This window comes from Pinus tabuliformis, chromosome 8 (genome assembly GCF_031772625.1).
Source record: "Pinus tabuliformis cultivar Carrire ecotype Pingquan chromosome 8, CPIR1, whole genome shotgun sequence".
Taxonomy (NCBI): Eukaryota; Viridiplantae; Streptophyta; class Pinopsida; order Pinales; family Pinaceae; genus Pinus; species Pinus tabuliformis.
Window position 1 is genome coordinate 345,762,282 of NC_142294.1, and position 144,179 is coordinate 345,906,460.

General features: G+C 38.4%; 1 protein-coding gene across 1 annotated transcript; it reads left to right on the top strand.

Moving 5' to 3' along the window:
* The first annotated feature begins 119,105 nt into the window (after positions 1–119,105).
* On the top strand, positions 119,106–122,738 carry LOC149235557 (uncharacterized). Its single transcript, XM_089372144.1, has 2 exons — positions 119,106–119,325; positions 119,359–122,738. Exon 2 carries the CDS (start codon positions 120,385–120,387, stop codon positions 122,335–122,337), a length of 1,953 nt encoding a protein of 650 aa, XP_089228270.1. The 5' UTR covers positions 119,106–119,325; positions 119,359–120,384; the 3' UTR covers positions 122,338–122,738.
* Positions 122,739–144,179: the final 21,441 nt, after the last annotated feature.

The window sequence follows — 144,179 nt, forward strand, 5'->3', positions numbered from 1 at the left end:
AGACAAGAATGGAGTAAGGAGAACAAGCCTACCATACCCCTGGAATGAGGTAAGATACCACCTTATAAAATACATATCATGTGAAGGTAGGTATAGTGTGCTTTATGGTTATCACTTTAGGCTCCTTAAAGAATTGAGTTTTGGAGCAGAAACACCTCCTCACCATAGGCTCAGCATACCATACTTCCTTCTACAATCACTAATAGATACAAGAATAAAGGTGTAGGAAGGAAACTACCAACAGTTAGCCCACCATGGGTTAATTAGAATCATCATAGAATATGCCCTCCAAAATCGCAGAATTCCTATCCAATGGGAAATTTTCAAAGACATACACACAGATGAGGATATCAAAGCCCTCACATATGATATTAGCCCTACTGTCAATGAAAGGATGAAGAAGAAACTGGAACATATGCAGAAGAAGCAGAGAGGGATGAAGAGAAGATAGATGAGGATGAAGAGGAAGAGAAATAGAAAGAAGGTGATGAAGAAATAGAGGAAAATGTCGAGGACACTAATAAACAAGATGAGGATCTAGAGGGAGAAGAAGAGGGGAAAGACAAAGGTGAAAAGGGCAATGGAAAAGAAGAGGTACAAGACAAGGAGGATTCACCTAGGGTGTCTCCAGAACCCACTGTGAAAGAGACAGCAGTTTCCCTCACTTCCCTTAGCACCCCTATCAAACAAAAATGCAAAAGATAGGGGCAAACCCCCTTATAGTTCAGAACAAGAAAAAGTACAAGGATAAGGCAGGGAAAACCCCAAACTCCAACCAAGGTTCCCATTGTTATTGAGGACTCACCTAAATAGTAGGAGAAGATGGATCCTCTTATAAAAACTCAAGAAAAAGGATCCTCAGCACAAACCTCCCCTAAGTCTCCTATCACCTATGTGAGAAGGCCTATAACCAGATCTACCTCATCCAAAGGAAAAGACATCCTACAGGATACACAGCAGGACCTATAGGAAGTAGAGGTAGTCCTACAGGAAACTCTGCTAAACCTATAGGAAACTCAAAAATTGGATGAGGAAGGAAGTAAGAAGCCAGAAACAAAGAGAGAGGACCTAGAGCTAAGGGAACCTAGTCCTCAACCTAACCTTGACTCCTACTACAGATTTATTGAGGGGGGAAAGGTCATTCCACAAAAAATTGCCATTCCATTTTTCTTTGAGCTTGAGAAATAAAGAGCAAGAACGCATAGATGGATGTAGATTGCCAAGTCCAAGGGAGTGGAGGACATTGGTCACATGGAGGAAAAGCTCAAAGTGATGGGCAGAGAACTAAGTAGCCTGAGGGACAGAGAGGCCATAATGAAGGCTCAGTTGGAGACATAAAATGCATGGTTGAAAGGAAAGCTACAAGAAAGAGAGAATCAATTGGCATCCATGGCCAATCTATCTTTGGAAGCAATCCAGTGTAGGATTCTAGCTAAGTCCTATGAATTATACCTTAAGGAACAGTGGCTACAATTCCAAATCAAGACCCTAGCATAGAGAGGCACTATGTCATTCCAAGATTATAGACAGTTCATTGATCTCTGTGATCAAAGTACATTAGAGGATAGGGCTAAGATGTCTAGCTTCTACTTGCATAACATGGCTTTGACAGATATGAATGTATGGGACCCTAATGCAAAGCTGGGTGATTTACATTTGATGTCTTTCGCATCATGGATGAACCATGAGGAAGCAAGGGCTGTAGAAATGAAGAAGATATTGGCAAGGGAACAAACTGAGCCTCTCATGATAAGAGTTGAGCAGTCCAATCTAATGGTTGTCATTAGCACACAAAATTTAATTGCAAATGATCCTCAACTTGAACCCAGGTATTGCTGCCCAAGAGCAAGCAATTACACATTTTGAGGATATGTTCAGACTATTAGGGGATGACAGCATACAAGCTTTCCAAAGGAGATGGAATACTTTGCCATGTAGTTTGAAAATCAGAGAGTGCCATTCTCCTCAAAGGATGAGAGAAGCACTGAACAGGACACCCATGTACAAACAAACCATCCAAAGGCTCAAAGTCAATTGGATTGGCTTGAGACTTAGTCCACCACTGCTATTGGGGATGTTAGAAGGAAGGAAGGAAGAGGAAGGAAGAAAGCAGTGGGAGGGGGTAGAAAGGAAGACAGGATTCTATGTACAGGAAGAGGAAACCACAGGAGAAGCATGGGATGTCAAGGAGGCCACTGGAGCTATGAAAGACATGGGTATTGATTGAGTTGCTGAGAGGATGAGAAACACTTTCAGTAGGGGGGTGATGATGAGCCTCATCATTGGGTAACTATATGGACCTTAAGTCACCTCCTAGCTTAGTCAAATCAACTCTTCTCACAATTTATTACATGTTTTGATTATATTTTGTTTAATGAGATGAGTTAAAGTGAGATATTATGCCTAGTGGACTAATATGCATTGAATGCAGGTTTGAAAGAGAAAATCGAGGAATTTTGGAAAGATTAAGGTTTCAAACTCGAATGGGACAAGGGAGAGAGATTGTAGGAGATAAATACTCCTCATTTACGCCTCCCTCCAATCGAATATTTCTCCATTAATAACACCAACTTGGAGTACAAGCATCCAAGTCATGAAGATCAAAAGGCAGCCAAGAAAGTGGTAGTCAAAGACTTAGTTCATCTCGAGCTTGGGAGTCAAGCCTCCCTAGATTTAAGGAAGTCGTTGGGGACTTCAGTGGTATAAATAAAGAGGCCTAGAGCCTCATTAGGATTCGAATTTTTGTTGTAAAAACACTAGTTATTTTTTAGCTCTAGACTTGTGGAAGACATTGCTATGTAATTTTTTGTTTTGATAATGAGAATGAGCTTTTTCATGATACATTACTAAGCTAACTTAGAGGATTGAAGCTCTTGGGTTAGGGCCCAACCCTAGCAGCAAAGGCTCCTCTTCTTGTATCTGTATGCTTAGATTAGTTTCATAGATTCATGATTAAATTGTCCTTAGAAATATTTCATTGCAGGGTGTGTAGAAATGATTAGTTTGTTTATTAGTTTGCTTCCATTTGGGCTTTACTTCAGCAGCAAGTTAGAAAGGAAAAAGAATCACAAAGCTGTCAGTAGGTGTCTTGGCCTCACTTCTTCCTTCAGGGATCATGACTTGAGGAAAGGACCCTTATGCAACCCCAAAAAGACGGATTTCTATTTTCTCATAGAATTTAGAGTTTACTGTACTTGAACCAACATTTGATCAGTTTGCAAGTGTAGGATTTAATTACCATCTCTTCCCAGTCTTACAGTAGATCTCATCAATGATTCCATTTTATTCTGCAATTTTCCTCATGCATGAAGTAGACAGCTAGCTCATTAAACTCTGTTTTTTCTAGCTCATGAGAATTCTTCTTGTTTACATGATTTTTCGGAAATATCAATGTTTGATGTAGAGTAGGTGTTTCAGAAATAAAGAGAGATCCCATAGCAATAAACCACCTTCCAACTTCATCCATCCATAATCATTCCTTGCTTTCACCAAGACCTTCACCAATTTCATCATTTTACATAGAAACTCCTCCAAGCATGTTGAGAAAATCCAGCCATCTCCTAACCTTGGTTTTGAGTTCTGACTGACCCTAGGAATTTTCTCACTCCATTCCACCTATCAACCTCCTCACCTAAGCCTTCCATCACCTTTAGCACCCATCGTTTTGATTTCGGCTGTATCCTGTAGAAATACAAGGAATCCTGTAAGTTTTTAGTACATCCTGTAGGTTTTCCTGTGGTGGCCTGTTTTGAGGCCAAATTGAGGGAAAACCTATAGGAATCCACACAAGGGTACTTGAGGGTCTCCAAAACCTCCCAACCATCCACCAGCATCCCTAAGTCACCTGCTACATCACCAAAAGAGATTAGGGTTTACACTTGATTTTTTATAAAAATAACAATAAGAAAAGAAACATATTTATTTCGGTCCTTTACATGCACAGTAGTGGTGTTTGATTTTTTGAACTTCCATGCTTATGATAGTAGCATTTCATACATGTTAGCTTGGAATTCTTGTAAAACATAGTTTCTCAGCAGTTATTTAGAGAATGGTGTGTTTTTAGCATAGGATTTCAGTCTTTTCCCTCATTGCAGTAGACAAGCTTTCTCTTAGAGTAGATTCCTCTTTCTCTCTTCAGTAATCAAGCTTCTTCTGAATCCATAGAAGTCTAGCTTGAAAACCCTAGTGGTCTCTCACCAACTAAACAATGACAAAAGGTAGAACCATTACTTTTACTTGTGTATACAGCACTGTCACCTCCAAGTTTGTATGAACCCCGGGTTGATAAAGTAAAGCTGGTAGCTCCAGGAGTTACAACATTCTTGCTGCAATACTGGTGTTCATCACAAGCCATCCATGACATTTGAAGAAGGTGGAGAGAGATTTTGGCAAGAATGGAAAAGAGGATTCCATAATTGATGTGGGTCAGGATGATACACATGATGAAGTGCAACTGAAAGAAGCATCATTGAAAGGTTTGGAAAGAGATGGTTAGATTTCTTAACCAATTAAGGCCTTGCATTTCTTTTGATACTTGATGCAAATTTCACCTTATTGATGCATTTCCTTGTTATTTGGATACGTTTCTTTTCTCCTGAAATTATGTTGCATATTGCATGAAGCAAGATGTTGGAAAAGTAGAGTTATGTTGACTCACTTAGATGCAGCAAAGATGGAAATTTACAACTACAAATTTGGATGCATGTTACATTCTTGAACTTGCATGTTTACGCTAGGAAGGTGTTCGAAAGTGGAGTATGTTGACTCACTTTATTGCAATAAATTTGGTCATTTCAACCCTTTAAGTACTTGTACATACCAATGGGATTCTTGTACTTGTGAGAGAGTTGAAAATTGTTATACATGCATGAGAGTTTGTGTGTGTGAACAATGGAATTTTTAATAGTTTCATTGTGCTTGAACATGCATGAGTGATTGACTTGTGTTGGTTGAGTGCTTTGTTAACATGTATGTTGTCAACTTGAGAATTTTGATCATTTGCATAAGCATGAGTGTCGGCTTGTGTGGTTGATTGATTGTTACATGTATGTTATATCGACTTGGAAGAATTGATTTTGTCTCCAAAGATGAAAGGGAGATGTGACAAATTGTTTCATGAGAATGTGAAATTCTTGTTGTAAATCGTCAAGCTGTTGTACATGTCTTTGCTTGACTTGAAAGTCAGTTGTTTGAAGACACATGTTTTTTCAACTTGTGTTTATTCAATGGTCTATACACCAAGATGTAAAAGTGCATGGCAATGTTCACATGATGTGACATTTGTTGCTTTGAAGAAGCAAAAGGAAGAGGTTGTCAAGTTATATTCGTGCATGAGTGTTTTTCAAGGTTAATGGTGTTTCTTGTGACAAGATGTCACAGGATTTTTGAAGGTCCACGCTTGAGAAAGAGGCTTATGATTATCCTTAATTCTCAAATCATGACATGAGCAGCATGTTAATACTGGAGGATGATGGAATCAAGAAGCGAAAGTGGACAAAAATGCCAAAACAAAAATTGCAGCCATTATAGACCATTTGTTGTGTTAACGCCAAGAAACGAAAGAGATGGTGAATGCATTCTTCCAAATGTGGAATTTGTAAACGTGGAGCTAAAAGAATGGTCATTTATTTTCTTGTTATTATTGATATTGGAACTCATTTTTGTAGTTCGTTTAGATGGGCTTAACTTAGAAAAGTGGTTTCCAAGGAGAAGCTTGCATCGAATGCATGTGTTGCAAAGGAGGAACATGATTATCAAAGGGAAAGCCATCAGTCAACTTTATGAGCACCAATGGATAGCTTTGGTATAGTACGGTGTTTAATCAGCAAGCATCTAACAAGTGTTGGATTGGGTCAGTAGCAAAAGGAGAACATTGGTTGAAGTGCCAAGCCATTTGCAAGGAAAGGCATGTCAGTGAACCCAAGTGGTTGTCAGGGAGATTTTTCCAAGTAGAATCAATTGATAGAACTTGGGAAGGAGAAGAGTATTCATCTCTTATTAGATAACTAGCTTTTGTGGGTCCAAAAGCTTGTTAGTGGGTGGGAGTGGTTGAAATCCGGATTAGGGGAAAAAAATTTCTCAAAAATAGAAGTTATTGGAATCACTCAAAACTTGAACGACCGCATTTGTCTCAGCGATACAATCCCAATGCAACTCATTTAACTCAAAATAGAGTTTGTATGAGAAAGATATCATGTTCTGATCGTTTTTTCAAACCGGCAAATTTTGGGTTCAGGTTGATTGGGCTGCTAACTAGGCATTCGTATAGCCCAGTCAGCAAAAAGAATATTCCAAGGAATATTCCTTGGAATATTCTTAGAATATTCCCATAGGTGGCTTAATTGGGTCGTGAAAAGTGTTCGTATCGTATTGGTCTAGAGAATTTTAGGTGGACCAATGAGAGGCTGACACGTGGCAAGCCCAGAGGTGGCCACGTGTCCTCTCAAAGGTCATGTAAAATTATTTGCAAGTCAGTGGAATCGAACCCACGACCTCACCCACACAAGCCCAACGCATTACCACTATAACACCACCATGTTTCTTAACATACAATGGGAGCCATTTGTATTTAATGTGATTGCGCCAAGCAGTTGGAGGAGGTAACTGCTAGCATTAACCTCCACATGTCACCAAGTTTGGAAACCGATGACCAGCGCTAATTGCTAACCGCGCGATTAAAGAGCTAAGTGGGATTAATGATAATTAAAACATGTTTATCCACTAATTAAATTGCAGATTAATTTGGCGGCAGTTTGGCAGGCCTGCTAAATCCGGAATTGCACCAATTTTGGCGGGGTTAACTGAGTTTCTCTAGTTTTGCTGGAGTTTTCCTAGGGAAAATTGAAGAGGCCATAAATTTGGCATATTTCGACCAATTTTGGCTCATAAATAGTAATTTCTAGATGATTTGGATGCTCTGAACATAATGGAATGGGTTTCAGAGGCAGAAAGGCACTTTTGTACGTGATTTTTCTACTTTGAAGTTTAAGGAAGCCGAGGGCCGCCATGAGAGGAGGTCAAACCTAGATCAACTGAAGTCAAATTCCAGAGCTTGGAGAGTCATTTTTGGGGTTTTTGGGTCTTCTGAATCCAATGGAGTGGGTTTCAAATCCATTGGAGCATTACAAGTGCATGTAATTATATAATTAACCATTAATCCAAATAGGGCCTAGCCATTGAAGCAGGTCCAAGGAGATGTAGCCCAGGAGGGGTGAACTCCTTTATCAACTTTGTGGTATTGAAATTTACTTGTTTTATATGTGTTTTAAACAACTAATTAATCTCATAAATTTCTCATAAAAGACACTCAATACTTGACACCTAATCCTTCACATTTTGGTTAATTTGAGACGATCCTAAACACATTTTAAATTACTAATGAGGGAGCTTGCATAGAATTAACAAGTTTGCCCAACATTTCAGATCAAGGACAAACCACATACCACTTATGCCCTTGAGGGGTGTGTTGTAGAAGAAGAAAATAAGGACAAGAGGGTCAACAGAAAAAAAGAGGTTGATGGGAGAGAGAATGCATGCATTCAAATGTGATTTGGAATTTGGATGTAAGTTGAGTGTGTGTGTAAGCGACATGCTTTGATGCAGGAAATTGCATGAGAAACATGCACAATATGTTGGGATAGGAATATGGTAGTTGTGAGAGAAATCATCAAAGAGAACGCAAGGGAGCATCGTGGACCAAGAGAGGGAGCACGCGAGGGAGCATGCAGTGAAGAGAAGACCATAATATAGTGGGTGAAGACAATGTAGTTTGAATATCGTTTGGTTTTAAATGGGTGGAGCCATTGTTTGCTTTGAATCCCTACATAACAGAGTGGTAAGTCTATGATTTTGGATACCTGCAAGATTAGCAGGAAAAATTATTGTGTGCTTTGGATCCCTGTCAAAAGGGGTGGAGACTATTTGAGTTATGACTTCATCTAGCATTTAATAGGTGGAACATCGTGTGGTTTGGATTCCTATAAGCAGGTGGAGACACCGTGAAATATGGATTCCTTTGTGAATTGGTTGATTGGAATTGGTGTGAATAGCCTTTAGCAATTACTCCTCATACTTTGATTCTGTCTTAGGGGTGGTCAACAATAAGAAATATTGTAGTGCAGTTGGCCTATGGTTGGATGGAGAGTGAAATTCCCTCCCTCATCTGCCAATCATTAACCTATACAGATAAGTGTATTTTCTTTTACTTTTGTTGCATTATGAATTTTGAATGATGTTGTTATGGGTTGTAACAATGAATGTATCAACGTTGCTAGTCATGGAGGAATGTGTTATTCCCGATTGTCTATAATAAGATGGATTATGTGAATTGTGAATGTTCTCATGGTTGAGAGGGATTTGCAAATCCCTGACTGTTGATACTTTCCTGAGTGCAAGGTTAATTACATAGTATGTATGATTACTTGTTAAGTTCAGTCATGTATGATATGGATGTCATGATGAATTTGTGGAATTAATAGAGTCTGTTTGGGATCCATTATGTGGTTTAAAATGTTTCTATTGTGTTGAGTTTTAGTGTAATGTTAGCCATAGCTTTACTTGTTTAAGTTCTTGTAAAAGCATGTTATAGATTTATTATATTATATAATGTCCATTGATGTTTCCTGAATGTTTGTGTGGAAATGAGTGTTTCATTTATATAGAGGTTGGTATTATGAGCAACACTAAGTTTCAAGGAAAGTATGGGCTAAGTCCCTGAAATTATTAGAGTTTCTAAGTTTTTGTATTTCAAAGATACAAACTTGTATCCAGGCTCGAAGGAACATTTAGTGCTAGTTTGTATTTGCGTTGGATACATAACAGGATTAGAGGACATATCCCAGATTCTAAACATCTGGGTCATTTACCCATTTCCATATGTGCGGAGGTGTCAGATTTGGATTAATTTAGATATATCATGGAAAATGTAGGATATGCCATATCTGAGGTGGGACCCATTTTGTGAGTCCGAAGTGAGGAGTCGGATATGCGTGAAAGCCTGATTTTGTATAAAATCTAGGTGGGGTCCTTTGGTAGTGGCTTGGTGCAGGGCTTGATGTATCTGAGAATTCAATACATCTAGGGGTGAGGGCTAAGATGTAATATTGGGAATCCTAAAGGTGGGACAAACCTGGATGTGTTGTGGCGTGATGGTGATTTGAATATATCTGGGAATTTGGGAGGATTGTAAATGTGCACATTCCATGCACACCTAGATATCCCTATGGGCATATGCAAAGGGAATTGTGGAATTACACTATGAATTCAGGGCTATTGGGACATGCGAGTTATAATGACATGGCATGCACTACAAATATGTTGTAGAGATCATGTGGAAGCCATGTAGGCATCATGAAGTTTTTGGAAAGACAGTTAATGTGGCATGTTATCAACGTGACATGTGGCAAGAAGAAATTTCCCTTTGGATGGCTAAGTGGTAGGATTTTAAGTGACATGTGGCACCATAGAAGGATGCCACATGGAAGAGTAATGTCACTCTGATGTCATTATGACATCAGCAAGTCACAAAAGGGACAAATGACTGCAAATGTCAAATTTGGCATCCAGAGATGAGGATTCCTTCATTGGTTGATGTGACTAAGTTTGTCACGTTATGGATGTTTTGGAGCAGAATTTTCTTATAGGTTTGGCATGATGGAACGACTAACGAAATTCAAGAAAAATATCTATTTTGTTAACTAACATGGCATCAATTGATGGATAACAGCCCCTTCACCCTCTTTAACCATTAGATATGCAAAGGGAACCCATAATAACCCACTAGTCATCATATATTATAGGGTAAATGTGGAATAGATCAAAGTAGGGGGATTTTCAAAGGGTTTAGTCGCATATGAAAAATAACATACTCCCACCCCCCCCAGTCAACTATTGAAAGGATGGGGTGGGGGGGGGGGGGGGGGTGGGTTTGAATATAGGTCACTAATCTAATCCAAATATTTGTTTCATGGCCTTGAGATGCAAGGCATTTAATGATTTCCCACATGGGTTCCATTTGGAACTATCTAATTGTTCTATCTTCAAGAGAAAACTTTAAATCCATGTAGTAAAGTTTTTGTCACCAGAAATATCTTGACGAGCTAGATGTTGTGGTGTTATCCAAATTTAATTCCACTAACTTTGGTAAAGAAGGAAACTTTGTAACCCTATTTCCATAATAAGACCATGGAGTTTGGGTTAATTAAAAGTAACACCTCCCATTCATAGTGGGAAGTTCAAGGGGTGGGAGGGATCGTTACAGAGTGGTATTGGAGCATTCAATTTCAACACATGGACCAGGTGGGCTAAATACAGATGAAATGAGGAGAAAAAGTTCTACATTAAATATTTGGAGACAAGATTTGGAGTTTTGATAAAAAGTATCAAAGTGCATGGGTTCAACACTCAAATTGAATGAGCCTAAGAAGATAATTTTAAGGCCTTTGATACAATTTGGAATACCACACTCTGGTTATTTAAAGAATGAATTATTTTTTGTGAGAAAATGTGTGCTGACTATATAATTTGACTAGTGATTGTGTGTTGTATTCATGTGTTGATACCAATATTATCGAAGGATAGGAATGAAAAATTATGATATGTTATTTGTTTTCTAATTGGCATACTAATTGCAATTGTCATGGTTGCTTGTCTTGGTAAGACTAAGGGGTACAATCAGAGATCATGCCCCTTCATGTAATGGATTTTGGGCTATATTTAAAGCTAGAGCTCTCATTCATTGTAATCATCATACAATCATTAATAAAATATATATTTGTTTCTGTAATTAAATGAGCTTATTCCATCCATCTAGTATCAGAGTAGACGTTCCTTGGCTCATTACTCTCTAATTCACGTGTTCTCCAACTGCCCGCCCATAGATTCACTATGTCTTTTCTCCGTTGCATTCAACCATGTTTCCCTTCTTCATTTTCCGTTGCATTCATTGAATTTTGCTCCATCTGATGTCTTCTCTAACCACTGTTCCACTGCAATACGTTGTGTCATCCCACCGTTGTCCGAAATTTCTCCATATCTCCATTGACTATTGTCCTAGCCATTATCCATTGTCGTGATCTATATCTTGTTGTCATCCCTATTGCCATTTGCACCCCATCCCTTATCCATTAATTTGTTGTCCCTCGAGCCGTGTTGTTTCCCAAATAGTTGTTTCAGTGTCGACCCGCATCGCTATGACCAGTTCACACCATTCCGACCATTTCCCTGCCTTTCGTTGTTGTCTTGATGTCATCCTATCAGTTGCCGCCAGCTTCACATACCCCTGATTTACATAAGTTATAATTATTAATTAACTATTAATCATTATAGATTAATTATAATTCTTATATAGTGTTTAATTAATAATTAATTATATTTATTAATTTTATAATTAATAATATAATAAGTTGATTGATTACTAATTATAATTATTAATTAAAAAAAAATAAGATCAAGTTAAGGAATATAGGGTTAAGCTAGATAAGTATACTCCACCACATACCCGATTGATGTCTTCATCAATGTCGAAGGTTGATTTTAATAAAAAGTTGATGGATCTCGAGACTAAGGTCATTGAACATGCCGAAAAATCAAGGAGCTCCAAAATACAACGAAGATAATAGAAAACCAGCTCGAGAAAAATCATAACAAGTTTAAAAGGATCACGTGATCCTTTCAGATAAGGTGGATCGAAATCATAATGCAAAATCAATAACTCATAATCAAGCTGTTATCACAAAACCAGTACTAGGGGCTGCAACCAAGCAAGGTCTCATGTAACTGTTTCAGACCATACTTTAGATTAGGAATTAGCCTTCCTAATCAGAGAGGGCTCTCTCACGACTCTTGACAAAATCCTTCAAACACTAGAGGGCTAACTCTTCACACATTTATAAAAATATAGCTGGCTGGACATACATCAAATTGGTCTTCATTGGGCTATGGAGTCTCTCACAGTTAATAAACCAAATCACAGTCATCTCATAGAAGCCAAGGCTCTTTGCATCATCAGAGGTTCAAACATAATTTACCTAAATCAAAGCCTGCTGAACATACAGGAAGTCAGAGCATTAAAAAATGAATTCTGAGTGATGTTCAAACATGCTTCACCAAAACCCACAGCTTGTCAAGCACACAGGAAGTCAGAGCATATAATATGAATTCTGAGGGATTGTGCCATAACAAGGCTGTAAAAAGAACATTAAAAAACTAAACCACCATCACATTTGAACAAAAAGATGCATTGAGAATCTTGGGAAGAAAAAACCCTGTTTGCCATTATTGTAACAGTCTTTACATAAGCTCTAAAAAACTCTGTTTTTGTATTAACAGTCCAACCCTTTCTACATCTAACCTTGGCCCATATATAGGCAAGCAAACTAAAACACCTCGAGCTTCCTCCTCCAGCATGAGGGGAGCCTCGAAGGTGGCTATTAACTATTCCTATATGCTACTAACTAATGCATTAATTACAAACATGCTGAACTATAATTACACACAATCCTAATCAAACTAAAATACTAATTTCATTCTCCTCGCAGGCTTGATGCTTTCTTGGATGCTGGACAGCTGTATGATTTCCATTATGGCTAAGATATGTTAAGGGAGCATTCACCGAGCAAGCTGGTCTCGGATGCTAGCTGTAAGACAGCCTATTAATTGATAAAATTAATCATCCTATATCTACGGTCCCCTGTCTTCCATTCCTCTTCATCATTTAAAAACAAGTCTGCTGTTCTTTAATTCTTCCCAAACACCGCATATCACCACACCTTTCAAATGAGCTGGAAACTTTATGAGCTGAAAAGGTGTCTGCAGTTGTTTGTTGGCCCTTAACATAATATGTTTTCCATCGCCCTGAAATATAGGGAGCTGTTCCTGTTTGTCGGCCTTTTGTCTCCCAACATTCTCCTAAAATATAGCAGCCTGCTCCCAAATCCTTTAATGACCCCAAGTATGGAGTGATGCCAGGTTTCTGATGTGCTGTAGGTGGTCTTTGATAGACATCTGTTCCTTTTCCTCAAACCCCCGCTCACTGTGTCACACTAGCTGCTCTGCACTTTTAAAATCATCACCTACAGCAGTTTCGTAGCGCGCTACGAAACTGCTGTGTGATTTAAATAAACCACAGTCTTCCTTTAAACTTCTCACAGACTTGAATAGCTGATATTTGCTAAGCTTCACGGTTGCCATTTGATGGCTTCCTTTAGATATGCTTGTTAATGTGTTGCTTTCAGCAGATGAGTCATCACATGAGCCACTAGAAATGTCTTGAAAAGATGTTTCTGAAGCTTTCTTACAAGATATAGTATCTGTAGGTTGGGAGGTTTTATTTTGAGAAACTTCTCCAGTTTCCAGATCTCGAAGGGAGACAATGATTGCTTCCATGACCATCCTTTCTTCATCATTTATTGAAATTGAAACTCAGAAAAATCTATCCAAAGGACAGTTAGAAACTTGGTTGCCTGTGAGAAATGCTGCTACAATATCAATACAATTTTTGTCCAGGATGCTGTCACTGCTTTTATCACAGTTATTGGATGTACCTTCAGCATCTCTGCTTTCTTTCTTCTTCTGTCCATTTAAATTCTCTGTGTGGATGATGCCTGCAGTTTTTCTGATTTGTCTGGAAATTCAAAAGGTACCTCAGTTCTACTCATATGCCACCTAGAACGAAAATGATCAATGGCATCTTCGGTGGTGTCATTTGGTGTGGATCCTGGACAGACATAATATATAGAGCTAGCAAATCTGCCCCAACAACTCTAATGTTGAAACCCGAAAGACATTGCACCTACGATTCCATGATTTTACTTTGAAGAATGAATGGTATTCACACCAGTTCTCGGCATGTCAAGAAGAAAAGAAAAACCTAGCAGTAAAACAAAATCCTCCTAAAATGGGAAAAGGTTACAGTAAACCATGAATCACTGCTTTCAGTTAATATTTTGCATGACTTTCAACAGGAGATGGTCTAAAACACAAAAGTATGTCCTCGGACCTGCTCTACCCAATGAATTATTTTTGGGTACATCTTTACCAACAAAATCTGATTGTAAACTCTGACTTCGCTCTTAACCTCTACATTGTTCTCTGTTGTTTGAAAACCAGATCATATTTGACCATCTAAATCATATGTATACAATCCGCACATTGTTCTGTCCAACACCTGTACCCCATCCAAAGCCAAATAAATCTGGAAAATGAAATAGCATTACTATTGCTCGCGCCTAGTTGCTTTCGCTTGCATGGCAAAAGTATTCCAGAGCCTATTCCAGCTTCACGCTCCTTTTAAATGTTGAAAACACTTTCTTTCTAATTCCAACTGATGCGGACAACAGTGATTCAAGCCTGTGAACGCTCTAGAGTCTCGGCTAAGCCCTAGTTTCTTGGTCTCTTCTGTGACTATTTTAATTGCCCACTGCTCGACTCTAAACAAAACACCCGAGTACTCTGCACTTGATTGCGGCAATTCCATGACAATTTGGTTTCTTTATCTGCATCTATACATTACAGTACTCTTTCATTGTAAGAATATTTGAAGCCGCATCTGTATGAGTTACATTTGGCATTAGATACTCTGCACGTGCCCCTCGGATCTGCGCAACACGTTTACAAAATACTCGGGCTCCTTAACACCATTCACCATTCTCGGTCATGAGGATCGGATTTATCATGATACCGATTATGTGGACGTATATAAATCAGCCAAAAGACCAAACCTAACTCCTTCAGCGCCATCTGTATTATCACTCATGTCGGTGCCAAACCAACGACCTGAAATTTCGGTCCTTATTTAAAAGTGCATTATGTTCACCGCAACCTTTGCTTGTACAACCTTCCCTTCAGAAAAACTCTCTTCACTTTCTCTAGACTATCGCACCTTGGACATGGAAGAACCTTGCCCTTATAATCAGGCTTCTTCTTGGGTATCATCGAAGACACCTTACGATCACTGGTACCAGAGCTGCTGCTCTTAATTCTCGCACCTGCACATGATCCCTCATCAGCTTCCATTCTCCCTACATTTGGTTTTTTCGCCTGACAATTATCACCAACATTACTATATTCGAACGACGCTTCTTCATCTCCTACAGCACGGCTGAGTTTGTCATTCGTTGAATATTTGCCTGCGCTGTCTTCTGTAGAAATCGGTGTTGAAATTGTTGCTCCAAAGATTTTGAACGAGAGTTCCAAACACTTGGGTTGTACAGCAATCACTTTTTCATCCTCTCCACAAGTTTTCGCCAAAATAGAAGACATGTTAAACTCCTGCTAGGTAATGAGGACGCTGCTGCCACACAAGAAAACAATATTGAAGAACAAGGAATACAAAACAGTATTAACACTGGAATTGTCCAAATACTGGCATTGGGTAGAGCAATGAAGAAAGAGTGTATAAAAAGGTGGCCAAAGTTGCCAAAATGGAGCACAGCTGACTAGCCAGAGAGGCCAGCACGTGCTTCTATTCCTTTCCACTCAACACCTTTTGCCTTTATTGGTAACCCTTAATTAATCACAAACACCTGAATGGCTTCAAAGACTTAAGGTGTTCTTGTTTATCATGGTCAAATGAAGCATGTTTCCAAATGTTCTCAATTCAGCAGATACCTGGTGCAATGTCAGTTCAAGCGTATCTAATCCTTTGTTGAAGGTCCACAAAAGAGAATTATCCCATGCAATAGTTGCTGCTAGAACAGAATTTCCATCAAATCTTTAATATGAGACTCCCCTCTTATATCATTATCATCCAACAGAAAAGAATAATCTATCGAAGACTGCACAAGCTCTTATTTGATTTACCAAGAAAATTGGCCACTAAACCATAGACACTGTTTTGCAACAATGCCACATATGCAGCTCTGTGTAGTGCTTCTAGAAGCTTCCCTTAAATATTTGTCATTTCCCAATTTCGCAGCGCAGATCAGTGTTTTGCGCTACGAAATCACTAAAACAGGTGGCGCTGCGAAACTGCTAAACAGAATTCAGGCGCTGCGAAAACACCCTGACTTTAAGCCAAGCTAAAAAATTTTAAACTACAGCATTTTCAGTGATAACAGTGGCTCCACTAGGGATAGTGTGCCCTTGTGGTGCGCTAAGAACACGCAGCTCCAGTGCCTTACCCATTTGTAACAAACAAAAATTTGCTTGACAAGCATGACTGTAGGAGAAAGAAACTACTGCTACTGAAAAATAAATGCTCAGCCAACCTTGAGCTTATTTGCAATCTACCTACCTACCCTATCAGCTGCAAACTCCACTTGTAGCTCAAGCAACATGATATTTCCAATGTAGCCAATCATTCATCTTATCTGACATTTGAGTCCTTTGACGGTCCTGGAGTTCAGATCCAATATGATAGTGTAATGACCGCTTCCACTGAAATCTTCTCTGACTGTATCGGATTTCAGAGCCAATGTGATAGTGTAAGGACCGCTGCCACTGAAATTGTCTCTGATCTTCTTTGAACAACTGAAATACTGGAGAGTAAAACTCTTCCATATAATCAGCTATAGGATCCCAGAACACATGATCAGCTTGTCTTTTCTCGAAACTTTCCAGCTGTACAAACTGATCTTCAACCACCGTGTTCAGTTCCTCAATCGTGAAAGAGAAAGGAACCAGCGTAGTCTCCTTGTGTTCTGTCATAGAAAGCTGCTGAAAATAATGATCATGATAACACTCTTCATTTTCAGGCCCCTGATTCCCAACCACACAAGACTCCTCTGATGTACTATCCACTTTTCTATTTGACAAGCTATTCAGTTGCTTTTCTGAATCATTCCAACGGTCTCTGTCTCCCAGCACTTTCCGAAAGTGTAGAAGTATGTTCCCAACTCTTTAATAACTTTGAACGCTGCTACCAAATACCATACCATGTCTTCAGATGAGCTGTATTCTGCCTTGATGTACAAGTGTCTCTCCTCTAATCATTCCTGGTCAAACTGTTCATTTTTCATTGAAAACATCACCTACAGCAGTTTCGTAGCGCGCTACGAAACTGCTGTGTGATTTAAAAACACAGTCCTCCTCACTGGTTTTCTGCTAACACTGTGCTACATTTATTAATGATCTCTTCATTCCAACAAATGAACAACAATTTGCAAATAATCCTGTTTAGCTACCAGGCTTCCATGTCAATAGCTTTTCCTAAAAACAAAACTCAAACAGCATGCCCGGATTCCTCTGCTCTTCTGGAAATATTTTGGCTGGAACATAGTTTACTAGTTTAGCATTTAGTCCCAGCTCTCTTTCCTCAGTCTTCCAATTCGATCAGTGAATTAAGTAGACCCGAGGATCCATTTGTTTCTTCTGGAAGCAACCTCGATCTGCTCTGGAATATATCATGAACAAATGAACTTCCTTTCTAAGAAGTCACATCAGGTGGAGTATTTGTTGTTTGGAAAAGATCATAAGATTGGGTACTAGTTTCAAATGAATCGCTAAATGGAGATTCACTTGTTTATTGTCTTGATCTCTATGGTTTACAAGAGATACAAGGTCAATATTTAGAGGCTCCACCTGATAGTTAACCCTTTGAATAGTATTGTCTTCATCCCAATAACAAGAATTAGATCTCTGTATTCTCCATCTTTATATTGTGAATCATCATTTGCTTGCCCATCCATCATCCTTCAGGTATAAGAAATCCAGCTTGCAGACACTCTGTTTAAACAACCACATGACAATCAACCATATAAACACCCAAGCTGGCTATGACACTTGAAGCGCTGCAAATCCTCCATAAACTGCTTACAACTCCTTTCCAATGCTCTATAATAGTGTTTCTCACTAAAAAGCCTGATGCAATCCTCAGATTATTTTCTGTAATACTTCGCCCTGTATCTTACAGCATTTCTTCACCATCTAAATGGTTACTTTGCTTTCAATTATTCTATTTTGATCTCTGAAGTCAGAGGGAGCTTATGAAGCCTTTTGAGCTTGAAGAGCGACGGGCACTTGGCTGCCCCGACCAGCTAAGCAAAACTAGAATAGTTAGTTCTCTGACAACATTCAATTACATAACAATTAGGAGCTAAATCAATAACTGGAGTATAAGAGAAGAGATTTGATAGCCCATAAGCATTATCAGGTGCAGAAAATAGCAGTAGCGGTGTAATGCCAGCCAACTTGTTAACGCAAAACTGCTTTGTAGAACAAGTGAAGTGGCAACTGGGCCATCAGTAAATGCAGGTAACCCGTTAAGTCACAACAACTTCATACAACAGGAGTGGCACTGGGTAGCCTCCGACTGCAACATCAAGGGAACATTTGCATTCTCAATCTTGGGTACTTGTGCGAATAGGATTACTTCCACGCAGAAATGATCCTAGCTTTGGGGACATCTGCAAGTTTAGCCAATTACATACTCTGTCATGGATAAAAATTAGTAACTCAACAGATCTCAGAAATGCCGCCTTTTTAATATCTTCTGTCTCAGGATCACAGCACACTAATTCAAATGGATCTGAAAAAGACGGGACAATGCAATGCATGGAATTTGAAATTAATTCATCTAAATCCTTCTTTGACAGCGCATACTCCCTACAGAGAACACCTGTCACAAGATTTCCGGGAGTTTCGGTTCCTTTAACAGCAATAATCATACACGGCAAATGGCGCAACACCACAACAAAATTTTCGGCTTCTCTTTTCGTTTGATAAACACGTCTTTTTCGCAGTGTGTCAGGAGGTCGATTCACCAATTTCAAATACACCTCAGCACAACCCCGCCGCCAACTGTCATCTTGTAATTCAGGTCTCCTGTTACGGTTTCAAGTGGTCAACACGCCTTGCTGATATAGCTACGCATATGGAAATATAATTGAACTAACATTCCATAAGAACATTCTGGTGTTTACATTAATCAGACAATAGGCATGCGTTCTCCAAAGACGCCACACCTCTTAAACTCACTTCATTGCATTCATCATATGCAAAATTGCGCTCTGCAATCTTCAATTACCTTTTAATGTGACCTCTGCACACTGCAAACAGAGCTTAGACCACAGTTACATTCATCGCACTCCTTTAGCCAATAAACCCATATCCATATGCACTCCATTATTCTCGCATTAAAACAAATGGATAAGACTCTGAAAAACAATCTTGTCTGGTTCAAGATTAAAATCTCCCATTGAAATGTCTCCACAGCTTGCTTCACCATATGGGCTGCGGCGTACTTCTTGAACATGATACCGAAAGTCTTTGCAGTGACCAAAGAGCATTAACTTTGACCAAATTTACCATAATTAAACATATTAATACGTTCCATTACCTTTTCTTTTTTTAACTATTCGCCCATTAGTCAATGCAAAGGACTAGTTCAGAGAATCACTTGGCCGTGGTTAATCGTTCATACCTGACAATAAACAATGATTAAACCTTCAAAGCATGACCCCAGATCATCATAGGCAATATTCTCACTGTTGTTACCTTGTTCTACTCAGTCATAATAACCTTCTCATCAAATGTGCAGCCTTCCAAGAGGCCACGAATTTTATGGTTCTGAATATTAAAATAATGCCAAACTGGATTTAACTCGGGCTCCAACTTCAATAACAGTAAGATGGTGTTCTCAAGCTAGGATACATCAGATGCAACAAGTCGAGGCTCGCACTGCATTCAAGGGTGCAAAGTCCTTCCCTTAAATATCTGTCATTTCCCAATTTCGCAGCGCAGCCACTGTAATGTCAGTGTTTTCGCTACGAAATCACTAAAATATATGGCGCTGCGAAACTGTTAACAAGTTTATGCGCTGCAAAAACACCCTGCCTTTTAGATATGCTAAAATTTTTTGACAACTGCATTTTCAGTGATAACAGTGGCTCCACTAGGGATAGTGTGCCCTTGTGGTGCGCTAAGAACACGCAGCTCCAGTGCCTTACCCATTTGTGACAAACAAAAATTTGCTTGACAAGCCTGACTGTAGGAGAAAGAAACTACTGCTACTGAAAAATAAATGCTCAACCAACCTTGAGCTTATTTGCAACTTACCTACCTACCTACCCTAACAATTCAAACTTTCCTCAGCTCAATCAATATGAAACTTCCAATGCAGCCAATCATTTGATTTATCTGACATTTGACTTCTTTGCCTGTCCCGGAGTTCAGCGCCAATGTGATAGTGAGATGACTGCTGCCACTGAAATCTTCTCTGATCTTCTTTGAACAACTGAAATGCTGGAGAGTAAAACTCTTCCATGTAATCAGCTATAGGATCCCAGAACACATGATCAACTTGTCTTTTCTCGAAACTTTCCAGCTGTACAAACTGATCCTCAACCACCGTGTTCAGTTCCTCAATCGTGAAAGAGAAAGGAACCAGCGTAGTCTCCTTGTGTTCTGTCATAGAAAGCTGCTGAAAATAATGATCATGATAACACTCTTCATTTTCAGGCCCCTGATTCTCAACCACACAAGACTCCTCTGATGTACTATCCACTTTTCTATTTGACAAGCTATCCAGTTGCTTTTCTGAATCATTCCAACAAACAATGGAATTTTCCTCACTATTATGATTATTATTTGGGGTAAGCTGCTGCAAGGAATTACAAAATTGAGCAAGCTTTTCCTCTGCCTGAGGGTCATAGAAAATTTCCTCCAATATTTCTTCTTGCTGAGTGCAATTAATTCCGTCTTCATTATGATCTGAAGCCTGACAAATTTGCTGCATCTCTACATCAATATCAAAGGATAAAACATGGTTTTCACAGTTAAACTCTTGTTGCTCTTCATGCGGCGCTTCATGGAGTGTTATACCTTCTTCTTGGTGCTGAAAAACATTGTCATGAAGAGCCTCTAAAATTTCTTCATCTGTAAATTCATCATCACCATAATAATCCTCCAAGCACTGAATAAGATTCAAAGAATGCCTACAGCAATCTTTGAGCAGCAACAAAGAAGGATAACATTCTTTAAACATTTCACAGAACGCATCATGGAAATCAGCAAGAGAAGATAATGAATCATTTTCCAAACCTTTATACCAAGACCATGCCTCTCCTTCTAAAGTAGCCATAAACATCCTCATGAGACAATCTTCAGGGAAATGAACCTTAAGACTGTGTACATGTAAGTGAAACTTAACCAAATGGAGAGCAGCATCATCCTTCTTTTCATCTTTGAATATTGGAAGATCATCCACCCAATCAACCTTTGGCATAGGATTTGGAAAACCAGGGATATGAGACCGATTCATAGGAGCATACCTGGCATTCTTTCTTGCAGTGGAATCCATCTTGAAACTTCATCAAGCTACTGATCTTCTAGCAGTGGAGTCACCTTCTAATTTGTTCTTTGCTGTGTGGAGTCGCCAAGGTAGTTTTGCAGCCTTGAAAATCATTTGAACTCCTGCTACCTTCAGAAATCCAATCTTAAGCTCCCGGCAGACGCACCAAAAGCATATCTAAATAGCCTTCACAGGCTTGAATCACTGTTGTCCGCATCAGTTGGAATTAGAAAGAAAGTGTTTTCAACATTTAAAAGGAGCGTGAAGCTGGAATAGGCTCTGGAATACTTTTGCCATGCAAGCGAAAGCAACTAGGCGCGAGCAATAGTAATGCTATTTCATTTTCCAGATTTATTTGGCTTTGGATGGGATACAGGTGTTGGACAGAACAATGTGCGGATTGTATACATATGATTTAGATGGTCAAATATGATCTGGTTTTCAAACAACAGAGAACAGTGTAGAGGTTAAGAGCGAAGTCAGAGTTTACAATCAGAATTTGTTGGTAAAGATGTACCTAAAAATAATTCATTGGGTAGAGCAGGTCCGAGGACATACTTTTGTGTTTTAGACCATCTCCTGTTGAAAGTCATGCAAAATATTAACTGAAAGCAGTGATTCATGGTTTACTGTAACCTTTTCCCATTTTAGGAGGATTTTGTTTTACTGCTAGGTTTTTCTTTTCTTCTTGACATGCCGAGAACTGGTGTGAATACCATTCATTCTTCAAAGTAAAATCATGGAATCGTAGGTGCAATGTCTTTCGGGTTTCAACATTAGAGTTGTTGGGGCAGATCTGCTAGCTCCATATATTATGTCTGTCCAGGATCCACACCAAATGACACCACCGAAGATGCCATTGATCATTTTCGTTCTAGGTGGAATATGAGTAGAACTGAGGTACCTTTTGAATTTCCAGACAAATCAGAAAAACTGCAGGCATCATCCACACAGAGAATTTAAATGGACAGAAGAAGAAAGAAAGCAGAGATGCTGAAGGTACATCCAATAACTGTGATAAAAGCAGTGACAGCATCCTGGACAAAAAAAAAAATTGTATTGATATTGTAGCAGCATTTCTCACAGGCAACCAAGTTTCTAACTGTCCTTTGGATAGATTTTTCTGAGTTTCAATTTCAATAAATGATGAAGAAAGGATGGTCATGGAAGCAATCATTGTCTCCCTTCGAGATCTGGAAACTGAAAAAGTTTCTCAAAATAAAACCTCCCAACCTACAGATACTATATCTTGTAAGAAAGCTTCAGGAACATCTTTTCAAGACATTTCTAGTGGCTCATGTGATGACTCATCTGCTGAAAGCAACACATTAACAAGCATATCTAAAGGAAGCCATCAAATGGAAACCGTGAAGCCTAGCAAATATCAGTTATTCAAGTCTGTGAGAAGTTTAAAGGAAGACTGTGGTTTATTTAAATCACACAGCAGTTTCGTAGCGCGCTACGAAACTGCTGTAGGTGATGATTTTAAAAGCGCAGAGCAGCTAGTGTGACACGGTGAGCGGGGGTTTGAGGAAAAGGAACAGATGTCTATCAAAGACCACCTACAGCACATCAGAAACCTGGCATCACTCCATACTTGGGGTCATTAAAGGATTTGGGAGCAGGCTACTATATTTTAGGAGAATGTTGGGAGACAAAAGGCCGACAAACAGGAACAGCTCCCTATATTTCAGGGCGATGGAAAACATATTATGTTAAGGGCCAACAAACAACTGCAGACACCTTTTCAGCTCATAAAGTTTCCAGCTCATTTGAAAGGTGTGGTGATATGCGGTGTTTGGGAAGAATTAAAGAACAGCAGACTTGTTTTTAAATGATGAAGAGGAATGGAAGACAGGGGACCGTAGATATAGGATGATTAATTTTATCAATTAATAGGCTGTCTTACAGCTAGCATCCGAGACCAGCTTGCTCGGTGAATGCTCCCTTAACATATCTTAGCCATAATGGAAATCATACAGCTGTCCAGCATCCAAGAAAGCATCAAGCCTGCGAGGAGAATGAAATTAGTATTTTAGTTTGATTAGGATTGTGTGTAATTATAGTTCAGCATGTTTGTAATTAATGCATTAGTTAGTAGCATATAGGAATAGTTAATAGCCACCTTCGAGGCTCCCCTCATGCTGGAGGAGGAAGCTCGAGGTGTTTTAGTTTGCTTGCCTATATATGGGCCAAGGTTAGATGTAGAAAGGGTTGGACTGTTAATACAAAAACAGAGTTTTTTAGAGCTTATGTAAAGACTGTTACAGTAATGGCAAACAGGGTTTTTTCTTCCCAAGATTCTCAATGCATCTTTTTGTTCAAATGTGATGGTGGTTTAGTTTCTTAATGTTCTTTTTACAGCCTTGTTATGGCACAATCCCTCAGAATTCATATTATATGCTCTGACTTCCTGTGTGCTTGACAAGCTGTGGGTTTTGGTGAAGCATGTTTGAACATCACTCAGAATTCATTTTTTAATGCTCTGACTTCCTGTATGTTCAGCAGGCTTTGATTTAGGTAAATTATGTTTGAACCTCTGATGATGCAAAGAGCCTTGGCTTCTATGAGATGACTTTCAGTTACTATATCCTGTAAGAAAGCTTCACTTGACAAAGCCAAAGCACAAACCGAGACTTGTTATAAACTCATCTGCTGAAAGCAACCCATCAATAAGCATATCTAAAGGAAGCCATCAATAGAGATGGAGTTAAGGTTGTAGAGGAAGGAAAAAAGGAAGCATGAACTTTTTGAAATAAGTTGATGAGCAGATTTCATGGTGATCCCAGAGGTTTCTATTGTGTGGCCACAGTTGATTTTAGATGACCAAAAGGCCCATTCAAGGAAGGTTTGAGCTCCCAATGTCACATTCATTGGTAGTCTAAGCATTCAATGTTGAAATTTTCCAACAGTCTCTTTCCATCTATATTTGACATTAGAGAATGGAATTTTTGAGAAAAGACACAGCCCTCTATAATAGATTGATGCTTCAAGAGATTAACGCGCACCTTTTAAGAATGTTCTAACAGTTCTTATGGGGAATTGAACTCATATGCGAAGGCTTTGTTCTATACCAACAGAAGGATCAAGAAACTACTGCTACTGCTATCATTATCCTCCAGACAAAAAATCTATTAAAATTCCACAAATTATAGAGAGTATTATGTTCTCAGCTGGCATGCTTGAAGCATATGGGCCTTCTGTCAGCGTTCTGTTTGTCTGAAGATTATGCTTTAGTCATTGATCCACTTCAACTGGCCTTTGATATTGAGTTACATTTAGCATGCCTAAAAACATATAGGGCGAAACATCAGGTGTTATAAAAATGCTTCAGGGGTCCTTTAATAGACTACTCAACAATGTCATCAAGCTCAGCTATGCTCAAAACAATATCTTCAACACCTCTTTGAATGTTCAAGAAATGCTTTTCAATGGTGACTTCAAATCTGCTATTAATCTGTGATCTGTACTTCTACAAGAGGAAATCTGGTTTACAAATTTAAGGCTCTACTTCACCAAAGGAGGACTTGCTTCTAATATAAGGATAGTTCCAAAATTCTGAACAAATCCGAAGCTGATCTCCCCACAGATTTAATTTGTTGTCCAAACAATGATTCACGTGTTCTTCATCCTCTTTAGCAGGTTCCTTCAAATCCAAGTTTTGGTTAAATATGAGGCCAGATTGGAGGACGGAACTGCTGTATAAAAAACAGTGAAAGGATGTCAAGAAACAAATCATTAAAATGGGCATTCAAGGCCCCGGCTGAGTTACTAAAAGAATGTTTTTGTCTTATGTCATGTTTTCAAGAAGAGGGGACTTGGTGCAAAAAGTGGAGAACAGTACACGGCACCACTTGAGAAAGGCGATGTAAGGAATGCAGTTGAAGCCGCTTCGATGTTTGCTGGTTTTAAGATTGTCCCGAAATTAACTTTGACATGCGAAATCTGGGTAAAACAGAGACTGTTAAGTGATAACTGCGTATTTTGACTAAGGATTAGCCTCCCTAGCCTGAGAGGGCTCTCTCAAGAAAAAGTTATTGATTTTGAATGTTGATAAGAGGGCTAACTCTTGTACAATAGATTTAATGAACTTGCTGGCTGGACAAATATACAAATACATCCATTGGGCTTATGGAGTCGAACATGCTACAACAAACAATGATATTTCCTCTACATAGAAGTCAGGGCATGTGACATTTAAATGTTCAAAATATAACTCTTATAAAACCACAGTTCATAGAAGAGTACAGGAAGTCAGAGCAACATATGTGAATTCTGAGTGATTACTCCTCTAAGCAACTGAAAAAAGACATGAAGGACAAAGTAAAACAATACATCTTGAACATGGAAATGATGTATGAATCCTGAGAAGAAAGGCATATATCTTATATTACTGCAAACTGTTCTTTACACAAGCGAAAATAGCACTCTGTTTACATAAAATATCCAACCCTTTCTACATTCTAATCTAAGCCTTTTATAGGCAAACAAACTTATCCACCTCGAGCTTCCTCCTCCAGCATGAGGGGAGCCTCGAAGGTGGCTATTCATTATCCCTATCTATTGCATAACTAATCTATTAATTACATAATGGCTAAACCGAAATCACAAATGGTTTTCATTTAATCAAAATCCTAAATCTTTGCTCCTTGTCGCATGATGCTTTTCTGGCTTTTGACACATGTCCTTCTTTAGTTTAGTTGAGGTGGTTGAGCTTACAGGTGCGATGAATGCTGACTTGGGATGCTTGAAAGCGCTGATGGCTCATTTAATTGACCACAGGATGTGCTCCTATTTTAACGGTCTCTGTCTCCCAGCACTTTCCGAAAGTGTAGAAGTATGTTCCCAACTCTTTAATAACTTTGAACGCTGCTACCAAATACCATACCATGTCTTCAGATGAGCTGTATTCTGCCTTGATGTACAAGTGTCTCTCCTCTAATCATTCCTGGTCAAACTGTTCATTTTGCATTGAAAACATCACCTACAGCAGTTTCGTAGCGCGCTACGAAACTGCTGTGTGATTTAAAAACACAGTCCTCCTCACTGGTTTTCTGCTAACACTGTGCTACATTTATTAATGATCTCTTCATTCCAACAAATGAACAACAATTTGCAAATAATCCTGTTTAGCTACCAGGCTTCCATGTCAATAGCTTTTCCTAAAAACAAAACTCAAACAGCATGCCCGGATTCCTCTGCTCTTCTGGAAATATTTTGGCTGGAACATAGTTTACTAGTTTAGCATTTAGTCCCAGCTCTCTTTCCTCAGTCTTCCAATTCGATCAGTGAATTAAGTAGACCCGAGGATCCATTTGTTTCTTCTGGAAGCAACCTCGATCTGCTCTGGAATATATCATGAACAAATGAACTTCCTTTCTAAGAAGTCACATCAGGTGGAGTATTTGCTGTTTGGAAAAGATCATAAGATTGGGTACTAGTTTCAAATGAATCGCTAAATGGAGATTCACTTGTTTATTGTCTTGATCTCTATGGTTTGCAAGAGATACAAGGTCAATATTTAGAGGCTCCACCTGATAGTTAACCCTTTGAATAGTATTGTCTTCATCCCAATAACAAGAATTAGATCTCTGTATTCTCCATCTTTATATTGTGAATCATCATCTGCTTGCCCATCCATCATCCTTCAGGTATAAGAAATCCAGCTTGCAGACACTCTGTTTAAACAACCACATGACAATCAACCATATAAACACCCAAGCTGGCTGTGACACTTGAAGCGCTGCAAATCCTCCATAAACTGCTTACAACTCCTTTCCAATGCTCTGTAATAGTGTTTCTCACTAAAAAGCCTGATGCAATCATCAGATTATTTTCTGTAATACTTCGCCCTGTATCTTACAGCATTTCTTCACCATCTAAATGGTTACTTTGCTTTCAATTATTCTATTTTGATCTCTGAAGTCAGAGGGAGCTTATGAAGCCTTTTGAGCTTGAAGAGCGACGGGCACTTGGCTGCCCCGACCAGCTAAGCAAAACTAGAATAGTTAGTTCTCTGACAACATTCAATTACATAACAATTAGGAGCTAAATCAATAACTGGAGTATAAGAGAAGAGATTTGATAGCCCATAAGCATTATCAGGTGCAGAGAATAGCAGTAGCGGTGTAATGCCAGCCAACTTGTTAACGCAAAACTGCTTTGTAGAACAAGTGAAGTGGCAACTGGGCCATCAGTAAATGGAGGTAACCCGTTAAGTCACAACAACTTCATACAACAGGAGTGGCACTGGGTAGCCTCCGACTGCAACATCAAGGGAACATTTGCATTCTCAATCTTGGGTACTTGTGCGAATAGGATTACTTCTACGCAGAAATGATCCTAGCTTTGGGGACATCTGCAAGTTTAGCCAATTACATACTCTGTCATGGATAAAAATTAGTAACTCAACAGATCTCAGAAATGCCGCCTTTTTAATATCTTCTGTCTCAGGATCACAGCACACTAATTCAAATGGATCTGAAAAAGACGGGACAATGCAATGCATGGAATTTGAAATTAATTCATCTAAATCCTTCTTTGACAGCGCATACTCCCTACAGAGAACATCTGTCACAAGATTTCCGGGAGTTTCGGTTCCTTTAACAGCAATAATCATACACGGCAAATGGCGCAACACCACAACAAAATTTTCGGCTTCTCTTTTCGTTTGATAAACACGTCCTTTTCGCAGTGTGTCAGGAGGTCGATTCACCAATTTCAAATACACCTCAGCACAACCCCGCCGCCAACTGTCATCTTGTAATTCAGGTCTCCTGTTACGGTTTCAAGTGGTCAACACGCCTTGCTGATATAGCTACGCATATGGAAATATAATTGAACTAACATTCCATAAGAACATTCTGGTGTATACATTAATCAGACAATAGGCATGCGTTCTCCAAAGACGCCACACCTCTTAAACTCACTTCATTGCATTCATCATATGCAAAATTGCGCTCTGCAATCTTCAATTACCTTTTAATGTGACCTCTGCACACTGCAAACAGAGCTTAGACCACAGTTACATTCATCGCACTCCTTTAGCCAATAAACCCATATCCATATGCACTCCATTATTCTCTCATTAAAACAAATGGATAAGACTCTGAAAAACAATCTTGTCTGGTTCAAGATTAAAATCTCCCATTGAAATGTCTCCACAGCTTGCTTCACCATATGGGCTGCGGCGTACTTCTTGAACATGATACCGAAAGTCTTTGCAGTGACCAAAGAGCATTAACTTTGACCAAATTTACCATAATTAAACATATTAATACGTTCCATTACCTTTTTTTTTTTTTAACTATTCGCCCATTAGTCAATGCAAAGGACTAGTTCAGAGAATCACTTGGCCGTGGTTAATCGTTCATACCTGACAATAAACAATGATTAAACCTTCAAAGCATGACCCCAGATCATCATAGGCAATATTCTCACCGCAGTTACCTTGTTCTACTCAGTCATAATAACCTTCTCATCAAATGTGCAGCCTTCCAAGAGGCCACGAATTTTATGGTTCTGAATATTAAAATAATGCCAAACTGGATTTAACTCGGGCTCCAACTTCAATAACAGTAAGATGGTGTTCTCAAGCTAGGATACATCAGATGCAACAAGCCGAGGCTCGCACTGCATTCAAGGGTGCAAAGTCCTTCCCTTAAATATCTGTCATTTCCCAATTTCGCAGCGCAGCCACTGTAATGTCAGTGTTTTCGCTACGAAATCACTAAAATATATGGCGCTGCGAAACTGTTAACAAGTTTATGCGCTGCGAAAACACCCTGCCTTTTAGATATGCTAAAAATTTTTGACAACTGCATTTTCAGTGATAACAGTGGCTCCACTAGGGATAGTGTGCCCTTGTGGTGCGCTAAGAACACGCAGCTCCAGTGCCTTACCCATTTGTGACAAACAAAAATTTGCTTGACAAGCCTGACTGTAGGAGAAAGAAACTACTGCTACTGAAAAATAAATGCTCAACCAACCTTGAGCTTATTTGCAACTTACCTACCTACCTACCCTAACAATTCAAACTTTCCTCAGCTCAATCAATATGAAACTTCCAATGCAGCCAATCATTTGATTTATCTGACATTTGACTTCTTTGCCTGCCCCGGAGTTCAGCGCCAATGTGATAGTGAGATGACTGCTGCCACTGAAATCTTCTCTGATCTTCTTTGAACAACTGAAATGCTGGAGAGTAAAACTCTTCCATGTAATCAGCTATAGGATCCCAGAACACATGATCAGCTTGTCTTTTCTCGAAACTTTCCAGCTGTACAAACTGATCCTCAACCACCGTGTTCAGTTCCTCAATCGTGAAAGAGAAAGGAACCAGCGTAGTCTCCTTGTGTTCTGTCATAGAAAGCTGCTGAAAATAATGATCATGATAACACTCTTCATTTTCAGGCCCCTGATTCTCAACCACACAAGACTCCTCTGATGTACTATCCACTTTTCTATTTGACAAGCTATCCAGTTGCTTTTCTGAATCATTCCAACAAACAATGGAATTTTCCTCACTATTATGATTATTATTTGGGGTAAGCTGCTGCAAGGAATTACAAAATTGAGCAAGCTTTTCCTCTGCCTGAGGGTCATAGAAAATTTCCTCCAATATTTCTTCTTGCTGAGTGCAATTAATTCCGTCTTCATTATGATCTGAAGCCTGACAAATTTGCTGCATCTCTACATCAATATCAAAGGATAAAACATGGTTTTCACAGGTAAACTCTTGTTGCTCTTCATGCGGCGCTTCATGGAGTGTTATACCTTCTTCTTGGTGCTGAAAAACATTGTCATGAAGAGCCTCTAAAATTTCTTCATCTGTAAATTCATCATCACCATAATAATCCTCCAAGCACTGAATAAGATTCAAAGAATGCCTACAGCAATCTTTGAGCAGCAACAAAGAAGGATAACATTCTTTAAACATTTCACAGAACGCATCATGGAAATCAGCAAGAGAAGATAATGAATCATTTTCCAAACCTTTATACCAAGACCATGCCTCTCCTTCTAAAGTAGCCATAAACATCCTCATGAGACAATCTTCAGGGAAATGAACCTTAAGACTGCGTACATGTAAGTGAAACTTAACCAAATGGAGAGCAGCATCATCCTTCTTTTCATCTTTGAATATTGGAAGATCATCCACCCAATCAACCTTTGGCATAGGATTTGGAAAACCAGGGATATGAGACCGATTCATAGGAGCATACCTGGCATTCTTTCTTGCAGTGGAATCCATCTTGAAACTTCATCAAGCTACTGATCTTCTAGCAGTGGAGTCACCTTCTAATTTGTTCTTTGCTGTGTGGAGTCGCCAAGGTAGTTTTGCAGCCTTGAAAATCATTTGAACTCCTGCTACCTTCAGAAATCCAATCTTAAGCTCCCGGCAGACGCACCAAAATGTTATCACAAAACCAGTACTAGGGACTGCAACCAAGCAAGGTCTCATGTAACTGTTTCAAACCAAGCTTTTGACTAAGGATTAGCCTCCCTAGCCTGAGAGGGCTCTCTCAAGAAAAAGTTATTGATTTTGAATGTTGATAAGAGGGCTAACTCTTGTACAATAGATTTAATGAACTTGCTGGCTGGACAAATATACAAATACATCCATTGGGCTTATGGAGTCGAACATGCTACAACAAACAATGATATTTCCTCTACATAGAAGTCAGGGCATGTGACATTTAAATGTTCAAAATATAACTCTTATAAAACCACAGTTCATAGAAGAGTACAGGAAGTCAGAGCAACATATGTGAATTCTGAGTGATTACTCCTCTAAGCAACTGAAAAAAGACATGAAGGACAAAGTAAAACAATACATCTTGAACATGGAAATGCTGTATGAATCCTGAGAAGAAAGGCATATATCTTATATTACTGCAAACTGTTCTTTACACAAGCCAAAATAGCACTCTGTTTACATAAAATATCCAACCCTTTCTACATTCTAATCTAAGCCTTTTATAGGCAAACAAACTTATCCACCTCGAGCTTCCTCCTCCAGCATGAGGGGAGCCTCGAAGGTGGCTATTCATTATCCCTATCTATTGCATAACTAATCTATTAATTACATAATGGCTAAACTGAAATCACAAATGGTTTTCATTTAATCAAAATCCTAAATCTTTGCTCCTTGTCGCATGATGCTTTTCTGGCTTTTGACACATGTCCTTCTTTAGTTTAGTTGAGGTGGTTGAGCTTACAGGTGCGATGAATGCTGACTTGGGATGCTTGAAAGCGCTGATGGCTCATTTAATTGACCACAGGATGTGCTCCTATTTTAACGGTCTCTGTCTCCCAGCACTTTCCGAAAGTGTAGAAGTATGTTCCCAACTCTTTAATAACTTTGAACGCTGCTACCAAATACCATACCATGTCTTCAGATGAGCTGTATTCTGCCTTGATGTACAAGTGTCTCTCCTCTAATCATTCCTGGTCAAACTGTTCATTTTGCATTGAAAACATCACCTACAGCAGTTTCGTAGCGCGCTACGAAACTGCTGTGTGATTTAAAAACACAGTCCTCCTCACTGGTTTTCTGCTAACACTGTGCTACATTTATTAATGATCTCTTCATTCCAACAAATGAACAACAATTTGCAAATAATCCTGTTTAGCTACCAGGCTTCCATGTCAATAGCTTTTCCTAAAAACAAAACTCAAACAGCATGCCCGGATTCCTCTGCTCTTCTGGAAATATTTTGGCTGGAACATAGTTTACTAGTTTAGCATTTAGTCCCAGCTCTCTTTCCTCAGTCTTCCAATTCGATCAGTGAATTAAGTAGACCCGAGGATCCATTTGTTTCTTCTGGAAGCAACCTCGATCTGCTCTGGAATATATCATGAACAAATGAACTTCCTTTCTAAGAAGTCACATCAGGTGGAGTATTTGTTGTTTGGAAAAGATCATAAGATTGGGTACTAGTTTCAAATGAATCGCTAAATGGAGATTCACTTGTTTATTGTCTTGATCTCTATGGTTTACAAGAGATACAAGGTCAATATTTAGAGGCTCCACCTGATAGTTAACCCTTTGAATAGTATTGTCTTCATCCCAATAACAAGAATTAGATCTCTGTATTCTCCATCTTTATATTGTGAATCATCATTTGCTTGCCCATCCATCATCCTTCAGGTATAAGAAATCCAGCTTGCAGACACTCTGTTTAAACAACCACATGACAATCAACCATATAAACACCCAAGCTGGCTGTGACACTTGAAGCGCTGCAAATCCTCCATAAACTGCTTACAACTCCTTTCCAATGCTCTATAATAGTGTTTCTCACTAAAAAGCCTGATGCAATCATCAGATTATTTTCTGTAATACTTCGCCCTGTATCTTACAGCATTTCTTCACCATCTAAATGGTTACTTTGCTTTCAATTATTCTATTTTGATCTCTGAAGTCAGAGGGAGCTTATGAAGCCTTTTGAGCTTGAAGAGCGACGGGCACTTGGCTGCCCCGACCAGCTAAGCAAAACTAGAATAGTTAGTTCTCTGACAACATTCAATTACATAACAATTAGGAGCTAAATCAATAACTGGAGTATAAGAGAAGAGATTTGATAGCCCATAAGCATTATCAGGTGCAGAAAATAGCAGTAGCGGTGTAATGCCAGCCAACTTGTTAACGCAAAACTGCTTTGTAGAACAAGTGAAGTGGCAACTGGGCCATCAGTAAATGCAGGTAACCCGTTAAGTCACAACAACTTCATACAACAGGAGTGGCACTGGGTAGCCTCCGACTGCAACATCAAGGGAACATTTGCATTCTCAATCTTGGGTACTTGTGCGAATAGGATTACTTCCACGCAGAAATGATCCTAGCTTTGGGGACATGTGCAAGTTTAGCCAATTACATACTCTGTCATGGATAAAAATTAGTAACTCAACAGATCTCAGAAATGCCGCCTTTTTAATATCTTCTGTCTCAGGATCACAGCACACTAATTCAAATGGATCTGAAAAAGACGGGACAATGCAATGCATGGAATTTGAAATTAATTCATCTAAATCCTTCTTTGACAGCGCATACTCCCTACAGAGAACATCTGTCACAAGATTTCCGGGAGTTTCGGTTCCTTTAACAGCAATAATCATACACGGCAAATGGCGCAACACCACAACAAAATTTTCGGCTTCTCTTTTCGTTTGATAAACACGTCCTTTTCGCAGTGTGTCAGGAGGTCGATTCACCAATTTCAAATACACCTCAGCACAACCCCGCCGCCAACTGTCACCTTGTAATTCAGGTCTCCTGTTACGGTTTCAAGTGGTCAACACGCCTTGCTGATATAGCTACGCATATGGAAATATAATTGAACTAACATTCCATAAGAACATTCTGGTGTATACATTAATCAAACAATAGGCATGCGTTCTCCAAAGACGCCACACCTCTTAAACTCACTTCATTGCATTCATCATATGCAAAATTGCGCTCTGCAATCTTCAACTACCTTTTAATGTGACCTCTGCACACTGCAAACAGAACTTAGACCACAGTTACATTCATCGCACTCCTTTAGCCAATAAACCCATATCCATATGCACTCCATTATTCTCGCATTAAAACAAATGGATAAGACTCTGAAAAACAATCTTGTCTGGTTCAAGATTAAAATCTCCCATTGAAATGTCTCCACAGCTTGCTTCACCATATGGGCTGCAGCGTACTTCTTGAACATGATACCGAAAGTCTTTGCAGTGACCAAAGAGCATTAACTTTGACCAAATTTACCATAATTAAACATATTAATACGTTCCATTACCTTTTTTTTTTTTAACTATTCGCCCATTAGTCAATGCAAAGGACTAGTTCAGAGAATCACTTGGCCGTGGTTAATCGTTCATACCTGACAATAAACAATGATTAAACCTTCAAAGCATGACCCCAGATCATCATAGGCAATATTCTCACCGCAGTTACCTTGTTCTACTCAGTCATAATAACCTTCTCATCAAATGTGCAGCCTTCCAAGAGGCCACGAATTTTATGGTTCTGAATATTAAAATAATGCCAAACTGGATTTAACTCGGGCTCCAACTTCAATAACAGTAAGATGGTGTTCTCAAGCTAGGATACATCAGATGCAACAAGCCGAGGCTCGCACTGCATTCAAGGGTGCAAAGTCCTTCCCTTAAATATCTGTCATTTCCCAATTTCGCAGCGCAGCCACTGTAATGTCAGTGTTTTCGCTACGAAATCACTAAAATATATGGCGCTGCGAAACTGTTAACAAGTTTATGCGCTGCGAAAACACCCTGCCTTTTAGATATGCTAAAAATTTTTGACAACTGCATTTTCAGTGGTGCGTCTGCCGGGAGCTTAAGATTGGATTAGCAAACAGAACGCTGACAGAAGGCCCATATGCTTCAAGCATGCCAGCTGAGAACATAATACTCTCTATAATTTGTGGAATTTTAATAGATTTTTTGTCTGGAGGATTCAACACAAAAACTCTTGCAAGTCTCCCACATTAGTATGTACATCTTTCACAATCACCCATGAGCCAGAATTCAGAGATAACTCCCTTAATGTACTTGATGCCAATCCCACAATAGCTGCATCATCATAGGGTGCCTCCTTGGACATACTGTCATTGCTCTCATCAACATTCCTGGAGGGAAGCAAAACTCTATACAATAAACATGCTAGGATTTGGACCTTCGCTGAAAACTCGAACCAATTCCCAATTTCGTAGCACGCTACGAAACCACGCCAACAGGTAGCGCTGCGAAACTGCTAAAAATAATTCTGGCGCTGCGAAAACACCCACTCTTTAAGCCAGGCTAAAAATTTTTGACTACACTATTTTCAGTGATAACAGTGGCTCCACTTGGGATAGTGTGCCCTTGTGGTGCGCTAAGAACATGCAGCTCCAGTGCCTCGTCCATTTGTGACAGACAAAAATTTGCTTGACCAACATGACTGTAGGAGAAAGAAACTACTGCTACTGAAAAATAAATGCTCAGCCAACTTTGAGCTTATTTTGCATTTACCTCTACCTACCTACCCTATCAGCTGCAAACTCCACTTGTAGCTCAAGCAACATGATATTTCCAATGTAGCCAATCATTCATCTTATCTGACATTTGAGTCCTTTGGCTGTGCTTGAAACAAAAATAAATCAGATACTGAAGTAACTGAGGCGGCATGAGGTGTAACTGTTCTTCAACATGAAAATATAACTGGAAGCCGCCTGAACAGTAAATCTTATCCATGTATTCAGCTATAGGGTCAAAAAACACATGGTTAGTTTGCTGATTCTCAAAACTTTCTGTATCTTTAGACAACTTATCTTCAGCCACACCAAATTTATTTGATATACTATCCAACTGCCTATCTGAATGATGCTCACAAACAATGTAATTTTCCTCACTACTATGATCATTATTTGAAGTAAGCTGCTGTAAGGAATTACAAAATTGAGCAAGCTTTTCCTCTGCCTGAGGGTCATAGAAAATTTCCTCCAATATCTCTTCTTGCTGGGTGCAATCAATTTCACCTTCATCATGATCTGAAGCCAGACCAATCTGCTGCATCTCTACATCAATATCAAAGGATGAAACATGGGTTTCACAACTAAACCCCTGCTGCTCCTCATGCTGTGCTTCATGGAGTATTATACCTTCTCCTTGATGCTGAAAAACATTGCTATGAAGAGCCTCTAAAATTTCTTCATCTGTAAATTCATCATCATCATAACAATCCTCCAAGTACTGAATAAGATTCAAAGAATGCCTACAGCAATCTTTGAGCAGCAACAAAGAAGGATAACATTCTTTATACATTTCACAGAACGCATCATGGAAATCAGCAAGAGAAGATAATGAATCATTTTCCAAACCTTTATACCAAGACCATGCCTCTCCTTCTAAAGTAGCCATAAACATCCTCATGAGACAATCTTCAGGGAAATGAACCTTAAGACTACGTACATGTAAGTGAAACTTAACCAAATGGAGAGCAGCATCATCCTTCTTTTCATCTTTGAATATTGGAAGATCATCCACCCAATCAACCTTTGGCATAGGATTTGGAAAACCAGGGATGTGAGACCGATTCATAGGAGCATACCTGGCATTCTTTCTTGCAGTGGAATCCATCTTGAAACTTCATCAAGCTACTGATCTTCTAGCAGTGGAGTCACCTTCTAATTTGTTCTTTGCTGTGTGGAGTCGCCAAGGTAGTTTTGCAGCCTTGAAAATCATTTGAACTCCTGCTACCTTCAGAAATCCAATCTTAAGCTCCCGGCAGACGCACCAAGACCTTGAATGTCTCCTTTCACTCCATCAGCTATTAAAATCTACTTTATAATCTCCCTTTCCAGCTGTCGTTGTGATTCTGGTGAGTTTGCTAATGTATATGACAATCCCCCTTCTCAAAGCTAATAGCTGAAGCATATAACGGGCACGGCAACCACGTTTATAGCAGACAACACCTAAACGATACAGTCCATATTGACTGAGGAAACTTATCTATTTCGAACTCTTTACCATTTGCTTCCTTGTAACTACGACAGCGATTTCTCTTCTCTGCCACCGACATTTGATTATGGAGATGATTTGAAAAATTAATGCCAAACAGAGATCATTTGGAGTGTTCAGATCAAGAAGCCCTGTATTGATAGTGTCTCTCGTATTAATTGCACCACCCTTCTTTTGTTTTGCACACACATCTGTTAATGACAGCAGTTAACATAATTCCCGCTTTTGTGCCACATTTCTATCGCGGTGTCACCGATAATGGCGACCTTGTGGCGACCAAAACTTTATGAAAGCTACTTGACACTTTATCAATAAGCATATCTAAAGGAAGCCATCAATAGAGATGGAGTTAAGGTTGTAGAGGAAGGAAAAAAGGAAGCATGAACTTTTTGAAATAAGTTGATGAGCAGATTTCATGGTGATCCCAGAGGTTTCTATTGTGTGGCCACAGTTGATTTTAGATGACCAAAAGGCCCATTCAAGGAAGGTTTGAGCTCCCAATGTCACATTCATTGGTAGTCTAAGCATTCAATGTTGAAATTTTCCAACAGTCTCTTTCCATCTATATTTGACATTAGAGAATGGAATTTTTGAGAAAAGACACAGCCCTCTATAATAGATTGATGCTTCAAGAGATTAACGCGCACCTTTTAAGAATGTTCTAACAGTTCTTATGGGGAATTGAACTCATATGCGAAGGCTTTGTTCTATACCAACAGAAGGATCAAGACATTATAATTCACCTTCTGTGGATGGTCCAGTACGCAGTAAATTGCCTTACATGGATGATGTGGGAGATTCCAAGAGTCTTTTAACAGAGGAGACAAGTTTTTCCTCAGGAGAAATATTGGTTGCAAGCAAACCTTTTCAAAACAATCAAGTGCTTAAGTCATGAACACTGATGATTATTTAGAAAACCAGAGAGGAAGAGTGTATTTTTTAAATCACACAGCAGTTTCGTAGCGCGCTACGAAACTGCTGTAGGTGATGATTTTAAAGTGCAGAGCAGCTAGTGTGATATTGGGAGCGGGAGTTGAGGAAGAGAAGCACCTGTCTATTAATATCACTTACAGCACATCTGAAACATGGCAGCATTCCATGTCTGGGGTTATTAAAAGATTTGGGAACAGGCTGCTATACTTTGGGAGAATGTGGGAAACAAAGACCGTGAAAACAGAGCATTCTTCTTGATCAATTAATAAGCATACACGTAACTAGAATCCAAAGCTAGTTCGTTCTATGTACTCTCCTTCAAAGATACTTCAACCTAAACAGCTAAAGGACATGTGTCAAGAGCCAGAAAAGCATCATGCGACAAGGAGCAAAGATTTAGGATTTTGATTAAATGAAAACCATTTGTGATTTCAGTTTAGACATGTTGTAATTAATAAATTAGTTAGGCACTAGATAGGGATAATGAATAGCCACCTTCGAGGCTCCCCTCATGCTGGAGGAGGAAGCTCGAGGTGGATAAGTTTGTTTGCCTATAAAAGGCTTAGATTAGAATGTAGAAAGGGTTGGATACTTAATAGAAAAAGTGTGTTGTTTTGGGCCACTGTAAGATCTTTTTTGACAGTAATAGTTAAACAGAGTTATTCTCTTCTCAAGATTCTCGAAGGATTGTCATGGTCAAATGAAGTGATGATGTGTTATACCTTATGTTATTTTATGGTTTTGTTGTATGCAATCACTCAGAATTCATACTTATATGCTCTGACTTCCTGTGTATACAGCAAGCTATGTGTGGTGGAATATGTTTGACTTGTAATGCTAAGAGCCTTGATTTCTATGAGGTCACTGTGTTTTTCTTGTTTACTTGATATTATAGACTCCATAGCCCAATGAGATATCTTTTGGTGTGTTTCCAACCAGTTATGCTTTCATTAAATCTATTGTACAAGAGTTAGCCCTCTTATCAACATTCAAAATCAATAACCTTTTCTTGAGAGAGCCCTCTCAGGCTAGGGAGGCTAATCCTTAGTCAAAAGCTTGGTCTGAAATAGTTACACAGAGTCTACCTGATCAGCAGCCCTTCAGTGCTTGATTTTGTGATAACACAAGCAATGATGATGTTGATCTATATTTGTGACAAGTTGAAGATTACAACTAATCAAATACCCCAGAATAACGAAGCTACTCAACATCCAAATTCTTCAGATACATCAAACTCATCAGACTCACATCAAACCCGTGAGCCTTCAAAGGCATATTCCATGCCCAATAAACAAAATAGTAACACAAATTTTCAAAATATGCAGCTCTGGAATCAATACTCAAATATGAAGTTCTTGAATCAATACCTCTTCTTCACTCCACTAGTTACTACATATCAACAAAGAGCAAAACTTGAGCTCTCCAAATTTGACAATAGCGAGAAATCCAGTGTTGCACAGTTCAATAAATCATAAGAATACTTCGAGATTTATGGTATTGACAATGATAATGAAAATATCAGGAATTCATCCATGCAAATGGAAGATGAAGCATATAATTGGTATATGTGGTGGATGAAAACTACACTTGCTATCAATTGGAAGAAATTCAAAAGTGCATTCTTTAAAAGGTTACAAGGTGTCAAGGAAGAATATTTCTTCTCAACACTCACCCGGCTGCAACAAAGATGAGATGTGGAAGAATACACTAGATAATGGGAAACTCTAGCTACACGAGTACTTGGATTATTAGATCCTCATCTTATTCAATCATACATCACAAGATTTAAACCACATCTCTAGGCTGAGCTTAAGCTTCATGACATCACTTCTATAGAAGAAGCAAGACATAAAGAAAAAGTTGTATAAATGAAGCTTGAAGCGATGCAATGGCCAAAAGTTGAAAGATTATATTCGAGATGAATATTTCCCCAAACTGCTAACATGGATAACACAAAATATGTTCCACCACAACTACATGAAGGAGGAAAAACTAATTTGGAAATGAAAAGAATGAAAGAAGGCAAGTGCAAACGTTGTAGCGAAAAATGGGATCCTAATCATAAATTTGATAAGGGAAAAGAGACCAAGAACTTATATACATGTGAAGTAAGCAATGATTCATACAATGAAGAATTAGAAGTAGACGAATTCAAAGACTCTCCGCAATTTTCTCCGGAATTGGATAACGAGAATATTTCGCAAGTGTCATTATCAGCCATGATAGGTATATCTCAGCCCCAGACATTAAAGTTAAAAGGAAATATCAAAAAGAGTAATGTAATGGTTCTAATAGATACCGGCAACATCCATAACTTTTTGGACTCAAATATGGTGAAAAGGCTCAACATTTTATCATATCCCATGCCCAACATGAAAGTGATGGTAAGTGAAGGAAAGAAAATTGAAAAAGTAGGGAAATGCCATAAAGTCAAATTAAAGATTCAGGACTACAATCTAGAATCTCCATTCTACATTGTACCTTTAGGAGGAGTGGATGTGGTCCTAGGTATCCAATGTCTACTAACCCTAGGAACTTACTCTGCCAACTATCAAAATCATTTTATAAAGTTTAGATGGGAGGGGCATAAATACAAGTTATTTGGGTTCCAACCCCCTCAAATTGTATTGGCATCCCATATCATGAAGTTGATCTGAAAGGGAGCACTAACATATATAGTACAGTGTCATTAGATGGAGATGTTGGCTTCAAGATTGGTTAGTGAAGAAACACCCGAAGTTCAAGAACTACCACCTGAAGTTCAAAAACTGATTCAACAACACAAAAGGATGTTCCAAGATCTTCCTATGATGATGCCTTCTGAAAGAGAAACCAAGAACATAATCAAAGTCAAGCTAGATTCATATCCTATCAACATCAAGTTGTATAGATATCCACACCACCAAAAAACATAAATTGAAAGATTAGTCCAAGAGATTTTAAAGTGTGGAGTCATTACAAAAAGTAGAAGCCCATACATTTCTCCAGTGGTTTTAGTCCAAAAGAAGGATGGGTCCTTTATACTGTGTGTATATTAGCAAGGACTGAACAAGGTAATGATTAAGAATAATTTTATGATTCCCTTTATAGATGAAATTCTAGATGAACTTCGTGGAGCCCAATAACTCTCAAAATTGGACTTGAGATTGGGATACTACCATGTCAGAATAAGGCTAGAGGACATAGCGAAGACTTCTTTTCGAACACATGAAGGCCATTATGAATTTAAGGTAATTCCATTCGGATTAACTAATGCTCCAACAACCTTCCAAGACACCATGAATGAAGTATTTCTTTTGTATCTAAGGAAGTTTGTGTTAGTGTTATTTGATGATATTATAATCTATAGTAAAACATGGAAAGAGCAAGTTCACACTATATTAGAAGAACATCAGTTCTATGTAAATATTTCCAAGTGAACCATCGGCAAAGAAGAAGTAGAGTACCTCAAACACATAATATTCAAGGAAGGAGTAAAAGTAGATCCTAATAAGATCAAGGCTATAAAATAATGGCCCAAACCAGTTAATATCTCCAAGTTAAGAGGATTATTAGGGTTGATTGGGTACTATTGAAGGTTTATTAAAAACCATGCCCATGTAACTGCACCCCTAAAGAACCTTCTAAAAAAGAACTCATTTTGATGGGATGATGAAGCAGAAAATTTTTTTGAAGACTTGAAGGAAATTGTGTCTAATGCACATGTATTGGCAACTCCAAACTTTTCAAAGCATTTTGTAATTGAATGTGACGCTTCAAGTTTTGGCATAGGAGAAGTATTAATGCAGGATAGTCACCCAATCACATTTGGAAGAAGGAAGCTCAACAAGAAAGAAGGTCTCAAGTCTACATATAACAAGGAAATGCTTTCCATTATGCATACATTAGCCAAGTGGAGACAATATCTTTTGGGAAGTAAATTCTTAATACAAGCATACCATAATAGTCTTCAACACCTCCTCCAGTAGAAAAAACTCTCTACAAAAAAACAAAAGTGGATTGAAAAAATTGTTGCTTTCAACATGGATATATTACATAAGAAAGGGAAAGACAGCGTAGTAGCAGATGCTTTGTCTAGAAAAGACAAAGAATCATCAATACTTGCAATTTCAATAGTTGTCCCAGAATGGCTTAATGAGATTCAAAGTGAATATGAGAAAGATATAGAAACAAGTGCTATAATCAATAACCCTCCTCATAATTCAAAATTTTAATGGAAAAACTATATTTTGTGGTAAAAGGGAAGAATTTACCTAAGTCCCAATTCCAAATTTAAGGCCAAAATTCTCAAAGAGTCCCATGATTCATTACAATTCAGGAGTGTATGTTTTGTTAAAATATACTATAATGCATGCCAATCATTTTTCTGGAGGGGAATGAATAATGATATTCAAAAATATGTAGCAAAATGTCATCAATGCTAGCGAAATAAAAGTGAGAACATTATGACCTCAGCTCTGCTCCACCCCTTAAATATTCCAAACAAAAAATGGGAATAAATATCAAAGGATTTTATTGAAGTATTACCCATGTAAGATGGAAAATATAAAATTCTTATAGTAGTAGATAGACTCACAAAATATGCACGCTTCATAGGAATGTAGAAATCAGATACAATGAAAGAGATCGCTGAGATATTTTGGTGACGGGAGTTCATTGTTGGTGACAGAGATGCCAAATTTAAAGGGAATTTTTCGAAGGAGCTCTTCAAACATATTGGAACATACTTCAACATGAGTTTTGCATATCATCCTCAAACAGACAGTCAAACAAAAACTTCCAATAATTTCTTAGAAGCTTACCTTCATTATTATACAGCAGACAAACAAAATAAGTGGGCTTAGTGGTTACATCTCACTGAATGGTGGTAAAATTAAACGTATCACACATCCGCAAAGATGAGCCCATTTCAAGATTTGTACGGATATGAACCTCCTAAATGGAATGATTTGGCCATCACCGAGACAAAAGTTCCAACAGTTAAGGGTCAGTTACAAGAAACCAAAAAATAATTTCAAGCATTAAACGAAAATATAAGTATTGCAAGAAATTGCATGAAGCAGCAGGCCGACTGACACTGAATAAAGAGATAATTTGAAGTCGGAGAATGGGTATTTGTTAAAATTCAACTTTACAAGAAATTATCCCTAAAGAAAAAAGGACAAAACAAACTGGCACCAAATTTCTATGGACTGTATCATATTAACAAAAATATCAGCCAAGTAACATACAACTTAAGCCTTCTAGATAATAGTAGAGCTCATGACGTTTTCCATGTATCTTGTCTTAAAAAAGCATTGGTAAAAAACCAATCAGCACAGACAACACTTCTGATATTAGATAAAAAAGGAAAGCTTGTCTTAGAACCAGAAGGAATTATTACCACAAGGGAAAGGAAATTGCGTTCTCGAGTAATTAAAGAGTACCTTATCAAGTGGAAGAACCTACTAGAAGAAGAAGCTTCTTGGGAGACAGAAGTGTTTCTTCAACAACACCCATCATTATGTATGCTTTGAGGAAAACATGTTGATATGCACTTTTGATTCTTAAAATATATGGTTGACATGAATTCTAGATGTGTGAACAACAACAAATCAAGATACATCATGCCAATATGTATGGTGTTAGCATGACAAGGTAACAAGTTAATTTGTTTATGCTGATAAAAGTAACAATTGGGTGAGTGTGACAACACATAAGAAGACTCAATTGTAACAAGAATTAGAAGGATGGGTAACAATATGATACAACATAGCATGGAAAAAGTCCACAAAGAGCAGGGTAAAAGTTCCCATAATGGGACAAAACCCTTCAATATCTTTAAATTCGAGTTAAAGAGTTGCAATTCAAAGAATGAAAGGTTCAGTAGAAAGCAAAAAGAAAAAGCAGAGATGAACACAATACTGCTAAAAAACCTATCATACATGCAAGAGTTGCAACAAGCATTAAATTTTGGAGATATAGAGGAATCTCATGATGACAAGGGAATATATTAACATCAAAAGGATGGAGAGAAAAGAAAGGAAATTTCATGTTGGCACTATGGGGAGGCACATCTAAAGAGATAATGCCCTAACAGAAAATGAAAGAGGAAGAATAGTTAATGTGAATTCCGGGAACATGAACCAACAATCTGTAATACAAAAAGAGACGAGGGAGCATCCCCTCAAGCTTTGTAAGATACTAAAAGGTTCGTTCTTGGTTATTTAGTTGGGTACTGGAACTTTGAGGTTGTTATTTGGAAAGGTCTTTTTTTAGCACGTTGTGCACATGTTGGTGATGGACACACTGTGTTAGAGTCGGTCTAGTAGCCCTCCATCAGCGATCAAAGCTCTTTGCATTTGCATAAGTAGGTGTCTCATCAGTGTCATCTCATTGCATTCCATTAGGCATGCCATAACCCTGATGGAGGAGCTGGTGTCTTTATTCCCCTCTTGGCACTGTTGGATCAAGTTGTTTCAATCAATAAACTCTTTCAAGGTTACTTGTCTTGTCTTGAGGTCAAAAGTCCTAGGTCTAGGGTTTAGGTCCAATTTGTCTTTGAGGTCATGTCTTTAAAAGTCAATAAATGCCCAGCAGGCTAGAGGGATGACTATCAAAGTATTTCTTCAAAAGATTTCATCTTGTACAACTAATTTTTACCTTGGATTTAAAAACCCTATTTTTAAAGACAAGGTCATTTTCTCATTTTTGTAAAAAGTTGTAAAAATTCAAAATTCTTCGAAAGTCAGCATGCAGCCCTGGTCCCCTTTGCCAAGACTCCTCAGAAGCTATCCCTGCAAAAATTTTCAAGAAAAAGCATCAGTTCAACCAACTTCAGGACAAAAGGAAACCATAAAGTCAGCAGCATTTAAATTTTGAAAAAGTGTCATGTTATAAACATTAGAAAGAGGGTTTGAGGGGAAATTAATTTAAATCAAGCTTATAAATCCCCTCTCTCCCTCCATTTGGTCATCATTTGCCTCAAAGCAAGAGTGAAAGGCGATTTGAAGAGAAACTGGGCGAAATTGCAGACAGAGCCCGCGCGCGACCCGTTTAGACCTGCACGCGACGTATTGGGCAGGCGCGACGCGTCAAGGGAGTCATCGCAGTTGGAAAAAAGCACTGGCGCGACGCGTTGGGCGTGCGCGACCCGTCCAGACCCGCGCGCTACATGTTGGGGATTCATCCACAAAAAATTGCCTGTAAACTGCAAAACGTCCCCAAATTTCTTCAAGGTTGCAACATTTCAACAATTAAAACAGCAGATTTTTTAGCAGAAGTAGCAGTACATTTCAGCCACTTTGCTCTTGAAACCATGTTAGAAACTGAAACCGACTATGAGCAAAGTGATGACCGTGAGTCAACACTAGAGGTTGAGGTACAAAGGAGGCCTCACAGGGGTGGTAAGAGTGGTCACCATGTGAGAGAGGAGCCCACCTCTTTGACCTATTTGCAGGCTTGTCCACTTGCAATCACATGTTTTCGCCACCTGTCATGTTATGAGTTTTGCGAGAGGATCTCTCAAATTCAGCATCACAGGGAATTGGTCCGCTTGTTTGTTTTGCATTTGCATGACGGCCATGTGAACTTTGCAGGGGTGGATTTTACATTGACACCTGAGATGGTTGCTCAAGCAACAGAGATACCTAATGTTGGAGAAGAGTGGAACAAGCGCAAACTATTGGACAAATTTTAGTATGAGCCCTACATTAAACCTACATATATGAGGCACATGACTGGTGTATTTCCTTTCAGATTTTTGAGGGATGAGTATGCTCCCTTGATGAGGCTCATCATGCGCTATTTCACCTGTGAGGGTAGATTTTCATGTTTGTATTCGTACCATATTCGCTTGTTGATGCATTTCACACGGGTACGGATGATGAACATACCATTTTTCATGTGCCAGAATATTGAGAAGATGGTGCCCTTGATGCAGAGAAAGAGCCCAGCACAGCAACACAGGAGCATCTATCATTATGGTTTGATCCATCTTGTGGTCATACATCAGTTGGCTCAGCAGGGTATCCCATGGGAGGATTTTATCTCTCGTGATTTTTTCACAGTGCCACCACCACCTCCTGAGGTTGTTCATGAGGAGGGAGGACCATCACAGCAGCATGATATCCCTGAGACCAAACATGTCAGCTCTCCTCCATTGGTCACATATCAGAGAGGCCACAGGGCCTTATTTGCATCAGCTCGGCGAGTATTTTCTCCACATCAGGTGGAAGGGGTCTCGCCTTCTTCATCAACTCAGCGAGTGTTATCTCCACATCAAGTGGAAGGGGCCTCGCTTCCGACAGCAGCACAGGTATCAGAGAGGGGCAAGCAGCCCATGATTGAGGAGGGACCGTCAGGTGATCCAGATATCGACATCATTGATCTTGACATCCATTCTCCTAGCACAGAGCTTCACGAGATCATTCAGCAAAAGGAAACTGAGAACCGCTTGTTGCAGCAAAAGTTAGAGATGGCACAATGGAAAACTACATATTTGGAGCAGCGCAACAAGCAATTGGAAGATGAGCACACTCTTGATGAGTTGCGGAGGATTCATGAGGACCGCAACTTGGCTCGCAAGAGACCCGGTGATTTGGTACCCGTTGAGCGAGAGGCTATGCTTCTCCGGGTCAATGCTCATTTGGAGAGGTTGCTGGCCAAGGCCAACCAAGATAAGGACCTGCTCCGGAACATGAAGAACCACTATTGGGCCCGAATGCACGTATGCAAGGCAAGAATGAAGGTGCTCCAAAGATGGTTGGCCAAAGCACTAAAACGAAGGAAAAGGCCTGATCCCTTTCACATCTTGGCTGAGGCTTCCTTGAAGGAGCATGATGCTAAATTACTTAACTCCAGCACAAATTTCAAAAAAATTTGAGCATTTTTGGTCACTTGTGAATTTTTGGGCAAAAAACAGGTTTTCTCCACCAACACGTCGCGCGCGCGCGACCCTTTCAATGGGCAACTCCTTTTCAAGAAAACTCAGCATTTTTGGATTTGTCATGCAAAGATACACTTGCTCAGCAATTGCCAAGAAATTTCACCAAGTTTTGGGCCTCCAGAAAGTCAAAAAACAAGCAAAAAATGACTTTCTGCCACCTTTTTGACACACAGGAAGCAGTATTGGGAGATTGCAATTTTGGAGGGGAAAATGGCCACCAAATTCAGAAATTCCACTTGGGTTGGAAAGTAGACATCTAGACCTTTCCAACAAGCCCACTTTTTCCTCATTTGGACACCTGGAAGTGCCTCAAAAGCAGCTCCAAAGGCGCGCGATGCGTTCAGGATCAGGGCGCGACGTGTTGGGCAGTTTTCACAGAAATTCACCTACAGCTCAGCAAAACGCAGTTTTGACTGGATTTGACTTTTTGGAGTAGATTTTTATCTTCCTTGTTGTAAATGATGTAATTTTATGATATTTTGACACTTATTTATCTCTTCTAGAAGATTCATTCATGAGATAGGCAAAAATTTAATGAATGAATTGGTTTCCTAGCTTATAGAGGCAAGTTGTTTTGACTGCCTAGTTTTCAGTGCTCAGTTTATAATTGGTTGAAACAGCTCCTAGGATAGTGAGCTCGAACCCTAGAGGCAAGGAAAGATGTTAGATTGCCTATATTATGTACTTTCTTGGTCATTTTCATGGTTGGACTCTTGAGGGAGAAAGCTCTATTGTATTACTCATTGTATCTCTGCAATTTTGGCAAAGGAAGAAAGACCAGGGTTTTGCAGTCCTTTTTGGGATTCTTGTGGTTACATGTATTGATGGTGTGTTTCTCTTTGTACTTGTAAGTTTTTTATGTGAATCATCTTCTTACTTTTCCTTCTACAAATTAGGCAAATGAAGTGTTAAAGTAGAATTCATGATTTTCATGCTCTGCTTTTAAGTTTGCTTAATATTTATGTTTTCATCCGTCTAAAGAGAACTCTTGAAGGTTTCTTACTCTCTTTAGCTCCTCACCGGTCATTCCTATCCATTCACTTAATTCAAAGGCATCAATACAGTCTCCTACCTTGCCCCAAAGAACCCCCTGCAAAAACTGTGTCCAATCCCCGCACCCAAAATTGCCTTTTCCCGATTTTCCACCAAAATCCTAAAAATCTCAAATCAAACCTTTTATCAGTTTACTAGCCTAAAATCAGTGTTCTTTATTGGTTATCTCGCCCGTTGAAGATCTCTACCGAGATAGACTGGAGAGAGCCCTCTCCTGCCCCGTAGGGCTAGCTACGAGGCTAAGTGGTTTGATGTTGCCTTGGAGTTTACCTTTCTCAGCCTGAGGTGAAATTTCAGGCGCTAACACACTGAACATCAGAAATCAAGGGATTGAGTTGTTGTGGACCAATGGATGATTTGTAAAGTGAATTTTTTGCATGACTTTGTTATTATTATTAGCTACAATTTTTTTTGTTGCTTTTGTTTGTTGCCTTGAGCATGGCCATTCTTATTTATATTTTTTCATGTGTTTCCTATCATAGTTTTTCTCTATTTTTATTCTTTCTTCTTTCCTTTTATGGCGCAGCCTTGGTGGTTTTTTGGGTGTGGGAAAGGAAAGAAAGGGGAGCTCTTGAGAAGAGCTCAATAAAACCAAACTAGAAGTGCAAGACCCTGATTAAACATTGTACATAAGATAAATGGTAGTGGAAGGAAAAATAAGATGATGTAACAACCAAGTGGATTATCTAGGCCCACATGAATAGAACATATAGTGACATGGAAGCTATAAAAATAGCATAAGAAGGGAATTTCCTTAACTAAAACCACGCATGGATGATGATGTGTATGTGTGTGTTTGTGTTCTATCTTATATGAATATAAGAAAGATGGGAAAGTGAACTAAAGGTATGAGGATACTAATTGATCTGAAAAGCTACTGGTTGGGAACTGTCACAGTAATAAGTAATTAATGTATAAAATATCATCACTTTTTGAATGGTATGAAAATGGAATTTATACTTACCATGTTTGGGTAACACGGTGAGGTTACTTAATGGATTCCATGTTCAGTGGAACACCATTGGGAAAGTGGGAAGGAATGACCCATTGCTGATAATTATCATTATTAATATGTTATGTTTATGCTACTAATATTATTGTGAGTGTGAATGAAAATGGTAAAGGTTGGAAATTGACAACATTTTCTTAACATGGATGAGTACATGTTGGAATGAAAATGATGATACCTTTATGAAGTCTCCATTGAAATATACGAATGGCTGAGTTGATGAATTTATGACTAATGTGTGAGGATGAGATCATTTCAGGAGTCGTTGAGTATTGTAACAACAAGAGTGTTATCAACCAGTTGGACCCTTCAAAAGGCTTCAGTTGAAAGTGTTGATAATGATAGCCAAGTAAATATGGCAGCAGTAAGCTAATGTAAAAGGGTAAAGGAAAAGATTTGTTTAAGAATTCCTTTAGCTAAATTTGGAAACAAATGTTTCAATTTAATGCATGCTTTGCACGGATACTAGGAAGAGGTATCGTGAAAGAAGGGAGCCTTCGGTATGAAATATTGCAATAAATTTTGCAATAGTTGCATAGTTAAATGGAAAGTTAAAGTGATAATAATATTATAGTTATGTGTTTCTCATTTATGACTCATTAGTCTGTTAGAATGAATTTTTAATTGCATTATGAAATGCTTGAAATAAATATGATGCACATATATAGTGCAATGATAGTATCATTCAATGTATTTGAATTTAGTTGGAGCAATAGGATTGTTATGGGTGTAAAAATTTTAAATTCAATACACGCTACTATAAATTTATGTAGTTGTGTGTGTGTGTGTGTGTGTGTGTGTGTGTGTGTGTGCATGCCCGCGCGCATGCGTGTGTGTGTGTGTGTCTATATGAATGTTGATAAGTTTTGGGTGATTGACAGATCAGGATGCATAAAAAGTGCTTAAATGGTGTGAGATCAAAACCACCATGGCAGATCAAAAACACCTGCAAAGGATCCCAATGACATGACTACAAATCTCATGCTTATGAGATCAAGCTTCTGGGTGAAGCAAGGATTAGGCAATTGAAATTTCTGGTTTGAATTTTTTAGTGTATCTCATGGGAAGTTAAATTTCATGACACATGTGGCATGATGGAGCTGAGAGATTAGGAAGAATATTTACATGAAGGCATTGTGGCATGTGGCACTTTGTTTATCTCATGGAAGAAATCCATAACTGGTACCTTGACTATGAGACTCCATGAGTAGTGTCATGGAGCACGATAGATGAGTACTTGGCCATAAGACTCCATGCAAAAGTCATTAGAGCATTCCATATGGTTATTAGTTTATAAGACTCTAATGACTAACCCATGTAGGAAAGCCTTGGGACTGGTAGACTGCCCGGCATGAGGGGTTACTTGTGCTTGGATAGGTGAGTAGCTTATGGGGGCTCGTTCAAGAAAGCCTTGGGACAGTTAAAATTCACGACATGAGGGGTTATGTAGGCCTATATAGGCAAGTAAATAGTGGGTGGGCCATATAGGAAAGCCTTGGGATAGGTAGATTTCTTGAGATGAGGGTTTACCTAGGCTTGGAAAGGTGAGTAACTAATGGAAGAAGAAATATGCCCATACTCATTGGAAGCCTATTGTAAGTTGTATGAAAAGACTACGTGGAGCAATATATTAACAGGTGGATACATGCTCTAGATTACTACTGTGCTTAAGAGGTGGAGTTGTGCTCTGGATTCCTGTGAGCTCGACTTGAAGACAAAGTTGGTTGGATACTACATGGAGACATGCTATGGTTTCTTGAAGTGCCTGACAGGGGGAGGCATGCTTTGGATTCCCATAGTGCTTAACAGTGGATTGCGTGGAGCTCATTCAGTAAAGAAGGAGCTAAATATTGCATGGAGCTATGGGGTGTACATGCCACCCAGTGATTACAAAGTCGAGGAAGAAAAGAGTAACCAAAGATAAGTATTAATTATAGTTTGAAGAAATTATATGTTTGAGTTGCTATTTGAAATTGATTTAAAACTTTTATGGTTAACCTCATAAATAAATTTACTGATGAAAGTGTGTTTTGAACTAATTTAAAATTTTTACAAGGAATCTCAGAAGACTCATGTTCTCTTGATGTAGGAGAATAATTGAATTGTCTAGCACGAGTATATGAGGTTGAATACAAGGAAAACAACATCAACTCAATAATATAAGCATGCACTACAAACCATGAGGTATGCCATGACACATGTGTTTTGTTAGTCAAGCAAGCTAGGGGTATGCCTTAGCTGAGAAAATTCTTCCTATTTAAGGAAGCCTTTCCAAGGGATGGATTTCCCGAGGGACTAAGGAAACAAAAAAGGGGATGCTTGAAATTGGAAGGTGAGTGACTACATAGAGGAGGAAATATATTTCCTAAGGGATTGATGAAGCAGAGAAAGAGATGTCAAAACTTGAAAAGTGCACTGATTTTCACATAATAATGTTTATGCTCATTGGGATCAGAGATGCATTGGGTGTGTCTCAGGAAACAACGAGTTGAATTTGTTTCCTAAAGGAGCATTGATAATAGTGGACAACATGGATGGACATTGGATGTAGGTCACTCTCCAGAATCAAGTGACCAATCAAGTCAAGGTGCAATGGAAGCATGTTGGACCAGATGAAGCCACTTGGGAAATATCTAATCAGATGAGGGTGTCTCACCCATTATGTTTACTATATAATTATATGTCAAAATAGATGTGTATAAAACTCGTTGCTAAATTGTGTGTTTAAAAATATAACACTTTTGAATGGGTGTTTGAGTATAGAACACCGAAGGCAATGTTCCTTTAAGGGGATGGGGTCTGTGACAACCATTTTTGCTATCCCTCTTGTAAATACCATGACGAATGGTAATTCATGTAAATATTGTGGAAATTTAAACACAATGACTAGGAGTAGAGGAGTGGACACGAATTCAAAGGTATGAAGAGTTGCTTGGGATGTGATTAAACTCAAGGTGCTTGATTTAATATGCCACCAATTTTATAATTAAGTTTAATGGCCTACACAATAGCAAAGGAGCTGGAGTATTGTTCCAGGTGGAAATTTGTGGCCACCTGCCTATTACACCTAGATCTTTAGTCAGTTTCATCAGTTTCCTTGATTATAGCAACATTTGCTATTTTTAGCAGTTTTTCAGATCATGAACTTCCGAAGCTTTTTTTACCCCCTAAAGGGCATTTTTTGAGGTTCGGAGTAGACTATTATAGCATATCTCTGCAAATCTGTAATACTCGGAGAGATCTTTCCAATGAGGTACCGCACGTGCCAAACGAAAATCATATGATCAAGTTACGGCCCTGGGAAGTTGGCTACCCAATTAACCCCAACAGGGCCCACAAACTCTTGGTGTTCCATCTCTTGGGGTTAGGGTTCTAGTTTTTTAGGGTTTCCCTTTTTTTTTCAATAATAAAAAGGCCCTTGAGACTCATTATGACATCGTTTAGCAACATGTATCTGCCACATCTATTCTCAAATATAAGCTACCATCGCCCGAGCTAATTTATTTCCATTATGCTTGTAAGCATCTTTCAGTTCTTTGGTATTAATGAAATGAAGACTTATTTATGCTACATATCTGTGTTTATGTTTATATATGTATTCTATTTCATTCCTGCATAAGTCTGGATCAAGTATGGGCTTCCTAAATGGAGGACAAGCACCATACCACCTATTCCCCCGATGGACATTTTGGTGTGGTCAACACACATCAAGGGGAAGAGGGTCGGCGGAATAAAAGAGGTTGATAGGAAAGAGAAGATAGGAATTCAAACATGATTTGGAATTTAGTGGTAATATTAGTGTGTGTGGGAGAAGCATGCTTTGATATGTATGAAATTGCATGAGAAACACACACATTATGTTGGGATAGGCATATGGTAGTTGTGAGAGACATTGTGAAAGAGAACACAAGGGAGAAGCATTGTTGCAAGAGCGAGAGAACATGGAGGAGTGTGGAGTAAAGAGAAGACCAGAGAAGAGAGGGTGGAGACATAGTGTAGTCTAGGTACCTGCTAGTTTAATGGGTGGAACCACTGTGTGCTCTGGATCCTTGCATAATAGAGTGCTTAGTCTATGAGTTTGGATACCTACAGGGTTAGTAGGCAGAAATATTGTGCACTTTGGATCCCTATCAACACAAGTGGAAACATTTTGAGTTATGAATTCACGTAGCTTTTAGCAGGTGTAATATTGTGTGCTCTGGATTCCTGTAAGTAGGTGGAGACACCATGAAATTTGGATTCTTGTGTGAACTAGTTGATTGACATTGGTGTGAATTCCCTTGAGCACTTACTCCTCATACCTTGAATTTAGCTCAGGGGTGGTCAAATGAAAGAAATATTGTAGTGCAATTGGCCTATGGTTGGGTGGAGAGTGGAAGTCCCTACCTCAATTTCCAGTCATTAAGCTATACAAATAAGTGTATTTACTTGTACTTTTGTTGCATTATGAATGTTAAATGATGTTGTTATGTGTTATAACAATGAATGTATCAACATTTCTCATGGAGGAATGCATTATTCTTGGTTGTCTATAATGAGATGGATTATGTGAATGTTCTCATGGTTGAGAGGGATTTGCAGATCCCTGTGACTACTTATACTTTTCAGAGGGCGGGATTAATTACATAGTATGTATGATTTCTTGTTGAGTTCAACTCACTATCATTGTGTGTGATTTTTATTGTTTGATATATTATGAATATCATGGATATATATATTGTTTAAAGACTATTGAAATTCTATGGTTGGTGTTGTGGATGGCATGACATCTTAGTAGGATTGATGGTGTATGTTTGGGATCCATTATGTGGATTAATATGGTGTGTTTGTGTTGAGTTATAGCGTAATGTTAGCCATATATTGAATTGTTTTAGTGCATGGTAAAGGCATTTATATAGATTTATTGGATTTCATTATGTCCATCAATGTTTCCTGAATGTTAGTGTGGAAATGAGAGTTTCATTAATGTAGAGATAAATATTATGAAAAACACTAGGTTTCAAGGAAAGTATTGGCTAAGTCCCTGAAATTATTAGGGTTTCCAAGTATGTGTATTATAGAGATATGAGCTTGCATTCATGGCCAAAATAAGCTTTAATGCTAATATGTATCTGGGTCAGATACATAGTGGGATCAATGGACATATTTGAGATTCTAGACACCTGGCCCATTTTCCAATTTGCATATGTGTGGAGGTGCCATATCCCAATTGATCTGGATATATCATGAAAAAGGCAGGATAAGCCACATCTAGGGTGGGACCCATTTTGTGAGTCTGAAGCAAGGAGTCAGATATGTGTGTGAGTCAGATTTTGTATGAAATCTAGGTGGGGCCCTTTGGTGATGGGTTGGCACAGGGCATGATTAATTTGCAAGAAGAGGATGTATATGGAAATCCCTAACATTGAGGGGTGAGGGCCAAGATATGAGACAAGGAAAACCAGAGGTGTGCTAGGCCCAGATGTGTTGTGGAGTGATGGTGATCTAGATATATCCATGGATTAGAGGATCTAAGGGTATTTCCACTATGCACATTCCATGTGCACTCAGATATCCCTGTCCGCGGATATAAAGAGACTTATAGAATTACGCAATGAAGTTGGGCTGAGTGGAACTCACGATTTAGACTGACATGGCATGTGCCATGAATATGTTATAGAGGCCACATGGAAGCCATGTAGGAATTGTGAAGGACGTGGAAAGGATGTGTCAAAAATACTAAAAGGGGGTCAAATCATTATTTCAATTTAGTTAGTTAATTTTAACTTCACTGAGAATTAATTATCATTAGCATTAGATCAAAACATAAATTAGCAACATCATTCAATAGTGCACAACATCCAAGACAATACATAAGAGGATTTTAGGTGGAAACCCTTTCGGGAGAAAAATGACTTGAAACTTCTTAATATAGGTATTTAAAGATTACATCAATAGGAATATCCAACTTCCAAATTTCTCAAGCAACCACTAGAAGGAGGCTTCAATCCCTTGATTTATCAGCTACAACTTAAAGGATGCTCCAATGCCTTGATTTACTAGCTCGAACTGCAAGGATGCTTGAATGCCATAATATACCAGCTCCAACTGGAAGGATGCTCCAATGCCCTAGTTTTATTAGCTCTGAATGAAAGTATTCTCCAACACCTTGCACATGCTCTAACCTTCCCTAGCACCACCTTACCACCCTAAACTATTTTCAGGCTCCAACTTGAAGGAGACGTCACTGTTTTGCCTTGCTCCACCCAACCACCTTGAAAATAGAAGATATAATAATAAGGTAGATTACTTTGGATGTGTTACTTGGCTACTGCTATCATTACCACTATTGTAGTTCCTTTTCTCTTGTCATGTCATTGTGTAAATACCATTATTTTCAATGATAACTCAAGTTCATCACCAACCATATAAAATTTATTTGTCCAAAACCTAGGAACATAAATAACTCTACTTAGAACATACACAAGTCTTTATTAACTCTTGGCTATCTTATCAAGTCAAACTCATGGAGAAAAATGATCATAATGTTATTCTTATCAATGATTTAATCTAATGGCATGTACTAAGAAACAAGAAACTTGCAATATATTACTTCCTTACAAACCCTAGGTCATCAATACTTTTAGATCAAAAAACCTTGATACTTTCACCATGCACTTCAAACCCTAGCAATAATCCTTTCTCATACTCAACAATAACTTTGCTCATCAAGCAACTCAACAATATTGTTCTTCAATATATTAATTGCACAATGCAAACCCTAAAGAAACTATACTCTCAATACATATAGATCGACATAACCCCAACATTAGTGTATCAACATACATACATCATAGTAATCAAACTTTTCTCTTGAATTATATCAAACCATACTCAGCAACATGTGCCCATTGTTAGGCCCCAGCAGTTTTTCTCAACAACAAGGCATTGACATAAATAGAAATTGATTACAAACTCTATCTTTTTCTCCAACAACACAACATCAAGAGTAGAAATAATCAAATCAATCACACAAAAATATTAGCAGCCTTAGTCATATCCTATCATCTGCAACATTGATCACTGTAAACAATACTCAGGCATAATTGATCCACAACCTCATCATACAACTCCAATTCACATCATACACCACATAACTCTACTCTAAGCACCAACACTCTGTCCAAACGGACCTCTGTTCCGACATATCTACATACTCAACTCTGCACAAACATTCTGCCAAATCACATACTCTAAAATCAAATGCATAACATTCAAATCTTTGTCAAATCAATTTCACATTATGTATAACTCAGATTAGTCAATAAATCTAAACATTATTAGTTTATGTAGCTCAGATAGATGTTCAAGTCTTATATTGTGTCTACAAGGCTAAGGAACATAGTGGATTAATTTTCTCTAATAACCATAAAATGTTTCTAAGGAAAATTACCTTAATTAGAATTAATTAGCCAATTTGTTAATTTTCCTAACTTTAACTTAGGGAAATGACTTAATTAATTCGTATTAATTGACGTAAATAGATTTTCCTCTGGTGACTTGTTGACGGTGCTGGAAATTCATCAAACAAAGGGGTATCCCCAATATGAAGTCCCAATTAAGCCTCACATTGTTTGGAGTAGGAGCCCTAACCAGAAAATAAGGCCAGTTTCCATTATTCATAGTAATTTTCCTTGGTTGTAATTTTCAACATAAGAGATTATACAAACAATATTTGGATCAAGTAAGTTGACAATGTGAGGCATTCATTGCAATGTATATAAGGTACTCTCATGACAAGGAAAGAGAGAGTGAGCCTCTAAAAGGAAATTAATAGTACTATCTTAAAAGAGGCACATAAGAGCATGAAAGAATCATTGGTTAACCTACAAACTAGTTCACAAGATAACAACGATGATAAAATAACATAACAACACACATTCAACAAGATGCATACCAAAGCGAAATAGTTCATTTTCATTAGTATGTGTTAACATAAACATACACCACGAACAATGAAAGAATAGCCTCATAATTATTCACGACATAAGCATGAAAGTGTGTCATCTTTCATAGCTTCATATATTAAGTGAAAATCCCAAGATATATAATTACAATGCTGCCACACTATCCCCAATAGTGGAACATTAAGTCACCACTCTCTTCTCCAAAGAAAGATATTCTCTCTTATGCCAAACTATAGAAGCCAAGGTGAAAAGTCCAAACTCCAAACTCCCCTCTCTTGAGCTATAAGGGTGTACTTATATCAAATGAGGTGACTCTTCACCTCCCATGTGACTCTTGAGCTCCTACTATGACTTTTCAAATTCCTATGTGACCTTTGAACTTCTAATAACTCTAGAACTTTCTAGTGACTTTTCACATTCCATGTGGGACCCTTGGTCTTCCACACATTTTACATTTTCTCATTTTAGAAATACAATAATTACATTCCACAAATGATGTGGTGAGATACATTGACACATATGACTTTGTGATGACACTTGGACAAGCCATGACTTGGCATTGATGACATGGAACTTCATTGTGATGTGTCCAGGCCAAGTCTTTCTCCTAGCTGTTATCTTTGTATCTTATTCATGATGGATATTTACTTTTTATTTATCTTCACCATCTAAAGGGTCTAGCTAAGTGTCGGAACCTTCTGGCTTAGCATGCATTTCCATGTCTTTGTTTTGGTCCCAAATTCCTCCAGGTTCTTCAAAATGGTCCTTTCTTCTGCTTCTTCTTTACAAGTGCCCTCTTGTGGCATCTCTTTAGTGACCTCCCTTGTATAATCATGAGAAGTCTTGCATGTGTTTCATCTTCATCCTCCCAAATCTTGGATGATATGGAGTCTTCCTTGTGATTTTGATCTTCAATCTTCCGTCATGATCTAGTGTCCCTTCATCTTCTTGCTTGATAGTGTCTTTGTCTCTTAAGCTTCACAAGGGTCTTTGCATGATCTCCTTGGCATCCTCCTTTGAAATCACCCTGAAATTTACTCATGAAAAGACGAAATCAGTCTGAAAATCTCCTAATCTAACTTATTCATGCAATTCACTAATTCAACCCGAGACAGAGTGCAAGACTGAGGAGGAGGCTCAGGGATTGCGCAATGTGTAGTTCCAAGAGGAAGTGATGAAAGATTATTCACTAAATACTTAATGGCTACATGGTCAATCTGAAAAAAGGTTTGATATCCAGTGATATAGTGCCTAAAACTATTCAAAGAGTGCACCACAATCGGGAGTTCTTTTTCAGTGACCATATAGTTAAGTTCAGCCTTAGAAAGGTTCTTACCGATGAAATATATAACATAGGGAAATTGTCTTCCACTTGTCATAAGGTTTCTCCTACATATTTATCTAATGCATCTATGTGAATATGGAAAGGAAATGACCAATTGGGGCCCCTATGGATGGGTGTAGCGGTAAACTTCTCCTTAAGTTCTTCAAAGGCCTCTTTACATCTATTTATCCAACAAAATTCTGAATCTTTATCCATTAATCCGAACATGGGTGCAACCAATTTACTAAAGTCCTTAATGAACCTTCTATAATACCCAGCCAATCCAAGGAAGCTTCTGACAATCCTTTGTCTTTCAAGAGTAAGGACCATTTTAATGATGGAAATTTTGTTGGGGTCAACCTGTATCCCTTCCTTGGATATGGAATGACCTAAGATAGTCCTTGCATTCATCAAAAACTCACATTTCTCAGGACTTAATGAAATATTCATCTCAATGCATTGCTTTAATATTTTACATAGATTAGAAATATCTTCTTGGAAGTCACATCCATAAGGGGTGAAATCATCCATATATATCTCAACGGTATTATGAAAAAGGTCAACAAAGATTCTCAAAACTACCCTCTGGAAGGTAGCAAGGGCATTACACAAATCGAATGGAAGGACCCTATAGGAAAATGTTTCGCAAGGACATGTGAATGTAGTCTTATATTGGTCCTCACGACTGGTATGTATCTAGTTATACCCACTAAATCCATCTAGGAAGGAAAATAATATCTTTCGTACAAGGCCATCTAGGGCTTGGTCAATGAAAGGAAAATGGAAATGGTCCTTCTTTGTAACCTTGTTAAATTCTCTATAATCAACAAAAATCCTCTACTTCCCATTATTTTTGGGGACTATGACAAGAGGGGACACCCACTCACTGTCTGAAATGGAGTATATGAACCCTGCATCCAACAACTTTTGTAATTCTTCTTCTACAATGTCCTTAAGGGTAGGATCCATCCTCCTCTGTGGTTGGTGCACATGTTTGCATCCTTCCTTCAGGTATATATGATGAGTAGAAATTTAGAGATGCACATCTTTCATTTCCTTATAGTACCAAAAAAAAACATCAATATATTGACTCAACATATTGAATAATTTCTCTTCTTGCTCGACAGAGAGAAAGGGGTTGATTTTTAGATTCCTAGATGGGCTAATTTTCACTACCTTGGGATGGTATAGGTCAGAATCGACAGAGCACAAATCGGTCCATGGATCATTCTCAGGTTTCTTTAAGGATCCCTCCACCAGTTCATCAATTGGCATGGAAATAGTAGATTGATTCTATAAGAAGTGATCAATAAGGTCATCTTCATATAGTTGCCTACTTCTCACAGTAGTCTCTAGTGTACAAACTGGGTAGAAGGATAACTGATAAAGGTCTTATTATTCTTCCCCATCCTCTATCCACAAGGGCAATTCATGCTCAACAAAGGGTTGAGTAAGGGGATATAATACAATATTATTTGAGAGATGCTCATTCTTGATGGTCATGTTCTTAGACCTACAACTAATGTAAGCATCAGCAATGGCCAACTGAGGTCTCCCTAAGATGAGAGGATAACCATTAAACTTGGCCTTGGGCTGGAAGACAAGGAAATCTATGGGATACGCATACTCCCACAAGTTGATAGAGATGATCATGTCCTCAATAAATCCTTTAGGGGATATTGTGGACATGTCTGTAAGTTGCAATACTATTGTGGTCTTCCTTAAGGCTCCTTAGAGGTTGAGCTTTAGCATATTTTCCTTGGTCATAAAATTGATTTCAGCCCCAAGGTAAATCAAGGTGTTAGGGACCACATTGCTATTAATGTGCACATCTACTACTGGCCTACCAAACCCAAGTACTTTGGGGAGATCACCCTCCCAAGCATTAGATCAGACAGTTGCCCAACAACATTGATAGTGGGGGAATCTCTTCTTCTCCCAAGCCTCTTGAAACATTCTTTCTTGATAATATTGTTGTAGATTGGGACATATTTGATGGCCTAGAGAAGGCTATTTTAACACACAAGTTCTTGAATTCTCCCAGAAGTTCGTCCTCTTCTAGGGTGTGTTGTTTAGGTTGGATCAACCTTTCTAGATAGGGAGGTGAATTGGCTTAAGGGGTACCATATTCCTTCTATTCTTCAAGATCTTCAGGTGGAGAAGGTGGGTGAGCATCTAGAAGTACCCTCCCAGACTGACGGTTGATCTCTTGAATTTCCATAGCATAAGAAGGAGATGATGTTTCCCCACTATAAACTTGTTGTGGTTGCTTATTGTTCGGTTCATATTGGGATGGGAAGGAATCTAAGCTTTCTTAAATGGGTTTTTGTGAGGTAGTTGTGGCTGAGGTTGAGGAAAATGCATTAAGGAAGGAGGTTGGGATGTTTGAGACCTCCATCCTTATCAATGGTTTCCCCATTGAGGACAATAAGGTTGATATGGCTAGAAAAGTGAGTTGAAAAGATGAAGGGGATATAGAGGAGCATAGGACCAGCGAGAGGGAACAAACCATGATGGATGTGTTGGAGGGTAATAATGCTAGAAGTGTGTCTTTTGATTTGAATTGTAAGGAGGATATTTTGCATGTTGCATGCCCTATTGATATGGTCGAGGGACTTGGGGCCTCCTCTGGTTAATGAAATAGAGTTATTCCCACCATTCTCTACTTATTGGTATACAATCTTTAGGCCTAGAAGAGATGGAAATTTATCTATTGCATGGTTTTCCTCACAGATAGAGTAGGCATCTATGGTGTTCAATGGGCACTCATTTCTTGGATGCCTCTTAGTGCATCTAGGGAAAAATATAGCTAGTTCCATTTTTGCTTCCTCTTGCTTCCTTTTAATTTGCATAGTGTCCATCTGCAAGGAAAAGGTATGCAACATTTCACTCTTTAAATATTCCAACATACTCCCTATCTCATGTTTGATGGTTGAGGTGGAGGGAGAAGAGTTAACCAGGCCTTGACTAGACCTTCCCCTTTTCCTAGCAGCCCTCGAATGGTTCTTGAATATTGTCTTGATGTCATCATAGGTTGGTTGGTAAATATATCCTCCATACAACATATTGAGGATCTCCATTACATCCTCCTTGATCCCTCAAAGAAGTACAAGCTTGAGTGATTTTCGAACAAGGGTACAATCATCCCTCCTATAATTGAGTTGGAACCTCTCCTCATAATCTTCTAAGGACTCATCTGGCCCTAGGGACATCCTAAATATTTCTTCTTTGGTCTCCTTAGACCTATAGTATTCCATGCACTTCTCATTAAATTCTTGTTGCATATGTTCCCAAATAATGATGTTTCCTCTAGGTAAACTCATAAACCAATGCAAGGTTGCATCTTTAAGGGTGGAGGGAAACAAATTCAGCTTTTATTCATCAAAGGTATAGTCATAGGTCCTACAAAATACAACGAAATCAAACATAAACATGTTAGGGTCCTTAGAGGCTAAGTAATGGACGTTTGGAAGGGTAGTGGGGCTGATATTATTTATCTTGGCCTCCCCATTGGTTTCTCGGATGAGAAAGAACTCATTCTACCTGTTTTCAACCATGTTTTGGATAAGTGATATGGGCTCTTCCTCCCCTATGGGTTCTTAAAAAATTATAGGTTGCTCACCTAGAGGATTTTATAACTCCCTTTTGGGGAAGCTCACAGTGACCAAAGAAGAACGATGGTTGACTGCTTGAAGGGTGGCGGTAGAAATTTCCCTTGATTATCCCTACTCCTACGAGGCATGAAAGAACTAGTTTTGTTTTTCTGTTTTTTTTGTATCCTTTTCAAATTAGCTATGTTTACGCAGAAAAAATGATGAAAAAGGAAGAAAGAAAGGCAACATATAACTAGAAACAACACCTACTTGGACACCTCCTTGAAAATGACACCAAAAATTGATGAGCCCTAGTATCACAACAAGATTGTTGAGACTCCCTACACTACCAACTTTAATTTACAACATGATATTCTTACAAACTTAAGAGGTGAAAATGTTGTATGCATAGTAGATCAAGTTATACTCATTCCACCTTCAAGAAATGTACTAGATCAAAGCATACAAAGACCACTCTTGTAGCTAGCTCAAGGAAGGGAATTGCATGAAAAATAAAGTTCTACTCTAACTGCAGGAGTGAAAACAATTGCTCTACTTGCAGAAATGGAAAGTTCTATTCATCAGATGTAAAGTTTAACCCTAGTTGCAAGAATGTAAAGGCTATGCTAATTGCAAGAATGAAAAGTACTTGTCTATTTGTAGGATATAAACCTTCTGCTACTTTCAAGAATGTGAATCATTAGCCTAATTACATAATGTTAAAAGTTGCTTTGAAAAGAAACTAATGCAATGCGAGAACAACACTTTGTAATTGAAACCCTAATAGCATGAATTCAAAGAAATGGGCCTAATATAATTTTCATTGGAAAATCATTCTCTTAATAATTGTGTTTGAAGGGACTTGGATGGAGTAACAGATCTCATATGCATTTCATAAGAAAATCATCATTACCTTTCAATTTAGAAATATGTCACCTAATTCTAATTGAAAATTTCTATTTGCACTGAGTAAAAGGCAGGTTCAAAGTGGTCTTGGGTCCCCCTCAATCATGGATTCAGAGCCTAGGGGTTTTTATTCAAGCTTAAGAGAAAAAAACTGAGGTTTCAAAGAAAATCTAGTCAAGTTTAGGCACTGCTAAAAGATTGCTACAAGATGTTACAAGATTGCTACCTGATGCTACAAGATTGCCATGTTTTGCAACAGGATTGATTCTATGAGCATATTGAGGGCGGAAAAGGTGGTTTGAAGGTGGAAAAGGGTAGTTAAGGGTTTAAGAGGATTGTTTGAGGCTTTTCCCAAGCCTAGTACCTCCCAGAGGCCCATCTTTCAAACAAACATATGCACACGGTGTCCCTCAAATAACCCAGAAATACAGTCTCAGTGGCAGGATTTTAAGGGAAGTATGGGATGAAAATAAAAGGGTTGATGATGACAAGTTAAATGTAGGATGAGTGTGCCAACCCTGCAAGTAACTAATAGTACTTGTAGAACAACAACAATCTCTTTTCTTGCACTCAAAATGGTGATCAAATTACAACAAAATAAGCTAAGCAAGAAAGGATGAGTCAAATTTTATGAAATTAAACAAAGAAGGATCTTATTTCATTAAGAACTAATTCACCTTACAACATGCATCTAACCTACATACATGAAAACTTGAGAAAGATGATTTTAACTCCTAGATTGCATAAATAGAGTATGCAAGATACAATGAGTTAAAGCCTAGCAAATTGCAAAGTAAAGCAACCACATATTTTTGGCTTGCTGTTGTAGAGTCCTCAACCACACTTCACACAAGAAAGGTGGTAATTAGGCCTGCAACCAATTTTTTTCTAGAAAATAAACCTCTACTCAAACAAGGAAGGAAATGTTGCTACTAAAATAATGCATAAATGAGATATATAAAGAGGGGTTGGATCCTATGGGTTGGTCCCCAACCCAAGGGAACTCAGCCCTCTAAAACAAACATAGATGTGAAGAAACAATATACCTTTCATTAACATAAAATAGGGTTCAGATTTATCATGCAAATGAAAATAGAAATGACATTCTTGAGCACTTGGATCTTAGTATCCCTCCTTGCTTCAAAAATTCGAATCCTAATGAGCTCTTAGGCTTGTCAAAGATGAATAAGAGGAAATATCCTTGGAAAGAGGGTTTCTTCCCTCCAAACTCTTTAGAAAAGTGGATCAAGATCCCTTAGATCCTCACATTCACTTGATCTCATTAGCTGTCAATAGAACTTAAGTTGTAGATGAGTGATTATAGGGATCACTTCGAGTCAAAGGAGAGTAAATGCAAGGGGAAATCCTCCTACACTTTCTCTAGATGCCTCCAACATGCCTTTGCATCATAAATGTACTAAAAAATGCTCTTGAACAACAACAATGTCTAATGTATTAGGTTGTTGATTGAATATCGAGAAATGATTAAGTCGATCATCCCCAGGGTGTTATGGAGTGATGTAGGACTCTAGAAGTTCTTCGAGGTGGGGAAGAATAGTGACATTGCAATCAACACTGCCATATGTAACACAAGGGTTGGGGAGAATTCCTTCTCTTGGACTCTCAAAAGTGGACGCCCCTTTACCCAAACATTGTGTGGAAATGTAATGGACACAAGGTGGATGTGGTTCAAATTCTTGGGTTCAAAATAAGGGGTGGCGGAAATAATCATCATCATCGAAGACATGGTTCACATACACATCGTCCAAAAGAGGATATTAGTGGATGTGACATCTACTGATGTTGAAACTAAAGTGTCTTCTGAAGATGGTTCGCAAGAACCACAATAGGAAAATCCTAAATATTCAGAATATATTGATCCCATGGATGACGACTGGTAGAGAATGGGTGCTGAATTATCTTTCATATTGACATCAGGAGGTGGAATCACAATGGTGGGTTGAGAAAACTCTTGTCCTGGTGAAGAAGTGGGAGCAGAATCTATAGGTAGAGGAGAAGTAGATTCACTACAAGTGGTAGCTAATTCGCGAAGCACATGAAGTGTATCACGAAAGTCTTTGAGATGGGTATAGTGATTGGAATAATGTCCATATGTATCACACAAAGCACAAGGATGGTTCATGCATAAGGATTTATGCTTCTTGGTAGACTCAAGTAAGGTAACATGGACCTCATGAATGTTAAGGTCGGGAAAAGTATCAGAGACCACACTTTTAATATGTTAGAGTTTGAGACAATTATTGGTGGCATGCCCAATAAAATCAAACAAAGAATATGGAGGAGAAGGATTTGGTGGTTTAGGAGGAGTGGGGGTTTCTTGGGTTACCTTGTCTTTGTTTCCTTTTTCTGGGATTTTCCCCTCTCACCAAATGCTTTTACAACAAGATTGTCTTCTTGCTAAGGTTGCTGTGGAATTGAAGCAAAGGATGGGGTGATAGGAACTATTGAACTGGAGTCAAATCCATATAAGGTTTGAGTTGGTTGGGAAGAGTATTCGCAGGAGGATCAATGTACCATACTAGGATCCCCAAAGTGATGTTAGGAAGCCTAAAAATAGCCATTACAGGAGTGGAAAAGATTACCGGTGGTGGGAATAGGAAAGGTATCTGACCGGAGGGGTAATGACATGAAGGAACTGCTCCTGGGTGGGAAAGGCCTGGGGGAACTGATCTTGGTTAAAAATGAATAGAAGGGATACCAGCTAAGGAGAACTAGCTTGGAGGAATTGTTCCTGAAGGACAAGTATAATCTTGATCAGGGAGTTGCAGAGGAGTTGGTTGCTAGGAAGACATACCAGATTGCTTACCAGTGGCCCGTGACGCTTGAAGCATGCAAACACTCAAAGAGTTAGGCTCAGAAGGAGTAGGTGGTGGGCCATAATAAGCCCCAAGCAATGTGTAATCTTTATAGACTCCTGGGGAAACATTGGTAAGGGGAGGGGTGGTATTATTGTCAGACATTGATGAAATAGTAGTCTGAGGAGAGGTTTGGGACTGAGGATCATAGTAATTCAACTTATCGATAGTGACGATCTTTCCATTATGAGAGAAGAAAATCTTGCAAAAACAGAGGATGTGTTGGGCCCTTCATTTTTTAAGGAATAGCAGTTGCAGAGGACATTTTGTACAAATCTTCTAGAAACAGAGCACCGAAAAATCAAAGAGATAGTGGAATACTTGTTTCGGGACTTACACAATGGAAAATAAGGGCATGCACCGAAGAACCGGGATCCAATTTTGATGCAATAAATGGAGAAACAAGGTAATGACCCTAGGTATTGGAAAACCATGGATCAAGAGAGCAAGGGACCAAAGACTAAATCAAGAGAGTGTGGCTATAAAAGAGGATACAGTGCAGTGAGAAACATTTTTTGAAAATTTGGAAAATTTTTAGACAGTTTTGTGAAGTTTAAATCATGATGTAGAATTTGGAACTGCTCTGCAGAGTTTATATTTTGTTGTAATGTTAAGAATCTAGGTTAGATGGGAGAACGACTGCTTGTATGCAGACTTAAACATGTATTGATCCATTTTGATAGATTTTTTGAATTGTAATGTTGGCCACAAGTATGTTATGTACAGCAAGATGTAATGGATAATTGTTTTTTGTAATCAGGCTCTACTATTTTAATGATAAAAGGAGAATGGGAGTTCTTTCAATTGTTTATGTATTTTGTGCCCTCTTTTAAAAAAAATTGCTTATGTTTATTTCTAGTTAATTGCATGAGTTAAATAGTTGTTAATGAATGCTTTAATGGTTGTGCAATTTTCTTAAATAATTAAATCTAGATCCCCTATGCCTTTCTATGGTTTTGGCTTACCTCTAGTGAGACACTCCTTTAATCCAAGGGAGTGAAAATGTCGGTGAAATGATAGACTACGCAGATACTTTTTTTGGCACCCTAGGACAAACCCTGGGTCAAATTTAATTCAAACTTTTCTGCCAACAAATGGTTTTGTTGTTGGGACCCTGAGTTTCTTAAGTGGATCTAGATTATGCACCAAGGTATATTCATCGGGATATCCAAAAAGGGTGGCATGAAAGAGTTTATTACTTTATTTTGCAGCAAGAAGAATTAAGACAAAAGGATCTAAATTGGGTCAAATAAGAGGCTATGTACGCCAAGACTGCTTGTGACCAATATGAGATATTTTGTTGTGAGTTCCCTTAGATACTAGAAAATTGGTTGACTCGATTTCACCATAAATCGAGGGTTGTGGTACAATCGAGGTTACGTAGAACTTGGACTACAACTGATCTAGTTGATCTTCATTGGATGGATATATATCTAACAAGAGTTGCTGAATTTTGGGTTAATGTGACTCTTGAAGGTTATATCATTGAATTTGCGACTGAGAAGCACCAATCCTTCTCTTGTGCAAAATCCATATTCAAATTCAAGAAATGAGAGCGACTGTTGAAAGAGATTCCTCTTTGGATTAAAGTACTATTGGTTGAAGACTGCTTAGTGATGTTTCCACAAGATCAAATGGAAGCTTAAATTTTTAGTATTGGGGGAATGGATTAGGAGAGAGGAATGTCATGCAGGCACGAGAGAATGAAGAAAATATTATCATGAATCAAGAAGAGTTGTGGAAGGTGAGAGATTTCAAAGCATTTTGGAGGGCAATAATAGCTAAAGAGTGGTGGGAAAGGAAATTGCGGGAAGTTATGGTTCGAAGAAGGGAATTGCAGTATAAAGGCGATGATGTAAGAAGTTCGCTCGTCCGAAATAAGGAAATGGAGACTACGGAGTCGTGGAAAATAAATGAGGAAGAAAGTTATTCTTCTGGAAAAATAGGAGTTGTCAGTGAAAGTGAAGCAAAGATTTTAGAAGTGGCTACTTGAGTATATGAAGAATCAGAAGGATTTCAGACACCTGAGCCAACTATCCAACTGATTGTGTTACCGGATGAGCATACACCAGTAGATGATGATCTTCATTTTGCAATGAGGTAGATTTTCTTTGAGGATGATTCAATACTGGAACATAAAATATCGCAAGGCAGTAGCATGACTACTCATCTCCCTAACCTTCCCCTGGTACCATATCAAAGTAATGATCTTATCTTTTCTAAGGTACGAAAGTTCATTAAAGTTTAGTTGTTGCATAAGGGTAAAGGTAGTTCTAGTGGTGTTAGTCAACCAAGTTCAGTTAATTTTTCTCAACCAAGTTCCCAAGGATTTGTACTTGTTTATTCAAGACAATCAACTATGGCTGGAGTCACAACTAACTCACTTACCAGATATCTAAAGTTCACAGGAAGGGGGGGTGAATATGTTGAACAACAATGGTATATATCATGTGAAGCTATGTGGAGAGCTCGTCAGACTCCTAACACAAACAACCTTATTGAATTTCAAACTATGTTTTGGGATAGATCATCGCGATGGTTCATAAAATAAATTGATGTTAACCCCAATGCTGGTATAGATCTGGTGAAACAAGAATTTATTCAGGATTTTTAGTTACCTCGGTCAAATAAGCAAGGATTGGTAGACTTGTTGTATATTTGCCGATGGGAGGGAAAATCTTCTTGGAAATGTATGCAACTTTTTAAAGAGGATATAAGAAAATTATTTTTTCCGATAAATCTACATCATCAGAGGGATTGTTTCATTAAGGATATATTACCAATGACTCACATTTCGTTGTCACAGAAGAATATTGATACACTTCAAGATGCCTTGGATCAAACAATGCAAATCGAGGCTATGGTTGGTTATCCACAAGACTCCATTGTTCCCAATAACTTGTTTTGTGAGTTTTGTGGATCACCGAATCATCATATGGATCAATATCGGTCCTTGGATGATTTAGCTAACTTCCTTGACCGTACTTCTTTCTGTGTCAATGGGACTCCTCGAGGATGAGGAGGCGGAGCTCCAAGAGGAGAAAGTATAGGGGAAGAGGCTCGATTAGGTGTTATAAATGTGATCAGGAAGGCCATGTCGTGAGATAATTTCCTTTGCCACAAAGACCTTGGTGTTCATACTTTTGGGTAAATACACATGCAACTGAAGATTTCCTTGAACTTATTGCTCTGTGGGAGGAATGCAAACGGGAAAAAGGAGCTAATTTAATATGTGCAGAACCTCAGGATCCTAATCCTATAATGAAACCTAATATCAATGTTGTTACAAGGGGAGGAAAGAATACTGGAGCTAATATGGGAACTCCTAATTAGCCATCCATTATAAGATCTGCATCTACAAATAAGTATTATGATCCAAATTAGAAAGGAGTACTATAGGGATGCAAATTTACTTTTCCGACGGTTGATTTCTTCGCAAGGATCTCACAATGAACAACATGATAAAGTAAAGAGTCATGGGGAGAAGCATTCTACAGAGCCTTTCCAACTAATAATGGATTGGTTTAATTTGTTTCTACAAATTATGAATGATGAACAACTTGTAGGTCAGTTTCAGATGGTAAATCAATATTGCATTTTTCCTGTTGGCAGATTATAGAATGTTGAAGTTGATATAGCTGGTGTCAAAACTTATGTAGATTTTGAAGTCATTGTTGTTATTGGGGATAAATATCCATATCCATCCTTGTTGGGCATTGACTAGGCTTTTCAGAATTATGCAGTCATTAATTTGAAGTGGGAAACTATGAATTTTGAGGTGGATGGCATGCAAGTTATACAACCGCTTGATCCTTATTAAGGCCCGATATTTACTAAATCGGTGGACGATGTTGAGTCACATAATGTGTTGGATCAACTATACCAACTGACTGATGGGAGGCAAGAATATTATATTAATCCCACAACATCTAGATCTATCAGTTAATGGAGTATTTAAAGTACCGAAGTTGGCTTTGAGGCTGTGATGGAAGATTGGAAACAAGGTACTCATGAATTCATTCTTGATATTATGCCATTGTTCGATGTGTCCATTGGATTGGTACTGAGGTACGCGAGTATCCTATTTTCAATGGTACTAATTTTGTTGTTAATTTTATTAAAGAAAATTATTCTTGTATAGAGGAAAGTCAAAAAATTCCTTTCATAAGTGTTTCTCTGCAAGAAACCCCCACAAGATGGTGGGAAGCCCATCGAGATTAGCTTCAATATTGGAGCACAATTAAGTTTGTTTTGATTTGTCGCTTTCTTCCTCCAAATGAGCTTCTAAGAAAATTCTCCACTTATGATGGTCGTATTTGCCCACAAGAACATGTTGCACATTTCTATTCTATATGGTATTTTGATGGCCTAGCAGTTGAAATGTAGCCACATTTATTTATCCATTCTTTGGGAAACATTCTGCAAGCTTGGTATTTTCAGGAGGAGTTGAAACAACAAACGGAAAATTGGGAGGCATTGTCTGCCCATTTCTGTAGAGACTTCTCATTCTCAGAAACTGATGAAAAGATAGCGCAAGCCCTTCAAGCTATTAGAGGAGTATTTTTTTCAGGTGGGGATATTTTAGCATAATGCAACAAGTATGAAGACTTTGTGCACCAATATGACTCGAGGTTTCATGAATCTGTTGTTTGCAGTAAAGTTAATAAAGATCTTGATAATTATCTAGAGGAGCTAAGACACTTATATTTCAAAGAATTTGAAGGAGAAAGGAAAATAAAGGAGGATCATATACATGATGCTCCACATTTGCAGCCTCTCAAGTTGAAGAAGATGAATATTGGGACCGAGGATAAATTGAAGCTTGCTTCTATTGGGGACTATTGGGATGATCAGACCAATCAGGAAAAATTTTATCTTCTCAAAGAATGTGAAGATTTATTTCCCTGTTCTATCTTATAATTAAAGGGGATAGAAGGGGACTTGGGAGAAATGAAAATCGCACTGAAGCCAGATGTGAAAACAGTTAAGCATCGGCCATACAGATTGAATCCACGAGTCAAGGAGAAATTGAAAAGGGAAATTGACAAAATGCTAGTCATTGGTCTTGTAGGTTTTAACCCCGTACAGAAATTACCTACATACGAATTCTAAGAACAGAAAATAAACAATGCGAGAGCATAACACATAAAACACATACGCACAGAGATTTTCCCCTGGATCCAAAAATGGGACTACCAGCTTGATTTTCATTATGTTCCTTTCAATGTTATAATACATATTTATACATGTTGAAGCATCCAATACCATGGATCGAAAACCATCGCGTCCAAAACCGTGTGTGAAAACCATGCGCAAAACCATAGGTAGGTGTAGAGCTTTGAAATTACACCTCTCCTACACACTTTCCTAGAACTTTTTCCACTCACCTGGACCTCCTAAGCTATCAAAATCATTGCATATTGATTCTAAAAGAGAATTTAACGTGGTTTTCTAACTATGTTTTTTGTTTGTTGTTTGAAATAGATTTTTCTCATTAGCTGCAGAATCCAATCACTTTCCGCAGCTGATTCAACTTTCTGCTGTTGTTTTTGTTAAACTCTATGTTGTAGGTGTCACCAGGAAAAACAAGCCACATGGGAAAGTTAGAAATAACCTGGACATGGATCAGGTCCTATTGGTTCAGTCGAATCCATCAAGGGAAGCTGTGGTCAACGGTGGTCAAATGGTGGTCCTACGTAAGAGTCCTATGGCAACCAGACTCTGTTTTCCAGCACGTGAAGGATTCTAAAGGATGTGTGGTTGTTCTTAACTCTCTGGGGTATGTTGCCACCTGTAGACTGACCCATGACGAGAATCTAACAGCCACAAGTTGGTAGATTTAATATTTTCGACAACCAGTACGCTAAATCCGTGGACACTGTCTTTTACGTGTCCCCTGTTCACACAGTTCTACAAGAAAATAGTTATGTAAACATTGCTATAAATAACGTGTTTCCATAACGCATAGTTAGTCTTTGTGAATGTAATTTTTGCTGTTCAAGCCCACTGTGCTGTGACACTAGCTTTATTGTTGTAACTGTGTTATGAAATATATGAGAAGACTTTGTTTCTACATGAGCACGTGAACATAATCTTGGACTGTTAGTCTGTTGACCGAGGTTGTGCAGAGGGCCCCTGTACGTTGAGGTTTTGTTTCTCTTGTTGCTGTAAAGTTTCCTGCATTATTTTCTTATTTCCATTTGCATATATTTCACCTGTGTATATTTCAATTGTCATGGTATTAACATTCCACTTTTGTTCATGATTTTACAGCTTTGTATAGCACTGATCAGTGCATGTATGTTTTAGGATAGAGTAGGCAGCCCAGGCATCTGCATATAATTTTCACAATGACTAATGACATGGGATTAATTCTCTGCTGACTTTGATTTTCCTAGTTTTTTTAATTCAAGCTCTGTTTTGTTGATTTCAGTTTTGTTTCCTTGCTTTATTAGTTAGCTTATATATTAAATTGCTCATATCATTGTCGGTTATCTCCGAAAGCCATAGCTGGACTACTGGCGAGGGATTAAAGTATGAATGTGTAACTTGATTTTAGTTTTACTTTTCTGCAATTAGATATTAAATTGCTCATATCATTGTCAGTTACCTCCGAAAGCCATAGCTGGACTACTGGCGAGGGATTGAAGTATGAATGTGTAATTTGATTTTAGTTTTACTTTTCTGCAATTAGATATCAGATTTCTCATGACATTGTTGGTCACCTCCGAAAGCCATAGCTGGACTACTGGCGAGGGATTGAATTATGGATGTGTAATTTGATTTTAGTTTTATTTTCCTTGCAATTTTTAATTTCTTTGAGTGCAGTAGCTTAAATCATTTTTCTATATTTAGACAGCAGCAAAGATGATAGTTTCATGATCAGTAGTTCATTATTTACTTGTTTTAGATAATATCACATTATTTACTTGTTTTAAATAGCAGCACATTTTCATTCATGTTCAAGTAATACTTTTATCACTAGTATGTTCTAAGACCTTCTGAAGTGTTAAGTTTTGGGAACCATTATAGAGGACACAATCGTCTTAAAATCTATAACCATACTTGCCTTCTAGAGACCCAGGAATAGGAATTCCATTCACATTATAAAAACCCCCAAAACAAAATAAAAACTGAAAAACAACAAAACCATAAGAAAGAGGCTATCTTGCACATATAGTGTGCCACACTTCATCAGTTTATGACTCCCAGATTGATAATTGATGTAGCAATTTAGCACACACTAAATTGACCAAACATTTTGGCGCCGTTGCCGGGGAAGTGTAACTAGGTAGCCAATGTCTTAAAAAAAAGGGGGGGAAATTGATAACTTCTTAAAATATGCTCTCCTCTTGCACCTAGTGTGATCTGGAGGATCAGAAAAGAGAGTTGTTAGTTTAATAATTTCTTGATTATGCTCTCTTCTTGCACCTAGTGTGACCTGGAAGATCAGAAAGAGAATTATTAGCCCGACTTTGAAAAAAAATTAAAAAATAAAAAATGACATGCATAGAGCAAGAGATTCTAGGGGAAGGTTTATAGCTAGGGCCAAAAGTTCGATTTTTACAACTCCAGCTACTTCAAGGCATAGACAAGATACACCTCCATCATCTCCAACTCACACTCCCAGCCTTAGGATTCCTGGAATTCAAGGGGCAACAGCTGAATTAGGAGACTCTCCCACACTATCCATCAAATCTGACCTAGGGAAAGAACCTTTCTTCACTTCTACAGGGGAACATATTGTAATCAAAGAAGTAGAATCACCTGAAGAAGAAGAGGGAGAAATTCCTCCTCGTTCGCCATTAATAGAAGAACCAGAGGACTCTGAAAACTCTGAGGAAACTATCATGACAGAGGAAGTAGTAAACGGATTTGGAGGAGGAGGTAGAGGAGGAGGAAACAATGGAGGAGGAAGAGGTAACAATGGAGGACATAGGGATGGAGATAACTCATTTGGATTTCCTATAGCTGATGAGGAGACCCATACAACAATGAAAAATATTTCACCATCCGTTCTCCCAAACTTTTATGGGTTGCGAAGTGAGGATCCTGAAACATTTCTATTTGAGTTTGAAGTCTTGTGCCGAACTTATGATTATATGGAAGACTCTCAAAAACTCAAACTGTTTCCTTCAACATTGAAAGGAGCGGCTTTGAAATGGTTCATGGGATTAGTCACTCAATCTATTAGAACTTGGAATGATATGAAACAAACATTTTTGGATAGATATTTGGATTATTGTACGCCCACCAATCATAAGGATGACGTATTCAAGATGATGCAAAAAGAAGATGAAAACTTGGAGGATTTACTTGAAATATTTCAATACAACTTAAAGAGAGCAAAAATGAGTAATTTAGATGAGGAAACCTTGAAAGCCCTTCTATTGAAAGCCATTAGAGATGAATGGATAGATATTTTAAACATGATGGGGAAGGGAGATATTTATCAACTTCCACTTCATGACATAGCAGAACTATGTGTCCATCTCTCAAGGGGAAAATCTAAAACTAGAAAAGGGCCTAGAGATCCTTCTCTTATTAGAGCAAACAAATCTACAACTGGATCAGTAAGTAGGGCAGAGATTGGCAATATGCTCAATGAATTCAATACTAATATTCTAGGGAGCCTTAGTGAACAATTAGACACCCTTAAAATACAAAACAAGCAGAAAGCAGAAGCCGAAGCCTTAGCCATCTTTTTTCCAAAATGTAGAAAGAAACATGCTTTAAGGGAATGTCCCTTGGATGCAAAAGTTGTAGAGACATGTGTGATTTTCTCAGAAAGCCATGATACCCAGGATTGTCCTTCAATTCCTAGGCTCAAAGCTGTCTTTCAAGAAGATCCAAATTCAGTAGAATCCCTTTGTTTTGTTTCAAGAAGACCATGGCAGGGGCCACAAAATCAAGGATTTAACAATCCTATGAACTTTCAACTCCCACCAAATGGAATTCTTAGCAACAACCTTGGCCCCAATCTCAAAATCCATACCAATCATGGGCACAAGGGATGCAAAATCCTTATGGGAGATTTTCTCAATTTTATTAATATCCTCCATATTTTCAAAATCAACACAATCCACAAATTCCAAATCAAAACCCACAACTTTCATTACCATTTCCACAACAACAACCTTCTCAACAAAATCCAAATTCTCAACTCTTGCTTCCATTTCAACAAAAGACAAATCAACTACCAACCTAGCCATTGCCAAATCCCAATAAAAAAAATCCTCAGAATGCTTACATGGTAGAAGGACAACAATTTCCTACCTATATGATTGTTCCTCTCAATGATGTACAACTCAGGTCTGGTAGAGTTTTAGAAAAACCTTCTATAGATGTTCAAGAGCAAGATACCTCTGAGGAGGATTCTCTTAAAGCCAATAAAGGTTCTGAAGAAGCATCTCTTCAAAACCCAACCATTCAAAAAGAAAAAGAAAAAGAGTCAACCCCCACAACTCCTGTAGTTGAGAAACCTACGTCTTCACCCACACCTCCTTTCCCTGAAAGATTACAAATTGACAAAGGAGTGGAAAAACAAATCTTGTTTCCTGACTATGATTTCCTAGATGAAATAAAGAATTTTGTGTCAAGATCCCCTTGCTACAAGCCATTAGAGAGATTCCTATTCTAGCATAAACAATAAAGGAGTTGAGTCTCAAAAGACCAGGAAGGAAACAAAGAGATACAAGAAGAATCCACCTGGTAGGAAAAATTGCAGATATCATGATGGGAAAAATTACCATGCAAAAATATGTAGATCCAGGAAGTCCAATTGTCAAGACACATATAAATGGGATAGAAATTCCAAATACTTTGATTGACTTAGGGGCTGCTATCAACATTATGAGTAGACAAACTATGGAACAACTTAAACTTCCTAATCTTCTTTTTACACCTACCTTACTACAACTTGCAAATAGATCAATAATAAAACCAGATGGTGTATTAGAAGATATTTCAGTCTCCTTAGACTCTTGGGAATATCCAGTAGATTTCATGATTTTGACTCCCAAGAGTAATTTAGGAGGGCACCCACTCATCTTAGGAAGACCTTGGCTAGCCACAGTTGATGCTTTCATTAGTTGTAGATCTGGGGATATGTACATTTCTGATGATAGTTCAACAAAGAAATTCAATTTGTATCCTCCAGCAAAAGCAATTACATAAGTAGGAGACAATGAATGGGTCGATGATGAGGATACTATACAACCTGTCTTTACCATTTCTGAAATCAGTGAAGATAGTCAAATTTTGAACACATTATAAAATTTTGAAACATCTTCAAAATATGACCACACACAATTTCAGTTAGATTCTGACATTGAGTATTTATCATCAAGACAAATGTCTCTTTACTCTATGGAAGAGTTTGGTAGTTCTACCATTGAGATTTTTCCTGGTAAAACATTGAATATCAACAAAAACGTGGAAAAATCACAACAAGGAGAGCTAACCAAAATCTTGCAAAAACATTCTACTGCATTTGCATGGGAGTATACTGATATGAAAGGTATTGACCCTAAGAATTGCATCCATCATATCTATATTGAGGAAAACAGTAGACCAATCAGACAACCTCAGAGAAGGATGAATCCAAATCTTAGGGAGTAGTGAAAGAAGAGCTCCAAAAACAACTCAATGTAAACTTCATTTATCCAATTTCAGATAGCCGATGGGTTTCTCCTTTGGTTATAGTAACCAAAAAGAATGGTAAATGGAGGGTATGCATTGATTATAGGGAATTGAACAAAGCAACCTTGAAGGATCACTTTCCTTTGCCCTTTATCGATCAAGTATTAGATACATTAGCAAGCAAAAAGTACTTTTCATTTCTAGATGGTTTTAGTGGTTATAATCAAATTCAGGTAGCACTTGAGGATCAGGACAAGACCACATTTACCTGTCCATGGGAAACTTTTTCTTATCGAGTGCTTCCTTTTGGATTATGTAATGCACCTGCAACATTCCAAAGAGCAGTACTAGGAATCTTTTCTGATCTAATCCATGATTGTGTAGAGGTTTATATGGATGATTTTACAGTTTATGGTAATTCGTTTGAAGAAGCATTAGAAAATTTGGAAAAAGTCCTTATAAGATGTAAAGAGACAAACCTTTCATTAAGCCATGAAAAATGCTTTATGATGTTTACTGAAGGTATTGTTTTAGGACATCATATTTCTGGGGATGGGATTAAAGTTGATAGATCAAAAGTTGAAGTCATCTCCAAATTGCCTATTCCAAATTGTCAAAAAGATGTTAGAAGTTTTCTAGGATTTACTGGATACTATAGGAGATTTATAGAAAACTTCACTAAAATAGCATCTCCACTCTTCAAACTGCTTACAAAAGACTATGAATTCAAATGGGATCCTGATTGTTAATCAGCATTTGAAACTTTGAAAACAAGAATATCTGAAGCACCTATCTTGAGAGGACCAAATTGGAAACTCCCTTTCCATATTTCTACAGATTCTTCAGATACAACTCTAAGAGTTGTGTTGGGCCAAAAAGATTTAGTTCCTTGTGCCATTTACTATACCAGTAAAAATTTCACTCCCACCGAGTTGAACTATACTGTAACTGAAAAAGAGTTCTTAGTTGTTTTCATGTAATCAATAAGTTCAGACATTATATAACAGGCTTTGAAACTTTCATTCATACTGATCATTTTGCGATTAGATATCTAATGAACAAACCTGTTACTAATGGCAGAGTTACAAGATGGCTCCTACTTTTACAGGAATTCAATATTATTGTGTTGGATAGACCAAGGAAACAAAATACAGTAGCTGATTTCTTGTCTAGGATTAAAAATACTAAAGAGGATTCTCCAGTAGAGGATAAGTTTCCTGATGAAAATTTATTTGCAGTAACCACTAAGACTCTGTGGTATGCAGATATAGCTAACTATTTGGTTACAGCGAAACTACCTCCACATTTATTTCCTAGTGAAAGAAGAAAGATTATTCAGGAGAGTTCAAAATATTCATGGATTTCTAACGAATTGTTTAAAACAGGGCCAAATCTTGTGATAAGAAGATGTGTTAGGGAATATGAAATGCCTGATATCCTCAAAGCATGTCATGATAAACCATGCGGCGGAGAGTTTGCTGACAAAAGGGCAGCCTATAAAATCCTCTCTTTAGGATATTTTTGGCCATCCCTCTTCAAAGATGCAAAACAATATGTCAAAAGATGTGACAGCTGCCAAAGAGTAGGGAAACCTGCCATTTCAAATGAAATGCCATTGCAACCATAGGTACTCATCGAACCCTTTGAAAAATGGGCTTTAGATTTCATTGAACCTAGTAATCTACCATATAAACAAAGAAAGTATATATTGGTATGTAATGATTATGTCACTAAATGGGTAGAAGCCAAAGCATTAGTTTCTGCTACTGAAAATTCAGTTGCTAGTTTTCTTTATGAGGATATTTTTACTCGCTTTGGTGTTCCAAGAGAAATTGTGACAGATCAGGGAAGTCAATTCACATCCAACCTGGTGGAGAAGCTGATGGAAGAATACAAAATCAAGCACAGAAAATCTACTCCTTACCATCCGCAAGCAAATGGCCAAGTGGAGTCTACAAACAAAGTTATTGAAGCCATCATCACCAAAACTGTTCATCTACACAAAAGAGATTGGGCAGAAAGGCTTCCTGAAGCCTTGTGGGCCTACAGAACTACATGGAGGAATACAACAGGACATTCTCCCTATGAACTTGTCTATGGGAAAGAAGTCCTGCTCCCCATTGAGTTCCAAGTCAAAACATTTAAGATGGCGGTTCAGTTGGGGATGGATCTATCAGAAGCCCAAAAGCACAGAATGGAGCAGTTGAATATCCTAGAACTAATCTAGTTCAATATCAAAGAGCTAAGTGGCATGACAAATACATCAAAGAGAAAAAGTTTCAAGAAGGAGATTGGGCATTTTTATTTGATTCCAAGTTTAAAGATTTTAAAGGAAAATTTCAGACTCATTGGCTTGGGCCATATGAGATTGAAAAAATCTTTAGCAATGGAGCGGTAAGAATCAAAATCATTGATGAACATCAAACTCCTCTTATTGTGAATGGCCATAGATTAAAGATCTATCATAAGCCACTCTCAAAAGAGGAATTTGTCAAAATATTTCAAGATAGTTCTGCAATAAGGCTGGTGAAGAAGAATCCTTCTTCTCCACCAGCCTAGCCTTTGTTCCTTTCTGTTTCTAAAAAAAAAATGTGTATAAGCCTAAAAACCAATCACTGATTGGAAGTCTTATATAGAAAATACAGGGCGAAAATCAAGAACTCCTGATGCCCTATATTTTCCAAAAAAAACATTCTCTCATTTCACAGTTTTGTGACACACCACTTCATTTCATTCCACTCCACTTCATTTCATTCCACTCCATTTCATCCATTTCATTTCATTCCGCCAATAAAAGTTTTTTTCATGACCATTTTCATTCAGTCAATCATCATTTATCCATATCCATTCAGTCATATGATTGCTGTGTCAGTTTCCACAGCTGAACCCAGTTTTCACAGCCAGAAGCAGTTTCCACAGCCATCACTCTGTTTTTCAAAACTGACAGTCAGATGTTAGTTAAATAATCATGAAATCAAATGCAAGTATGACCAAGAACCTATTCTGAAGATATGAGGCACCTAAACAGCATCAACAAGGAGCAGTTGATCAAAGGTTAATGGACGAAAAGTGGAAAAAATTCCAAGGTATGGGTAAGATTTATTTCAAATAGCATTTAAAAGCACATTTTATATAGTTTGGAAACCAAAGATCCATTATATGCAATGATTGGCATTGATAGCCCCATAACCGTTCCACGACCTCTATATGATTCCTCCACAAACCTTGCATTTATTTTCAAACGACCTCATGATCAAGCCTCTGGTTTTAACTCATGTTCGGCTGTACTTTGACACTCCACCTGTAATTATGGGACGTGGTTGATTTGATCATGGCTTTTCTCCGCCGCACAAATTCCGCAGCCATTCCTTGAGCCTGTTTACGTCTACTTCAGTTTAAAACTCTGTCGGGCTCATTTTACTTCCCTACTATCCTATTCAAGTTGCGTTTGTATTCCTACCTTGTTCACATAAACCTCTGCTCCGCTGCATAAACTCACTTCCGCTACCTATTCTCTGTTTTCCGTTTACAGTCACTAGTTTTTTTCCATAAATCCTGTCCATCTCCCGCTAACCCAGCCGTCTCACCTCCATTCATCCAATACCCACGCAGACGTGTTAAGACAGGAGGAAAGAATGGGTCCTTTGTTGAGAGCAGAACTGGAAGGGCCCAAATTTATGGAAGGGTATCCGCAAGTGAAAGGCATGCTAAAAAAGGCCCGGTGGTTACAATTTATTCAGAAATTCAAAGGCTACAACAAGGAAGTTACGAAGACTTTTGAGGTCCTTTGACGGCATAGAAGCGGAGATTGGAGACCTTAAAATCACAGTCACGGAGGCATCCATAGCAGCTGCAACCGAACTTCCACAGGAGGGAGAACGGTGGTTCAAAAATAAGAGCTTTGACGAAAGAGCATGGAGGGTTATCCTACGAAATCCAAGTATGGATGTAAGAATCTTTAATAAAGGAATCCCTGTCTCTGCTTTACAAGAAAAATGGGCTAGTTTACTATTAATAATCCAAAAATTCATTACCTGTGAGGGAAGATTCGAATCAATGTACATGTATCACACCTGGTTGCTGATGAATTTTCTAGAGAACCAAACTCTTAATTTGCCCTATTTCTTGCTAAATAGCCTGAAGAAAATTTCCACCACAGTCCAAAAGAATCTGGGGGACATAGAACCCCACTTGTATCACCACGGCCTTGTGAAAATATTGATAGAAAAACAATTAAAAAAAAAGAAGGACACATGGGAGCATTTTTTGGTTAGAAATTTCTTTAAAGATCCACAAGAAACCCCTAAAAGCAGCACATCAAGGAGAAGCAGAAGAAAGAGAACAAGTGATAAAATTCAAGGTACTCCTACTAACATAGTTGAAGAAACTAGTAGAGAAGAAAGACTATCTGAAAGTAGGAAGGAAAAGACTGAGGGTAAGAAGCCAAGAAAATCAAAAGGGAAAAGAAGTATTGAGGCTGTGCATCAAACCCCAAAACCTTCCTCAGAAGAAGACCATCAAGTATTGTCTGAAAGACTAGTTCACCTTCAAGAACAGTCAGCTGCAGCAAAGAAAAAAGGAAAAGAAAAACAGAGTGGGAAGAAAGAGGACACCAGCCCACAAAACTTAAGGAGAAGTTCTAGACTTAAGGGGAAGTTGAGAAAAATACAAACTAAAGGACCCCACTTTATTGATTTAGGAGGGGAAACACCGGAGCAGCCTTCAGCAATCCCTCCTAGCCGTGGTCCCCACCATACTCCTATCTCTCAGCCAGATTTTGACATGAGTCCTTCTCGGCCAGATTTTGAAATCAGCCCTCCTCAACAGGATTTTGGGGTCAGCCCAAGAAAGACCACACCTGAGATAGACCCGAACCAGCAAGAAATGTATGATTACATAGAGTCCTTGGAGAAAACAGCTGGAGACCCAGGCACTTCATCTACCCAGCCTAATACAGCTCAAGAAGCTCAAATCCAATCACTGAAACAAGAAGTTTTTGAGCTAGAGGTCTTAAATAGACACATTAAAAATGAAAATGAAACATTGAAGGAACAAAGCAGGCTAGATAAGATCATTCATGACAACACCATGTTGCATCTTGGGCTATGGCAGAAGAAAAATAGAAAATTAAAGAGAAAGAACAGAAGGTTGAACAGGGCTCTCATCAACCTCAAGTTCAGGTGTCTAATGAGGAAGCCAAGGATGGTAGTGGTCCCAAGGAAGAAGAAAAGAAGACTGGATGTATTGGCAGAGGTCTCAGAACACATGAACTGATGGAGGATGATCCAAGTTTTGGTTGCATGGGGACATGCAACACCTTCACAGTGGGGGTGTGTAGAGCTTTGAAATTACACCTCTCCTAAACACTTTCCTAGAACTTTTTCTACCCACCTGGACCTCCTAAGCTATCAAAATCATTGCATATTGATTCTAAAAGAGCATTTAACATGGTTTTGTAACTATGTTTTTTGTTTGCTGTTTGAACTAGATTTTGCTCATTAGCTACGGAATCCAGTCACTTTCCACAGCTGATTCAACTTTCTGCAGTTGTTTTTCTTAAACTCTATGTTGCAGGTGTCACCAAGCAAAACAAGCCACATGGGCAAGTTAGAAATGACCTGGACATGGATCAAGTCCTATTGGTTTAGTCGAATCCATCAACGGAAGCTGTGGTCAACAGTGGTCAAATGGTGGTCCTACGTAAGAGTCCTACGGCAGCTAGACTTTGTTTTCCAACACGTGAAGGATTCTGAAGGATGTGTGGCCGTTCTTAACTCTCTGGGGTTTGTTGCCACCTGTAGGCTGACCCATGACGAGAATCTAACAGCCACAAGTTGGTAGATTTAATATTTTTGACAACCAATACGCTAAATCTGTGGACACTGTCTTTTACGTGTCCCCTGTTCACGCAGTTCTACAAGAAAACAGTTATGTAAACGTTGCTATAAATAACGTGTTTCTATAACGCATAGTTAGTCTTTGTGAATGTAATTTTTGTTGTTCAAGCCCACTGTGCCATGACACTAGTTTTATTGTTGTAACCGTGTTATGAAATATATGAGAAGACTCTGTTTCTACATGAGCACGTGAACATAATCTTGGACTGATAGTCTGTTGACCGAGGTTGTGTAGAGGGCCCCTGTACGCTGAGGTTTTGTTTCTCTTGTTGCTGTAAAGTTTCCTGCATTGTTTTCTTATTTCCATTTTCATATATTGCACCTGTGTATATTTCAATTGTCATGGTATTAACATTCCACTTCTGTTCATGATTTTACAGCTTTGTCTAACACTGATCAGTGCATGTATGTTTCAGGATAGAGTAGGCAGCCCAGGCATCTGCATATAATTTTCACAATGACTAATGACATGGGATTAATTCTCTGTTGACTTTGCTTTTCCTAGTTTTTTTAATTCCAGTTTTGTTTTGTTGATTTCAGTTTTGTTTCCTTGCTTTATTAGTTAGCTTAGATATTAAATTTCTCATATCATTGTCGGTTACCTCCGAAAGCCATGGCTAGACTACTGGAGAGGGATTGAAGTATGAATGTGTAATTTGATTTTAGTTTTACTTTTTTGCAATTAGATATTAAATTGCTCATATCATTGTCAGTTACCTCCGAAAGCCATAGTTGGACTACTGGCAAGGGATTGAAGTATGAATGTGTAATTTGATTTTAGTTTTACTTTTCTGCAATTAGATATCAAATTGCTCATGACATTGTTGGTCACCTCTGAAAGCCATAGCTTGACTACTGGCGTGGGATTGAATTATGGATGTGTAATTTGATTTTAGTTTTATTTTCCTTGCAATTTTTAATTTCTTTGAGTGCAGTAGCTTAAATCATTTTTTTGTATTTAGACAGTAGCAGAGATGATAGTTTCATGATCAGTAGTTCATTATTTACTTGTTTTAGATAATAGCACATTATTTACTTGTTCTAAATAGCAGCACGTTTTCATTCTTGTTCAAGTCATACTTTCATCACTAGTATGTTCTAAGACCTTCTGAAGTGTTAAGTTTTGGGAACCATTATAGAGGACATAATCACCTTAAAATCTATAACCATACTTGCCTTATAGAGACCCAGGAATAGGAATTCCATTCACATTATAAAAACCCCCCAAAACAAAATAAAAATTGAAAAACGACAAAAACATAAGAAAGAGGCTATCTTGCACATATAGTGTGCCACACTTCATCAGTTTACGACTCCCGGATTGATAATTAATGTAGCAATTTAGCACACACTAAATTGACCAAACAGTAGGTCCGCCCAACCTAATATAGGGTCCAAAAAAAATTTCCCCGGGGCGCTGCCTCTGAACCCTTAGAGGGGGCTACCTGCCCCCCTCAAACCCCCTATGACCCCCCCGTTGCGCAATCAGCGCAACAAAGGGGGGCCTCCGCCCCTCGATTTAACTAGGGACGATAGTCGTGGAAAGAATATAACACATCCCAACATTCTCCCACTTGTTGTTTTCTTTCCACAGGGGACCATAGGAGTGCTTAGTCATTTATCCAGCCCTGCAACACTCATTGTTTCTCTACACCAAGAGAACTTCTCAGAGCTCACAGATTTTGTCAATGCATCTACAGTATTCTTCAAAGTGTCCACCTTTACCAACAACACCTTTTTGTCTTCTATCATATCCCTCACAAAGTGAGACTGAACATCAATGTGCTTTGTCTTTGAATGATAAGCAGGATTCTTTGCCAAGAAAATTTCACTTTGGCTGTCACAGTCTATCCTTATAGCTCCTGGTACTAACCCCATACTTTAACACAATCTCTACAACCAAACTGCTTCCTTACTTGCATGAGTGGCTGCCATGTATTCTACCTCTGTAGTTGATAGTGCCACTACAGATTGTTTCTTACTCATCCAACTGACTGCACCTCCAAATAGGTTAAACACATAGCCACTTGTAGATCTTCACTGATCCAGATCTCCAACCCAGTCTGCATCAACAAAGCCATGAATATCCAACACTCTGTCCAATCCTAGTCTTCCTTAGTAGCACAAACCATAATCACTGGTCCCACACAAATACCTGAAAACCCGCTTCACTATTGTCCAGTGCTCCTTCCCTGGTTTTCACATAAACCTGCTCAATATTCCCACTGCATGTGCAATGTTTGGTCCAGTACAAGCCATTGCATACATCAGGCTACCGACTACACTTGCATATGGAACACGAGACATGTCCTCTTCCTTTTCTTGTGTCTTGGGACATTGTTCGGTAGATAAATTTACACCTATAGGAGTAGGAACCTTCACCGGTTTACTATCCTGCATATTAAATCTCTGCAGTATTGTCTTGACATACTTCCTATGGTTTAACTAGAGCTTCCTCTTTGCTTGATCTCTTTTAATTTCCATGCCCAAAATATAGTTTTCAGCACCAAGATCTTTCATGTCGAATTTGGAGAACAATTGGGTCTTCAAATCCTGGATAATTTCTTTGTCATTTCCAACCAGCAAAATATCATCCACATACAAGACCAGATAAATAACACGGTCACCAATTAATTTAAAATACACACAGTGATTTGCTTTGCTTCTGGTGAAGCCAAGTCCCTGTATAAATGTATCAAATTTCTGATACCACATCCTTGGTGATTGTTTTAACTCATATAGAGACTTCTTTAACTTGCATACCAGTTCTTTCTTACCCTTCACCGCAAAACCTTCAGGTTGCTTCATGTAGATATCCTCTTCCAGATCCCTGTGAATAAATGTTGTCTTCACATCCATCTGTTCTACCTCAAAATCAAAAGCAGTAGCAATAGATAAAAGTAATCTAATAGAATCTACCTTGGCAACAGGAGAAAAAATATCGCCAAAATCAATTCCCGACACCTAGGAATAACCTTTTGCTACCAACCGAGCTTTGTGTTCCTCCACCTTTCCTTCTGCATTTGTCTTCTTCTTGAACACCCATTTGCTACCAATGGGTTTCCTTCCAGCCAGAAACTCCACCAAATCTTAAGCCTCATTTTTGTGCAAAGATACCAGTTCATCAACCATGGCCTCTTTCCAGAGTTTGCCATCCTCTGAATCTATTGCTTCCTTCACAGTTCTGTGATCATCATTAGTAATAGATAAAGAAAAATTTGAACAGAAAGCAGATGGACTATACCTTTTCAGTTGCCTTCTTTCTTGAACTAATCTTCTCACACCCGGAGTTTGTGGCTCTTCGTCTTCTTATTCCTCCTCTACTGTAGAGTCTGATTCTTCCTCCTTAAGCTCAAACTTTATCTTCTCAGGTTCCTTTGGTTGGAATTCATGTTTAATAACATATTTCACCTCTCTGAAAACCACATCTCGGCTATACACAACCTTCCTTGTTACTGGGTTCCAAAGCTTATAACCCTTTAAACAATCCTTATAACCAATAAAGATGCACTTTTTAGATTTACTATCCAACTTGGTTCTTTTCTCCTTTGGAACATGTACATATGCATCACATCCAAGTACCCTCAAATGTGAAAGAGAGGGTTTCTTACCAGTCCATACCTCTTGTGGAGTCTTATCCTCCAACGCTGATGAAGGTGACATGTTGACCAGGTAACATGCAGTCTCCACCGCCTCTACCCAAAATTCTTGTCATAGCTTGGCACCACTATGCATGCTTCTTGCCCTTTCCATCAATGTCTTGTTCATTCTTTCTGCAACTCCATTTTTCTCAGGTGTATATGGAGTAGTCTTATGTCGTGCTATAGCACACTTCTTACAGAATTCTTCAAATTCCTTACTGCAAAACTCTCCACCATTATCTGTCCTCAGCACCTTTATCTTCTTCTCTGTCTGGTTTTCCACCAGAGCCTTAAATTCTTTAAACCTGTCAAAGACTTCAGATTTCTTCTTGAGGAAATATATCCATGTATTCCTTGAGAACTCATTTATAAGTGATACATAGTACACAGACTTACCCAGTGTTGGAACCTTCACAGGTCCAAACATATCACTCTGCACAAGCTCTAATATATGTTTCGCCCTCTTACCACTAGAGGGGAAACTCACTCGATTATGCTTCCCATATACACAATTTTCACAGAAATCAAAATCCAGAGAGATATTACTCATACCTTCTACCATACCTTTACCATGAAGTATTTGAAGGCCCTTCTCTCCAATATGTCCATGCCTTTGATGCCACAACATGGTCTTCTCTCCAAATACCACTAGATTTTCTGCTCCACTTTCAAGAACCACATAACTATTGCACCCATCAACAACAGTGCTACCTTGCAGTTTGTACAGATTTCCAATCTGAACTCCCCACATCAATACCAGTGCTCCCTGAACCATCTTGCAAGTATCCTTCTCAAACACTGTTTTTACACCTGCATCATCCATCTTGCTTACAAAAATCAGATTTCTAGCCAATGCAGGAGTATGCAGAACACCCAAAAGTGTTCTACCCTTCCACCTTGCAACTTCAAATTTACTTTTTAGTGACCAACGATTCTAACCTTCCTATCATCCCCTAAGAAGACATCACCACCATTGTATTTCTCGTACTCGCAAAACCACTCTCTATGGGGAGTGAAGTGAAAGGATGCACCTGAGTCAATCAACCATGCCTCATGATCTACATGTGTACTTGAAGAAGCCAAGTACACATGCCCACCTTCATCGGAGGTGGTTTTTGCCTCTGCAAAAGGATCATCATCAGATCCCTTTCCTTTGTTAGGAGCTTTAGATTTACAGTCCCTTTTGCAGTGCCCTTCCTTTCTGCATTTCCAGCACACCACCTTTACAGGTTTTCCTGGAGATTTATATCTCCCTCTAGATATGGATCTCCCACTCGATGACTTATTTTTGTTTCTATTTTGGGACCATCCTCATATAGACAAGGCATCACCATGCTGGATCTCCATATTTTTCATCTCCTCCGTCAGCAAGGATGAGACTATTTCATCAAACTGCAAGGCAGTTGCATTGCTACCTATTGCAATAACTAGACTATCCCACGAATCTGGTAGAGAACACAACAAACTGATGCACTTATCTTCATCTGAAATTTTAATATCAACAGATAATAACTGACTTACCACAGTATTAAATGCGTTCAGATGCTCTGTCACCGAGTCTCCATCTTTCATCCTCAGGTTATACAGCTTTTTCTGTAGGAACGGCTTATTCACCAGAGACTTAGATTGGTACAAAGTCCCTAACTTGTCCCACAAAACCTTAGCCGTAGCTTCCCCTGATACATTCAGCAATACTGAATCTAAGACACACAATCATATTGTGCTCTTTGCCTTCCGATCCAACTTCTTCCATTCTTCATCGGACACTGCTGATGGTTTAGTACCCAGATCTACCACAATCCACTGATCTTTATCCACCAACAGATCCTCCATCTTGAGTTTCCATAACTCAAAACTATGATCATTAAATTTATCGATCTCTATCTTTCCACTACTCGCCATCTTCTTTCACCACCAAAATCGATCCCATAGATCTCCCACTGAACAAGTTCTACCACAGCCCCGAGCGAAACCCCTCAGCAACAAAGGCGTCCCCTTGAAGCCAAAATAGCTCTGATACCAAATGTAGGTTTTAACCCCGTACAGAAATTACCTGCATACGACTTCTAAGGACAGAAAATAAACAATGCGAGAGCATAACACATATACACGGATATTTTCCTCTAGATCCCAAAACGGGACTACCAGCTTGATTTTTCATTATGTTCCTTTCAATGTTATAATACATGTTTATACATGCCAAAGCATCCAATACCATGGATCGAAAACCATCACATCCAAAACCATTTGTGAAAAACATGCAAAAAACCATAGGTAGGTCTGCCCAACCTAATATAGGGTCCAAAAAAAATTTCCCCAAAGCGCTGCCCCAGACCCCGTAGAGGAGGGCTACCCACCCCCCCTTTAACACCCCAGTTAACTAGGGGAGCTAGTCGTGGAAATAATATAACACAATCCAACAGGCCTTATATTTCTAGTTGATGAAGATGAGTGGATAAGCCCCATTTTCAACCAAGATAAGAAGGATTCAGAGGAAATGTGAGTGTATGTTGACTATCGCAGTCTCAATAATGCATGTGTGCATAACCAGTTTCCAACTCCTTTTAGTGATGAAGTCTTGGATAATGTTGGGGTCAATGAGGCTTATTCTTTTACAGATGGTTTCTTAGGGTATCATCAAGTTCATTGCGGAAGAAGATAAGAACAAGACTACCTTCACTATTGAATGGGGATCCCATGCTTATAATATTATGCCCTTTGGCTTGAAGAATTCCCTAGTTGTTTTTTCACGCATTGTTAATGTTTCTTTCCATGAATATATACATAATTTTTTAGAAGTTTATATGGGTTATTGGATCGTCTATAGTTTTCTCAAGAATCAACCTAACTTGTTGAGGGTTATGTTTGATAGGTGTAAACAACTTTAAATATATTTGAATCTGAAAAATGCATTTTTGTTGTGCCTTTTGGAACTTTATTGGGGCATATCGTCTGTAAGGAGAGAGTATGTGTGGACATTTCTAAGTTTGTGGTAATTTTTAATATGCCACCACCCACTTCTGTCTGATAGTCGCGGTCGACTTTGGGACATACTGGTTATTATTGTAGGTTTATAATAAATTATGCCTCAATCACAGCACTACTTGTGAAGCTTTTGAAGAAATCTAAATGCTTTGTGTGGGTTCCTAAATGTGATTTTGCATTTGATACTTTAAAGTAGAAGCTTGCAAATGCACCTATTTTTGTTTACCCTAACTGAAATAAGCAATTCCATGTCCATGTTGATGCATACAAAATTTCCTTAGGAGAAATACTAACATAACCAGGTGAAGGAAACTTGGATCATCTATCTACTTTGCAAGAAGAAAACTTTCCAATGCAGAGAATAATTATACTACTACAGAATGGGAAGCTTTAGCTATGGTTTATTCTCTCCAAAAATTCTGATATTATTTGCTGGGAGGTGAATTCAAGTTTTTTGTAGAACACTCTGCGCTGAAATATTTAGTTAGTAAGCCTGTGCTTGAGGGACAAATTTTTTGATAGTTATTGTTATTTCAAGAGTTTAATTTTGAGTTTATTTTCAAGCCAGGAAGATCTGATGTGGCGCCAGACCATTTTCCCAGGTTAGAGTCAAGAGGATCGAGGGGATCAATTGATGATCAATTGTCTAATGCTCATTTGTTTCGTGTAGAAGTTGTGCCTGATTACTTGGAATATATTGCCACTTTTCTTGCTACAAGTCAATGCCCCTCTGATTATACTACTATGAAAAATAAACATTCGGTGGTCAAAGTGGTGAACTATCAACTTATTGTGGGACAACTATATAATATGGGGCTTGATCAAGTTTTGTGTCGTTCTATCCTTGACCATGAACGTGAAGGTGTATTATGGGAATTTCATGTTGGATTTATTGGAGGTCATGTTGGCGGGAAAGCTACTACTCGAAAGGTCTTGCAAGTTGGCCTTTGGTGGTCAACTCTCTTTAAGGATGCAAAAGAATATTCCAAGTCTTGTGATGTTTTTCTACAGGTTGGCCGACCGTCGCATCATAATGAAATGCCCTTGCATCCGGTACATGCTCTTGCTGATTTTTAAAAATGGGTTTTTGATTTTACTGGGCCTATCCACCCTCACTCTCATCATTCACATGCTCGGTATATCACTACCGCAATAGATTATTTGACTCTTTGGGAAAAAGTTGCTTTGGTTAAAGAATGCACTACTGATTTAACTACTCAATTTATCTTTGAAAACATTATTACCATATTTGGTTGCCCATGAATTCTTACAAGTGATCAAGGTTCCCACTTCATTAATGAAACCGTTTAGGATCTAATGAAAAGTTTCATGATACAACATCATAAGAGCATTCCCTATAATCCGCAAGCCAATGGGACTGTCAAAGATTTTAATAAAGTTTTGGGAAAAGGGCTTACCAATATTTGTTCCGCAAACAGAGATGATTGGGATGAACGAGTTCCTGCTACTTTGTGGGCCTACTAAACTACAGTCAAATGGTTGCACCAATATACTCCTTTTGAACTAGTTTATGGGAAAGAAGTTATTGTTCCTACTTAGTTTATTATTCCTAATATTTTTATTGCTCATGCAACTCGAATGTCTAAAGATGAGTCCATTCCTGAATGAGTGCATGAATTATTGCAGCTAGATGAGTCCCGATTTCTTGCTTATTTTCATCAAATTGTTGAGAAGGAGTGTCAGAAGGATTGGCATGATCAAAAAATCAAAAATAAACCATTTTCTGTGGGTGACCAGGCATTGGTCTATGAAGGTAAGTATTACAAGCATCCTAGTAAGCTCCAAATGCATTGGCTTGGTCCTTTTTATGTTGCAGAAATCAAATATTTTGGTGTTGTTTAGCTTGCTCAATTAGATGGTACGCTTTTCTCTGGATGGGTGAATGGCGCTTGCCTAAAGCCCTAAATTTTTTCGATGAATTCGAAATAATGTGTCATCTCCTCACGAAAATAGTAAGCAAGAGTTAGGGTAGTAGCCTTAATAAGCCTTTTAACAAGTTAGTAGTTTTTCTGTTTTCCGTCTTTTCTGCGAATTTGTTGTCTTTTTAGTTGCAACCCATTGTGGTCAGGTATATTTTATCGTATCTTTTCTTGTCAGTGTCATTAATGCTTGTCTTGTCAATTATTATTTTCAGTCATGTCAGGGTTAGTTACCAAATCTATCTCCCAATTCTCGATAATATTTCCTTTTACCATTAGATTTTTTGTTACATCATAACATTCCTCAGTATGTGTCTCTATTGCATGTCATTGATTCGAATTTTAATTCGCATTTCTCGCGCCTAATGGCTAATTCCCCCACCCCTTCATCTACTTTATATTCCTCCTCTTCGTTTTAATTTTCATCTTTTCCCTTCGTGCATTCTCAGTTTCCACTCTGGCTCTGCTATCGCCTATCCCTGAATCCTCCTTGCCTTGTCGCCCCCCTGTTCATTTTGTGTATACCCGTCGTTCTGTAGCCATGGTATGCCAAGTTAAAAAAGTTGTCATCTTGTACCCTACTGACTCTCGTAATCACTGTGAGGATGACCTCTTGGGGAAGTATGACAAATCCCACCTTGTTGATAATGACCTCTCTGATCCCACATTGTTCCATGTGCTCCAGACTGAAGTTTTTATGGAGCCCAATACCCGTTCCGATGATCGCTCTACCATGAAAGTCTGAATAGTCTTCTGTCACTTAAAGCAATCTACTCTCCTTCTGTGTGACTTACCTGTTTTTGGTACCACTGGTGAAATATTGTGCTACACCAAGTTCCTAATTAGTCGGCTCCATGGGGGTTCTCTTTGGTTGGACCAAGAATACCCCATTCATGCAATATATATTCACATAATCATAGGATTTTTTGCTTATGGTGCCAACGTTAGCTCATATTTTCAAAAAACTATTAAGCGCGGCAAGAAGACAGATGAAAAAAATTGTATAAGAAGTATGGAACCACCAAGAAGGGTCGAGGAGTTGTCCTCAATATGATTAATAATATTCTAGTTAGCATTGTTAGTACATTTATTGCCACCAAACTCATGCACCATTATGCCAAGGGCGAATGTACATTGGACGCCATTGCAGTTGTAGAAGCTTGCGTCCAAGGTGATCAACTGAATTGGTCCAACTATCTCCTTCATGAGTTATTTGAAGCCGATAATGATGCTTATGCTCGGCCTACATACTTTATTTTTGGGTTTTTTCTTCTTCCTCTAGTTATGTCTAAATGGTGTGCTCCACAAGGTTGCGACCTCACCCAAATTGTGGAAGATGAACCTCTTGCATATGTGTATGCACCTTGGCACAACACTGAAGATACCGTCAACAAAGAATTCAATGATCAAGCATTTGGCCATTGGTTCAACAAAATGGATGTTGTGACAAGAACCATTTCGCAGGTGTCGCTCCCTCTAATCAAATAGTACTCTCCTCTAGTCTGGTTTGGTATCAATCGTAGTTCATGTTATCTTCGGGTGATGCATGTCTCTTCTGCCACTTTTTCTATGCGTCCATTTTTGCTCTACATCAGTGAGAATGACTTCCATTCTGAAATTAGCGCTTGGCCAGAGGTCGCATCATGGGTGTAGGATGGCCAAATTCTGTACAACTTTGATGCAATGAATCCTACTGAAGAAGCCCCTTCATCGTCGCGCAAGCATTCTGAAGATGTGCCAGAAAATCTCCAACCCTTGTTGAATAAGGTTAAGGACTGCGTGAGTTTGGCCTATGCTACTTGGTCTGTGGTAAGATATTATGTTTAGCAAGCTCTTTAGGTACATCAAGTCACTGCTATGTACATTGCACCCCCTTCCATCACTTCCACCATCCCACCCGCTACCACTACCATCATTGAACTTGATGTCGAGCCACCCTCCACTGATCTTGTTGTTCCCATTGAGGAATAACAGCCCTTATACCCACATACAGCTTCCATGACACCTCATTCATCACAATAAACCTTATAAGACCATCCGAACTCACCTACCATTGCAGATGAGAAGGGGATATGGAAACTAACACTTTACCACTGTCATCTCTCCACCATCAACTGCTCCTCCTCCTACTACCACTTCATCTCATCCATCTCCTTCCACCACTTCATTCATTTTTTCCAAGCAAGTGGCTGATTTTATGAAAGACCCTGAGCAGTGTCGCTAAGTGATTTCCCTTACTGCCCAGCAACATGACCTCGTTACTTCTATTCAAGCCCCTATTATTCATAAAATTGCGCAGAATCAAAAGGTTATTGTCCAGCGAGAATCTTCACCGCAAGACCAATTAGAGCACTCGGTTGCTAGTGGAAAACCACTACAATCGTAACTTCTGCCAATAGACATGGTTTCAGTCGACGCCCTCAGTACCTAGTCTTCACCGCAATTGTTTCAGTTTATTCATGCCTTAGTTTCTCAATTGGATCATTGGTTGGTTCAGACAAAGACTAGGTGCATCGGCCTTTGGGTCACCTATTAAGAACATCAACATCAGCTCAATGTCATTATTGTAGTCCAAACGTAGTTACGCTTTGAGAAAGATAGATTAGAGACTCAGATAGGTGATGTTCATTCTCAATTACAGTCACTATCGCCTGCTCTTGCTCCCTATGCTGAAGTTCAGGCTGAAGATCTTGCTGCATGTTCCCCTATCGAATGTTGCACTTTTGTTGCATGCAAGCAACTTGTTATCAAACATATTGAGCTCCAGGACACTATCACCACTATGCAATAGTCTTCATCAGACCTTTCAACGCTCTATCAATCTTAGGTTGTTGATAGCATTCAGACTGCCACTTTTGTTCGTGCCACCTTACCACAAATTATGTAGGAGTCTTAACACATGTTCTACTAAATTTCAGATGACAGTGGTGTTCTTGCAAAGAAGAATGTAGCTCTTGATCCCTTCCGCGAGAATGTTGAGCAACAATTCCAGCAAGCACTTGTGACTACCGATATGGAAGTAAAGAAGAAACTCCTTGATCAAGATGATGTTATAGATGCCCAGATCAACCAATTGGAAGACGCAGCTCAAGAAACGAAGCGAGTTCTTTGCGACCTTCTCCTAGAAGCACAAAAACACTTCCTCACTTTGAGCACACTCTCTATTATTCCTTATCAGCAGCTCCAAGAACTTGTGCAGTCATAACCCACTAATCTTAGTGCACATATAGTGGAAGGATTTTCAAGCAAAGTGTTTACCTTGTTAGACTCGTGGAACACATTTGTTTCCTTCTACTTATACAGTATTCAAAGAGTCAGCTCTTCAAAACTTTCAAGATTTGGGTCCTTCGTTTGAAGGTATCGCAGCTATCCAAGCAGAAGCCACTCTGCACAAAGTTCAGATCCAGCAGTACTAGCGCATTTACTTAAGGGCGAGTCAATTGGTTGTGGTCGGGGCATGTTGGGTCCTTTGTTTTTGAAGGAACAACAATTGTAGAGGACATTTTGGACAAAGCTTCCAGAAACAGAGCACCGTAAAATCAAATCGGAAGTGGAATACTTGTTTTTGGACTTGCGCAACAGAAAATAAGGGTGCACACTAAAGAACTAGGAGCCAATTTTGATGTACTCAATATAGAACCAAGGTAATGGCCCTAGGTATTGGAATACCATGGATTAAGAGAGTAATGGAACAAAGATTAAATCAAGTGAACGTGGTTATAAAATAGGATGAAGAACAACGAGAAACAAGTTTTGACAGTTTGGAAAAGTTTTAGACAGTTTTACGCATTTCAGACCATTCTGTATAATTTAGAACTTCTCTGCAGATTTTAGATTTTGTTGTAATGTTAAGGATCTAGGTTATATGGGAGAAGGACTGCTTGTATGCATATCAAAATATGTATTTATCTATTTTGACAGTTGTTTTGAATTTTAATGTTTTTCACAAGTTTATGATGGCCGCAAGCTGTAATGGAGAATTCATATTGTAATCGGGCTCAGTTATTTTAATGATAAAGGAGAATGGGAGTTTTGTCAATTATTTATGTATTTTGTGCCCCTTTTAAAAAAAAATCCGCTTATGTTTATTTCTAGTTAATTGCATGAGTTAAATAAATACAAATTAATTCTTTAATGGTTGTGCAAGTTTCTTAGATAATTACATCTAGATCCCTTACACCTTTCTATGGCTCTGGCTTGCCTCGAGTGAGACACTCCTTTGATCCAAGGGAGTGAAAATTCTGGGGAAGTGCTAGACTACGCGGAGACTTTTGTTGGCACCCTAGGCCGAACTCTGGATCAAACTTAATTCAAAATTTTCCGCCAACAAGATGTGACAACTAACATGGTGTATGTATAAATGCGACCTAGCAAGATGTTATAATCTAAAGGGACATCAATGTCTTCAATATCAATCAAGACCATATTGCCCGCAACAGTGATGGGGCAATTTTGATATAAACCGAGGGACTGTGAGGGGTGACCATCCTAAGTACGAAGAGTGATAGTGGATGGTGATAGTTCAGGGGAACCGAATTGCTTCTAGACACTAGCAACCATCACACAGGTGGAGATGCCTTTGTCTATTATGCACCATTGAAAAATGACATTTTTTATGGAGGCTGGTATCTGGAAGGAAATGGAGGAAGGTAGGGGGGACGTTCCACTTTATCAACATCAAAGACGATCAAGCAATCATCAGGGGGATCCACAGCGCCCAAAGTAGATCGTAGAAATTTCCGTTGGGATGGGAATGTTTGGAGGACTTCTAGAATTGACATGGCAGCAGGAGATTGCACTCAGTCACATACTATATTATATGTATGGGCAGCTTTAGAAGAAGCAACATTTCGATGTAATGGAATTTTGGTGATATTAGGGTGAACCTCTACCTTAGGCTGAGGGATTCGAAGGTACCATTTGGTGACGACATGGGTTTGATGGAAACTTTGGTTTGGGAATCAGTCGTTGACTTATAAAGAGGAGTGTCATACTAGCATGACCGAATCTGGAGGTTGATATCTTCGGAATTCAACATGAGAACCTGGTAATTACTTTTGCCATATTGCGAAGATTGGGGGGCTAGAGGATTCTAGGCTGTTTGGGTAGCCACATATCATCGATAAGGGAATGGATTGGTAATCACTATCAGCTGCGACGAAGAGGGAGGAGGAGGTGGATTCGTGGGTTGAGTTCCTCTAGAAGCAGTTGTTTGAGCTTCCCGTGTCTCATGCATCTGAGGTAAAAGAGGACATTCATGTGTGTAATGGCCATAAGTCACACAATAACCACAAGGTTTATTAGTTCTAAGAACCTTGTTCTTCTTGGGTTTTGTGGCATGTTGCTTGGTTATGAGATTAGGCTAGTCACCCTTATTGGCATTAGGTTGTCTACCTTGATTACCTTGGTTACCTTGAGGTTTTTGATTCTGGTTACCCTTCCCCTTATTTCATCTCTTGGGGTTAGGGGAAATGGTTGTGCTCTGCTGAGCATACACTTGACTTTGTGGAGTTAGTTTCTATTGTCGCAAAGGAGGTGGAGGCATGGAATGTTGAGGCATTGGTGTTGTCAGGGTTGAAGTGCTAGGAAATGCATAAGGATAATAAGGATTTGCGACAACATTTTGGTAACTAGGTTGAGAAATAGTTGGCCTTAGCATCGGCTAATGTGAATGGGAAAATGCATATGGCATGCTTGTACCTTAGTAAGATTTGACATGCGAAGGATCGGGAGGGGGATAGGTGTAAGAAAAAATAGTCCCCCCTTGGGGTTGACCATAACTAATAGAAGGTTGACGATATGGGGATATGTGAGGATGAGAAAGAGATTCAACAATACCGTCAGTGGCATGAGATGCTCCTGGTGCATTATCAACGCTAGACTAATGCAGATTGGGAAGGATAGTATAAAAATATCCTAACTGGGCATATATCATATCATATTTCAAGGTTATTTGGAGAGCTTCTTCCTAAGTATGAGGGAAGTGAGAGGTGACGCCTTTACCTATGGGGGCCAAAACGGTTCTAAAAAACCAATCCATATACACACAGTCTTCAAATTTAGGGGCTTTACAAAAGGATCCTCCTTTTGTGTCATTCTTGTACATGGTCAGAAAGGTGGGTGGCAGAAGTTTGATGAAAATAGGTCAATAGTTCAGTACTGGTATCATATCAAAAAGGTAATTGGAAATATGAAAGAAAGGCATTGGAAAGAGTATGAAAGGTGGAATGAGAGGCATGTGGTTGATTGACACACCAATTATAAGCAGCTCTAGTTAGGGTGCATTGGAAGAGATGAAGACAAATGGAGTCCTCAGTAATGGAATTTGATGAACACCGCATGTGGAAAGAATGGACATGATCGGTGGGGTCTTCTCCAGGATTACCTTCAAACTTGGGAGAACTGCTCGCACCGTGACCTAGCCTAAACCCCTCTGAATTAGGTTTCTGACGCACTTTAGCTTTGGACTGTGCGATGGTGAAGGATTTTAAGCTCCCTAAAATTTCAACTTTCTATGTCTCAATGTAAGAGATCAATGGTTTTTATTGGAAGTATATCCCATTGATCCTACGCCTAAATACAAAGATTCTTTTGGTCCTTGTGCCCAAGTGGGCTTAATCTATGTGAGTTAAGTTATTTTTATGGTGGAGTGTTTCAAGTCTTGGCTTGGCAGTTGTAACCAAGCTCATGTTCACTTAGAGTGTGCATGTGTGAAAAATGTGTCAAGTGGATGAGTTAATTAAGCATGTTTTGATGATGCCAATGTTGCTGAAAATAAAGTGCATAAACTGTAAATAGTACTGAAAATGAACAATAAAATGAATATCAAAATCAAGCACACAATCCCCCACCCAAGAAGGAAATCAAGTAGCAAGAAAAATGATGGAAAAAAAACAACTCAAGGACACAAAAAATGGCCAAAATATCTATTGTCTAAGGGACTGGGATCTAAAGGAAAAAACTGCTAAAAGTGATGTAGAAAACCAACAAAAAACAGAGGTAAAAATGCTAGAAAATGGCACATAATAGGATGCAAATGGGAGGATGCACAAGGGGATCCTAAAGGGGAAATACAACACAAGATTATAAATGGAATGGCGTGCTATAAAAACCTATCTAAAAGGACTGCAAAAAAGTGGGAAAAGTACTAAAAAACAGTGGCTGAAAATGTTTCACACTAGACTTCTCAACTCAACAATCCAATTCCTAAATGATAGAGGTGTACTATAAACCCTAGGGGGATTTTTCCTTCCTCAATGAGAAAAGTACTAAGTGGGTCTAGGCCTAGACATGGTTCAGAAAAAGAACAGAAACCCTTCCCGACACACAAGAAACAATCTTAGCTATAAAAAAAGTGCAAGTTCTGACTTGAAAAGTGCATTGGGGGATGTAGGTTTTAGGACAAAAAGTGCGCTCTATTCCCAACTCTTTCGCTCGTAAGATCTACTCTAGATTGTGATGTCTCCTACACCGCTGGTCCCTGTAATCTGCAAAAAAGTCACAGAAACCAAATAGAAGAAAGAAAATTCTAGAAAATAAAAGAAATCTAAAAATAGAAATTGAGAGAAATAAAAAATATGAAAAAACACTGAAAAATAGCTAAAACAACAATCACTATGTTTTGAATTACTACACCAGTGGAGTCGTCAACAAATAAAGAGCTAAAGACCCAGTGGAATCGTCATTTCTTAGTGTAAAGTTTTTGGAAAAGTGTATCAAAATCCCTTACTTAAGTTATAGGTGACTTATAACCCCCAAAAAAAAAAATGTGTCTATGCTTCAGATCTACAACAAAATGTTAGAAAAACCCTGTAGAAAAATATGGCATGCAAATAAAAACATATAACAACATAAATATAAGTGCAACAACCCAATGGAGAATATGAATAATCAATTTTAATAATCAAGAATAATACACCTTGTGAGGAGTGATTACAAAATTGGGTTCGTAAATCCCCCTCCGTGGGATGGGTCCTTCTTGACCTCATGCCTCAATAATGTGCATCTCTCTCAATATGTGGTATGCAACATGCAAAAAACAAAAACAAAAAGATGCTTGAACTCAAGTGGGAGCTCAAATGCTATGATATGATAATGGGACAATGAAAATGGTCATGGTGAAGAATGGAGAGAAAACCCTCTATTTATAACAAAATATTAGAATAGATTGAGAATTAGAAAATAATAAAATATTATTGACTAAATCAAAATTTAGCCATTGTGAATACTTTATTATATTTTTTGAGAGGGAAAAGATATTCAAAATGGTCAAATATATTTATTTAGAAAGTGGTTAAAGTAATTAACAAATAAAAATGATTTATTAATCACTTTGTGAGAATTAAGACAAATATGAATTTGAAATAATTATTAAATAATGATTTAACAATTATCTCATAAGGAAAATAAGGAATAAATGAGGAATAATAAATAAATATTTATTTATTTAATTATTCTCATAGGATTTTTATATTTAAATGAGAAATAATTTAGGAAAAATGGTTTACTAAATTATTTCTTATGGCTAAGTGAACATTTTTTTGGTGATAACAGGAGCGAACAATTTGTACATGAGAAGTTGAGTTCTCTAAGAGAAGTAAAATTTAGTGGAGGTTGAGATTATTTTCTAGCAGTGCAAGTTTTCCAAAGAGGGCCGGATTCACTAAGCGAGAGGGAGGTCAAGTTGAATTAGGAGGGTCGGGTTGTCTCCAGGAATCCAGATCGACTTATAGAAGTGATAAAAAAAAATTTTTGGAGGTTTGATAATTTGTGCTAAACAATTGTAATTTTCAATCACAAAATTTTGATAAAGAATAATAAAAATACTCATCTGCAAAATTGGTTTTCCCCACATGGGTTTTTCCTGGGATATTTGTCCTAAAATATCAGTGTTCATTATTTGTGTGTGTGTGTATGCGCTATAACATTTAATTTCCCATGGTTAATTTATTTTATGTGAAGAATGTTGGTTCTCAGATTGCCTTGGTAACTGCCAACAACCAAGAAGACACACTAAGGATTCCAAGAATCCTCCTGCTTTAGGCAACAAGGGATGATCTCCCGTTCACCACAGGGGGTATTTTCTCATAGTAATATTAATTAAATAAATATTCTTTAAAGAAAAATGATCACGCCAGATTAATGATAATGAGTGTTTTATAAATAAAATAAGGTTTTTTGGGAAAAAAAGTGGTAGGCATATAGCACATGAAACTTATCAAATTAAAATATCATTTATGAATAAATATGAGGTTTTAAATTAACATATAATAACTCACACACAACATTAGGGTTAGTTTTTAAAATAAAAGGAAAAGGAAAGAAACTAAAGTAAATTGGCTTAATTGTATCTAACTAAAATATGAGGTTAAAGTAATAAGACATCAAGTGTCCTCCCAAATGAGATGTGGGTTGTCAGTTGGGACAACCTGGGTGCAGTCAGGCTTAGTACCCGAGTACTTATTAGTGTCGTCCCCTATATGCTCAAGGCAGGGGGTGCGTGTCCCTTAGCATGAATGTATGATGGGGAAGTGGGCAAGGTGGTTGGATAGGAGATAACGCATGGTATTGGAGCAGGCAAGGTCATTCGACGTGAAACACAAGAGCAAAAGACTATGGAGAAGGGTGGCGAAACAGAGTAGAGGAAGGTCGACGGAACAGAAGGAACCTAGGTCGCGGCCGAACAACTACAGGAACCAGGTATGTAATTCTACTTTGCCTCAACATTGAATCTATGTTCTAGTTGGGTTTATGTTGGGGGGAAGGAGGGGAAAGAGTCTGAAAATCTGGGGAATAGAATGCTTCTGGTGGCAATGGGGGAGGCAACTGCTTGTCATGGCCTGGTTCTGTGTCTATACTTTCTCCCAAAAGGGTAAAACCCATGACTGCGGGGTTGTGAGATTTTACACTCTGTAACTAAGTTCGGGGAAAATCTTGATAGCGGCACCGCAATTGAAGAGGGGTCGGGTTTTGTAGAGAATGGCAAGGGGAAGCTGATGATAGGGGGATGGGGTTGCAGCCACGACTATAGCCTGCAAATAAATCATTGGGATAGCTGGAAATTGCACGAGATTGATGGCAAGGCCAGGAATCCTGAGTGGAAACTAGCCGGAGGGACCTGGGAGGCAAAGTCATTTATCTTTGGGCCGAGGGAGCAAGGATCTGGAACCAACGCAGACTTACTGCCAGAATCAAGGAGGGCCATTGGGCTCGGCTTGAGATGGGGTGGGACAACCTACATACAATCCATAGTAAGGGGGAAGGGAACAATGGCGGGCCACGAGGTAAGGGTCAAAGACCTCCCCTCGGTGACCTGCGGGCTTTGGCCCACCCCTGCACCTATGCGGTGAGAAATGGAGGGGAGAAGAAACATGAACAGACAAGGTGGCGTATTACGAAAATTCTAAATTTGAATCTGACTTTTTCTGGGTGTCAACAGTGTTCTGGAAAACAGGTCATGGCCCATGCTGCGAGAGGACGTGGATGCGACAGGAGAGGCCCAGCTCCCCGGACAGATAAGGGGTCGAGCACATCGGAAACTCATAGGGGTCGAAAATTTGTAAAGAACCTTGTTATTGAAGCAGCAAAGGCTTACCGTGAGGGGACAGATGTTGGCATTCAAAAATTGCGGGAAGAATGGGAAGAGGAGAAGCAAGGAAGTGAGTCGGAGGAAGAGATGGATAATTAGAGGACTCGTGTTCCGGATCCAGGGAACACCCGTGGGCGAATCACATAGTTCAAGCAAATGTTGTACTTGTACTGGTTAATGAAGAGTCTACTAGACAAGGCGATGGAGCAGATATCCGTGGGCATGGCAATGACAGTTCAAGGTGTTATCACTCAAGTTGTCCTTAAGCTCCGGAAAAGGATACGGCCAAGGTAACCACAGACCAACTTTGGACTGCAGGTTCTAGCCAACCTGCAATCAGAGAGGGCTCTCTCTTTTAGGTTTAGCTTTGTTTGGAAAGGATTTTAGGCTAGGTCTTGAGTTCAGAGGGTTTTTTGTTTTGTTTTTGGTGGGAAGGAAAATGTCTCAAGTAGAGAGGCAAAACATAGTCTGGTAAGTTTCAAACCATTGGGCGTGGAGTCAAGGAGTGGGACTGCTGGTGCGTTTTCTTGGTCACAAGAGAAATAAGGAGCAAGGTAGCTGCTCATGAAACAACACTTAAAGCTTAAAAGGATGGAATGAGGGATAAGGAATGAGAGGCAACAAAGAATCTCTCACTCGGCTTAAAAGGGGGAAGGTGAATGAGCTCTGTCTAGGAGCAATTAAGAATTCCTAGACAACTGTCAAAGATGAATGGATTAGGGGAAACATGAGCCATAGGGAATTCATATTCATTACTAACCCAGATGAAAACATAAAGAAATAGCAGAAAATGAGCATAGAGGGCAGTTAAACCAATTCTAGACTATTCTTTCTTTCTACTATTTTAGACGGTATATCAATGGAAAAACAGAGGTAGGAAAACTTATTGAGTCATGTTGCAGCACAAGAATTCCAAATTCACTTCTTCAAAACCATTAGACACAGAGTAGACAGTCTTTCCTCCAAGCCTTTCAGCTGTCTTTGATTACAGAAAACATATCAGGTATACAGTGCGAGTCTCCACTGAAGACTATCAACCAACCGACCCTTAAAACAATACAGAGGGTCGTATATATAGGGAAGATTTATCCAAAATTTATCTATTACAGCCGACCTAACAGGTCTGACAGAAAACTGATTACTTTAACCTAATCTTATCCAGAAATAAATGCCAGAAAATATCTTTGAGCTATGCTGGGGGCAGCTGTATCAAAATGAGTTAATGTCTGTCCTGGTGGCTCTGTACTGTTCATCTGTCATAATTGTGCATTGGTCTTTGCACCCTTGCTGTTCGGCGGTATTGAATGCTTTTGACTGTGATTTGAGAGCTAGGATGGGCTTACTCCTCTTGATTTGACTTTCTAGGGGGCTCATCAATGTTCAGGTGCTTCGAGCCCCTAAAAAATCTTGACTGATACTCTTTGGCTCTTCTTCTTCCTCTGATACTCTTTGGCAATAAATTGATGCTGTTCTGACGTGTTGTGGGTTAAATCATCATTTATTGGCCATTGTTCGGCCTCTGTTTTCGTCAAAACTGTTTTCTGGTCCTTCCGGAAAGCTTCGCGAAGAAAAATGGGTCATTCGGCGCCTTTCGGGCCTACTGGGGGCCGCAGAATAAAAAGATTCCCTAAAGTTTCCCCATTCAGGCCCAAAAAATCTAGCAATGAGCGATTTGCGCTCATCAAAAACTGCCTCAGAATCTGATTCTGAGGCCCCGAAGTGCGATTTTTTCCCTTCGCGCCAAAAAAGTGCTGATGACGTCAGCATGACGTGACGTTGTACGACGGGTGACGTCAGCATGATGACGTGGTGGGATGACGTCAGCATGATGTCATCATGTACGGACAGTGACGTGGCATGACACGTGGCAAGGGGCCACGCAGGCAGATGACTCGACATGTGACTGGGCAGAGGGGGTGACGTAAGCGGTGACTGTGCAGGGGGGTGACGTAAGCGGTGACGTCACCGGGCAGGAGGCGGTAAGTGGTTTTGTGGCGCACCACCTTTGGGGGGGGAGCGGTTTTGTCAGAGGGGGCTCCGCCACAGCCCAAGAGCTGACACGTGGCGGGAGGTACGGCAGTAATACCGCCCATCTCCCGGATGTGAAAGCTCGGGCATTTTGGAGATGGGACGGCCCGCCCACCGTCGATCTGCAGGGCGGACGATCGGACGGCTGGCGGGAAGGACGAGGCGATGGCTGGTTAGGGCGGGGAATATGCGCAGAATATTCCCTTTTAAATATAGCGCGCGGTGGGTTTAAAACTTAGGTTTATGTGGGTTATGGGGGTTATATGGGTTTAATACGCGCGGGTCAATGTATTCGTGCACAAAACTTTGGTTTAGGGGCGAAAAAGGGGGTTTTTGAGGGTTTAGGGCTAGGGGAGAGGTTATTAATTTGGCCAGGTGTCGGATTAATCCCTTTTAAGACACGGATGGGCTAAAAACAGCCCCGGATGGACCGTTTTTTCCCGGACTTATATGGCTATATTTCCAGGGAGGGGATATTCACATAGGGGAATTTTATATACAAAGTTTTAGTAGGGGAAGGGGGAAGACTGATAGGGAATTATATAATACTGTTAGTAGTTAATATGACGGTGATCAGCAAGTGCTAAATTCAGGGACCTTAGGCTATTTTGGGGAAAAGACCTTGAAAAAGAAATAAACATCCTTGAGTGAAGCAGATCTTCACCAAGGCAACTGATGTGGATGACGATGAAAGTTAAGAGGAATCAAGCAGATCTTGACCTCTTTGGGAAATTAGTAAATGACTTGGGGAATTTAAAAGAAGGGGGAGTTAGTGATGTTCACCTTTGAGCTCCTTTGCCTAAAAACTGCCTGCACTGTGATCTGTAAAGGTAAAGCACTTTGTGACACAAAATTGATCATAAATTATCATTCTGCAACCACACAGCTACCTACCCGGCCTACTCTCCTAACATTTTTTCTTCTTTTTGTTTTGGGTGCACTTAGACTTGCAGACCCAGATTTACAATTTTTCTTTTGAATTTCTCCTATCTAAATCTACACTTATTTCTGCCAAGGCCCAGTTTAAGCAGTTGGGTCCCTTTGATTCTCTACCTATCTATAGATCTGCCAAGATTGCACTGTTTGGACAGATATCATTTTCTATATTCTAAAACAGGAAATTGAAACCTAGGGAGACCAAGATTAGACTATTTGGACCTCCCTCTAAAAACTCTCCAAAACTGGAACATAACAGTGGCCTTTGGACTAGCATACTTCATGGCTTGTTCTTTGGTCTTTTCTGGAAATATGGAACACTGCAGCTTGCAAAGTATGACATATTTGGCATGTAAAAATGTCAATCATGAAAGATGAATACCTGCTGCAGCAGGAGGCTAACAGTGGCTCCACTTGGGGATGGCTTTTCCTTGTGAAAAGCCAAGAACAGCAGGTCAGACTGCCTTGTATTCAATTGTTGTTGTATTCTGCAAAATTTGCTTGGCCGGCTGCCTTATTAATCCTACCTACCTACCCTAACCAGCACTTACTTTGCCGTTAGGTGAAATGAAACAGCCAATGTAGCCATTTAAGCATTACAAACATGAATGGCCTCTGCTGCTTGTGCTTGCTGTTACCTGAAATGGAGATCTTGCAATCTGATTTGGCTTTGTTAATTTTTGAGAAGATCAGGTAACTGCTGACCTTCTTTGCTGAAATAAGAAACTGTACAAAAGGGTCCTGTAGCATATATACGTTATTGCTGGACTGAACTAAAGAACTGTACAAAAGTTTGGGATAGCTATCATGCTTTAGAATTGGGGGATCATCAACCACTTGATACTGTGCTTCGCAGCCTGCTAGCGGAGAAGAGCAGTGATTTACCTCATCACACAGCTTGCCATCAGATGAATTCTACAAAACATGGGATGGTACCTGTAATTCTTTGAAAGCTGGCTCAGATGGCACTTGACAGATTTGTGCTGACTGTTCCTTTTTTTCTTCAAATATCTGAGATGGTTGAAAACCAATAGGCAGGAAATCCAGTTGGATTATCTGGTCACATGCTGCCGCTTCTGAGTCTTCCTCAATCTGACATTCACTGGCACTTTGGGGCTGCAAATCTAGTGTTAATGCTTTAGGAGCAGGGCCTGGACTTTCCTCTAGCTGATCAGTAACAGAACATGGTGACACTTGATTATTAACGGCATGATATTTTTCCCTAATAAACTGAAAAGACTTGAAACAAAATGGTAAAGCTCCTTCACTAAAATTAAAATTTTCTGCCTTTTCCTCCTTTTCTTCATAGCTGAAATGGGCATTCTGATCATTGTGTTCAGGCAGCTGATCCTGAACTGTGCTCTCTGCAAAAATAAGATGTAACTCCTCTGCAAGACTGATTTGGTCGTTAGGCTCACAATCATCATCATACTGATCATATTTGGGCAGACAGTTGAAAGAAGAGAAGCTATTATATTCATATATTATATCAGGAGACTGCTCCATCATGTATGGCGGTATGAATATGTCATCCGTTTTGTGGCAGGTTTGTTCATGAATATCATTACTTTCCTTTTGCAAAACAGATCTGTTCTGGTGCTCTAAACATTCAACTTCCATTGTGCACATCTGCTTTAATTCCTCTGCTTTCTTTAAAAAGATATCAAGTTCATCCTCTTTTTCTGCTTTCAACTTCTCCTTCCTAACTTTCAGATTAACCTCTACATCTACTGCCATGTTCTGCATCTGTTGCATAGTAGAGGGGCTCCTTTCTCTCAGATGAAATTCTATTTCTGGATCAAATGCTGCTGGATAATGTAATAGGGCCAAATCAGGGGGAGGTCTTATATTCAATGGTATTGAATGATAAACTTGATTGAATCGGTCAGAAAATTGCTGAACAGATTCATTTGGAATCCTTTTTAATTGATTATATTCTTCTATGAGCACGAGGAAATTGACTTTGATCATCCATCTATCAAGGAAGAGTTTGAATAACTGCTGGAGATTTGAGATGCTTGCCTCAGGCAATGCTTTAAACCAAGTCCTAACTTCACTTTGCAAAGAAAGGGCAAACAGCCTAACACTAACATCCTCATCCTCCACTTCAAAAATGTTCAAATAATCTTCAAAAGCCTGAATATGCTTTTGGGCAGTAACTCCATTCTCTCCATCAAATCTTGGGAGATACATGGGATGATTTTTGGGCAAAGGATTAAGCACGGGAGGCAGAATGAGTGGCTTATATCTATCAGGAACCTTACGAGGTACGTGATTGTGTACAGGGACTAAATGACTGGGTTCGGTATGAACAGGGATAGGATGATTTGCTTTGACAGTAGTGTCCTCCTTGACTATAAGGTGAGCATTAGCAGCATTTAAAGGATGTTGTTCTGGTGTGCAAGGAGGGCTTTCTTCAACATTTTCAACGGGAAAAACATAAAAGTCAAGTTCAAACAATATGTACAGTAAGATTTTATGGAGGAGAAAGAACATGACCTCTTGGATAATAATCCAGGTCAAAAGCCTAATCTGCTCATAAATTTCTTTTGGGTTCATTTCTCCAGTGGAGTCTTTATTATGAGGATGATGTGGAGTCACCAGGTGGATATATTAACTTTGAGTACCTGATCTCTGTCCACCATCAAAGATCAGAACTAGACTTAAAAAATGGTTGTGAAGGTTTGGTTCTTCCCAGTGGAGCTTTCCAACTTTCTTTGTGAAATTATCTGAGGAAGTTCCCCAGTGGAGTCGCCATTATGTTATCACTCAGGTTGTCCTTAAGCTCCGGAAAAGAATACGGCCGAGGTAACCACAGACCAACTTTGGACTGCAAGTTCTAGCCAACCTGCAATCTGAGAGGGCTCTCTCTTTCAGGTTTAGCTTTGTTTGGAAAGGATTTTAGGCTAGGTCTTGAGTTCAGAGGGTTTTTTGTTTTGTTTTTGCTGGGAAGGAAAATGTCTCAAGTAGAGAGGCAAAACATAGTCTGGTAAGTTTCAAACCATTGGGCGTGGAGTCAAGGAGTGGGACTGCTGGTGCGTTTTCTTGGTCACAAGAGAAATAAGGAGCAAGGTAGCTGCTCATGAAACAACACTTAAAGCTTAAAAGGATGGAATGAGGGATAAGGAATGAGAGGCAACAAATAATCTCTCACTCGGCTTAAAAGGGGGAAGGTGAATGAGCTCTGTCTAGGAGCAATTAAGAATTCCTAGACAATTGTCAAAGATGAATGGATTAGGAGAAACATGAGCCATAGGGAATTCATATTCATTACTAACCCAGATGAAAAACATAAAGAAATAGTAGAAAATGAGCATAGAGGGCAGTTAAACCAATTCTAGACTATTCTTTCTTTCTACTATTTTAGACGGTATATCAATGGAAAAACAGAGGTAGGAAAACTTATTGAGTCATGTTGCAGCACAAGAATTCCAAATTCACTTCTTCAAAACCATTAGACACAAAGCAGACAGTCTTTCCTCCAAGCCTTTCAGTTGTCTTTGATTACAAAAAACATATCAGGTATACAGTGCGAGTCTCCACTGAAGACTATCAACCAACCGACCCTTAAAACAATATAGAGGGTCGTATATATAGGGAAGATTTATCCAAAATTTATCTATTACAGCCAACCTAACAGGTCTGACAGAAAACTGATTACTTTAACCTAATCTTATCCAGAAATAAATGCCAGAAAATATCTTTGAGCTATGTTGGGGGCAGCTGTATCAAAATGAGTTAATGTCTGTCCTGGTGGCTCTGTACTGTTCATCTGTCATAATTGTGCATTGGTCTTTGCACCCTTGTTGTTCGGCGGTATTGAATGCTTTTGACTGTGATTTGAGAGCTAGGATGGGCTTACTCCTCTTGATTTGACTTTCTGGGGGGCTCATCAATGTTCAGGTGCTTCGAGCCCCTAAAAAATCTTGACTGATACTCTTTGGCTCTTCTTCTTCCTCTGATACTCTTTGGCAATAAATTGATGTTGTTCTGACGTGCTGTGGGTTAAATCATCATTTATTGGCCGCTGTTCGGCCTCTGTTTTCTTCAAAACTGTTTTCTGGTCCTTCCGGCAAGCTTCGCGAAGAAAAATGGGTCATTCGGCGCCTTTCGGGCCTGCTGGGGGCCGCAGAATAAAAATATTCCCCATTGAGGCCCAAAAAATCTAGCGATGAGCGATTTGCGCTCATCAAAAACTGCCTCAGAATCTGATTCCGGGGCCCCGAAGTGCGATTTTTGCCCTTCGCGCCAAAAAAGTGCTGATGATGTCAGCATGATGTGACGTTGTACGGCGGGTGATGTCAACAATGACGTCAGCATGATGACATGGCGGGATGACATCATCATGTACGAACGGTGACGTGGCATGACACGTGGCAAGGGGCCACGCAGGCAGGTGACTCAACGTGTGATTGGGCAGAGGGGGGTGACGTAAGCGGTGACTGTGCAGGGGGTGATGTAAGCGGTGACGTCACCAGGCAGGAGGCGGTAAGTGGTTTTGTGGCGCACCACCTTTGGGGGGGGAGCGGTTTTGTCAGAGGGGGCTCTGCCACAGCCCAGGAGCTGACGCGTGGCGGGAGGTACGACGGTAATACCGCCCATCTCCCGGACGTTAAAGCTCGGGCGTTTTGGAGATGGGACGGCCCGCCCACCGTCGATCTGCAGGGCGGACGATCGGATGGCTGGCGGGAAGGACGAGGTGACGGCTGGTTAGGGCGTGGAATATGCGCAGAATATTCCCTTTTAAATATAGCGCGCGGTGGGTTTAAAACTTAGGTTTATGTGGGTTAAGGGGGTTATGGGGGTTATATGGGTTTAATACGCGCGGGTCAATGTATTTGTGCACAAAACTTTGGTTTAGGGGCGGAAAAGGGGGTTTTTGAGGGTTTAGGGCTAGGGGAGAGGTTATTAATCTGGCCAGGTGTCGGATTAATCCCTTTTAAGACACAGATGGGCTAAAAACAGCCCCGGATGGACCATTTTTTCCCGGACTTATAAAAATATGGCTATATTGCCAGGGAGGGGATATTCACATAGGGGAATTTTATATACAAAGTTTTAGTAGGGGAAGGGGGAAGACTGATAGGGAATTATATAATACTGTTAGTAGTTAATATTACGGTGATCAGCAAGCGCTAAAGTCAGGGACCTTAGGCTATTTTGGGGAAAAGACCTTGAAAAAGAAATAAAAATCCTTGAGTGAAGCAGATCTTCACCAAGGCAACTGATGTGGATGACGATGAAACTTAAGAGGAATCAAGCAGATCTTGACCTCTTTGGGAAATTAGTAAATGACTTGGGGAATTTAAAAGAAGGGGGAGTTAGTGATGTTCACCTTTGAGCTCCTTTGCCTGAAAACTGCCTGCACTGTGATCTGTAAAGATAAAGCACTTTGTAACACAAAATTGATCATAAATTATCATTCTATAACCACACAGCTACCTACCCGGCCTACTCTCCTAACATTTTTTCTTCTTTTTGTTTTGGGTGCACTTAGACTTGCAGACCCAGATTTACAATTTTTTTTTTGAATTTTTCCTATCTAAATCTACACTTATTTCTGCCAGGGCCCAGTTTAAGCAGTTGGGTCCCTTTGATTCTCTAACTATCTATAGATCTGCCAAGATTGCACTGTTTGGACAGATATCATTCTCTATATTCTAAAACAGGAAATTGAAACCTAGGGAGACCAAGATTAGACTGTTTGGACCTCCCTCTAAAAACTCTCCAAAACTGGAACACAGCAGTGGCCTTTGGACTAGCATACTTCATGGCTCGTTCTTTGGTCTTTTCTGGAAATATGGAACATTGCAGCTTGCAAAGTATAACATATTTGGCATGTAAAAATGTCAATCATGAAAGATGAATACCTGCTGCAGCAGGAGGCTAACACAAGGAATGTCGAATTACAAGAAGGACATGGAGAAAATTATCTTCCAGCTACAAAAACAAGATATCAGGATGGACAGAATTGACTGCCACATCCCTTGCATTCTGGAGTTGTATGGCATGCCAAGGGCAACAACTGAGGATCCAGCTCCCGTCACATTTGCATCAGAGGAACAGAAGGATTAGACTCATCCCCATGCATAATTTTGGTCTATGCGGTTAGCTTTTAACTTTTATGTTGCAAATGTCAGTTTTTAGAGTTATGTAGTGTCTGGACATGAGATAGAGATGTATCTAGCCTGGCTGGAAAGATTAAAACAATATTGTTTTTGGATGGCTTACAACGCTGAACGGTGGCCAACAGACTTGGTTTCCCCTTGGGGCAAGTTGAGGCCACCTGGTTAATCTGTGTGGTGTAAACTTGCTTATTATATAATAGAAAATGGAATGGACCTGCCAAGCTTAACAAACAAAAAAATAAGACATCAAGTATCACTATTAGTTTACCCTACACAAACAATTAGAAAATTTGAATTAATTATTTCTAATAATAAATATTTGAGAAAATATTAAATCAAATTAATGTGTGAAAGATTTGAGAATCTAATCAAGTCTAAGTATTTTCAATCATTCACATATCTGAGTGCAATAAATAATGAAGAAAAATAATAAAATAAAAAGAAAAAAGGAATAAATTGAAAGGACTAGTTTTTTAGTGATATCCAAATTTACAGTGAAAATAAACCCTAGATAACATGTATCATTAGAGTTCCATTCTGCAACAAATAAACTCCAATATGATTTAAATAATCCTTAAATATCAAGTATTCAAGTATTTAAATCATTATTGCATGCAATATTATTGAATAATCATGTTATATCAATAACTTGCATGATGAATCAGTGAATAAAACCTCACGTAAATAAAACACATAAAAAGATAATGAAGAAATAAATGAATTATGATATTATTAAATTAAAATCCTCATTGTCCATGAGAAATACCATTGTAACAAGTACATTATGGCCGTAAAAAATGATAAGTCTTCATCTCCAATGCACCACCTTCAATTTGTCCCCTGTCCAACCCCTCAAATGAGCATTTGGATCTTCTTTTGTATGGTTGGGAGTTAGTTTCCCATTTCATTCTCGTAACTTCCAAACTAAAATTACATTAATAATAATAAATTTATCTAAATGAGATATATATTTCATATGGACTTTCACTCAAATCTCTCATATAATGAGCATTTTTAATCATTTTCTTGCATTAAAAAAGAAAATACATGAATTAGTTCTCAAATGTAAAATAAATGATAAATAAAATTTAAATATAAACTCACCCTTCTCCCCAGAAAATCATTTCATGTAGCTTTATAAAATGAATTTGATTTTTACCATGGTAAAATATAGTAAGTTTTTCTAACTATAAAAAAGCATTAGATTAAAACTATATTTAATGCATAAATTATTAAAGTCTTTGATAAATTTCTCTTAAATGTTCCTTCCATACTGCACATGAATTTAAGACTACACAATTTCTCTATTCAACCATTAGAAATAAAATAAAATACACATTTAAATGAAATACAATCTGAAAAATATATATACTTCAAATTTTAAATATAAAATAAAATTTGACCTATAAATTTGAGATTTCCATTTTACTATAAAATTTAAATAATTTTTTATTTAAATATATTAAATAATATGTATTTTAAATAAAATTTCAATCATATATGAATGGTATAATATTTATATAAAGTTTCAATAATATATATGAATGGTATAATATTAATATATGTATATAAATTTTTATCTTTAAATAATATATATGTATATATAAGTAAATCATTATATAATTATCTACACAAATAGATATTATATTAAAACATATATATTATAATACATAAAACTTGTACAAAATTTGAAATCCAATGGAGGAGCGGAAAAGTAAAAAGAACCCAAGTCCGATGAAATTTCATTCAGCGAAGATGTGATCAACGGTTGTCGAGTGTAAAGTGGCTCGGTGGTTAACCTTTCCGACGGACTCGATGGGTAACACAAGTCGTATTATATATAACTTGGTTCTTTTTCTATATTCGTGGAAATCACGTTTATTGGGTAGCACGATAGTTTTTATGTCATAGGCATACATATTTTTAATAGAGTATTTTTTTTTTTTAATTTATATACTATATTTTTTATTTCTTTTATAGGTTATTTTTTTTTGTTTATAGACTATTTTTAGTACCGTGGACTTTAAAATATCATATCATTTCACATATATAATAATAATAAATGTATGTAATAAAACGTGATTCATGTGGAGAGCAAGTAGAAAGTATGGAGTTAGGTTTATAGTTTACATAATTTAAAAAAAAAAATGTCTATTATTTTATTTAAATTTGTTTGTTTTATATTATTTAATTTACTTATTCTATACTATATTTTAATTTAATTCATTTGGTTTTATATTTATTTAATTAATGTTTTAGTTATTATATTTTATTTATTATTAAAAATTTATAATTCGATTATTTAATCATCATTATTGGTTTATTTTCTTTTATTTTTTTATTTTAATTTAATTTATTATAATAATAGTTATAACTTATAAAAATATTATGTAATTATTAATTCAACATTAAGGTTTTAGTTTTGTATTTAATATAATAATATTTTTTTTATAACTTATAATGATAAATTTAATGTAGGGTAAAGATGATGATTCAAGCGAATGATTTTTTGATTATAGAACATGAGAGAAAGTCATAGGACAAGGGAAGCACAAGGTGAAACCAACAGAAAAGGTCAAGTTCTAGAGGATGGCCAGATCAAGCACTAAGAAAGTTGCAATAGTGTTTTATTTAGTATTTGCCGCAAAGAAATTGCAGAACACAAATAATCAATTGATAGGAAAATAATAACCAGTTAACTGCAATAGTAATAAAATCTCACATAGGATCAGAGCATATTTGAGGGAAGAAGAAGGCTCCGCATAGGCACAAGAAGAGAAAAGATGAGGGTTTTGAACTTGGTTTATATTCTTTAGTTTATTTGGGTTTTGTTTAATTTTTTGGAGTTTAAAATGGCCTCAATAGGTTTAAGAGATCATGACAAATTTGATGGAGCCTCAAATCTTGGTGTCTAGAAAGCCAAAATTTCTCTGTTGTTGGAAGAGAATGGTCTCAAGGACTACGTGACCAATGTGATGATCTTTATTACGGATCCACAACAACTTTCAACATATCATAAGGAAGATGCCAAAACATGAAGGATAATCTTTGATGGAGTCAAGGACCATATAGTTCCACATATTGTTGAGTTGGATACAACAAGAAGATGTGGGACATTATTTTGAATTTCAGTTCTAGGATGCTATCACTAACAGGAAACTACTTCTTAGAGAAAAGTTGAGGAATATAAAGATGTAGAAGGGAGAAGAAGTTACAAGTTATCGCACCATACTTAGATTGGTAAAGGACGAGTTAACTGTAGTGGGAGACAAACCAAATGATGACGGGATGGTACATATAGCCTTGAATGGCTTTACGAAGTAGTGGGATGTATTCATCCAAGTGATCAATGGACGAGATATGTTACCATGTTGGGATTGATTTCACCCAAGAGGAGTTGAGACTCAGTCTTTTCAGTGGTAGCAACAGTAGAACTCAAAAGAGTGAGGAGTTGCAGGAGAACATGGCCCTAGCTAGGAAAGGAAAAGCGAAGAAGGAGTCTAGCAAGGGACCGAACCCAAAAGGCTAGAAGAAGAAGAAGCACCTTTCAAAGGTCAATTGTTATGGATGTCTTGAGTTTGGCCACTATGTCAGCAATTTACCATAGAGGAAGAAGAACGAGAAGACGGGAAAGAAGCAAACAACAATTTTAGTGAGTGAAAATGATCTCTCCATCAAGATGGATGAAGCTTTCACGTTGATAGCTTGCCTATCTATCTCAACTTCATAGTGACTTTGGTATATAGACATTGGAGTATCATTCTACATTACATGAGTTAGAGAGTACTTGTGTAGCTTCAAGAAGGAGGACATCATATTTTTTTATCCAGATGGGGCACAATTCCAAGTGCAACCCAATTGCAAGTGGGACGATTTTGTTTCAGAGGGAGAATGGCAAGTTGATTCTAATTCATGACATGTTGCATGTGTCAGGCTTGGGGATGAACTTAATTTTTGTATCTATCCTTCAGTATAAATGGTGCAATGTACTCTTTATAGGGGCGCAGACGTTATTGAAGCGCAAGGATCAAAGATCACCTATAGTTATTGGAGTTAGGAGAAGCCAATTGTGCAGGTTGCAAATGGACACTCCTAAGGCATTGGTTAGCAACAATAATTGAGGGATCAATGGGAGATATGACATAGAATGATGGGCCATATACATAATGGAGCACTTAGATTTCTTTGTGAGATGGTGAAAGGTGTTACAGGGGTGAGCACAGAGCATGATGATGTTTTAGAGGATGTGTTTTGGGGAAGTTTTCGAAAGTAGCTTTTCCAAGGAGTGACACGAGATCACAGGGGATACTTGAATTAGTGCATTCAAATATATGTGGGTCGATGTCTATGAAGTCTCTCAAGGAATACGAGTACTTCATGACTTTTATTGATGATATCTCGAGGAAGACCTAGATATACTTCTTGAAGACAAATGATATGGTCTTCGGTCGTTTTCAAGGGTTCAAAGCTCTAGTGGAGAATGCGACAGGTAGGAATATTAGGGTTCTTTGGTCATAAAATGGAGGAGAGTTCACTAGTAAGGAGTTCCAGGAGTTCTGCACTAGGGAAAAAATCAAGAGAGAGTGGATGGTTCCTTACAACCACAACATAATAGGGTTGTTGAGAGGAAGAATTAGTTTATTTCAAAGGCAACAAGAGTGATGTTATATCTAGGATATCCCATGATACTTATGCGTAGAGGCATGTACTACAATAGTTTACATATATATCAGTGTCCCACATAGAGCACCAGACAAGTTGACACCTGAGGAGGCATTCACAGAGAAGATTTCCAAGGGTTGAGGGTGGATATGGGATTTCTCCTAGAACTCTTGACGGATGGGTGGAGACAGGAAAATTCCTTTGGGTATGGTGAAGAAAGTCAGAGGCATCCAATCTTGTTTGGTGTTAGTGATTTTTGGACTAGTTTAGTGTGAAATCACTATGGTTGAGGGTTGAAGTGGTTTGGCCTCTGGAATCCCTATTTGGTTCTATTTTGGTTTAAGCCATATGGTCCCACATTCATGCTTGGAATATGGCATGGGGGTGATTGGCTGAACGAGAGATTTGGTTCAGCCCAACCTATGGTCGGGTGGTACATGGAAGTCACTGACTTGGTTGGATTTATGCATATGTTATTATGTGTTATTTCTTATTGATATCAATGAGCACTTGTATGGGTTATTTTGTTTATTTTATGACTGGTTGTCATGGATTTATTTTGGTTAAATGTTGGTTATAGGCATAATACATTATGTTGTATAATGTGCTCTTGTTATGGATATTTCTTATGGCTTATAAGTTATTGAATTGTATATGAATGTATGCACTAACAAGTGTTGTTACAACTAGTTTGAGAGGGCATTGGACCTTCTTGATGACTCTCTAATGAAGTTAAGAAAACAATGAACATATATGCATTCATGGCTTGTGGATTATCATGTTTACCATGTGTTTGATGAATTTTCTAGTATGTGTTTGGAAAATTTTGAGCAAGATCTAGCCTTAGTACTCATCATACTAACTTATCATCATCTTAGATTGAATTCTAGAAAGTTCTGGGTCGTTGTAGTTAGTTGGCATGTAGATAGCCTTGGAAATCCATATCTAGGTTGTTATTTTCACCCTCTGAACTGAGAGATTTCAGTTGCAACCACACAGAGGAAGGTCTGTGTGTGTTTCTGGAGCTTTCCAACCACATGCATAGCTTGGCATGTGTGCAATTGGGATGTAGGGTCAAGAAAAAAGTTAGTTCCATCCCAAGGAAAGATCATCAATAGATGTTGTCTAGTATCTGGGTGATGTGGTGCTCCTGGGAGATTGCAGTATGTTTCCATTTTATAGACCCCACTTCCATAACTAGAACTTGGATGTTGGATTATGTCATAGTAACTCTCAGCTCATTTTTACCCTAGAGAGCTTGTTAAAGTAGGTAAATGTGGGGTGGGGTGTTACAGACATGAATGGCATCCATCCCATTCTTAGGAGTACAACAAATACTCCAATCAAATCCATAAAATACCAACCACCTTGCCTTCCTCTATCATGTCCCAACTAGAATACCATTATGAATGATTGACAAACTCACACTCTTTGAGTGAATCTAATGCCATTGAATTTAAAATCATTGATGCATTCAAAAATTTCCTTGGTGGCCATAGCAAAAAAAGGATTTGGTGGGTTTGTCCCCTCTCCCAATATAGTGAATTCAAGTTGAAATATGAGCCCCTTTTGCTATTTTGTCTTAAGTGATGCTTAATATATGTTCTAGTTTGTTTCGTAGCAATATTATGTGGTAATATTTTACCTTCGCCTTCTAATAACATTTATTTCCCTCCCAAAACCCATAACAAAAGAGGAGAACCTAGCAACAACCTCATTCCACTACAAGATCCATTGCTTGTCCCTATATAGTGCAAGGACCAAATTCCAATTTTCTTGATTCTATTGATAGAATTGGGACCAGTGAAATGAAACATTCAGTAAGTAGTGGGATCAATGAATAAGTGACTTGTGAATTGTACAAATGATCTAAAATAAGATAGTGATTATGAAGAACAACTCTATCCAATTTGTTAAGAACACTACACCTCTTAATTTCTAAGAATGGAGCAAATTAGCTACATGTTAGATGAATCATTATTTCTATATATATTTAGGTTAAACATGCCTCAGCTAGAATGTGAGCAAAACCATTGCCCCTTACCCTTATGCTTCCTTGTTGAGCAAATAAACCTTTCTTATCCTATTTGAGATTCAAACATGTTATAGTCATGATATATTAGTAAGTTTAGGTAACTTTTCAACCATCCATCGCTACAACAAGACCAATTCAATCATATCATTAGATACATAAATATTTTCCACCCATTAAGTGTTATGATCTCAATTCAAAGTAACCCAAATGAGTTTTTGAGTCTACTTGATATCCCAATAAACAATATCTTAGCAATCTCAATCGATAATAAAGTATCCACCCCTCCTTGACTTCCTGAGGATTAGAGATATATATTTTCAAATTTGCCTAGATAAAGTCAAGGGTTATTCTAAATGCTAAACCAACACTATTAACCTCTTATGAATAAATAATATCTAACTCCTTAAATGTATGATAAATTTTCCTTCACAGTTGAGGTTAAATAGATCTCTCACATTCCATGAACAATGCAGGGAGAGAAAAATGGCCACCATATCACCACCTTCCCTTATGTCCATGCTATCATCCTAACTCAAAATTTCCAAATAGATGAAAACTCTAGTGTGGGTAAGAAGGTTGTAGGGTTTTATGAAAGATCCTCACCCACCTATATCTTTGCAATGTTTAAATCCCATAATGGAAAAACCACAAAAACACATTTATGGATTTATTATAGGGTTGAATGCTCCGAAGGCCATAATGGACACTCTTCGGAGTGACTATTGTGGTTTAACTGGGCTTGATGACCTTGAGGTGGACATCACCACATATGAGATAGTTTGAGGTTGTTTCCAACTATAATGTCTTTCTTATCCTCATAGTTTATCCATATTCATTAGCATTGAGGGTTAAAGGAGTTGAATTGGCTTGAGGGGTGTAGCATTACAAATTGGTAACCATTTGGGGATAATCCTTAATTTGATTGTTTGAGCTTTGACATAAAAAAAAGTGCACTTTCAGCTAAGAGGAAAGGGCAAGGATCCTCTTAGTTTTTTTATTTCATCTCTTGATTCATTTGGTGGTATCAATTTCTATTCTTTTATTTTTATTTTTATTATTTTTATTTTTTATTTATTTTTATTTTTATCCCCTTAAACTTTGAATTTTTAAATTTCAATTTTCTCCTTTTTTGACTCCTCTGATTTCTCCCCCTTGGGTTAATTGTTAATTCCCTCCTCATTTATCCCTTAACTATTTGTTAGTTAATTTTGACTCTTTGGTTGATTCCTTTTATTTTTAACTTAATTTATTCTATTTTTATTTTTATTGTGAACCATTTGAATTTAGATTTTTATAATATATTTCAAAAATACTTATTAATTTAATTAAATTGTAAAATAAAAATATTATTAAAATCAACATTATTTATGTTAAATAAAAAAATTCAATACAATACCTTGTATAATTAGTCATAAAAAGAATCCAAAACCCTCATATTAAGAATCCAAAATCCTCATATTACTAAGGAATTAGGTAAAAAAATTATCATAATTCCAAACTCTATATATATACTTATATTTTTAAATTAATAAAGAAAATAAATTCTTCTTATCTTTCTATTTAACTCGATGCATTCTTCTTTGTCCTTGTGTCCTGATGATGATGAACTGGTTGGTGAGAAATAAATTATATAGATCACAAAAATCATTTCTTTTTATGTTAATTTCATATCTATATAATTCAAATAAAAGAAGAAAAAATCATTAGTTTTGAATATTATAAATGAATGGTGTAAATATATTAATTTTAATGAGAAATCATAGAAAGAAAGAAGAAATAAATAAATTATTTTAACGTCCATGAGGTTAAAGATAGCCTATTCAGTTTTTTTTTTCTGTAAAGTTTCACAATAAATGCTCTCAGCTTCTCGGCAAACCCCTTGCTAAATAGACTATCCCAGGAGCTAGCTACCAACATATATGCATAACTTTCCTTGTTGTCTTTGAAGGCCTCACATTCTAAAATGAAATGCTTTTCTTTTCCAGGTTTCTGAAAAACAAAAAATGCATACTCTTTCCTCCCACACTCATTTTGGCTTGTTCCAGCCCCCTGTTTCACAACAGAGTTGATGAGAATTAGTCCTTAAGAGCAATAAGAGTTTTGGCTTTCCAAGAGATATTGACCTCTATATATGCTTTTGATTAATGACTATAAGTGAGATTAAACACTCCAATATAATACATTTTTTTTCCTAATTCCTTACCCCAATTGAAATATTTTTTTTTTGCTAATTCCTTACCTCAAATACATTTGTGACACTTATTCATAACAAAACAGAAACCATATGTACTTTATAGATACAAAATTAAAATGTAGACCGTCTTCGCTTCATTGAGTGAGATCCCCTAAATAATCCTATGCGACCAAGAACCCCATTGCATAATAACGTTGTATCAAGCAACTTCCTCAAAATAAAATAGAAGGAAACCTTTGGTCAAAACTCTGTTATATTTGGCCATAATACCCTCAAACCAGCAACGTAGCAACGGACGAACACATGTGCAGTATTTTCATGCGTATGCCTTCGAATATGAGCAAAAAGGTAGCAAAAATGCCTTCGAATATGAGCAAAAAGGTAGCAAAACGTTCCCTGATAAACACGTAGGTAAAAGTCTGTGGGCCTTCTTGCCCACCAGAACTCTCAATGGCAATTCCAATGGAATGCTCCAGCACTGAGGAGGTATGCCATTAGGAGGTGCTCACGAAGTAGGAGGTGTGCGAGGAGGTGTGCCATTACAAGATGTTTGCCTACCTGACTGCAAGAACCGAATGTGCCAGGAAGCGTTTAAATGCTCCGACAAAATCTAGGTCGTGGGGAGGAGAATAATTCCAGTGAAATATCTGTTAACAGCGCTATTTGGTATTCTGAACTTGGTTACAGGCACTATCTGTCCATCATCTTTATGCCTTTTCACTGCTATTATTTTCGTGAATACTAACATAGGATTTTGTTTCCCAGATGAAAAAGCTTAAACCCACATTCTGAAAAAGTTTATACCCACATTCTTACTACTGCCCAATGTTTTACCAAACTCTAGCAATTGTTTTGAAGTAGCTTGCCCACCAACTGTTTGACGAAATCCTTATGAAGATGACAAATTTTATCCTCCATTTTTCACGACATTGATGTGAACTTTGTTGCGGTTATGATCCCCAAGCATTTTATGAAATTCTTACCAAAGTTTATTCGTGATGTATCTAATTGATCACTATTTGTATCTTGAATCACACTGTACTGTTTCAAAAAAAATCAGCCATAGAGAGACGGAGAAACTTTATACCAAGTTTCTACATGCCCAGTCGGCTTGTTTAGTAGAGGTTTCATTGACACCAAGACAAGTTTCCTGAAACCCACTTGGCCCATAGAAGCCATAATCAACATGAGAAAGTAATTCCTGTAAACCCACAAGCATAAGGATCAGAAAAAAAGGATAAAGTATGATAATAGATATTATTCTTATCTTAGAAAAAAATTCCGTCAAGCCCAGAAGCAGGAGGATCAGATCGGGAGGATAAAGTGTGATATATACTACTATTCTTACCTGAGAAAACAATTCTTCAAACCAAGAAGCAGCAGGATTAGGGAAGAAAAGGATAAAGTATGATAAGTACTAGTATTTTTCATTGGGCAAGAAGGGCTACTGCGGGAAGAAAGTTCCCTCCTGTGATTAGATTGCACTCTAATGATTCTCTTTCCTTGAGGGCTTCATCTTCAACTTTGATTACACCAGACACTGTTAATTCTTTTTCTTCTTATTCTGTTGGAAGTCATGGTGATGTTGCAAACATGATTCTGGAGCAGAGAAATGCTCGGGAAGCCCTTCGCACCTTCCGATGGGCAGAGAAGCAACCGGGTTTCATCCATAATCCTGTAACTTACAGGGTCCTCATTCACAAGCTTGGCCTTGAAAGAAGATTCAAGACTGCCGGAGATATTCTCCACGAGATGCAGAGACGGATAAACTGCGCGCCCGATGAATCCATTTTTGCTACTATGGTTCATGACTATGGCCGGGCTAGGATGCCAGATGAAGCAGTTGGTGTATTGGATATCATGCAAGAGCTTGATTGCAAACCCACCATTAAAGTCTACAATGCAATTCTTAATGTTTTAGTTAAGGATAATGTTGATGTTGCGCGAGATTTCTACAGAGAGAGGATGCTGAAATCTGGAATTAGCCCAAATGTTTATACTTTTGGGATACTGATAAAAGTGCTTTGCATACTTAATCGCCTCGCAGAGGCATTCAGATTGTTGAAGACTATGAATTGCCAAGGCTGCAAACCGAGCGTAGTAATTTACAATACTCTCATACATGCATTGTGCAAAAGAGGGAGTTTGAATGTCTGCAAGAAAGTTATGGGGGACATGATAGAGAGTGGCTGTGAGCCAAATGAGATCACTTTCCATACTTTGATCAGTGCGTGTTGTAGACTGGGAGAAATAACAGAGGCACTTCTATTTCTTGAAAGAGGGCTAGCCAAAGGCTATGTTCCTGATGCAATCACATTGACAAAATTAATTGATGTGCTGTCTCAGGAAGGTAGACTGCCTGAGGCTGCTGAATTGATGCAGCAAATGGAGGCAAAGGGATGTAAAACGGATGTTATAGCTCACAATACATTAATCAGGGGTCTATGTAAGGCTGGTAAAATGCTGAGTGCCCGTAAATTGCTAAAGAGAATGGCAATCAAGGGCCTTACTCCAAATGTGGGCACTTACAATATATTGATCAAGGGTCTCTGCAAGGATGGCAAAATGGAGATGGCTGTTAAAGTAGTAAGTGATATGGAAAAAGATGGTTGCACCCCTGATGTTGTCACTTATAACATTTTGATACATGCATTCTGTATGAGAGATAGGGCGGAAGAGTCATTTAATCTTTTCAATCAGATGAAAGAAAAGGGATGTGACCCTGACCTTACTACTTATAATACACTTATTTATGGCCTGTATAGGCAGGGCAGATTGCAGGACGCTGCTGAATTCATGGATGAGATGAAACAAACAGACTGTTTTGTTGATGTTGTAACTTGCAATATAAAAATAAATGAACTGTGCAAGCAGAATAGAGTGGCAGAGGCTGAAGATCTTTTGGATGAATTGTTGGAAAAAGGCATTATACCTAATGCTGTTACTTTTAGCGCCCTAATGGATGGACTTTGCAAGGAAGGAAAATTAGAGAAAGCATTTGATTTGCTGAATCAAATGCTGGTCAATGGTTATTATCCCAATGCAATAACCTACAATACACTGATCAATGGGTTTTGCAAGGAAGGTGAATTGCCCAGTGCCATTAAACTCAAGAATGAAATGTTGGAAAGAGGTTGCCCTCCTAATTTAGTTACATATAATATTTTGATAGGTGGGCTTTGCAGAGAAGGCAAGTTGCTGGAAGCCTTGGAGTTTTTAAGAATTATGAGTTGTGAAGGACTTGTCCCAGACATTGCAACATGGAATACATTGCTTACATATATAGACAAAGAGATGGATAGGAAAGAGACTATTAAAATTATGGATTATATAATAGCTTCTATTCAATCTATCTCTTAATGAGAAAGTGTTCTTGATTTGTACTGGGAGACTTGTGCTTCCAAAAGGGTGAAGTTCTTTTAATGAAATCGAAGGCAAAAAAAGTTACAAACAAGGGCTATGTTTAAACTCTATACAGTTGAAGGAGCATCCTGTACCCATTGCTGCATTCTTGGTTAAGTTTGTTACGTTGACAAGGGAAACATCAACTGAAACAATTTTCATACATGAAATATGCTCAGTTTCAGCTGGAACAGATAACTTGCCAATATTTCTGATGTGGTGAATTTCTAAATTTATGTCTGCATGCTTAAAGTTTGTTTAACTACCATACTGATGAAGGATAAAGTCTAGCACTGTAAGTGAATGTATCCAATTCTTTGAGAAACTGGAGGAAATAAGGGAGTTTGTGTCTTTGGTCATTTTGGCAATAGCATCTTGGATAGTTTGCAGGGGCATTTAGCAGACTGCCTTTTGCAAATCTATCTCCTTTTACATTCAGAATGGGCCGACTTGTGATCGTGGCGGGTCATGATTGGGTATTTCCAGTACTGATCACAACTTAAATCTTGAAATAACAATAAAAAACCTGATGTTCCCGGCAGATCTGATTTAAAGCCTAATAAAGTGATAATTATTTGGAGAATTTATTTGTCATTGGTAATGAAGAATGCATGTGCTTTCCATTGTTGATGAATTTGAAAAATGTTATATTTGATTGGCTTGTTGCACAAACAAGAACAAGAGATGATGATGTGAAGTAATAAATAAAATAATGAAAAATGTATGTAACTAGAGTCAAAAGCATCCAATGGGGTGTCGAGGTTCGAACTAGCCTCACTCAATCTTGGTGAGGCAGATCATTCTTCCATCTAACATTGGGGTTGGCCCCAATGTAGGCTCAGCCTAGTTGCAAAAAAACAAACAAACAAACAAGCTAAATCAAAATCCTTCAAATTTACCTTTTTATCAACATCAATATTATTTATATGTAAAATAGTTCCTATTTTATTTTGTTATTGAGCAAATATATACTTTCAAAAATTTATACATGAACCCTTTTTTTTACAAATTTCTTTATTAAAAAGTTTGCATGTGGACTAAAAGCTTATTGGATTATTTTATTTCAATCATTTTATTTTTTGAAATAATATATCAATGTCTATGATGTATGTAAGTTTGGTATATTGGCCGTCCACAGGGATTTGGATGGATGATCAATGGGGTGCATTGTTAAGGCACTCCCTGCAATAGGTCACCGGTTCAAATCCCCCTTGGGTCTGTCTTAAAAAAAAAAAGTTTTGTATATTGGTCTTAGTAGTTGAATGCTTTGACCTTTATGCAAAAGGTTTTAGGATTGATTTCATGGGTTGACTACCTCTCCTATAAACATAATAATAGATATTTTAATAACAATAATATAATTAAGCTAATGAAAAATCAAATGTAACATAAGTATACTATCATCAAGCTATGTAATCTTCTATTATGAATATATCATGCTTTTTCTTCCTGAAAAAATACTATCATCAAGCTCATTGTAATGTTTTTGTCATGAATTTGTATTTCATTGCATTCCCGTTATAAATTTAAATCAGTGGTATTAGAGTGGTTTGCTCTTTATCTGTTTCTCTATGCATGTCCCCAACAAAGTCAAGGTATAAAGAGTTGGGACTCAAACTACTTGAGCCTTTGCAAAATCACCCTTGCCGACCTCGACGACCTCCCATGGTGGAAGAAAGGAAAGACAAGGGATTAGAAGATCCTATTAAATTGTTTCTTGAGGAAGGCCTTGTGCGACAAAGGAATGTGATGATGGATAATTTTGCTCAGATCCTTTGACCACTGTCAACAACTGACGCATCTTCATCAAGTGGCCACTTTGGAGGTGCTACCCCCTTCAAGGTACAAGTTAGTTTTTATATTTCTATATTTGAAGTCCAGATAGATCTGGATGCTCTAGACAAATGGTTAAATATGTTAAAAGGTAGTTTTATGTCCACAATTTTTCCAATATAGAAAAGGGTACCTTTTCACTCCTTAAGGTTATCCCCCATGTGAAGGATTGGTGGGATATTTACCGTGAGCAAAAGGCTACAAAGGAATTTGTAATGTTTGCAGTTGTACCCACTTGGGTCTCTTTCTGGGATGTTATTAAGGAACAATATTACCTTGTTGGAAACTACAATGACCAATACATGAGATGGACTACACTGCGGCAAGAGAGGGACCAAACAGTGTCAGAGTTCACAAATATCTTCCATACCTTGCACACCAAGTTGGGTGTTCAAGGCTCTGAGCGACATCTAATGCTCAGGTACCACAACGCTATGCACAGATACATCTACAAAAAAGGGGAACTTTTGGACATCTCCTTACTAGGCATGGTGTATTGATATGCTATCAAAATCAAGTAGAAATTAAATAGAAGAAGCAAGAATTTGGATCTATGAATTTCTCACAGCAGAAGCAGGGAAAAGGTAGCCCCAACACGTGGAACAAAACACAGAGCTAGAATGGAACACCTCGGGACAACCTATCTAAGCTGCAAACAAAGAAGGGTAATGGGAAGACGAAGAAAGACAGAGGAAATTGGTGTGAATTCCATAACAGACCTTGGCTTAATATCAATAACGTCACTCAAAGCAATTGTTGGTGGATGAGATGAAAGTCCTAGAGTCAAATGCAGGTTTCAATTTTGAATCAAATCTAGACAAGGGAAAGCAGATGATTGATGTAGAACCGAGTGTCATCATTGCTACCACCAAGGTCTAACCAAGTGAACCTGATGAACTAGAGGAAGGTGAGCACCATTTTCACTTGTAGAAGTGGGTGAAGAGTGCTCCATTGCACTTCATTGTTGATAGGGGAAGTCAAAAGAACCTCATTTTAGTAGAGGTTGTCAAGTAGTCAGACCTACTGACAACACCACCGCCGCAACCATACACCATCGAGTGGCTCCGCTGATGGTGAGATCTTTGCGTCAGCCAATAGTGTCGCCTACCCTATGACATCAAGCCTTTCAAGGATGACGTATTGTGTGATATTGACCCCCTAAAGTTTGTGATGTTTTTTTAGGCCAACCATACTTGTGGAAGCGTCATGTTGCGTATAATTCTAGACCTTGTAGTGTTACTATTACTTTGGGCAAACGACTATACAAGATACCATAGGTAGCTCCACCTACCACCATTTTTTTTATCTCCACTAAGCAATGTAGGAAAGTCATCTCCTAGACCAAGAAGTTTGTTTTCTTCTTGATTTGTTCTCAAAGTGAATAGAAGATCGCAACCACATACATGGTCTCCACACCGGGCCTCTCCATACAATAGAAGTAAGTGGACAAGGTTGTGGAAGAATACAAATGCATCTTGTCCTCACCCACTCGGTACCTCTGCACTATGAGGTCAAGCATTCAATGGATCTAAATCCTGTTGCACCTCTAACCAATGGGCCAATCTATTGTTGATATCTTCTAAAAAATGAGGAAATCAAGTGCCAGATGTAAGATTTTCTCCAAAAAGGAAACATCTGACCGAGCTCCTAACCTTGTGGAAGCCCAATTGTACTCTTGCAGAAGAATGATGGGACCTATTGACGTTGTATTGATTATTGGGACCTAAGAAAAATTACAGTCAGGAATTGATGCGTAATTCCCTAAATTGACAACCTTCTTGACCAACTCAAGGCGGCCAAGTACTTTAGTAAGATTGATTTGAATTTTAGCTACCACGAGGTCCCTATAGAACAAATTTATGTATGGAACATGGTTTCAAGTCCAAAGGTATTTTTGAATCATTGGTCATACCCTTTGGTTTGAAGAATTCCCTAGTAATTTTCATGAGGCTAATGAATGATATCTTGTTGTCTTTCACCAATTCTTTTGTGGTGATATATCTGGATGATATCATCATCTTCAACAAGAGTTGAGCAAAACACTTGCAACATAATCAGTGGGTCCTTAACATTTTGTGGTAGCACAACCTATATGCTACCTTGGAAAAATATTCCTTCAACATTAATAGGGTCCAATACCTAGGCTACAATTTGTTGATGGGCATGGAGTGTGAATGTGGATCCAACAAAGATTCAAGTCATTCGTGATTGGCCGACCCCGACCACACTAACTAAGCTTCAGAGTTTCTTAGGCCCTGCCAACTTCTATCGCAAGTTCGTGTTGGGATTCTCCCATATTGCATGGGCCCTCAACCAACTGACTAAGGGTGGTGGCAAAGAAAAATTTGTGTGGGGCAAGTCGCAATAAAAAGCTTTTGATGATCTAAAATACCGCATGCCTAGCCCTAGTTCTCTCCTTACCTAATCTGCGACAACCTTTTGAAATTGAGACAGATGCTTCAAACTATGCTATCGGCGCAATTTTCACTCAGCACAGTCATCTGGTAGCCTACCATAGTGAGACACTATCAGATGTTGTCCATAAGTACCCCACCTATGACAAAGAAATGTATTCTATTGTACAAGTCTGTCACCAATGGAAGCATTACATTATCAGGAAGGAAACAATCGTCCACACTAATCACAAGCCTTTACATTTCATGCATAGACAAGAAAAATTGCAGAACGACTGCCATAAAAAATGGTCCACGTACTTGTAGCAGTTTCATCTCAATATCAAATATAAGATAGGAAGCACCACCGCATCGCTAACTACTTTAGTCAACCTCCAATTGCAGCACTAACCATGGCGTTCCACTCCTACGAACATGAGACCTCTGGGTAGCCCCAAATCTATGAGAAAGATCCTAACTTCACTACCACCTACCAAATGTTGAGCACGAGCATGGTCGTCACTAACATTCATCTTCATGACGAACTATTATTCCATATGAGTTATCTTTATGTTCGTTCAAGTGAGCATGTAAAGATGATTTGGGAAGCTCAATATAGTTGGATGGCAGGACACTTTAATGTGGAAAAGATAGTGGTTTTGCTACAAAAGTATTTCTATTGGCCAAAACTTCGACAAGATGTCAGTAAGTATATCAGGTTATGCACCGCGTGTGTCATTGTTAAACCAACCATTAAGAAGCAAGGCATGTACAACCCATCTGCCTACTCCTAACATGCCTTCGAAATCCATCTCGATAGACTACATGTCTGGTATTGCTTTAACCAAGCAAGGCCATGACTATGTATTCATGGTTGTTGATAGATTTTATAAGATGGCCATTCTAACAACCTGCAAGAAGAATACCATAGTAAAGGCCCCTACTAAGCTCTTCTTCTGACAAGTGTGGGTACAGTTTGGGATACCACATACCATCATATTATATTAGAAAAGTAGGTTCCTAAGCACATTTTGGTCGAGCCTTTGGTCACTGTTGGACACCAAGCTCACCAAATCCACTTTCCTTTAGCCCCAAATTTATGGCCACACAGAGGTCGTCTACAGATGATTATGCATTTCTTGTGCATATACAACTCCAAGCATCCACACACATGGAATGAAAGTCTCCCCTATGTTCAACATAGATACAAAAGAAGACTCCATAGCTCAACTAGCCATAGCCCTTGTTAGGTGGGCCTAGGATTTCAACCATTGGGTCCTCTTGATGTAGCTCTACCCCTTGTGTCCACACGTGGAATCTTCCCATGCTCACTATGAAGTCGACAAAGCAACCAAATTCATTGAATGGATTCAACACATCCTTCAATAGGTCCATGGTATTTTATAGAAAGCCAATACTATGTACAAACAGTGCCATGATCAACACTACATAACACACAATTTCAAGTGGGAGACAAGGTTTGGTTGCATTTGCAAAAAGAGAACTTTACAAGACCCCACTGGAAGTTGCATCCACTTCAAGATGCACCTTACACCATCACCAACGCTATGGGTGACAATGCCTTTGAGTTAAGTATTCCCCCTTCCTTGGCTTACACCCAATGTTCAATGTGGACCTCTTTCGACCACACTTTCCACCATTATTGAACACATAAAAGATAACAAAGCATATGACACTGATAGAGCTCAGCCCTGACTGTACGGAATGAGATACCATTGATAATATCATGGACACATAGGTTAAGGGCATTCGCTAACAAAGGATCCAACTTTATCGGGTTGTCAAACCAAGGCAGCTCTTGCACCAAGGAAAGTGGCTCACCCAGGGCTAAGTTTAGCAAAAATTTCCCCATCTAATAGGGACACTCAATGAAATGGATAGCATTACTTCCTAAAGGGGGAAGACGGATTCAGGTGGATATCGATGGCCACCCACCTATTCCACTAGCTCAAAGCGTAGTTTCTCATCTTGGCCGTTTTTCTATAGGTTTTTAGGTCTTGAACTTTTAGGGTCGTTTTGTGACCCTAAACAATGCTTTTTTGATTTTGTGGGGCCTGGGACAAAGCGTAGGCTATCACTTGGGCCTAATTAAAATGTGTATTTCTCGGCTAGACCTTTCCAATGGGCTAATGAGCATGCCAAATAGAGATCTTATGCAAAAGTTATGACCCTGAGAATGTTATATACCAACTAACCCCACTAGGGTCCACAAACCTTTTGACATTTCATCTCATAGGTTTAGGTTTTTAGATGTTTATGGTTTCCTCATTGTTGCTTCATGTTAAAAAGGGATTTTTGACCTCATTGTAAGGCGCTCTAACGAATGTGCATAGCCATCACATTTCTTCTTAGAGACAAGCTACTAGCATTCGAGTGAGTGTGTTTCATTCCACATTCTTATAGTTTCATCACATTCCATTTATTAATATAAGTTAGGTTTTATTGTATCTTTTTGTTTTTGTTATAAATATGCATTCATTCCATTCCATTCATAAATCTGGATCAATCTACGAAAGGAAATTTGGCTAATTCCATTAAATAAAAAATTGTTAAAATGAAGTTTGGAATGAAGCTCAATACCTAATTGAACATTGTACATTGGGTAGAGACAAGAATAGACACAAAACATGAAAATGAACGTAGGGGAATTATTTGATTATTAAATTCGAAATGACTTTCCTTAATCCATAATGTAGATATTTGACTCACTGTGGAGTGTGGATGTACGTGATTTTTTCAAATCCTTGCATCAAAATAGCCAATATATTCATATTGTAAGCAATTTCTCAACCCACTACCAATATTTCATACATGGATCAAAATAAACAATGTTTTATAAGCCTATATTTTTGCCCCAAGCAAGATAAAAATTTGTTGAGAATATTATTGAGTACAACCACCTAGTTAAATCTAGTGCGAGTATTAAAATCATACAGATTCTCTAAATTAGTAGAATAATGTTCATATTTGCACCTCATAGACAATCCAAATGAATAAATAAATAAAATCCTAATTAGTGCTAAATAACAATATTCCACTAACATACATCCAAGCAAAGCTTCCACTCTTCGCAAATGGCTTGGAGACTAAGCCTCATTAAGTCATAGTATCACAAACCTACAATTTACCCAAATTTTTATTCACAAAATTGAGTTTCACCCAAATTTGTTTTGGTAGTTGAGGTTGTGTGGCACTAACTTGCCTTGTGACATGTGCTCGGCCAAACTATGCCTCTTACAATCAGTTTACACATCTTCATTTAGGGTCTACCCATAGCTTCACCTTAAGCTACAATCTATCAAATGCAATTAAGTCATACCCAACCAAGTTCATTCAACAATAGGTGCATGTCCAACCACAACTTTTAAAACATCCCAACAATACTTTAACACTTAGCCAATATTTTAATATTTATCCAACACAAAGCAAAGCAAGGAGAGACAACATCTAATAATCATAAAAAGTCCACAACACATGTATATAACCAACACCCAAGGCGAGTGCCTCAACTTTATTATATGAAAAATGTCATATATGTACAACAAGAGAGTTGTAGCCTCCTGCCTACAATTTTATTATAAATGTATAATGAATCTTAAGCAACATTGTCTTCTTTGTACAACCCAACAAACTTGTACAATTTAACTCCTAAAGCAACCATAGGCCTACCTCCTATAGGTCTTGTCTTACTCTCCTTCTCACTCAACTAGTTCAACTTTTTTTATCATTCTAACCCTAAACTTAGCACGAACCACAAAACTCCTTTACAGTCCTTGTTAATGAATGACCAATCACTTGTGCCTTGGAACTTTTGAGGCATCCCACATTTATGCGATGTTTTCCTTGCAATTGCAAGTTCCTTCACTCTAAAGTGGACCTAACTACCATCTGTCAACTTGCTTCCTTTGTGACTTGTTTCCAATCATCCACATCCAACAAGTGTGCTTAGTAGTGCACCCAACTTCCAAGTGCATCCCATCACCCCTAAGTGTGTCCAAGTGCATCCCATCACCCCCAAGTGTGTCCAAAGTGCATCTAATGAATGTGTGCCATATGGATGTGTGCTTGGTGGATGTGCACCCAAGGAGTCCATCTTGTGATTGTGTTTCATGGATGCTTGTGTTGAAAGGTGCCTCTATTGTTTGTTGCAACCCCCAAGTGTGGACCACCCAACTTGTTGGGTCTACATGTAGTCCAAGAATTGAAGCCAATCAAGCTCTTTATGCCAATCTTTCTTTCCATGCATCATGCTTGCAAATTGAACAAGGTCATTTGCAACAACCCCCACTTTGCCTTATCTTGTTAAGCCTCCTTCCAAGTCTTTTGATGCATTCAACTAGTGTGTGTTTTCAAGGTCTGCATTGTGCCTAGTGTGATAAAGGGTGCCTAACATGTCCATGGTGTGTCTTGACACTATGCAAGGGAACCGAAAAATACTCTTCTATGTTAAGTAAAGCCTAACTTAGTGAAAGAGTCAAAGTTGCTCAATCAAACAATGGTGGTTTTGGGCACATGGTTTTGGTTACTCATCGTTTTGTGTTAATGGATTGCATGTAATGAAACCTTTAAAAGGCTTTGGAATACTTCATTGTGATGTTGTAATGACATGAGTGGTGACGACACACTTGGCCGGCTTTGCCAGGTTTGGCCAAGGGACAGTAATAGAATATTTGGTTTGTTGGTTTTTCCTCAAATTGGGGTTTTTCAGGATAAACATTGTGTTTATGTGTATTGTTTGTTGTTGGCAAATTTATCTCTCAGTTAATTTTTAACATGGTATTAGAGCCACAGGGTGAGGTAAAATCCAAGAGAGAAGCTTGTTGGGTTTTGATCAGCATGGTTGAGAACGATAAGATCCATGGATATGTGTAAAGATGCATACAAGAAAACCTATGCCAAACTTCACACAAAGTGTTTGATGGAATGCTTCAATGAGATTATTTATTATGGTTTGTTTGTTTTAGATTGTAGATTTTTAGTGGTGAAATGGGTGACCTATGGAATAGAGATGTTGGTTGTGTATTGTAAACAACGACAATAATTCAAAAAAAAATAGTGGGATGGTGTTGAAAATTTTACATGTAAATGGACATGTTGTTGTAAGACCTAGTAAGACATGTGTAACCCTAAGAAATTACCAGTAAAGTCGAGAGTTAGACTTAGGTGATAGGGGGACATGCCAAATTACCAGATACCTTGGATATAAACTTTGAGGAGGGAAGGCCAGAGGTGAGCAGTGTTGCTTCACTTGGCCAGTTTGGCCAAATTTGGTCAAGGGGAACCCAAGTCAAATTTTAAGGGGGGGTTGTTAGGTAAAACTTGAACTAGTGAAAGAGTCAAAGTTGCTTGATCAAACAATGATAGTTTTGGGCACATGATTTTGATTGCACGTGGTTTTGTGCCTATGGATTGCATTTAATGAAACTTTAAAAGGCTTTGAAATACTTCATTGTAATGTGCCAGGGATGTGAACGATGAAAGCTCACTTGGTGGGGCTTGGTTAAGTAACACTAATAGAATATTATGGGTTAGTTTTTTTTAACCCAGATTGGGGTTTTCCAATATAAACATTGACCCAATTCAAATTTTAAGGGGAGATTGTTAGGTAAAACTTGAACTGGTGAAAGAGTCAAAGTTGTTCGATCAAACAATGATGGCTTTGTGCACATGGTTTTGATTTCCCATCGTTTTGTGTCTGTGGATTGCATTTAATGAAACCTTTAAAAGGCTTCGAAATACTTCATTGTAATGTGCCAGAGATGTGAACAATGAAAGCTCACTTGTCTGGGTTTGGCTAAGGAACACCAATAGAAAATTATGGGTTAGTTGGTTTTTCCCCAAATTGGGGTTTTCCAAGATAAACATTGTGTTTATGTGTGTTTTTTGTTGTTGGTAAATCTATCTTTCTCGGTTAATTTCTCTTGGTAATTTTTAACATTCTAGTCATTAACTTTCCATCATTTCCATCCACGTTGGTCAATGACCACCGAGGTGATCAGGCACTGAAGGTGTCTGAAGCCATTCAAGGCTAAAGGCCATACACATATCCTCTAATAGGCCAAGAAAAGCTTAGTTGAGTCAACGAGGCCTATATTAAAATATTCATTGGCGATGGAGTGAATACACCGTTGTATGTTTAAAAAATTGTATATTCTCATTCATTAAAAAACTAGGACAATGTAACATAGAAAACTAGTAAAAATGAAAAATAAATCACAAAAATGGAAAAAAAAATAAGACACAATGTAAACTAGTAAACGTGCAAAAATTAGAAATGTAATAAAAAGTAGCAAAAACAAGAGAAAAAATTGCCATATGTCGTCACCTTCTTCCACTCCCAACAAATCTAGGAGATAATCAATGTAACATAAGAGATTGGTAAAAAGGAGAAATATAACATAAAACACTAGCAAATCCAAGGGAGGAAAATGTAATTCTCTTAGAGAAAATCCAAAGAATAACTAGTACATTATTGAGGGAAGAATAGAAATATGGAAAATTCTTCAAAAAATATTTTGGGCAAAGCACAAAGACACTGACATAGCATCTAGTACTAAATATCTCATTTATGCTTCCATATTTTAAAACTACATTAGCAAATTAAAACATATGAATGTGTAAATATTTTTTTAAAGTTAAGTGTAAAGAATATTCTAAATATAAAATTTCATCGATTGAATATTTAAACCTTAATACAAGACACACATTAACAAATTTTACCCTTTAAATTTTTTATGATGATTCAAACTCACAAGTTATGCCTTAAATGATTAGATGAATATAGTGGTTTGGCCTAAGGTAGTAGTAGGTTAGATCCCTATCCTAGCGTCGCTCTTGTCTATATGCATTATCATTCACATAAAAAATATACTACAATGATGTTGGATTCATATGAGAGCTAGAAAAAGGTATGAGGATTACATAGGTAAAATTGGCTTAAGTTGGTTGGGTGAGGATGCATATGCATTATGTTTTATCTTCATAATTTGATTGGTTTTAAGTGGATTTTTACCAAAATTCTTAATGTATTTCCTATTTCGACTCTCTTTGTTTAGAGATGGATAAATATACAACCTTTTCTAATGAATACACGGATTATTTCATCTCATTGAAATGGTTATTCAACTTTGCATATACAACAAGGTCCATCTGACATCGGCCCAAAAAGAGATTGATAGGATTATGTGATAGATATATGCTTTTCAAATAAGTTAAAGTTGAGCTACTTAGTTTTTCATATATGATACAATTATTTTCTATTTTAATTAATGCGATCCTCTTTGGGATGCAAGGAGTTTAGGATTTCCTATGGTCCCAACCCTATCTAGGAGAAAAAATTGTGCTAATAAGCCTCATCTATAAATTTCAACAATGACCACATGCAATATTGGTCCCAAGTGGATCATTATATACTTTATTATCTATCTTGGTAGTTTTTTGGTGGAAAAAATAGAGGAATTGGCTTGCAGGGCCCATTTTAGTGGTAGGTCCCATTTTGGAAATTTGGGATCCAATACCTTCCAAATCCATTTTGAGGTATCAAACAATATTTTTGGCGGTCAAAACTTTGAAAGCATAGCTTACAACCCCTCAATGTTGTTCTACAAATTGAGACCTTCCAATGGTGTGAAAATCATCTCAATCAGAACTCATATGTGGAAGTTATGCCTCCCACAAGTTGACCTACCTTGTTAACCAACATGGTATCAAGTGGATGCCATGTTAGCCCCATTACTCACGTATGTGGGGCCAGCCACATGAAGATTTTCAAGAATATTCTAGAATGCCCAAAACCTAACACTAATGGAGAATTGAGGTATGCAAAAATCTTAACCCTAAAAAACTATCAAGCTATGTTAAACACTAGACCACTAGGAGAGAAGGTTCATTTTTTTAGCATTCTACTTGTTCCATGGTAGGGCAAAGCATCTATGAGTGGTATTTGAGCACATAATGGAGAAGGTAAGAAGATTGTGTAGTAGCCATTCTGACGACAGTGTCATCGGCAACTCCATAGTGAGTGCCCATTCATTGTATTTGCATTTTCATAATTGAAGAAAGAGCGCAGAGCATAGGCCTCACCTTCTAGCTAGGTTTTTCTCCCATATCGGGTTTTCGAGGATACATCTTATGTTTATTTTTGTGGATGATGTATTTATTTGTGTTATATGTCATTTTTGTATTTTAATTATTTTCATAAAGTTAAGCAATAGCTAACACTAATAAATTTAAGATTTAATGAAATAAACTTGCATAATAAAATATTATAAAATATTTTATGAAAACTTGTTCCAATAAAATACCCACACCAATTATTCTATAAGAAAACAAAAATTCAATGTTTGTAGAGGAGTCTCAAAGAAATTGTTGTTTTTTAAATTCACTCTAATAATTGATTGTTGACAAGAAAGTCACCCCGTTCAAAATGGCTATAAATATTTCTTTAGTCTTCTACATTCCCTACACACCTACTTCATTATGTATTGCCCCCTATTCCCCCTTGATTCTACGTACAAGTAGATACTTCCACATAACAATATTCATCAACACTGAGTTGTTCCACATCTGAAAGCATATCTTCATAACATAAGTTTTACACCAAAAAAATATTTCTCTATTCGCAACCCTAAGCCTAGGAATGTCTGGAATAAGAAAAATTGCATCATGCAAGAACTCATTTGCAAATAGTAGGCACTTGCATGAAAGAACTCATGAAATAAGACGAATACCAAATACGCATCCTAATTGTAAAAATAATATTACCTAATTCGTGAAGGTTTCCATTTTAAAAATCCAAATGCAGAAAATAGCATACATTTGAAATGGATATTTCAGAGTGCAATTTCTAAAATGTAAAGATATGTAAATGTTAATCAAGCTCTCTGCTCGGACTTGCTGAGGAGAGAAAATACAATCTGTCCTTAGAATAAAAAATGCTTCCACTGTCCAATACAATTCAATGTTTCATATAAGTTGTTCGCAAGGATATGAAAGCTGGTGGTTCACATATTTGGAAGGCACATTTTTCAAAGTCATAACCAGTGAGTCACCAACTTCACAAAGCCAAATCAGTTGTGTATAAATACAGAATGACATCAACACTGAACAATATGAAGCATGGAGATAACCTTGATCCAATGGAGAACATGAGGCCACTGAATGCTTCCAGTAAATGTGCTTACATTGTCAACTAGGTTGCATTGAGTCAACATGCATGAGCTAAAGAACTACATAAAATATTGCAGGCATACACCAACTGGAGTCTAAAGATAACAAGGTGCAATTGATAATTAATAAATAAAATATTAGCCCTGAGATTGCACAGATCGATAGCTTGGAGGAAGGACGCTCACAAGTAAATAGAGTTGAACTTACATGGCTTGGGCACAAAATGGAATCTGATGAAGGCCCACTGATGTCATTGGACAATAATACCACAAGTCCTAATTTTAATTAGAATACCAAGAAGTATAAAATAAGATAATTTTGTATTTTTGACCGGAGAATCCACAGTTGAAGAATTTATACACCGACGTTTCGAATCCCAAATGGGATCCATCATCAGGGAATAGAGAAAGATGATCAGAGAAAGATGATAAAAAGAAGAGCCAGATGAAGGAAATAAATACTCATGAGGGATGAAAGTTCAAGGAACAGCACAGGTCGGCCAAAGAGATTTAAAATGAAACCTAATTTTTATTTTTAATTTAATATCATTTAATTAATATTTATAAAATAAAAACTTTAAACTAAAATCTAAGTTAATATTAATATTAAAAACTAATATATATATTAATATATATTAATATATACAAAGATAATTTTGTTCATGCCTAACTAAGATACAAAGATAATTTTGTTCATGCCTAACGAATGACAGAAAAAGGTAGATCAATGAAATTAAAAAAGTACAACCAGTGTAATACAACATGGGAGTGCATAAGCAACTCCTGTGACTATGCTAGTAGCAGCAAGAAAAGCTCTAAGAACAAATCTATAAGACTAACTCAAAGAAATTACGAGAAAGAGACATAAAATGAATACAGCAAAATCTTATCAAAAACATGTCAAGAGCTGCTGGAAATAGAATCTGGGGCAGAAAGAGGGGGAGAAGAAGTCTCATCGTTCAAGTCCTTAATCACAATGAAGTTCCCAGTAACTAAGATACAAATATAATCTCACGGGATAATGGTTTTTCCATGGTATGTACAAACAAATGAAATCAAAATTCACTAACTACAGACCTCAAGGTAGAAGATAAGTATAGTAAAAGGACATTGAGGGATATATTTGAATTGTTGATTTTTTATAGCTTGGGAGGTACTCCAAGCCCCAGGGCTCGGGATTTGGAGGTTGGAGCACCACAAAAGTCACTTGTGGGCTTGGAACCCAAGGTTGGGGTTTTGTACCCAAAGGAGTGTTGAGAAATCAATGCTAGTAGGATTAGGGTTAGATTTATCTTTCTTGATAATTACTTGTGAATTATGTTGGCTTATTTTACTTATTTGTTATATTATCTTTCATCAAGCAATTACCAAATTATGTGTGCATGAAGATCACAAAAACACAAGACACAAGATGTAGGCACTCTGCCAGGGCAAAACCCCTATCTAGGGGAAAACCCAGTCAAAAATCTCTTCCTTCAATAGTTTTCCTTGAGACTCTTCTACCTAGACAAAGACCTCCTCCACACCAAGCCAGCCTCTCCTTCGATCCAACCTTCAACCTAGCAGCAGCAACACTTCGACCCTAGAACTTCGACTTGGCAGCTTCCGACATCAACAACAACTTCGACCTAGACTAGGAGACTTCGATCTCCTAAACCAGCCCACACAAGAGGGAGAGAGAGAGAGAGGCACCAAAATTTCAATTTTCTTCTTCTCCTTCACCTAGACCAAACTCGCACTCCTTTTGGACGCTTCCTTCAACTTCGCACTTCTTCCCAGCTTCCAGCTTCCAAAGATCGATCTATGCTTGAGAGAGTGAGATCCTCAAATGAAGTCGAATTGCCTTGCATATAGCCTTCCTTGAGGCTGACTTGGTGTGTAGGTTACATAATTTATTTGACTCAAAAATATTTCTTTTTACATCGTTCGAAAGCCCAAGAAGGGTCTCACAAAATATACAATGACTCTATTGACTCTTTATTAATCCTACGAGTCCTCAACAGGGAATATGACCAATAAAATGATGACCCAAGCATGAAACCCATGCTTTAATAAGTCATTGTAACAATAATAAAAATTCTTTTGACAAATACATTTTATGAAGACTGAACCTAGTTGCATTTTTCAATACTCCCTTTTAACTAGGGAGGTATTCGTACGAAAGATCTCAAATTATATGACCCATGAAGAGTTTAGGCACCGCAATGCCATGGACTAGATTCCTACCCAAGGAACTCTATCCAAGGTCTCTCAACAATTTAGGCATCGCAATGCCATGGACTAGATTCCTGACCAAGGCAATCTATCCAAGTGGGACTTGTTAACCACCACTTCGTGGGTGATATCCCCCAGAGAAATTTTTCTCCATGATGAACCTCGGGCAGCATCCAGTAGCCCCTTGTAGCCTCCTACTAGCTCGTTGTGCCATTTCTCTGCCACCTGAACCAGCCATGTGGTCCCTCGCTCACCTGTATTGATCGTATGTTTGAAGGGTGGGCCTCCTGTATCTAAAGGTATGTATTGTCATTTGGTAATTGAGTATTGGGTTGACTCATCATGGATACTTCTAGGTATTGATTGATGGGGGGATTTGGCAGAAAGGGTGGGCTTAGTTTGTGCTCTTGTCCCCTTGATCTCTTTTGCATGTTACCCTTGGATCTTAGTCCCATGGGATCTCCTTTATTGACCATTTGGTTCTAGGGTGGTACTACTTGGGAAACCCTGACTTTGGGTGCATGGTCCCGCTCCTTTATCCGCATATATTACTCCCTTTCCACTCACTATACCTCATTCATCATTTCTCCCACCTGGGTCCATATTTCCATTCTAGGTCCACATAGGGCCAGCCTCCCTATCCCCTTGCCCCCATCTTGGGTCAGGCCTGGAATGATGCCCCAGAGGTTGAAGCAGCTAAAAGAAAAAAAGGCATAATTGGCCGCATTTAATAGGAAATTGTACCACAAAATGCAAAAGATGGTCGGGACAAAATAATTAGCACGTGGGCAAAAGCTAATGCATGAGCTCTACCCCAATCCATGGCCATCACCTTGGTTCCATATGGAACTAGATGAACCTCTTTTATTATTTAGGAACCCATGATTGTCCCAACCCCTAGAGGGCAATGAACGACCCTACCTAAAAGGGGGTAATCACTGCTATATCTTACATATCATGCCCTTGACCTTTGAGTCCCGAGTAGTTAATTAAAGAAAATTCATAAAAGGCAAAAGGTATATGAAGAAGGGTGGAAAACATAAAGGTCGGGGCACTTCATGTACCACGATTGCTCCCTCCTATACATAACATACCCAAGTGTGGGCTTTCCCCTTATCTAGCTTCCCCTATGCCCCACTATGTTGCCCAAGACTGCCCCTCTCATTCCCTATTCCATCTCACTTATTTGTCACTTGCCACCCCCATTAGAGGGATGTACCCTAGACATACTATCCCCTTTAAGGGCTAAAACCACCTAATAAGGTACTTGGCTAACCGCCTTTGGAGCTTGGAGACACTAGCATATGCCAAAGCCCACTACGGAAGGGCATACCATTATGAAGTGCCCACTTTGTAATCCATGATTTGTAAGCTCTTTTACCCGATTATTTTAATCACTGGTTGTACTGGAAGCCTAGGGGATGCATTAGATCTTATGCAGGATTACAGGTGGTTTCCATTTGGGTTTGGTCTCCCTATATGGGATCCTAACCCCCAGAGGTCTACATTGGCACATGTAGGGTGTGCATAGAGAGCCATTGGCCTCCACAGCAACAAAAAACACTCCACAGATCTTCATGTATGCTCAGAGATTACTAGTGATCCACTTTTGGGATGATGGTGATATGCTTGGTACATTATGCCCACACTCTTGGCAAGTGTCGCAAACCTTGTACAATGTCATGGCAGCATTCATTCCACCGCTTGGACCCTTGCAGAGGATCTACAGGCATCTCCGATTCATATGGAGACCCATGGGATCATTTATGTGCCCTCAGACCCACTGGGAGCACCACAGGTCTACTACTTGGAGAACAAGGGGCCACCCTCTTGTCCATCATATTCCGAGGAATTTATTCCTCAATATGGCACTTCTAGATATTATTATGCCTTTGCAAGGCCCTATGACATGTACATACTATTTGGCCCCTTGTGAGGTTTATTTTTACACTTGTGAGCTAGTTTGGTGGGCTTGTCACCAATAGGGGTTTTATTTGCACATTATTTTATCATTAGGGGCTAATGTAGGCCCATAGGCTAATTCGAACTCCCTAGGAGGCTATATATTGATGTTAGATACATTCATTTGGATGATCACTTGACTTGGGATCTCTCTAATATAGAGAACTTCGCATTATTCCTTGGAGGATATTTTTTGGAGATGGATGAATTTTGACGTATGGATTTGGGCTATTTATCTTGCCTTGGAGCTTTGTCTTGTAAACAAAATGTTGGTTGGATATACTCTATAATGTTGTAAGTACATTTTGATGTTATTATTCTTGTTGCTGCATACTGCCAAAATTAGGGCTAGTTGTTGCGTGATTGAAATGTGCAATTGAGCATGTTTTAGCTAATTTAATGTATGGGCCAATGTTATATGAATAAAATGTCCTAGAGATTATTTGTCTTGATAAGCTTGCATCATTTTCTTTGGAAGTATAAATGCTTGAATGTCACTTTTCTTCTCTTTCTCTCAACATTGGATGAAGCTGACTTTCTGGGCCTCCTTAATCAAGAAACCAAGTTCTTACTCATCATCATCCTTGACTCCATATCCCCAAGTGAATTAGGCATTGATCCCTAAAAAGGGTGGTCATCCCCTTCACCTTTTTCACCTTTTGTCACTTTTTCCCAGGTCTAGCCCTCAAAGGTCACCTACCGCATCAGTTTCCCGGGAATTGACCCAAGGAAAAACTTTGATCTCCTACAGCCTACTGCGTTGGTGGGTCCCCTTCCTCTCCAACTTTGAGGCAATTCTAATGGTGGAATCTCTAGGAATCCCAAACCCTAGCTCTAGGATCGAATTTTGCTTAGGCATCCCCAAAGGCTAGACCTCAACAAGATCAATTCAACCTTTTGAAGTAAGCATTCTTGTTTGGTCCTTTCCCTTCATTTTGTCCAGGATAGGAGTATCATTGGTTGCTACATTCCATCCCTGAAACTAGGCTAGGTCCACTTGGCCCCGTGTGGTCTCACTTCTCAATAAAGATTATTTGTCAGAGACTATTTGGGAATCCATGTTCCCAAGGATTATAGGGATTGAGAACCTCATCTGTAAGTCTATTCCTTCTCCCTCAATCCTCCAATCCTCACCCCTTACCCTTGGAAGACCAAGTCCCTTGCTTAAAGAGCAAGCAAGTTCCATTCTTCACTCCATCCTCGGGAAAGGGTTTCTAGGGTCACCTTCCACTTATTCATTGACGTATACTTTAAAAGTGATACCTACACTATCGGGACTCCTCCCATCGGTGAAAGTCCATAAAGAGCATGGAGACTTAACTGTAGTGACAGTGAGCTAAGCCTCCACCATTGCCCTTAACCTAGTAGTTGCCCTCTTAGGAAGCCCTTTTAGGTCCCCTGCTGGTTTGAGTGGTAACAAGACTAAGATGGACTAAAGCTTTCAGCTTTTCTAGGTATCGTCAAGCTTACTTGCTAACCATCAACCCAAGGTTCTAGGTGCGTATCTGAGATTCGAGCTCTAAGACCAACACCACCCTCTCTACTTCAGGAACTAGACATCAACTCATAGTGTCAGCCAAATGGATTCCCAGGCAATGTGTCTCACACACAAGGCCTCAACAAATCTCTTCCAAACTTTTGTCATCATCAACAAAATCAGCGATATCAACTAAACCAAGCATGCTTCTAAGATACTCAAATTTCTTATTAGGAAGAGACTTTGTTAGTATATCAACTACCTAATCGTCAGTCAGGACATACTATAGCTTCACGATCCCATCCTGCACCAAGTTCCTAATATAGTGGAACTTATTGTTGATATGCTTCGTCCTAGCATGAAACACGGGATCTCCAGACATCTTGATACAACTTTGATTATCACAATTAATCACAGTAGGATCTAGAGGCTTCTCAAACAAATCTGTCAGAAGCTTCCTCAACCATACAGCCTCCTTTCCTACTTCACATGCAGCCACGTACTCTGCTTCAGCACTACTCAAAGCAATAGGATCTTGCTTTCTACTCATCCATGAGATCATGGTAGATCCCAAACTAAAGCATCCTTCGGTAGTGCTTCTTCCATCGGTCTCACTGCCACCCCAATCTGAATCTGTGAAGCCATCAATTTGACTTCCTTGCTATTGTACTTTAGGCAGTGATGTATCATACCATGAAGATATCTCAATATATGCTTGGCTGCTTGTAGAAAATCCTGTAGATTCACAAGCTCATGCAATGTACTAAAGCACAAGACAAGAATCTACTTCTACTTTCAACTAGCAAAAGCCAATAGATTGATGAAAACAATATGAACAAGAAGAAGATAAATCAATGGCACATAACACAAGTTGTATATGGGGAAAGCCAATGCTCAAAACCTCACTATCTGTATTGCATATATCAGAAGTATGAGTGAAGATACAAAGCTTGTTCTCACTAGAACAATTTTGTACAAGTATGCTCAACTCTCTCAGCGCACAAGCTAGCTCTTGGCAAACACTTAGCCAATTTTGCAGCTCTCTAAGCCCCTAATCTCTTGTGTAATTCCTAGGATGAATAACCCGTATTTAAAGGGAATTCATGCTTCCAAAACTGTGCAATCCAAACATAGGTCCTTCTCTGATTGCATGCATGATCTATACAACTCAGTAAATCACACAACTGATAGTACATTGTCCCTGCACTCTAGTCTCAATTGGGTCTTTCTCATAATTGACATGCATGAGTTTCTGATGAGGGAATCTTCAGTTAACTAGAGTGACACTTGTGGATGCACTAGTGCACCAACTGACTGTTAACTCTCTATTAGTTCCACAAACAGTTTGGAACTAATTTAACTGAACATAACTCAGTAAACTAAGTTATCTAATTTACAACTCAATTTAAACTCATACTGGACCCCTAAAACTTAGGGAGAACATATACATGACTACAGAAAGACTTCCAACTCGAAATTCCTAAGCTAATTAAATTCAAGGACAAATTTAAACTGGAATTTCTTGTTGCCATTTCTCAACACTCCCTCTCAACAAGAAAGGGATTATCAGCTACCCCAATCTTGTCTCTATGAAACTCGAATTTACATCTTGACAATGACTTTGTCAAAATGTCAGCATCTTGCTCCTCCGTGGGAATGTACTCTAACAACATAATCCACCTCAATACAGAATCTCTGAGATGATGATATCGGATATCAATATGCTTGGACCGATCATGAAAAACTGGATTTTCAGAGAGTTTGATACAACTTTGATTATCACAGTAAATCACAGTTGGATCCATCTGCTGACCAAACAAACCAACCAGGATCTTCCTCATCCAAATGGCCTCACATGCTGCTTGACTTGCAGCCATGTACTCTGCCTCTGCCGAACTGAGTGCAACCGATCTCTGTTTCCTATTGTACCAAGAAATTGTCGTTGACCCAATACTGAAGATCCCTCCTGATGTGCTCTTCCGGTCGGATGGACTCCCTACCCAATCTGCATCAGTGAAGCCTTGAAGCTTCACTCCCTCTATCTGTCTATACCATAATCCATACTGAGAAGTGCCCCTGAGGTATCTCAACACATGCTTTGCCGCCTTCCAATACAGCTTGGTAGGCCTAACCATCGCTTGACTAAGTTGGTTAACTGCATAGCACATATTCGGTCATGTGTTCACCAAGTACATGAGTGAACCACAAGCTTCCTATAAACAATAGCTTCCACTACTTCCCCTGAAGTAGCATCCTCCTTCCTCCAGTTACCTGCTAGAGGAGTCTCCATGGGTTTGTTGCTCTCCATGCGGAATCTCCTGAGTATCTCATTGGAATACTTGCCTTGAGACACAAACAACTCCCCATCTCCCTGCCATACCTCCATGCCAAGAAAGTAATGCATGAGCCCCATGTCCTTCATCTCAAACTCTCTTGCAAGGTCCTCCTTGCAATATTTGATCAGCTGATCATCACCTATCAGTATGAGATCATCAACATAAAGTACAATGATCAACAACTTACCTTCCACCACTATGTGGTACAGGTTCGCATCCACTTCACTCTTCGTGAAGCCCAACCCGGTGAAGTAGCTATCTATCCTGGTGTACCAAGCACAGGGTGCTTGCTTCAGCCCATACAACGCTCTCTTGAGCTGGCACACATGCGACTCACGATCGAAGGTCTCAAAACCTTCAAGTTGCTCTATGTACACCTATTCCACAATCATGCCAT

What these genes read in the sequence shown, in the direction of transcription:
- LOC149235557 (XM_089372144.1), top strand. Translation starts at nt 120,385, where the DNA reads ATGATAAGTACTAGTATTTTTCATTGGGCAAGAAGGGCTACTGCGGGA.